The sequence below is a fragment of the Elephas maximus genome, chromosome 5, assembly GCF_024166365.1.
Source record: "Elephas maximus indicus isolate mEleMax1 chromosome 5, mEleMax1 primary haplotype, whole genome shotgun sequence".
Classification (NCBI taxonomy): Eukaryota; Metazoa; Chordata; class Mammalia; order Proboscidea; family Elephantidae; genus Elephas; species Elephas maximus.
In genome coordinates this window covers 86,114,538-86,258,716 of record NC_064823.1, presented here as the reverse complement: position 1 = coordinate 86,258,716, position 144,179 = coordinate 86,114,538, and the positions used below count along the sequence as shown (strand labels likewise).

The following is a 144,179-nucleotide window of genomic DNA, read 5'->3' as shown; positions in this document are numbered from 1 at the left end:
TGAAAAGGTAGTTTTGATTATCTTTTTCTTAAATTTGTTAGATTTACTTAGTGAGTTTTGCCAAGCCTAAGAATAATGTACAGTGGTGGAAAGTGAGAATGGTAGTACTCGAAATAATACCTGATTATTCCATTCCCAAATCCAAACATTGGAAGTTTTATTTTTCTTATCTTGTCTTAAATTTTTTAGAGAACTTTTTTCCTGCCCCCTTCCCACAACACAAAATTAAATTGTCTACCATCTTTTCTCTCATCCGTACACTTCTGTTACATGAGCCTGTATTTACCCCTAGACATATCATGATGGTTTGATGTGAAATAGATACATCTATTTCAATAGGAGGAGTACCTGGGTGTGGAACACAGTCAATGTGCTCACTACTAACTGAAAGGCTCGGTAGAAAGGCCTGGTGATCTACCTCTGAAAAACCAAAAACCAAAAAACCAAACCCATTGCAGTCCATTAAAACCCTATGGAGCACAGTTCTACTCTGTCACATAAGTGGTTGCCAATGAGTTGGAACGGAGTCGACAGCAACTGGTACTGGAATTTCAATAGGAACCACATAAAAACCCATGGGATGAGTCAGGAAGTTCTTAAAATGGAAAGGTTCTGCTTGGGATCATCAAAACTGAACAATACTCTTCTTTTTGTTGTGGCCCTTTAAATGATCAGAATGGAGTTTGACTGCTTGTAAGTCCTTGACTATTAGAACTATTTCATACTAATGGCTCACAGCGGTCCAGATCCACCTTAAGGCGAAGGTTCTGAGCCCCTTCCAGAATTTGACCCACTTCTACAACTACTTCCCATCGATGCCCTTAGCCTTGTCTCAGCTATCCTAAAGACCTACTGTCCATGACCAATATTGTTTCTTCTTTTAAAGGTTATGACCAAGCTCCTATGCTATGCCAGGGATGTAAAAAGTTTAGAGAATATATAATAATGTTGTTTGTTTCAATTAAAGGTAAACAACAATATTGAGTCAGCACATTTAATGATATGCAGGATGTTTATTGTGCTAGGAAATTGCATTTTAGTAATAAACAATCCTTTAAGTGAAAATAATGACTATTTCTACGTAAGTAACCATGAGTTTTAACCATGAGAGGGTAATCTGAAGAGTGGGTCAGAAATGGGAGAATGAGTCTGTTTCCTTAGACATCTTTCCTCCTGATCAATTGTCTTCTCTAAACACCAAGGTATTATTTACTGTTAGTTACTGTCCATATGCAAATACTTACCTTGGAAACTTAAGACAATAAAGCATTATTTACTTATTCTAACTTTTCCAAAACCTGGGTGGATAAACAAGTTGTCGAGGATTAGACCATCTAGAATTCAATTGTGTTCAGTTCAGTTTTCCAAGAAAAAAAGAGAATAACCATCAGAGGGAAACTCATTTAGATCATTAGAAAGCTTAGGTGGCAGCTGATAAAGAAGCAGGAAATGAGCTAGCCTGCCTATTTGGATACCTTTATTTAAAAAAAAAAAAATCAGTAATACATTCATTTTTATTGTAATTCCAACTTATTTTTGTTATAATTCCAACTTATTATAAAAGAATTGGAAAATACAAAAAACAAAAAGGACAAAAGTCATCTAGAGACTACTACTGGTGGGGGGAATTTTAATCTTCAGAAGTACCTAAAGGAGGAGGGTGCTGGTACAAGTGCCCTTCCACAGGGAAATGAAGATGCAATCCAAAGCAACAGGGTGCCAAAATAGCAACATTTTCACATTATAATATTGTCATTTAATCAGATTGCTTTTCTACAACAGCTTGAAAATAATTGGAGCGTGGCTAGGTGAAGGGGTACTTTTAGTGCATGGATAAAGTGTAGCATTAGGGGTGTTTATAGAAAGAACCATAAGGTACCAAAGAAGGGGAGCCCAAAGGCCAAAATCAGTGAAGCTGAACTTCTCCTACTTGGAAATGTTGCTTACAATACACCCTATTGATGCTCCTCTTACAGGCTTAGGTATTTTAAGTCCTCTTAAGTTTTTTTTTTTTTCTTAAGTTAGTTCTTGTACTTCCTTTTCTTTCTAGTACCCTCTCCTCCCCCTATATGGTTGCTATGAGTCAGAATCCACTCAACAGCAATGGGTTGTCTCTTCTACACAACTCTCACACAGCCTTGCCCTTCACAGGAATAAAAATAATATTATCAGAAGTAACTCACATTATGACACGTTGCAGCTTACAAAATCTTCCATACATGTTATCTCATTGAAGATTTGCCTTAGCATTCATCTCATTCATCTAAAATTTAATGACCACTGGCTAATTTTCTAAGTCAACAGAACCAAAAAAAAAAAAAGTTACCATTGAGTTGATTCTGACTCATAGCGACCCTATAAGACAGAGTAGAACTGTCCCATAGGGTTTCCAAGGAGTGGCTGGTGAATTCAAACTGCCAGTCCAGGCTTTGTGAATTAGGTGTTACAATACTCCTTTAACAGAAGAGGGTATTGAGGCTTTAGGAAGTTTAGGAAATTTTCCCATGAGCACACAATCTTTTGTTTAAAACCAAGATACAGAACTACTCATTCTATATACAGTCAGCCCTCCTTATATGTGAGCTCTGCATCAGGGATTTAACCAACCATGGATTGAAAATATTCGGCAAAAAAAAAAAAAATTCCAAAAGTAAAGCAATAGAGTATAACAACTCTTTACATAGCATTTACATTGTATTATAAGTAATCCAGAGATGATTTAAAGTATATGGGAGGATTTTCGTAGGTTATATGCACACACTATGCCATTTTATATAAGGGAATTACTTGAGCATCTGTGGATTTTGGTATCTGCTGGTTTCCTGGACTCAATCCGCCATGGATACCCAAGGATGAGTGTACTATATTTTTCTACTGTACTTAAATATTGAGCTAAAGGGTCAGTGAGCCTGAGTGAGTTCCTGTAACTTGGATCCTCTCTATATAAACAGAATTCACTTCTGATGAAATTTCAATTCCTGATTTGTTTGGACCTATTTTTTTTTTTTATTTTTTAGTAGCTACCATGTCCTCAATCCGTTTTCATACAAATATCTTGTGTTGATTGGCAAACACTGAAGGATTTCTTTGATTCAGGCCTAATAACTTGCTCTTTAAAATCCGAGGGACTTTTTTAAGGTTCATGGACAAAAATAGTAAATATCTTTCACAAACAAGCATGCCTTCATCCTTACTCCCTTTGGGGATACCCACCCCGAAACCCACTGCTGTGGAGTTGATCCTGACTCAGAGTGACCCCACAAGGTTTCTGAGGCAGTAAACCTCTACTAACGCAGACTGCCACATCTTTCTCCTGCAGAGCTGCTGGTGGTTTCAAACCGCCAAGCTTTTGGTTAATAGTTGATGGCTATAACCACTGCACAACCAGGGCTTCTATTTTTGGATACACTAAACATAAATTCCATTGTCGTTGTTGTTAGGTGCCATCCAGTCGATTCTGACTCATAGTGTGACCCACGTACAATAGAACAAAACACCGTCCAGTCCTGCACCATCCTTACAATCGTTGTTATGCTTGAACCCATTGTTGCAGCCACTGTATCAATTCATCTTGTTGAGGGTCATCCTTTTTTTTTGCTGACCCTCTACTTTACCAAGCATGATGTCCTTCTCCAGAGACTGATCTCTCCTGTAGGGTAAGCCTTTTGTATATTTTTCCAGTGTTGTATGCCCAGTATCTGGAGTAGTGCCTGACCAATAGTTGATGCTTAATAAATACTTGTTGAATAAATTAAAGCACAATGCTCTGTGTAGGTATAGATGTAAATATGGATGTAAAGTGTTTACATACATCATTCATTCAGCAAATTAAGCACCTGACCATGCTTTGTGCTAGGGACTGAGGATGAAAGATAGATTATGACCTAGACAATGATTTTATAAGTCAGGACTTTAAAATTACGAGTGATAGAATTCTGATAAACTTGTTTAATCAAAATGAAAGGCACTGCCTCAAATAACTGGGAAATTTCCAGGGATAAATGTTGCCTCAGGCCTAATTTACTAAGGGGGTTCACGTGCTACAGAGGAATCTGCTTCTCCTGTGTTTTACTTGCCTTTGTATTGGCTTTATTTTTCTGCAGACTACCCTTAAGGGATGGAAACCCTGGTGGCATAGTGGTTAAGTGCTATGGCTGCTAAGCAAAATGTCAGCAGTTTGAATCCACCGGACACTCCTTGGAAACTCAATGGCGCAGTTCTACTCTGTCCTGTAGGGTCGCTTTGAGTCGGAATAGACTTGACGGCAACAGGTTGGTTGTTGGACGCTTAAGGGATAGCAATGAAGATGAACGGTAGCCCTACATTCCTGTAAACTATACGTCCTTAAAAATCCTCTAGCTAGCTAGTAATTATAGCCTTTTTCTACTAAGCTGTTGTCGTGTAGATGAGAGATAATGATTATCTGAACTAGGGTAGTATCAATGAGCATGATAAGAAGTGATCTAAATTGAGAGAGCCTTACAAAGTAGAATTGATCGGATACAGAAGAATGGGGAAAAGAGAAGATCAAAGATGACTCTCAGTGTTTTGACCTGGGCAACTGGTGAATAGTCATGCTTTTTACTGAGACTGGGAACTTTAGAGGAAGGTCAAACATTTTGAAGAAGTTAAGTACAATTTTGGATATGCTAAGTCTGAGGTTTCTATAGAAATAAAAGAGGAGTGGGTTTTCTGATAACCTAAAAAGAAATCTGGGCTGGAGATATATAGTGGAATCCATCAGCACAAAGATGGTAATGAAAGCCATGAGAGTAGATGTGATTACATAGGAGAGGTCTGTAGAATGTGAACAGAAAAATGTTCAATACATAAATGTTGAACAACACAAACCAACAAGGGGCAGGTAAAGAAGAGGAGTCCACAAAGAATTCCAAAAAATAGCCAGAAACTTAGAATGTGGTGTCATGGAAGTTAGGGGAGAACGTACTGAGAAGGACAGCACTGCCAATAGTGTTGAATGCTGATAAGAATTTGGGAACTACAAAGACTAAATATATTGAAAATAGGGATGAAGGTCACTGATGACCTTGTCAAAAGTAGAATGGTAGAGGTGGAAATCAGATTGCAGTGGATAGAGGTATAAACAGAATAAAGAAAACAAGTGGAAAACTTTCAATAGTATTTTTTTTTTTGTGTGTGTAAAAGTCAGGCAAAAAGTAGGATAATAACTGGAGTAAGATGTGGGACTGAGGAATTTTTTTTTTTTTTTCAGTCAGGAGAGATTGAAGGACATTTGAATGTTGATGGAAAGGAGGAACCAGTAGAGAGAGAGGAGTTGGAGAGACAGGACAGAGGAAATAGAACAAGGCTGAAAAAGTGAGAGAAGACAAGGTCCAGAGCACAGAGAGGGATTTACCATTGACAGAAGGGGAAATGCTTTTTTCACCAGGAGGCAAGGAGGAAAGGATGGGATGGGTATATACGTGTCTATCTATCTATCCGTCCATCCATCCATCCATCCATCCATCCATCCATCCATCCATCCATCCATCCATCCATCCATCCATCCATCCATCCATCCATCCATCCATCCATCCATCCATCCATCCATCCATCCATCCATCCATCCATCCATCCATCCATCCATCCATCCATCCATCCATCCATCCATCCATCCATCCATCCATCCATCCATCCATCCATCCATCCATCCATCCATCCATCCATCCATCCACCTGTCTATCTATCTATCTAGATATGCTAATATGGGTGTGTATATATATATATATATATATATACCCGCTGCTGTCGAGTAGACTCTGACTCATAGTGACCCTGTAGGATAGAGTAGAACTACTCCATAGAGTTTCCAAGGCTGTACATCGTTAGGGAAGCAGACTGCCACATCTTTCCCGCACAGATCAGTTGGTGGTTTGAACCACAAGTCTTTCAATTACCAGGTGGGCATTTAACAGCTGTGCCAGCAGAGCTCCTTGGTGTATATATAGTTGGGCATATTTTAGTTTAGTGATTGGAAATTGAGGGAATTTCTTTATGATTAAAGTAACTATATGTCCCAATTTGTCTCTGACAATTTTGGTTTATACCTATTGTTCTGTTGTAATTCTTAAGAACACTTTCCTCACCCTTTTAAAAAATATTTTATTTTTGGTGAAAATATAACCAGCAGATCTTGCACCTCTTTGACAATTTTTACATGTAAAGCTCAATGACATTAGTTATATTCTTCAGGTTGTGTTACCATTCTCACTATCTGCATATTATTTCACCACTATTAACTTAGACTTGCTGCCCCACAAACTACTCATCTATGTTTTAGAATTACTGTTGTCAATTTGAAGTCATATAGAAAATTATCTAAAAGAGCACAATGCTCAAGGCAAACTTACTGAGTCAGCTGAACTGTTGTTTAGTTTGAAGGTGACTTTAGGGGATAGTTTTGGTTCAAGGATCAAAAATTGTCTCAGGAAAACAGGTTTGGGCATTTCTCTTGGCTCAATAAGTCCAGTAAGCCTAGGTTTTATAAGAAATTTGAAGTTCTGTTTCACATTTTTCCCTCTTTTGATCAGGATTCATCTATTGAGTCCTTGATCAAAACATGCAATAATGGTGGCTGGGCACTATCTAGTTCTTCTAGTCTCATGACAAAGGAGGCAGTAGTTCATGGAGACAATTAGACCTGCAGTTTAGTTTACTTCTATTCCTGTATTTCCTTCTTCCTTTATTGTTTCAGGCAAATAGAGAACAATTGTGGTATCTTAAATGCAAGAGTATGCCTTTTTACTTTTAAAATTGTTCATTCTGGATGAGAAATTGTATGGTCACTCTACTTAGCATGTCTTATTATTATTATTATTTTTTTCCTCAGTAGCATTGGAGGTGAGATGATGTGTTTACAGCAAGCGTAGAGGAGACTTGGGCTTGCATTTGAGAAGAATGAAAAGGCTTGAAACAGCAGTTTTAGAAAATGGGAGAGCAAAATGACCAGAGCAAAAAAGTTGATAAGATGTCACTGTAGGCCCAACTGAGTTGGAGGCATTGATTTCCTAGAAGCACCACTGTATTTTTGTCACTATACAATGGCCTTCTGGGAACTCTATTATTGTGCTTATATACAGGTAAGGAAGCAAACTCAGAGAGGTCCATTAACTTGTTTAAGATCACAGTAAATATGACAATAAAAGCCCAAGCAGCAAAGACAAAATAAATAAATGGGACCACATAGAAATTAAAAAGCTTTTGTACAACAAAGAACTTTATTAACAAAGTGAAAAGATAATCTACAGATTGGGAGCAAATTTTGAGGTACCGTGTGTCAGATAAGGACCTAATATCCAGAATATATATAAAATTTCCACAACTTAACAACAAACAGACAAACAACACAATCAAAAAGTAGGCAAAGGACTTGAACAGACAGTTCACTAAAGACAGTATTCAAATCACCAACAAGCACGTGAAAAGATGTTCAACATCATTAAAAAACCCATTAGCCACTAAAAAACCAAAACCAACTGCCCTCAAGTAGATTCGGACTCATAGGACCCTATAGCCACTAAAAAGAAAAAAGGAAGATGCAAATCAAAACCACAATGAGATGTCACCTCACCCTAATTAGAATGACAATGATAAAAAAAAAGAAAGAAAAGAAAAACAACAGGTATTGGCGAGGTTGTAGAGAAGCTGGAACCCCCATCCACTGCTGGTAGCAATGTGAAATGGTACAGCCATTGTAGAAAAAAGTTTGGTGGTTCTTCAAAAAGTTGAATGAAGAACAACCATATGACTCAGAAATCCCAAACCTAAGTATATATGAAGAAGAAGTGAAAGCAGGAACACAAACAAAAACCTGTAGAGCACTTTTCATGACAGCCAAAAGGTGGAAACAAACAAAATGTCCATCAACAGATTAATAAACAAAATGTGGTATATACGTACAATGAAGTATTACACAGCCAAAAAGAGAAATGAAGTTTTGATGCATGATAAAACATAGACGAACCTTCAAAACATTATGCTGAGCAAAATAAGTAAGTCACAAAAGGATAAAAACTGTCATTTACTTATGAAACAAAGATACAGAAACCAAAGATTATTAATTGTTACCAGGGTAGGTGGTGTTTGCTTGGAGGTATAGATTTTATGTTAATGGTAGTGGAATATTTTGGAAAAGGATAATTGTGGCACAACATGAAATATGTAATCAATATCTTTGAATTATAAATATGAACTTTGTTAATATTGGTGAAGGTGACAAGCTATATGTTACTAATCATAGCTATCACAAGTCAGTTTGCATATGGCTTATTTAAAAAGTGAAAAGAATTAGAGCAGATTCAAAGTTATCCTTGCATGTGTACAGTAGGGAGAAGCATAACTCCCCTGATTCTATGAACAGAGACAAACTTTCTCCTTCTGACCTTCTCTTAATGCTGGATCCATTTGTGATGGATTTTTCCATTTTCCAAGACTGCTTTGTGTCTGTGTGTGTGCGTGTGTGTGTGTGTATATGATGTAGATTTGTGTGTTTAAGAAAAAAAAAGACTGGGACTTCAAAGCTTCCATTGGAAATTTGTGTTGTTGCAATTTGGGATAGAGGAGTGTTCTATTTAAGGAGGTAAACATTTTCATGAGCTTTCAAATCCAGAAGCTGCTCCTTGTACCATAAGAAATTATGGACAACACTGACAAGAATGGGAATTTCAGAACACTTAACTGTGCTCATGAAGAATGTACACCAAAGGGCAGTCATTCAAACAGAACAAGGAGATGCTGAGTGGTTTAAAATCAGAAAACGTGTGCATCAAAGTTGTATCCTTTTCCCATACTTATTCAAGTATGAGCAAGTAATCTGAGAAGTAGGAGTGTATGAAGAAAAATGTGGTGTCAGGATTGGAAGAAGACTCATTAACAACCTGCAATATGTAGATGACAAAACCTTTTTTGCTGCAAGAGAAGAAGACTTGAAGCACTTACTGATGAAGATCAAAGAGTACAGCCTTCAGGATGAATTACATCTCAACATAAAGAAAACAAAAATCCTCACAACTGGACCAATAAGCCATACTGTGATAAATGGACAAAATATTGATGTTGTCAAGGATTTGATTTTACTTGGATTCATAAATGAAGACCCATGGAAGTAACAGGCAAGAAATAAAATGAAGTGTTTAATTAGGCAAATCTGCTGCAAAAGACCTCTTTGAAGTGTTAAAAAGCAAAGATATCACTTTGAGGACTAAGGTGTGCCTAACCCATGCCATTTTATTTTCAATCACCTCATATGCATGTGACAGCTGGGCAATGAATAAGGAAGGCAGAAGAGGAACTGATGCCTTTGAATTATGGCATGGACTGCCAGAAGAACTAACAAGTCTGTCTTGGAAGAAGTACAGCCAGAATGCCCCTCAGAAGCAAGGATGGCAAGACTTCCTCTCATGTACTTTGGACATGTTATCAGGAGGCACCAGTCCCTGGAGAGGGACACCATGCCTGGTGGAGTGGAGGGTCAGCAAAGAAGAGGGAGACCCTCAGTGAGATGGAGTGACACAGTGGCTGCAACAATGGGCTGAAGTATAGCAACAATTGTGAGGATGGCCCAGAACTGGGCAGTGTTCTGTTATACCTAGGATAGCTATGAGTCAGAACTGACTTGATGGCATCTAAAAACAATCATCTCTCATGAGCGCCCACTGTGGAAAAAAAGGTTGAGAATCATTGTTGCATCTGTTTACCGTATAATTTATTGAAAAGCCACTTAGAAATCCTCTGTCAGATAGAATCCCAGATTACATTTCTCATTAGTCAGACAGAAATTCTGTATTTCCAGCTCAAGAGCACTGTCCTTGTAAATATTTCTTCAATTCAACCTGTATGGTTATACTTAAACAATTAATCAAGTGATTGCTCTTGAAAAACACAAATTGTGAGACATTTTACGAATAATTTTGGTTATTAGGATTTTTTCCCATCGATTATTCCATTTCATTTCCAGAGATTTTCTCTACTAATGAAATTATAGTCATTTTATTCCAGGTAAATCAGTAAGTACGGTTTCATTTTATTTTGTTCTCTGATTGCATTTATCATGTTAAGGTGCACTTCCAGATTTAGTTTAGATTTGTGTCTTCTAGTACGAGATACACTCATTTGGTTTCCTAACCACACAGAACACCAAATGGACTTTTAATGCAACCTCACTCGTGTGCAGTTATTGACCTAAAACAAAAGGGTATAGGCTTCTGTGTAATATTAATGGGATATGGAGAACTTAGAACAAAATAAAAGCATCTCAACTTTCAGTCACATATAAATAGATTTCCTTTGGCCTATGTGGGAAATTCTTCTCTTCAGCTTTGCTTTCAAACATTTCAGTATCTTTTTAAATTCCATGTCAAGCTCCTAAAATTCCTCAATTCCTAAGGTCTGCTGCGGTGTCCCCGACAAGGATGTTTACATCATAATTCCAGGAAACTGTGACTATGTTAATTTACATGATAAGGGAAGGTATCATTGCAAGTGGAATTAAGGTTGTTAATCAACTGACTTAAAATAAGCTCATCCTAGAATGTCTGGGTGGGTCCTTGAGAGTGGAAGAGGTGGTGGAAGAAGAGAGGCAAGGGGAAGTGCAATGACGGAAGAAAGACACAGACAGATTCAATGTTGCTGTCTTTGAAGACTTCGAAGACAGAAGATGGGGGCTGGGAAGCAAGGAATATAGATGGCTTCTAAAATCTGGAGGAGGCAAGGGAAATAATTCTCCCCTAGACTTCCAGGAAAGAACACAGCCCTGCTGAGATGTTGTTTTAGCCTTGTAAGACTCATGTTGGACTCCTGACCTAGAGGACTATATGATAATAAATTTGTATTGTTTTAAGCCACTAAGTTTGTGGTAATTTGTTACAGCAGCGATAAAAAACTAATACACTTGCCATTTGAAAGATTGTGGTATTAATATTTTGATACCTCATCTTTCTCTTTGCACCCTCTCTGCTTCTTTAGTGGCACTACCCAACCCCGGCCATGGAAGGTAAATATAAGCGAGAGTGGGCTAAAGGTGAAGTCATGGTGACACCAATACTAATGTTCTGCTAAAGTGCTCTGGTCACCTCTGAAAACGTTAGCCTTTTGTGTGTGAACTAGGGCTTCCAACTTGATATTAACTTTCCTCTATTCCTTGCCTTTAACTTATAACAGACATTTTGAGCAAAACCACGTTATTTGTAAGCCTAACATGGTAGTGTGAAGTGAGGAGAATTTACCAGTGAGGGTTACAGAAACAGTTAGCATCCCTATTCTTTAGGGTATTCTTCAGGAACCTGAATTTTAAATTTCATTAAAATTTGACTATCTCGGTGTGATCCCACTAGAAGGATTACTTACTCCTTTGCGACCTATTGCCTAATAATGATGAACATGAATCAGAGAATATGGAGTTGGTTAATTTTTTAAAATTCTATTTTCTTAAATGAATATGCAGTAAAATGGATTATTTTGGTATACAGGTCCATGAATTTTAATACATATATAGGTGTTTCTTCTAAATATTTTATGATTATTTTACATTTAGGTATGTGACTCATTTTGAGTTAATTTTTGTATCAGCTGTGAGGTGTAGGTCAAGTTTCATTTTTTTACCTATGGATTATTCTAACACCATCTATTTAAAAGATTATTCTTTTCCTATTGAATTGCCTTTACATCTTTGGTGAAAATCAATTGGCCATATTTGTGTGAGTCTATATTTAGAATCTATTCTGCCCCATTGATTTATGAGTCTATCTGCCTATACCACACTGTCTTGATGACTGCAGCTTTCTAGTAAGTCTTAAAAATAGGCAGTGTGATTCCTTTCTTCTTGTAGTTTAAAATTATTTTGGCCATCCTAGTTTCTTTGTACTTCTACATAGATTATAAAATCAGGTTATCTACATGCACCAAGAATTGTGGGAGAATTTTGATTCGAATTTCATTAAATCAATAGATAAGTTTCAGGAAAACTGGCATTTTTAGTACACTGAGTCCTTCAGTTGATGAGCATGGTAGGTCTTTATTTATTTGTTAGGTTCTCTTTGTTTTCTTTAACCAGCATTTATAATTTTTAGTGTACAAGTCCTGTACATGTTTTGCTATACTTGTACCTAATATTTCATTTTTAGCTATTATAAATGGTATTTTTTAAATTTTGTTTTCAATTGTTCATTGTTAACATATAGAAATACTATCGATATTTGTACATTGACCTAGTATACTGTAACCTTGCTAAACTCATTTATTAGTTACAAGAAGTTTTTTTTTTTTTTTTTTATTGTTGTTTTGTTCTGATAGATTACTTGGGATTTTCTGTATAAACAATGATGTCATCAGCAAATAGGGAACATTTTATTTCTTTCTTCCTAATTGATATTATATAGTTTCTTTTGCTTGCCTTATTACACTGGCTAGGAATTTTATGTACAGTGTTGAATAAGAGTGGTAAGAGCCATATCCTTGTTTTGTTCCCAATTTTAGGGGAGAAACATTCAATCTTTCACAATTAAGTAGTACCTTAGCCATCTAGTGCTGCTATAACAAAAATACCACAAGTGGATGGCTTTAACAAAGAGAAATTTATTCTCTCACAGTCTAAAAAAAAAAATTAGTAGGCTACAAATCCAAATTCAGGGCATCAGCTCTAGGAGAAGGCTTTATTTCTCTGTTCGCTAGGGAGGAAGCTCACTGTCATAAATCTTCCCCTGGTCAAGGAGCTTCTCAGGTGCAGGGACCCCTGGTCCAAAGAATACCCTCTGCTACTGTTGCTTTTTTGGTGGTATGAGGCCCCCTACTCTCTGCTCACTTCCCTTTCCTTTTATCTCTTGTAAGATAAAAGGTGGTGCAGGCCACACCCCAGGGAAATTCCCTTTACATTGGCTCAGGGATGTGACCTTAGTAAGGGTATTACAGTCCCACCCTAATCCTCTTTAACATAAAATTACAATCACAAAATGGAGGACAACCACACAATACTGGGAATCGGGCCTAACCAAGTTGATACATATTTTGGGAAGACACAATTCAATCCATGACAAGTATAATGTTAGCATTACATTATATTATGGAAATTCCTTCCTATTTCTAGTTTGCTACAAGTTTTTCTCATGAATGGATACTGATGTCAAGTATTTTTTCTGCATCAGCTGATACAATTCCATGGTTTTTCTTCTATAGATTATTATTATGGTGGATTACACTGACCGATTTCTGAATATTGAAACAGTCTTGCATTCCTGGGATAAACCCCATGTGGTCATGGTATATTATTCTTTTTAGGTATTGGCGAATTCAATTTTGCTAGTAGTTTACTGAAGATTTTTACGTCTATGTTTATGAGGTCTATTGGTTTGTAGGTTTCTTTCCTTATATTGGCTTTGTCTAGTTTAGGTATTACAGTAATACTGGCCTCATAAAATAAGTTGGGACATGTTCACTTGTCTTATTTTTTAAAAAAATATATTGTGTAGAATTTGTGTTATTTCTACTAACAGTGTTTTGCAGAATTTACCACTAAGACCATCTGGGCCTGGAAGTTTCTTGTTCAGAATATTTATAACTACAAATTTATTTTTCTTTAATAGTTATGACACTATTTGAATTTTCTGTTTTATCCTCGGTGAGTTTAATGGTTTGTGCCTCTTAAGTAGTCTATTTTCTCTGTATTGCAAATTTATGGGCACAGAGTACTTTGTAATATTTCCTAATTTTTCTTTCAGTGTCCAGAGCGTCTGTTGTGATAGCCCTCTTTCATTTCTGTTTTAAAGTCTTTGCAGTGCTAGTCAAACCTGATCCATGTGTGTTCCAATCAATGGCCAGTCTGGGGCCTCTGCAATGATCTAGCTCTTACCTCAGTTTTGGGTCTTTGGTACTCTGAATAAGGTCAGAACCTTGCATACACAGCTTGAAGGTGAGCCCAGGTGTTCACAAGTAACTTTCTGAGGTTGTGTCCTGAGCTTCTCCCTTTCCATGATTTCCTCCATTACTTTAGAGCCCCCTGAATTCCCTTTTCAGACCTTCAGACAGAAAGCCAGACCTGTATTTACTTTGCCAGGCACTACTTTTAACTTCACTAATGCCTGTGGCTTCCCACTAGAAGACAGAAAAAATGGGGTTCACCTCACCCTTGTGGACTTTGGGACCACAGCTCCTCCAATTGAAAGGAAGTTGCCCTTCCATTTTTAGATGTCTGTAGGGCCCCTGCTCCTGTACTGCCTAATGACCTTTTTTCTTCTTCCTGAAGCCTAAGCTAGAGAGCTTCTCCTGGCGCTATTTCTGTCTGCACTAATGCCTATTCTGGGTTTTGGGTTGCCTTGAGTTCATAAGGAGTTCAGACTAGGTGATACTGGTGGAAAAAATTGGTAAATATGCTTCATGCTCAGTGGTACTTCAAATTTTGTCTTCTTTTCTAATCTGTCTGCTGCTATTTACTTCTGAGGGCCTTCAGGTGCGTTCTGTACGTTCACTATGCGTTCTGTCCAAGTGTTTAGCTGCATTCAATGGAAGAGACAGGGTGAACATGATGATTTCATCTTACTAAACTGGAGCTGGATAGGAAGTTTTTTTTAGATTGGAGGTTTATTTGTTTTGAACTGAAGAACCTTTGCAATTGTAAATTTTATGGAGGGCTTTGAGTACTTCAATGGAATAGCGATGCTGAGGAGATTTTGTGTGGATCAAAGTTAAAGAGCCTCTTCATAGTTTTACCCAGGGCTGCCCCAGTTTTCAGGTATGTACCAAACTCACTACCCTCTGCCTCTGTCCCTTCCCAGCCCCCTTTAAAAGGTTTGGAGTCCTTTTTAGCTCAGGGATGCATGTGGCCCTTTAGCTCCAGTGTCAAAGGATTGAAAGCTGAGCATCATAGAATCCTACATACATTGTCTTATTTAATTACCCTGTTGCTGTCAAGTCTATTCCGACTCATAGCCACCCTATTTAATTAGTCAACTTTTATTAATTTCATCATCATTTTCATGTGGCGTCTGTAGTAAACTTAAAACAAACCAAAGCCAAACCTGTTGCCTTCAAGTCGATTTTGACTCATAGCAACCCCTTAGGGCAGAGCAGAACTGCCCCATACGGCTTCCAAGGCTGTAAATCTTCAGGGAAGCAGATTGCCACATCTTTCTTCCATGGAGCAGTGAGTTTGAACCGCTGATCTTTCAGTTTGAAGCTGAAAGTTCACCACTGTGTCACCATGGCTTCATAGTAAACTTCCAGACAAGTAATTACTTGTAAGATTTCTTGGATAGACCACAAAAGTTTTTATACTTTTATAGCTTCACTTTAAGCTATTTTTAAATTTCTTTTTTAGGCTTTTAGTTAACTAACTCAGGAGCATGTTGAAATGGTGAGAGTTAGGACTCCACACTGCTCTCAAGCACCCAAAAAGATGATTACATGTAATTTGCTGGAATCCTCCTTGTGTTTATGTCACTACTAAATCTCCTCTAAGCAGTTTAGTTGTTCACACACTGAAAAGTATGTGGATTAAGGGGAGTAAAAGACTGTGTGGGAATTTATAAAGATCAGGAACACTGGCCTTGTTGAATCCAAAGTTCTCTTCTTGATGATGAGCTTAAAATCAGAATATCATTGTTGAAATCGACATTAGAGACAGTCTAATCTATGAATAAAACAAATTAAATTAAGTAACTTGCTGCACGGTACAGAGCTAGGTGATGCCAAGACCAGACCTAAGGCATAGATCTGACTTTCAGCCTATTAGTACCACATTTACAAAGCCTTTCTATAAAACTCACCATTAACAGGAATGGTGTTCAAGGTGCCAGGAGCCACCAATTCTAATAGATGCATGGGAAGTTCTCACCCTTTTGAAGCCTGTGTCCTGACCTCAGTTCTTGTTTGCATTGTTGAACTGTTGCATATGCTTGTATACACACTCAGATTGAAGGTCAGGGTAGGGCTAACAGTCAAGGGGTTTATGACTTCGCACTTTGGTCACTTAGCAGGACGATACCACAAGCTTTTGCTTTTGGTATACACTTAGTTGTATCATCCACAACAACAGTAATGAAGACAAACATTCATTGAGTGAATGCCCATGTCAGGCACCAGACTGGCCACTGGTGATAAAAAGGATAGAGCAGGTTCAGTTTCTACCCTCCATGAGCTCACAGTGTGCTGTGAGAGCATGGGTCTATGTGTGCAGAACTTTCCTCTCAGTTAAACAATAAATAATTGGAGGACAGCATTTTCTCCTTTCCCTCTCTCTCCTCTTTTGTATTCATTACTCTTTCTAAACATGAAATATGCATTTGAGAAGTATTTTTTATCTTTTTTGCCATTTTGAAGACCATGTGGCATCTTTCATGAACAAAAGGTGACTGAGTAAGCTGACAGGTTCATATACTGCCCATAATTAGAGGGGTGAGCACACACTTTTCTGGTTTCATCAGCACCCCCACAGCCTTGGTAATTGGAGTGCTTCTAAGACTCTAGGATCCATCCTTATCCCTGCTGAGATCTAAGGATAAAGAGTGTGAGATGTTTCTAGACCCAGTTCATCCCTGTCTGCTCTCTCGTGACCTGTCCTGATCCTGAGGGGTTGGGCTATGTCCTCCAAGCATATTCCCTAGGCTGGGGCATGTTCTCTGGTTCACCACTCCCTTATTGCACTGATAGCAGGTGTACCCTCTTACACAAAATGGGTTATCAGCACATGCCTATCTTTCTCCCTATCTTGACAATAAATTATATGTTAAACACTGAATTAAAAAGGGAAAATAATAAAGGAGAAATTTATTGCCGTGTAGTTTCTTGGGATCGATTGCCGCAGAACACCTAGACTCCTGGACTTACGGTTCCAAGGCCTGGAACTTTTTGTACCAGGTTACACAAGAGAAGATTCCATGAATTGGCCCTAGATACATGGGCTGTTCTGTGTAGACTCTGAGCTTGCCAGTCACAGTCAGTCTAAAGCCAGCAGTTTATGCCCTTATATATCAGGAGAAGAGTGGTAGGAATAATGGTCTGAAGGAATCTAAATGCTGTGGAAAAGCACCATAATAATGGTATTCAGCAGCAGCAGCAGTAGCATCATTAACCAACAGCGGTAGTAGCTAAAATTTATTATGTAATGAAAAAAAAGATTTTTTTTCATTACATAGCTAACATTTATTAGGAGTCCCTGAGTGGCACAAACGGTTATGTGCTTCACTTCTAGCTGAAAGGTTGGTGGTTCTAACGTACCCAGCAGTGCCTCAGAGGACTGGCCTGGTGAGGTGCTCCTACAAAGGTCAGAGCTTTGAAAATCCTGTGGAGTAGTTCTCTTCTGAACACATGGGGTGGTCATTAGTCAGAACTGACTTGACAGCAACCATCATCAACAACATTTATTAACTGCTTTACTTGTAATATCTTACTAAATCATGACAATGCTTCTTAAGGCATAGACACTGCATTTTCCCTATTTTACGAATGAGGAGATTTTAAAAAATTATTGCTAATTGCCAATGGCCCTATAGCTAGGAAGTAGAACTTTCATTGGTACCAAATGCAAACTAGTTGACTGGCTGAAGGTAGCGAAGAGAACCTTGATTTTTGAGCATATCTTATTCATACTGTGGTAATAATATTCAATCTTAGAATTTTAGATCTGGAAAACATTCTTTGATTTTATAGGAGGTAATCAGAAACCCTCAAAGGCTCATTTGCCCAAAATCGTACTAGTAGTAAATGGCAGAGCTGTGAATAAAATTCTAGTCTTCTGACAACCAAGGCAAAGCCCTTCCGTTAACTTTTTGATAGTAGAATTCAAAATCTTACGGAAGTTGATTTAGCAGCCTCAAAGCATACAGTAACCAGGAATCTGCTACCATCTAGTGGGTCAACTGAGTAATTTACATTTTCAAAAGTTGCTTCAGATAAGGGACCACAGCAGCACCAAACCTACACACACGCAGAGGGTACTGTTGTCAGAGATATGGGGTAGATAAGGACCTGTAGAAGTCATCTGGTCTATGCCAACGTTTTAAAAACGGAAGTATTTGAATGTGAAGAGCTTAAATGACATCTCCAAGGCCACACAACATGATGGCAGCAAAACTGGAAGTAAAACTCTGTTTCTTCCCTTTTGGTTCAGTGCTGTTTTCTTCTGCTATTCCACAAATGGGGAGGAAGAGATCCTTTCAATTCATGGAATCCAGAATCAAAGGATTTGCTTGAAATATTGTGAGGGTTTCAGTGCACATAATAATATCACTCAACTTTCTATTTTAGCAGCATACTTTTAGTTATATTACTAAAAGGAAAAACCGGTGAATGTAACATGAATGTATAAATTTATATCCATATCTGTATGTATTTAGTCTATGTCTATACTACCTCTATCTACAGCTAGTCTTTTAGGCTAATGCTAGAGTAAATTTCCATATTTTGGGTACATGATGTAATAGTCTAGAAGTAACTGCACGGCAGTAGGCTACTGCTCAGCATTTTTTAAAAGTGGTTAGTAAAAGAAAAATGTGAATAGTGCTAACTACAGTATTAAAAAAAAAAAAAAAAAAACCCGTTGCCTGCCGTCAAGTGGATTCTGACTCATAGCAACCCTGTAGGACAGAGTAGAGCTGCCCCATAAGGTTTCCAAGGAGAGGCTGGTGGATTCAAACTGCTGACCTTTTGATTAGCCACCATAGCTTATAACCACTGCAGTATGCATTACATAAAGTATAATTATGCCATTATAGTCATAATAGTAAAGAAGCTTTGTAGTAAGTTTCAAAGAAGCTAATTTAAATAAAAGATTTTGTATTTATACTTTTGGAAAAATTTATTTTGCATATCAAGTAGCATACAAGATCTACAGTGATAAACTTTTTAATATTCTATAAGAATGGAATCTAAATATCAAATGGATAACAACTTAAAATTGCTGATCTTTCTCTGTCACATTCGCTGCTTTGTGTCTTCAATTATTTTACCAAAAGCAACAATCTGAGTATCTGGTGGAGAAAAAATTGTTTATTTCTTTCTGCAATACAGAGAAATGGGCTTCTCTTAGGAAAAATAAATTCTTGGCTTTTTTTGGATAATCTCTGCCATACGAGATATTTAGGGGCTTAACTTGATTTTCACTCCCTTTCTATATATTCCAGGTATGCTTCTCCAAGATAGTCTCATAAGTGGAAACCATATCAAGTGTCTTACTGTCTCCATTGTATTCATTTGTCACCATCTTCAATTTTGAAAGACACTAGACACATTTTAAAAATTCCACCTTATTTCCAGTAATTTCAGAATAGCATCACAAAACAAAAACAAAAACCAAATTTGCACAGCTTTGGGCCCAAATAACTGTAAATTTACTCTTTCCCCACCCTCCTTTCCATATGTATTCTTTGGAAGGAAGTCAATATGAACTCAGAAGTTAGGATATATAGGTAGAAAAATGCCTTTTTGAATGAAGCATAAGCAGTTTCATCTCTCATAACTTTGGCCATAATTCGAAGAAGCAGCTATTCCTAAACTACTGTGTCCAATGAACAGAGACGGTGAAGAGTGGTAGTTGAATATACAGGCTCTGAAGTCAGATGGCCCGGATTTTGATCCCAGCTCCACCTCCATTTACTAATGAGTAGCCTTCAGGCACCATTTATTCTCCTTTTGTATCAGTTTTTGAATTTCATAAATTGGTATAATTATGGTGGGAACCTTGTAGAGTTTTTTTTTTGTGAATATAGGATGTTTAGGACAATGTTTGGCACAGAGTAAACAATAATTTTTAGCTATAAAAATAAATATTACATTAAACGACAAAAGAAGCATCAAAAGAAGAATACCCAGAGTCACTGTACCAAAAATAATTGGTAGATATTCACCCATTTCAAGAGGTAGCATATGATAAGAATTGATAGTACTGAAGGAAAAAGTCCAAGCTGCACTGAAAGCATTGGCAAAAAACAAGGCTCTGGGAATTGTCTGAATACTAATCAAGATGTTTCGACAAATGGATGCAATGCTGGAAGTGCTCACTCTTTTAAAGACAGTTACCTGGTCATCCAATTGGAAGAGATCCATATTTGTACTCATTCCAAAGAAAGGTGATCCAACAGAATATGAAAATTATAGAATGATATCATTAACATGACACACAAGTAAAATTTTGCTGAAGATCATTCAAAAGTGGTTGCAACAGTACTTCAACAGGTAACGGCCAGAAATTCAAGCCAGATTCAGAAAAGAATGTGAAAAGAGGGATATCATTGCTGATGTCAGATGGATCTTGGCTGAAAGCAGAGAATACAAGAAAGATGTTTACCTTTGTTTTATTGACCATGCAAAAGCATTCAACTGTGTCGGTCATAACAAATTATGGATAACATTGCAAAGAATGGGAATTCCAGAACCCTTAACTGTGATTATGAGGAACCTGTACATAGACCAAGAGGCAGTTGTGCAAACAGAACCAGCTGGTAGTGTGTGGTTCAAAATTAGGAAAGGCGTGTGTCAGGGTTGTATCCTTGCACCATACTTATTCAATCTGTATGCTGAGCAAATAATCTAAGGAGCTGGATTATATGTAGAACAAGGCATCAAGATTGGGGCAAGACTTATTCACAACCTGTGATATGCAGATAACACAACCTTGCTTGCTTAAAGTGAAGAGGATTGAAGCACTTATTGATGAAGATCAAAGACTACAGCCTACAGTATTGATTACACCTCAATATAAAGAAAACAAATATCCTCACAACTGTACCAGTAAGTAACATCATAATAAATAGAGAGAAGATTGAAGTTGACAAGGATTTCATTTTACTGGGATCCACAATCACGGCCCATGGAAGCAGCAGTTAAGAAATCAAACGATGTATGGCACTGAGCAAATCTGCTGCAAAAAGGTCTCTTTAAAAGGTTACAAAGCAAAGATGTCACTTTAAGGACTAAGGTAAACATGACCCAAGCCATGGTGTTTTCAATTGCCTCATATGCATGTGAAAGCTGGGCATTAATAAGGATGACCAGAGAAAAATTGGTGCCTTTGAATTATGGTGTTGGTGAAGAATATTGAATATTCTATGGACTGCCAGAAGAATGCAAAAAATTTGTCTTGGAAGAAGTATAGCAGGAATGTTTCTTAGGAGCAAGGATGGCAAGACTTTGTCCCCATACTTTGTACATGTTACCAGGAGGGACAGTCTCTGGAGAAGGACATCATGCTTGGTAAAATAGAGGGTCAGTGAGAAAGAGGAAGACCTCAACTAGATGGATTGACACAGTGGCTGCAACGATGGGCTCCAGCAATTGTGAGGCTGGCACAGGAGTGGGCAGTGTTTTGTTCTGTTGTACGTAAGGTCACTATGAGTTGGAACTGACTTGACGGCACCTAACAACAATAACATGATAAATATAACAGGCTCTAGTTACAGATCTTGAAGCTATCTAAACCTAAGCTTATCTAAATAGGACTATGAATCAGATAACATCTTCTCTTGAACCAATCTCCATTCTAACCATTTAGAACTAATTCTGTTCCTTACAGAAGAGTTCTTCAGTATCTTGGAAAGAGCAATTTCCTCTGAATGTGTTGAATGCTGGCTCTGTTCTGTACTATCCAAGGGATATGCTACCCTGACAGGATACAAATTAGCGTAAAGTTGGGAGAGCCATTATACCTTTTTCTCTCCTCAACAGCTCTCAGAATTGGTTGCCATCAGGTTAAATTAAGTAGGCTACTTGTCAACAGTAAAAAGATAGTGCTTAGTTCTCGCCTAGCCCTTGGCTAATGTTCCTTAGCCAGCTGACTACAGACAAAACTGTTCACCGAGACTCATGCCTTAGTGACAGGTTACAGTCAAGGATTTATCAGAGGCCCTGGAGGGTTTAAATTAGAGAATTTATTCGGAAAACAAATAATATCCTCCCTACTTTCCTCATATATTTTTTAATGTCTTGGAAGAAGCTGTGGAAAGTAAGGACCTGGACTATACTTCACGTTCAGAAACGAAACGATTTCCAAAGTTATGTAGGTCAGCACTTTTTCCCCAACTTCTTCAATGAGGTTTCATACATTTGTAGTACAGTCACATTCTCTTGTCACTGTCTGCATTCTTTCCTGTGATTCTCTGACATTGTAAATGATTTTTTTTTAAAAAAACCTTGCAAACACTAAAGTTCATTCTTTGTGTTGTACAGGTCTAATTGTTTTCACAAATGCTTTATGTCACATAGCCACCATTGCAGTAGCATTGAGAACAGTTTCATCGCCCTAAGAATTCCCTGCTTTTCCCTATTGTGATGGTTAAGATTGTATGTCAACTTGCCTGGGCCATGATTCTCAGTGGTTTGACAGTTGTATGACATTGTGATCATCCCCCTGATGGGATCTGCTGTGAATACCCAGTCAGTTGAAAGGGAGTTTCCTTGGGCATGTGGTCTGCATTGAATATAAGTGGACATTCTGGTAAGGCTTGTGGCTTTTGCTGCCTCTGGATCCTATAGCTAGCTGGCTCCTACTTGTCTGACCTCTGGTTCTTGAGACTTGAACTAGCAGCTTACCTGCAGTCTTGTCTGCTGATCTTGGGATTCATCAATCTTCTAAGCCTGTGAGCAACAACCCTGCTCTCTGACCTGCTGATCTTTGTTTTGCCAGCCCCTGAGCCTACGTGAATCGGGAGAAGCCTCCAGCTTGACCCACAGGCTTGGGGCATTCCAGTCTCTATGACAGCATGAGCCATTTCCTCGATATAAATCTCTATTTTTTTTTTTTTATACACTTTACTGGTTTTGCTTCTCTAGAGAACCCAGCCTAAGACACCTATTCATTTGATTAATGAATTCTCACGTTTTTCTTTTGGTTTGTAGATTTTCCTATATTTTCTAAATTTTAATCCCTTGCTAATTTTAGAATTGCAAATATATTCTCCCTATATGCATACATTTGCAAACTTTACCCATGGTGTCCTCTGCCAAATAGAACTCTGTAATCTCAACGTAATATAATTAATCTAGATATTGCTTTATGACTCATTCTTTTAAATTTTTATTAAGCCGTCTGCTCCTGCCCCCAGGTTACAAGTGTATTTACCTATATTTTTTCTATACCTTTTCTAAATATTCAGAAATTAATCTTTAACTTTACATCTCTAATCCATTTGTAGTCAGTCTGTGTATGTGTTACTTGATGCTACTGTTGATAGCTGTTATCAAGTTGACTCTGACTCATGGTGAACCCATGTACAACAGAGCAAAACATTGCCTGGTCCTGTGCCATCTTCATGATCATTGATATGCTGGGGTCTATTGTTGCAACCACTGTACATTTTGAGTGACTTCCAACCTCAAGGGCTCATCTTCCAGCATTATATAGGGGAATATTCTGTTGTGATCCATAGGGTACTCATCAGCTAAATTTTGGAAGTAGATGGCTAGGCCTTTCTTTCTAGACTGTTTAGTCTGTAAGTTCCTCTGAACCTGTCTATCATGGATAACACTGTTGGAATTAGAAGTACTAGTGGAATAATTTCCACCTTCATCGTAACATGCAAGCTACCACCTATGATAAACCGACATATGGGTGCTGGATTACCTGTAGTGTTCAAATTTAGTTATTTTTTCATATAATAGAAAAAAGTTTCTTCACTGCCTACAGAATAACCTAACCTTTTCACATTGATTTCTGATGTGACCACTATAGTGTTTTAAGTTTCAACATACCCGGATTTCTATTCTATTCTGTTTATCTGCTTGTATGTTATTATGTCAATACCATATTGCTTTTATTTGTATAGCTTTGCATTATTTCTTAATACCTGGTTTTGTACATTTCCACACACCTCTTTTTAAGGTTGACTTAGTTGCAGGCTTTTATTCATCCACATAAATTTTAGAATAAGGAGTCTCAGTGGCTTAGAAATAGTCGTCTGAAATTTAAACAGGATCGCATTTAATTTATAGATATGTTTAGAGAGAATTGACATTTTTACGACAGCAAACTATTCACTCCAAGAGTTTGGACTGTTCTTTCACTTAATCATATTATCTTTTATGATTCTATTAGATTTTTAAGCTTTTCTGAATGCAAGAGAAATTTTAAAAGCTTTGATGAAGCCACTATAATGCATCCTGACTCCACTCCCACTCTCCCTTCAATGTTCCCAAGTTCAAGACATCCTTTAAGATATTCTCCAGCCTTCAGAGTGTCTAAGCATTCTCATAAATATTATTATGGTTGTTGTTTCCCAAATCATTGTTAGTTTCCACTTACTTCTATAGGACTGATTTTGGGGGTGATCCAGCACCTCATTTAAGTCACCAAATTGACAAACCTGTGTGTAATTTGTAGTTAAACTTATTTGGATAAGAGCACATATATGCTTTTGTGTGGGGGAAGATAGGTAAGAAGTCATTTAATTGATCTATTTCAGTTCCTGCAAAATAAAGACCTTACCCTGATATCACAGGCCCCAGTGTGAGCATACAAATGGCGACCTACATAACCATATGTTAAAATACTTAAAAATTTGAAATCAAGCCAACAAACTGTTGAATAAAATATGCTTTATACTCCTAAATTGGCAAATATACCTTTATAACAACTTAGAAAGCCAAGTTTAAGTTTAAAACCCTTAGATCCTTCTAAGTTTTGTGCTAGAACTTGGCAGAATGAAGACAATAAATTTCTAGCCTATGGCCCACCCTGTTCCTTTCCCAACCCCAGAACTGCCCGGGTCGGTAAGGGCCTCATGCATTGGCATATGCCTTCCCTGTCCCACAAGTCTAAACCCTGTGCACATCTTCCACAAACAGCTGCATTTGGCTCCAGTCATTGTGTTTAGATCTGTGTTCACTGGCAATATGGTCTGTCTATAAAGGAAGTCTGTGCAGGTTCTGAACATTTACGAGAACTCTGGCATCCTGGGTATAAACTGAGGTTAGGAAGGAGAAAGAGCAGGGTGGAACCAAGATGGTGGACTAGTCAGACACACTAAGCCAGCCCACTGCAACAAAGTCCCAAAAAATCAAGTAAAAAAGATACAGATGTCAATTCTGGAACCCTGAAACTTAAATGAAGGGGTAAAGTATTAGATCAAAAGTCACCGACAAGAAGAAGAAACTAATATCAAATGGGGAAGGAATAGAGATACAGTGTGGAGGTTCTTGGCCAAACGGCATGACTTGATGCGGTCATCTTGGAATAAAACCAACAACCCTGCGCACAGAAAGACTCCTCCATGAAATTCCCTGTAAGAGGTAGAGGTACAGTGCAGGCACTCCCAGGGCTAAGTAAGACCCCGTTTGCTGGCTGCAACTCAAAGGAGAGCCCAGACTCTCTCACCTGGTAACCACAGGAGCATACTTCTACAACCCCCACCCCTCTGGTGAACAGTCTCATCCCTGCAATGCCAAGTGCCAGGAAACCTGACTGTCAGGGACCGCAGTACCGACGCACTCTGTTGCCCTCCTCCATCTAGCCCTCTCTGCCCTTGCTCCTGTTCCTACCTCTCTTCTTTGCTTTACCTGCCAGAACCCCTACTGGCTCTGGACCCCTCCCACCGCCTTCTGCATCCCCAAGGGAATACAGCCTGGACCCCAGACCCTTCCCCAATGGCTCCAAAACCCTCTTGCCACCCACTGCAGCCCTGAGGGGACACTGCCTGAACCTCAGGCCCCTCCCTGACATCTCCAGACCCCTCCCACTGCCTGCTGCAGCCCCGAGGAGACCCAGCCTGGACCCCAGGGCCCCCTGCTGTCTCTGGACCTCCTCCCATCACCTGCTGTGGCCCCAAGGGAACCAGCCCAGACCCCAGGCTCATCCTTGTTGGATCCGGACTCCTCCTGCTGCCTGCTGTGGTCTTGAGGGGACCCAGTCTGGACCCCAGGCCCCTACCCACCAGCTCTGGACCCCTCCCCCAACTGCCTTCCATGATGCCAAGGGGACTTGGCCTGGATGCCAGGCCCCTCCCTGCTGGCTCAGGACACCCCCCACCAAGGTTCAAGCTGGACGCAATCCAGCCTCCATCCAGGTTCACGATGCAGACAAATGACCCATCTCTGTCCCCCCCCCGACTGGCCCTGCCTTGCTGCACCATAGCTGACAGATCAGCCCTGTATACCTGGACAAGGTGGTGAGAATTATCATACCCACAGACAAGCAAGTAACAAAGCATGCCCACCCCACCTATTCAGACATAACCAAACAGAACAAAAAAGCAAGGTAAAAGAAACAAAGCTACAACTGATGAATAAAGAAGAAGAATAAAACCTGAATGTCTCAGAGACAGCAGACAATAACAAAACATAAAAAAAAAAAAACAAGATGGCTCTGGTAAGTAACCAAAATAAAGCACCAGTTGACTTTCCAGCAGAAGATAAACCACTGAAACTACCTGACAGAGAATTCAAAAATCTGATATTCAGGGTTCTCCAAGAGATTAGGAAAGAGATCAAGGAAAACACAGACAAAACCAACTAAAACAGGCAAAATCAAAGAAAATACAAACAAAGCAATATATGAATTAAGAAAAGTAAAACAAGAACAAAATTTCAAAATATATAAACAATTATAAATAATACAAACAGCATTTAGAAATCCAAAAGATAAACAACAAGATTTCAGAAATGGATAGTGCAATAGAAGGTTTTAGTAGCAAAATTGAAACAATAGAAGACAGAATCAGTGAAACTGAAGAAAAAACCATAACTGCCAATTTGTTTGAGGAAAAATCAGAGAAAAGAAAGAAGAAAAATGAAGAACTATGATACAACAAATGCCAAAAATGTGGTGTGATCAGAGCTCCAGACCAGTGGGAGAAAATGGAAAATAGAAGATCACTGAAGACTTGCTGAAAGAAAATTTCCCTAATACCATGAAAAATGAAAAGCTCAATGAATTCCATGTAAGATAGACTCAAAAAGAAAGCCACCAAGACATATAATCAAACTCACAAAAACCAAAGACAAAGAAATAGTCCTGAGAACAGCTCCAGAAAAATGAAAAGTCACATACAAAGAGGAGCAATAAGGCTGAATTCTGATTACTGGGCAGAAACCTTGCAGATAAGAAGGCAATGGGAGGATATATGTAAAACTTTGAAAGAAAAAAAAATGCTGTACGAGAATAATATATACTGCTAAACTCTCTCATATATGATGATGAAATTAAGACATTTCCAGATAAATAAAAATTAAGGTAATTTGTAAAAACCAAACCAAACTGAAAATAATTATCCTAAGTTAGAGACCCAACAACATCAGACAACAAACTGAATCTAGGGCACAGGTCAGTATTGGCCAAATATCAACCTAGGTAAGTGTCGTGGATTGAATTATGTCACCTCCAAAAATGTGTGTATCAGCTTGGTTAGGCCAATATTCCCAGTATTGTGTGGTTGTCCTCCATTTTGTGATAGTAATTTATGTTGAGAGGATTAGGGTGGAATTGTAACACCACCTTTACTCAGGTAGCCTCCCTGATCCAAGGTAAAGGGAATTTCCCTAGGATGTGGCCTGCATCACCTTTTATCTCTCAAAAGATAAAAGGAAAGAGAACCAAGCATAGAGTTGGGGACCTCATACCACCAAGATAGCAGCACGGGGAGCAGAGTGTGTCCTTTGGCCCTGGGGTCCCTGAGTCTGAGAAGCTCCTCAACCATGGGAAGATTGAGGACAAAGACCTTCCTCCAGAGCCGACAGAGATAGAAAGCCTTTCCCTGGAGCCGATGCCCTGAGTTTGGACTAGTAACCTACTAGACTGTGAGAAAATAAATTTCTCTTTGTTAAAGCCATCCACTTGTGGTATTTCTGTTATGGCAGCACTAGATGACTAAGACAGTAAGGAACTCTCAAAGATAAAACAAAGCTAAAAGATTCAAAACAGGGAACTAGAGATATCAATCTATAAGTGTTGATGGTGTCAGAACAATAAAAAGGGTGTGCAGTGTAGGTACAGAACTTTCAAATGGAGAGGAAGTCAAGGTGATATCTAGTAATAAAAGAGTGGTTCAAACTTAAGAAGATAAGGGAAAATTTCAAAGTAACCACAAAAAAGTTAACAAACCAACTAATTGAATTAAAAAGAAAAACATAAAGCCTCAGTAAACACTAAATCTACAACAAAAGAAACAGAAAGAAATTTCACAAACAAAAGGAACTAAGCACAAGAGACAAAGAGGAACAAAGAAAATGTCCTCACCACACACACACACACAAATAATAATAAGCACTACAAAATGACGGCAATAAACTCACACCTATCGATAATTGTATTGAATGTAAGTGGCTTAAATGAACCCACATAGAGACAGAGTAACAGAACGGATAAAAAAACATGATCTGTCAATACGCTGCCTACAAAAGATAAACTTAGACACAAAGACATAAATATATTAAAAATCAAAGGATGGAAAAAAAATAAACAAGTAGCAACCAGAGTGCAGGAGTGGCAATACTAATCTCAGATAAAATAGATCTGAAAGCAAAATCCACCATAAAAACAAGAAAGGACATTGTATATGATTAAAGGGACAATACACTGTGATGACATAATCATAATAAATACCTATGCACCCAGTTGACAGGGCTCTGAAATACATAAAACAAGCTCTAACAGCACAACAAAGAGAAATGGACAGTTCCATAATAATAGTAGGAGACTTCAACATACCACACTCTAAAGGACGGAACATCTAGAAAGAAACTCAGCAAAGATACAGAAGATCTAAAGACCACAATCAATCATCTTGACCTCATAGACATATATAGAACACTTCAGCCAACAACAGGAAAACACGCAACCTCCAAATGGGGAAAAGACAGTCTCTTTAACAAATGGTGTTGGCAAAACTGGATGTTGATCTGTAAAAAAAAGAAACAGGACTCATACCTCAAGCCATACCAAAAAAAAAAACAAAACAAAAACTAATTCAAAATGGATCAAAGATAAATATAAAACCAAAAACTATAAAGATTGTGGAAGAAAAAATAGAGTCAACACTAGGGGCCTTAATACACAGCATAAATAGAATACAAGCCATAATTAACAATACACAAACAGCAGAAGATAACTGAGATTGTCTAAAAATTAAACACTTATGCTCATCAAAAGACTTCACCAAAAGAGTAAAAACAGAACCTACAGGCTGGGAAAAAATTTTTGGCTATGACAAATCTGACAAAGGTCTAATCTCTAAAATCTATAGGAAAACCCAACACATCTACAACAAAAAGACAAATAATCCAATTAAAAAATGGTCAGAGGATATGAACTGACACTTCACCAAAGAAGATATTCAGGTGGCTAAAACACATGAGGAAATGCTCCTGATCACTAACCATTAGAGAAATGCGAATCAAATCTACAACGAGATACCATCTTACCCAAACATTACTGGCATGGATCAAAAAAACAGAAAATAACAAAAGTTGGAGAGGTTGCAGGGAGCTTAGAAACCTTATGCACTGCTAGTGGGAATGCAAAATAGTACAACAATTTTGGAGAACGGTACGGTGCTTCCTTAAAAAGCTAGAAATAGAAATATGCAATCCAGGAACCCCACTCCTAGGAATATATCCTACAGAAATAAGAGCCATCACATGAATAGATATTTGTGCACTCATGTTCATTGCAACATTATTCACAATAGCAAAAAGATAGAAACAACCTAAGTGCCCATCAACAGATCAATGGATAACCAAACTGTGATACATACACACAATGGAGTATTACACAATGATAAAGAACAATGATGAATCTGTGAAGCATCTCACAACATGGATGAATCAGGAGGATATTATGCTGAGTGAAGTATGTCAATCACCATAGGACAAATACTATATGAGACCACTATTATAATAACACACGAGAAAGCTTCCACACAGAAAGAAACAATCTTTCTTTGGTGAAGGGTAAGAGAGTACAAATACTAGGGAAGCCAGCACAACTTGTACAAGGTGAGGTCATGAAAGCTCCATGGACACATCCAAACTCCCTGAGGCAATGAATTTCTGGGTTGAGGACTGTGGGAACCAAGGTCTCAGTGAACATCTAGCTCAATTGGCATAGCATAGTTCATAAAGAAAATGTTCTACATTCTACTTTGGGGAGTAGTGTATAGGGTCTTAAAAGCCTGTTAGTGGCCATCTAAGATATTCCACCGGTCTCACCCCTTCAGAAGCAAGGGAGAATGAAGAAAACTAAAGATACAGGGAAAGATTAGTCCAAAGGACTAATAGATCACAACTACCATGATCTCCACCAGACTGAATACAACTGGGTGGTGCCTGGCTACCACCACTGACTGTTCTGACAGAGATCACAATAGAGGATGCCGGAAAGAGTTGGAGAAAAATGTATAACAAAATTCTTACAAAAAAAGGCCGGACTTACTACCCTGACAGAGACTGGAGAAACCCCAAGAGTATGGTCCCCAGGTATACTTGTAGCTTAGTAATGAAGTCACTTCTGAGATTCACCTCTCAGACAGAGATTAGACAAGCCCATAAAACAAAAAGAGACTAAAGGGGTACACCAGCCCAGGGGCAAGGACTAGAAGGCAGGAGCGGACAGGAAAGCTGGTAATTCGTAACCGAAGGTCAAGAAGGGAGAATGATGACATGTCATGTGGTTGTTAACCAATGTCACAAAATAATATGTGTACTAACTGTTTAATGAGAAACTAGTTTGTTCTGTAAACCTTCATTTAAAGTACAATTAAAAAAAAAGAAAGAAAGAAAAAAATGAGATCAGCCAAATAACAGATTGGCCCTTAAAATAAACAACACCCATGAGGAATGTGCTCTTTTAAACAATCAACTGCACGAAACCAAATGGTCAATATTTACCCAAAAACGAAGATGAGAAGTTGTCATGGATAGAATCGTGCCCCCCCAAAATATGCCTCCCCAAAATATGCATCAATTTATTTAGGCTATGAGTCCCAGGATTGTGCATTTGTCATCCATTTTGTGATTTTCCTATATGTTATAAATCATAATCTCTGCCTGTGGTTAAAGAGGATTAGGGTGGGATGTAACATCCTTGCTCAGGTCACATCCCTGATCCAATGTAAAGGGGGTTTCCCTGGGGTGTGGCCTTTACCACCTTTTATCTTACAACAGATAAAAGGAAAAGGAAGCAAGCAGAGAGTGGGGGAACTCATATCACTAAAAAAGCAGTGCCAGGAGCAGAGCACATCCTTTGGACCAGGGGTTCCTGCTCAGACAAGCTCCCAGACCAAGGGAAGACTGACGACAAGGACCTTCAGTTGACAGAGAAAGCCTTCCCGTAGAGCTGGTGCCCTGAATTTGTACTTCTAGCCTACTGGACTGTGAGAGAATAAACGTCTCTTTGTGCTGTCCTCTTGTGATATCTCTGTTATAGAAGCACTAGATGACCAAGACAGAAGGCAAGGAGGGGCAGAGAAATTGGATGGATGGAGCAGGCAGGGTGGAAATGGTGAGAGTGCCCTCAAGTTATGGGGACTGTAACCAATGTCACGGAACAGTTTGTGTATGAATCGTTGAACAGGAATCTAATTTGCTGTGTAAACTTTCACCTAAAACACAATAAAATATTAAAAAAAAGAAAGAAAAAAGTGAGGACCACTGATGTCCTGACATAGACTTTATCATTCTTTTGACTCCTGTAAGATATTCACAGTATGTCCTCCTTAGACAGAGGAGAAAAGAACCATCATATATCCACAGCCACATTTTTCTGTTCCAGCCAAGATCATCTCTTATTCAAGTGGAGAAATGTCCCTTCCCAAATAGCATTTGTTTTCAAAGGAGCTAAGGATGGTTGATTCCCCGGATGGGTGTGTCCTCAGTCTCTGCCCCATTCTTTCCTCATCTCTCACTGGGTGACGCTTTTGAGAAACCTCTGGGTGTTGGGAATATGGCCATACATATTCTTTCCTTTTCCTGTACACTGTCTGCTCTCACATCCAATAATAAGCCAGTACCAGTTGTCACTAAGTCAACCCTGACTCATGGTGATCCCATGAATTGTGCTCCACAGAATTTTCAATGGCTGATTTTTTTGTCACCAGGTCTTTCTTCCGAGGTGCCTCTGGTTGAGCTCAAACCTCCAGTCTTTAAGCATTTGTGCTACCCAGGGACTCCATTATCCCATAATGCACACACATTATTGTGCTCATTCCAAATATTCCAAAGAACAGAATTTGCTCTGCAGAACTAATAAATTGTAAAAATGTCAAAAGAAAGAAAGGAAGGAAGAAAATAAATAAAGGAAGGAAGAAAAGAAAGAAAGGGAGGGAGGGAGGGAAGGAAGGAAGGAAGAGAAAGAAAGAGAGAGAGAGAGAGAGAAAGAAAGAAAGAAAGAAAGGAAGGAAGGAAGGAAGGAAGGAAGGAAGGAAGGAAGGAAGGAAGGAAGGAAGGAAGGAAGGAAGGAAGGAAGGAAGGAAGGAAGGAAGGAAGGAAGGAAGGAAGGAAGAAAGAAAGAAAGAAAGAAAAGAAAGAAAGGAAAAGAAAGAAAGAAAAGAATCTTTGATAGTTACTAGGGAAGGGAGGGATGGGGAGGGAAAAACACTAATTAGGTAGTAGATAAGTGGTAGCTTTTGTGAAGGGTGAGACAGTGTACAATACTGGGGAAGTCCACATAACTTGACCAGGGCAAGGGCATAGAAGTTCCATAGACACATCCAAATGCCCTGAGGGATTGAGTTACTGGGCTAAGAGCTGGGGACCATGGTCTTGCGGGACATCTAGCTCAATTGGCATAACATAGTCAATAAGGAAAATGTTCTACATCTGACTGTGGTGAGTATCATCCGGGGTCTTAAAAGCCTGTGCATGGCCATCTAAGATACATCTACTGGCCCTATCCTGGCTGAAGCAAAGGAGAATGAAGAAAACAAAAGACACAAGAGAAAGATTAGTCCAAAGGACTAATAGACCAGAACTACCACAAACCTCCACAAGACTGAGCCCAGAACAACTACATGGTGACTAGTTACCACCATGGACTGCTCTGGTAGGGATCACAATAGAGGGCCCCAGACAGAGCTGGAGAAAAATGTAGAACAAAATTCAAATTCACACGTACACACACACACAAAGACAAGGCTTGCTGGTCAGCCTGGAGAAACCTGAGAGTATGGCCCCTGGACACCGTTTTAACTCAGTATCGAAGTCGCTCTTGAGATTTTCCCTTCAGCCAAAGATTAGACAGTTCTATAGGGACAATAATAAGACACATGAGGAACATGCTTCCTTGTATACAAGACTAATGGGCACACCAGCCCAAAAGTAAAAATGAGAAGGCAGGAAGGGACTGGAAAACTGGAGAATGGAAACAGGGAACCCCCAGTGGAGAAGGGGAGAGTGTTGACAAGTTGAAGGGTTGGCAACCAATATCACAAAACAATTTGTGTATTAGCTGTTTAAAGAGAAAATAATTTGCTCTGTAAACTTGCACCTAAAGCACAATTAAAAAAAAAAAAAAAAAGAGAGAGAGTGAGGAAAGGAGGAAGTGCAGATTCTTGGGTGCCATGTTCCTTTGGCACATGGGTAGGGTCCTAGCTGGAGGAAAGTCAAAACAGGACCTCCTAAATTATGGTTCTCATAACTGAGGCTCTGTGTGGCTGAGTGTAAGAGAGATAGTGGTTAAGTGCTATAATTTCTTTTAGGCATTGAGGAAAGAAATAGCATTCTTTCTATTATTTTTCTAGAGAGGCATAGTTGTTGCCTAACCTGGTGCGTAACAAAAACTCAGGAGAGAAATTTTTTGTCTTGAAAGTAAAAGTAACTGTGGATTATGAGAAGTGAAATAACTTCTCCAAACAACTCTTTTCTTTGTATTCTACCTGCATAATGCAGATATGAATCATAAGTTCCCTCTTTCTCAGCCTGGCTATTAAATGAAAATGAGGTGATTTAACAGAGGCTGGGAAATGTGGAAATCCCTTTTCAATTTCATGGCAACTTGGGGAAAATAGGTTACCTTTTAAGGAAAGTATGGTCAGTATAGTATTTCTAATGTTGTGTTATAGTTGGGTTTGAAATCAAATAATGTGTTTATTTAATTATATGCATATGAAAAAAAATTCTGAAAAGCCCTTATCATTGATGTTCTTAGCATTTTATTCAAGGGGTAAAATGAGTCCTTTATTAAGGAAAAAATCAAAACTAGAGAGCAAAATATGAACAAAATATGTATAGTTTGTGTTCTGGGCTGAGTGTTGTACGAATGAATCTTTGTCTGGTTTGGTAAAGTCAACAGTACCTTCAGAAAGTGCTCTGATCTCATAGGAATGCAAGTCTGAGAGACAGCGGAGAAGTTAATAGGGTCATTTATTGTCCCACGGTGCCTTGAATCCTTGTGAAGTGGGTGATCTTTATGGGAGCAGATCACCAGGTCTTTTCTCTCACGGAGGTTTGAACTACTTGAACTGCTGACCGTTCAGTTAGCAGCTGAGTGCTTAACCATTGCACCACCAGGCTTCAATTTTCTCTAATACTGTTCATAAAATTAAGTAATTAAAGGAGTGGAGACATTGACCAGTGTCAAAAGCAGGGGCTCCTGAGAAAAGAGTCTCTTCCTTTCAGTACAGTATTTAAACCACAACACAGTCTAACTTCACAGTTGAGTCTCAAAAATATCTAAGAAATAAAGCAAAAAAGCAAATAATCTATTGTCACAAACAATGATCTCTCATGAATTTATGGCAAGAACAATACTGTTTTAAAAGCCTTAACACGTCTGAAACTTTTCTCATTGTTTGGGTTATTTAAATATGAAACTGCTTAGAGGAACAACAATTTTAAAATAAAATTATGCAGGAATGGAAGGGAAATTCCTCAACATAATAAAGGGCATCTATACAAAACCACAGTCAAGATTATTCTCAATGGAGAGAGGCTGAAAACTTTCCCCCTGAGAACAGGAACAAGACAAGGATTCCCTGTATCACCATTCATATTTAACATTGTGCTGGAAGTCCTAGCTAGAGCAATAACACAAGAAAAAGAAATAAAAAGCATCCAAATTGGTTAAGAAAGAAGTAAAACTACCCCTATTCATGAATGACATGGTACTATACATAAAGAACCCAAAAGACTCTACAAGAAATGTACTGGAACTAATAGATTCAGCAGAGGTAAACATAAGAGGTAAACATATGAAAATCAGTTGGTTTCTTGCACAGCAATTAAAAAAAAAAGAAAATTACAAAAAAAGAAATCAGGAAAGTAATGCCATTTATAATAGCACCTAAAAAAATAAAATACTTAGGAATAAATCTAACCAAGGACGTAAAAGACTATACAAAGAAACCTACGAAATACTACTGCAAAAAATCAAGAGACTTACATAAATGGAAAAACATACTATGATTATGAATGGATTGTAAAAATGCCAATTCTACCCAAAGCAATCTGCAAATGCAGTGCAATCCTGATCCAAATACCAACAGCATTCTTTAACAAGATAATTATCCTAACTCATAAATGGGATACAAGATGGAAAAACTAATCATTAGCTTTATGTGGAAAGGAAAGAGTTCCCAGATAAGTAAAGCATTACTGAAGAATGGAGTAGGAGGCCTCAAACTACCTGACCTCAGAGCTTACTATACAGCTACAGTAGTCAAAACAGCCTGGTACTGGTACAACCACAGATATATTAACCAATGGAACAGAATTGAGAACTCACCTACTGTCACTTGATTTTTGACAAGGGTCCAAAGTCCATCAAATGAGGAAAAGACAGTGTCTTTAACAAATGGTGCTGGCAAAACTGGATGTCCACATATAAAAAAAGAAACAAACAAAAATTAATTCAGAATGGGTCAAAGACTTAAATATAAAACCAAAAACTGTTAAGTATCATGGAAGAAAAAATAAAGTCAATGCTAGGGGCCCTAATACACAGCATAAATAGGATACACTATAATTAACAACATACAAACATCAAAAGATAAGCTAGATAACTGGGATCTTCTAAAAGTTCAATGTTTATGCTCATCAAAAGACTTCACCAAAAGAGTAAACACAGAACCTACAAATTGGGAAAAAAAAATTTGGCTGTGACCTATCCAACAAAGATCTAATCTCTAAAATCTATAGGAAAATTTAACACCTCTCCAACAAAAAGATAAATAGTCCAATTAAAAAATGGGCAAAGGTTATGAACAGACACTTCACCAAAGAAGACATTCAGGTGGTAACAGACACGTGAGGAAATGCTCCTCATCACTTGCCATTAGAGAAATGCAAATCAAAACTATAATGAGATACTATCTCACACCAACATCACAAATGTTGGAGAGGTTGCGGGAGCTTGGAACTCTTATGCATTGCTAGTAGGACTGTAAAATGGTACAACCATTTTGGAAAATGGTATGGTGTTTCCTTGAAAAGCTAGAAACAGAGATACCGTACAATCCAGCAACACCACTCCTAGGAATATACCCCAGAGAAATAAGAGCCGTCACATCAATAGACATATGCACACCCATATTCAATGCAGCCTCATTCACAATAGCAAAAAGATGGAAACAATCTAAGTACCCACCAACAGATGAATGGGTAAACAAACTGTGGTACATACACATAATGAAATACTACCTGATGATAAAGAACAATGAAGAATCTCTGAAACATCTCACAACACGCATGAATCTTGAGGCCATTATGCTGAGTGAAATGTCAGTCACAGAAAGACAAATACTGTATGAGACAACTATTATAAAAACTTGTGAAAAGTTTACACACAGAAAGAAACTATCTTTGATGGTTATTAGGAAGGGAAGGGAAAAACACTAAGTAGACAATAGCTAAGTGGTATCTTTGGGAAAGGGTAAGACAGTACACAATCCTGGGGAAGTCAGCACAACTTGATCAAGGCAGGGTCATGGAAGCTTCATAGGTCCATCCAAATTCCCTGAGGGACCAAATTACTGGGCTGAGGGCTGGGGACTATGGTATCTGGGGACATCTAGCTCAATTGGCATAACGTAGCTTACAAAGAAAACGTTCTACATCCTACATTGGTGAGTAACATCTGGGGTCTTAAAAGCTTGTGAGCGGCCATCTAAGATACTCCACTTGTCCCACTCCATCTGGAGCAAGAGAGAATGAAGAAAACCAAAGACACAGAGAAAGATTAGTCCAAAGGATGAATGAACCACAACTACCACAGCCTCCACCAGACTGAGTCCAACACAGCTAGGTGGTGCCTGGCTACTGCCACTGACTGCTCTGACAGGGATCACAATAGACAGTCATGGACATAACTGGAGAAAAATGTAGAACAAAATTCAAAGTCACAAAAAAAGACCAGGTTTACTGGTCTGATGGAGACTGAAGGAACCCTGAAAGTATGGCCCCAGACACCCTTTTTACTCAGTACTGAAGTCACTTTTGAGGCTTACCCTTTAGCAAAAGATTAGATAGGCCCATAAAACAAACAATAATGCATGTAGCTTAACCATGTATATGAGACTAAGTGGACACACCAGCCCAGAGGCAAGGACCAGAAGGCAGGAGGGGGCAGGAAAGCCGAATGAATGGAAATGGTGAGCTGAAGACTGAGGAGGGGAGAGTACTGACACATCTCGGGGTTTGCATCCAATCTCACAAAGCAATATGTGCATTAATTGTTTAATGAGACACTAATTTACTTGTTAAATCTTCACTGAAAGCACAAATAAAAAATAATTGAACTGCAAAACATATATATAGATGTATACACTATGTCATTGCCAGTTGATGAGAGCTTTGATTTTGTTTGCACTAGAATTAATCACAAGTTTCATTATTTTGGGCATTATTGCATTTTTTTTAATATCTGATGATCCTTCACAATGCAATGCTTTTACACAGAAACAATCTATTAGAAGTTAGAGTAATGGCTGGAAATAACTGTTGGTTTAACTTGAGTATATTAAATGAGGATTTATGAATGACAATAAACCATAAATATGACAAACTGGATGAGAAAAACTTATTGTAGATTAAAATTAGTCACTCCCCTTCCACCCCTCTCCCCACGCATACACATTATGTTTGTTGCACTTTTGGCCTTAGTCTGAGTTTATACTAATTTCTTACATTCATCTGATTAGGTTTATAACATCTAAACTTAGCCTGTACAACCACTTCTTTATCGGATTACTGATGTAGGAAGTAATTAAAAAAAATGTTTCTGCTAAGAAAATCTATATTTGAATTAGATCTCTATTTAAATTATTTATTTAGTTTTGAGTGCTTTGTTATATTCTAAATAGCCATTGCCAATGTCAAAATGTTTACCCAAGAACTTTCCAAATGAGCAAAATTTATCTTTGGTTCTCTTTTCTGTCTTTTGATGGCCCTTCTCCTTCTCTCAAGCTTTTCCTAACTACTTCAGTTATTCTGGAAACCCTTGGTGTAGTGGTTAATAAACATTTATCGAGTATCAAAAAACGTTGGCAGTTCATATCCACCAGGCGCTCCTTGGAAACTCAATGGGGCCATTCTACTCTGTCCTATGGGGACAATATGAGTTGGAATTGCCTCAACGGCAATGGGTTTTTTTTTTTTTTTTTTTCAGTTATTCTATTGCCTAATGGCCAAGGCTTATATTTAGATGTACCCACCAACATGGCTGAGCCAGTTACCAGGTGTTCATGGCCATCATCTGTCCTTATCAACCCATGTCCTGCTCTGATTAGTCAGGATTTAAACCATACCAACTATTAAAATATTTTGAATTTCACCCCTATTAATGGCTTTTGTCTCATTTCCAACAAAATTAGCTTTTAAGAAAGTACCTGTGGCCTCAGTTATTTTCATGTTTCTATGAATTTGAGTTGATGTCTTACATTTCCAAGGGCAACTACATCAGAGAATTAGTTCAATCAATTTTGTTTGGGGAAGGGGTTCTTTGTAAGAATGTGTGAGATCACTGTGGGGTTGGTCTCACAAAGAGGCAGAGAGTACAAGTCCACGTGCTATAATCTGCTCCCCTGGAGGAGTCTCTGCACTAAAATATTTCTCCCACCCAAGTGTTTCTAAAATTGGAGTTACACATTGAGTCCTTTGGCTTCTACTTTCAGTCAGTATGTTTTAAGAAACAAATATTTCTGGGAAAGAAAATTCTAAATTAAGTCCTCTCAAGGTATTAGTCCATTTTAGGGACTGGAAAAACATACCAAATGTAATAATAAAAGCAAAAATGCATTGAAAAGAGTCAAAGACATATAAACATAAGGCATTATTTTCACTGTTACCAGAACCCTGAAATCCTTGAGGAGAGTTTGAGTAAAAAAAATGGTTCCTAAAAATACAAAGGGAGTCCCTGGGTAGTGCAAATGGTTAGCATGTTTTACTGCTAGCCATAATGCTGGCAGTTCAAGTTCACCAGACACCTTGGAAGAAAGGCCTGGCAATCCACTTTCAGAAAATCAGCCATTTAAAACCCTGTGGAGCAGCTGTACTCTGACACACATGGGGTCGCCATGAATTGGAATGTACTCAACAGCAACTAGTTTGGTTTTGGTTTAAAGTACAAAGGGAGTCCAGAACTGGTTGAGGGACCTGAAAGACACATTTGCTTCTTCTCTATTTGCCCAAGTAGGTGGTCCAGAGCCTGACTCTACAGAAAAGACAGCATGACTTATTTTCCTTATTATTTGAGATGTTATTTTCCCACCCATCATTAAAATAAACAAAACCAAACAACTTAGTGACTTTTCAACTAGAGACCAATGATTGATTTATTGTCCTCATGGTCCTTTAAAATTTCAACACTGAGTTGGAATTTCAGGAAAACTGACTTGGTCTGGAGAGATGCAAGAAGAGAAATAAAAACAGATGATTTGATCCTGGCATGAGACAAGAAGCCTTACAAGGTAATCTGCCCTAGAGCTGACTTAGTTGTATAGAGCACAATTTCATCTTAAAAAACCTGAATCAATATTCAAATCTGGAAACTTACCACTGACCGATTTTCTTCTCAGCTCGTTCTCACTATTTACTTCCGTTGTCTCTGTCTGTGTCATTCATTCCCCAGTTTATTAGTGTACATATTTATTTTCTCTACCAAGGTAGAAGTTCCTTTGGGGATAGTGACTGCTTTGCAAATGCTGCCTAGATACTCAATAAATGTTTATTTAAGAGATATATATTCTTCAGAATGTAGCCTGGTTAAATTTGATTTTCTTGTGGAGCTGGGATAAAGGGGGATATAACTATATGCTTTTCTATATTTTTAACTGGATAATGATGGTTGATAGTAAAATACCCCTCAGAATTGCTAGTATTTATCCAGCTACCAATTTCAGTGTCAAGAATGTATAGAGGTTAAGACTATAGTTTAGTGGTTTGATACAAAACAATAGATAAGTGGCATAGTTCAAAGTAGGAAGTGCTGAACCTGACTTAAGGAAGTACTCAGCAAATGTTTTATATTTGTTAGATCACAGTGTTTGCTGTTAGCTGGCTGTGAGACCTCATTATCAGCATGATCACATTTAATCTGTAATTTAGATAGAACCTGAATTACCTGTCTCATGTGATTGTGATGCAAATTAGATGAGATACTAAACAGAAAAGTGCTTTGAAAATTATAAAGTGTATATTGCTATTCTTACATTTTTTTACCCTAAGCTTGTTGTTAGCTGCCATCAAGTTGGCCCTGACTCATGGCAATTCCAGGTATAATGAGATTAGTCTGTTGTCATCTACAGGGTTTTCATTGACTGATTTTTGGAAGTAGACTGCCAAGACTTTCCTTCTAGTTTGTCTTAGTCTGACAGCTCTTCCGGTACCTGTTTAGCATCACAGCAACGTGCAAGCCTCCACTGACAGGTGGGTGGTAGCTGTGCATGAGTTGCAATGACCAAGAATCGAATTTGAGTCTTCTGTATGGAAGGCAAGAACTCTACCACTGAACCACCATTGCCCTCCCCATTAAGTTTCAAACAAAACCCATTGCCATCAAGTTGATTCTGATTCATAGCTACCCTATATGACAGAGTAGAACTGCCTCATCGGGTTTCCAAGGCTATAATCTTTACAGAAGGAGACTGTCAATTTTTCTCCCGCACAGCAGCTGGTGGGTTCAAACCGCCAACCTATTGTTTAGCAGCCAAGAGCTTAACCATTGCACCACCAGAGCCCCTGTTCTAAAAATTAACCCAACCCTCCCCCCAGTGCCATCAGGAAATAGCGATATGGTGGTAAACACTAAGCTTAGCAATTAAATATCAAACCCTTTGCTACCGAGTCATTTCTGACTCACGGCAACCTGTAGGACAGAGTAGAACTGCCCTATAGGATTTCCAAGGAGCAGCTGGTGGATTTGAACTTCCCACCACTTGATCTGTGGCCGAGCTCTTAATCACTGTGTTACCAGGGCTCCTTACCCATTGCCATGGTGTCAATTCTAACTCGTAGAGACCCTATAGGACAGCGTAGAATGGCCCCATAGGGTTTCCAAGGAGCAGCTGGTGGATTCTAACCACCAACTTTTTGGTTAGCAGCCATAGCTCTTGACCACTGTGCCACCAGGGTTCCTAGGGCTCCTTAGCAGGACCTTAATATTGAGAAGATATTCATACCCCACCACTATCATCTTTTAAGAGATAAAATGGGTCTAATTTTCTCCCAAATCCTTAAGCATTCTTGGGAACTAAAAAAAAAATTTGGATGGGTCATTTAGTCTGCGTATATAAAGTTGTCAAATTGACATAATTGTAAAAATCTCTGAGAATAAATGTTGAAAATTCTTGTATCTTATTAATTTGTCTCCAAGCTTTTCTTGTTGTTCTAAATAAAGCTTTGCACAATGTAACATGCTCCAGATGGCTACATATTATCAATTTTATTAAGATCTGATTTCAAAATCTGTTTCCGCACAGTCACCTGCACTTAAATCTGCCACCCACAAGGTGGAGGCAAAGATTTTGGTTTTTTCTGAAGCTTTTCACGACTACATGGTGCAGCATGCTACAGATGCAGAGGCCTATACTTCTGAGAGTGGACACAGACACCTAATTCAGTATTAGAATTTTTTTTTTTTTAACCAAGGGTAGAAGCAATACAGGAATCTGTTCAATAGAGGGGTAAGCAGGCACTATGTTGATTGAATTACGCCCAAAAGTGTAAATTATGAAACTGGGAGCTTTATGGTGGTAGATGTGGTGGCGGGAACGATTAAAAACTTTTTTGGCCTAATGGGAAAGAGAATATTTCAGATCTTGGAAGAAATTAATAAGGATGAAATAGTCTCTGGAAAAGGACATCTTTCTTCTTGATTGTCCCCGACTGGGTTTTCTTTAATGAGAGACCAAAGTTTCATTCCATAATTGAGGACAAAATACTCAAAATACAATGATGGGTTGAGATAATGTAATATTAGAAATTACCCTTGCTGTGGTATGATCAATCATTTAACCAGTAAGTGCTACTTGGTTGATTTCAAAAGCTTTCATTTTTCTAATTTGGGTGACGGCATGAAGCTTCTGTAGCACTGATTCTTAGCCCTGGTTGCACACCATGTTCCTCCCCACACTGATTAAATAAAAACCTCTGACTTGGGTGTCTGAGCATGAATTTTTTTTTTTTTCCCAAAATTCTCCATATGGTTCTAATGCCCAGCTGGAATTGCGAATCAGTGATTTAAAGTATGGGTGGAGGGGTGATTTCTGCTGGGGGCGGGGAGAGGGGCATTAAAGGGAGACCCTCAGAGATATAAAAGACAACCTTCTAAGCCTTTTTGTATAACCCCCCAAAAACCAAACCCAGTGCCGTCTAGTCAATTCTGACTCATAGCGACCCTATAATGTTTTTAGCTATTTAGGTCCAAATGGAAATTGGGTAAACCATCACGTCGGTTGAATTCTTGCTTTACTAGAGCCTGTTGTCATTGAATTACATGATATGGAGGAGCTCATTTTCATTTTTTGTGTTTTTAAATTATAATATACATAAAAATGATCTTTCTTTCCTCAGAATTTCCAGAACACAGTGATTCACCAGGCGACTGTGTAAGAACTATCAGTGGTGCTTCTGTTTTTGGCTCTGATATATAAAGAGCTTGTACATTGTCATTTCGTTCTCACAATATGAAAAAAAAGTTAATAATCGACAACTCTTCTTAGATCTGCTGGAGAATTGTGATCACAAGGAAAACCATCACCCCCCAAAATGTAGAGATAAGGGAATAAAAAGAATCACAACTTGTCAGAAGCCTTTGGAACTAGGAATGGGCGGAAACTTTTAAAAGGTATTTCTTAAGTTGCTGAAGGCTGAATATCGGCTAGCTTTAGAGTTAAATCTCCTGGGACCCCCACGGTTTTGTGAATTTTACCAATCAGATTCTCATAGTGAAGATCAGAGAAAAATTCCCTCATACTCCCAGTGGGGAATGACGAAAAAAAATTTTTTTTGAAATATGCCAAGAACATTATTTACTCTATAGCAAAGGCAGCCCTCAAGGGAAACTACAGTACTAGTGACTTCTCTGACCTGGAGAAAGGACAATTAGCCAACTCCCACCCCTTCTAGCCTTTCTGTCTCATAAGGAGAGAGGGGGGAAAAAAAAAAAAAAAAGAGGCTAAAAATGCTCTTCCGAACATTGCAGCTCAGGGCTTCTGGCCCAATAAAAAAGATCTAATCATAATATTATAGAATACTTCTTCTTCCCAATATCTTACCACATATCAACAGGAATTCAATATAGTAACAGTGGATTACAACTGAGAGAACTGCAAGATAGAGTCTATTTAAGAAGGAGTTTTTTATGGAAAACTAAAGATAATAAGGAGACAAAAACAAGGACACTAGAAAATGTTAAATCTCTGACATCTATAGCTGCAGCAAATATTTAACAGCCTAACTTCTAGCCAGATAAACATAATGCCTCACCTCATAGTCAAAGCCTATTTACCTTGACACCTTGACATCATGCTTCCATATCCCATACATCATGCCTGGCTTTCAACAAAAACTTACAAGCCATGCTAAAAGTCAAGAAAATTCACAGTCTGAAGAGACAAAGCAAGTATCAGACTCAGATGTGGCAGAGATTTGGAATTATCAAACCAAGAATCTAAAATAACAGTAATTAATATCAAAAATCCTCACAACTGGATCAAAGCAACATTATGATAAACGGAGAAAAGAGTGAAGTTGTCAAAATTTCATTTCATTTGGATTCACAATCAACACCCATGGAAGCAGCAGTCAAGAAATCAAACCATGGATTGCATTGGACAAATCTGCTGCAAAAGACCTCTTTAAAATGTTAGAAAGCAAAGATGTCACTTTAAGGACTATGGTTCACCTGACCCAAGCCATGGTGTTTTCAATTGCCTCATGTGCATGTCAAACCTGGGCATTGAATAAGGAAGACCGAAAAAGAATTGATGACTTTGAATTATGGCGTTGGCAAAGAATATTGAGTATACCGTGGACTGCCAGAAGAACAAACAAATCTGTCTTGGAAGAAGTACAGCTCAAATGCTCCTTAGAAACGAAGATGGCTAGACTTTGTCACACATACGTTGGACTCATCATCAGGAATGACCAGTCCCTGGAGAAGGACATCATGCTTGGTAAAGTAGAGTCAGTGAAAAAGAGGAAGTCTCTCAAAGAGATGGATTGACAGAGTGGCTTCAACAATGGGCTCAAGCATAACAACTATAATGAGGATAGCACAGGACTAGGCAGTGTTTAGTTCTGTTGTACATAGGGTAGCTATGAGTCAGAACTGACTTGAGGGCACCTAACAACAACATAATTAATATACTAAGGGCTTATATGTAATGTAGGTAGAGAGATGGAAATTCCGAAAAAGAATCAAAAGTAAATGTTTGAAATAAAAAACACGATGAAAGTAATGAAGAATGCGTTTGATTGTCTCATCAATAGACTAAACATAGCTAATGAAAGAATCCGTGAGCTTGAATATATGTCAATAGAAAATTTACCAATTGAAATGCAGAGAGAAAAAAAAATCCAATAATTTTTTAGCCCACCATTGGTCTGTCTTTTAATTGGTATATTTACACAATTACAAAAGATACAACAATATGTGTAATGGAAATACCAGAAGGAAAAGAAAAAGAGAAAGGAACAGAAGAAATTTTTGAAGTAATAGTGACAGAGAAATTTACAAAATTAATGACAGACACCAAACCACGGAAATGGCAATCTCAGAGAACACTATGTGGGATAAATACCAAAAACTAAGTGTTTGGCTGCTAACTAACAGTTGGACTCCACCAGGTGCTCTTTGGAAACCCTATGGAGCAGTTCTACTCTGCCCTATAGGGTCACTATGAGTCAGAATCAACTCAACAGAAATGCATTTAGGCACATCATATTCAAACTACAGAAAACCAAAAATAATAAGAAAATCTTGAAGGCAGTCAGAAGAAATAAGACACCTTATCTACAGACGAACAAGACTAAGAATTACATTGGACTTATTTTCAGAAAAAATACAATCAAGAAGAGAGTGGAATTAAGCATTTAAAGTGTTGAAAGAAAAAACAAAACAAGACACCAACCTAGAATTTGTATCAACCAAAATTGTCCTTCAAAAATGATGGAGAAATAGACTTTCCCAGGTGAACAAAAACTGAGGGAGATTGTCACCAATAGACCTATCTTGCAAGAAGTATTAAAAGAAGTTCTTCAAAGAAAAGGAAAGTGATACAGATTAGAAACTCAGATCTACATAAAGAAAATGTTATAGAAAGAATAAAGGGAAAATAAAATCCTTTTCTTATTCTTAATTGTTCTAACAGATAACAATTAGTTAAAAATAATAACAAGAACAATGATTAGGAACAGCTGATGGGGTGATTATGGCAGAGGAAGAATTGCAAATAGTCTGCTTAAAGGTACTGGCAGTAATAGTGAAGTGGTATAGTGCTATTTGAAAGTGAACTTAAATTAGTTGCAAATGTATATTGCAAACTCTAGGGCAACCACTAAACTTTTTTTTTTTTTTAAAGAAGTATCATTGACGTAGTAAGAGAGGAGAGAAAATGGAATCATGTGCAATGTTCAGTTAAAACCAGAGAAAGCAGAAAAAGAGGGGAAGATAAAAAAAGAAACAAAGAACAAGAGCAATGAATACAGAACAGTTACAAATATGGTTGATATTAGCCCAACTATATCACTTTAATATATAATCACTTTAAATGAATAACAATTAAAAGACTGAGACTGACAAAGTGAATTAAAAAACAAAATAAAACAAACAAAAAACACCCAACTATATGTTGGCTAGGGAAGCCCTATAGGGTCACTACGAGCTGGAATCAACTTGACAGCAATGGGTATTTTTTTATTTTTTATTTTTAGGGGATCCCCCAAATTTTTTTTTGGTGGTGCAGTGGTTAAGCAATTGGCTGCCAACCAAGAGACTGGCAGTTTTAATCCACAAACTGCTCTGTGGGAAAAGATGTGGCAGTCTGCTTCCATGAAGATTACAGCCTAGGAAAGTGTATGGGACAGTTCTACTCTGTCCCATAGGGCCACTATGAGTCAGAATAGACTCAGCAGCAACAGGTTTGGTTTTTTTGGTTTATGTGTTGGCTACAAGAACCCCCAGTGGGATGACCTAGTAATCCAGAAAATCACGGGGTGCTTATAACAATTTTAAAGACTTTGCAATGAAATTTATATAATATTACCATAACTTAAAAGACTTTAAACTTTGTAAACAAAACAAAAATGCAGAATTCTTGTTAATGTCATTCTTAGTAACAAAATAGATTTTTATTGTTTCTCTCATGGTGAGGACCCAGGTTATTGGATGAAGGTGAAATGTAAGGTGTAAAATATTGAGGAATAATTATGTAAGAGAAATAATCTAGTAACATCAGGTATGTCTGACAGATTCAAAAACATTTCTTCAGTGTTGGGCAGTACATAGGAATAAGCACAAATTTTGGCAGTTTTCTTTCCAAAGAACTCTGCTTCCTACAAAATAGAACAAATGTTGACAGAAGTATGCATTCAAAATCTAAAATTATAGCTCTTGTGTTAAAGTGTCAGAAGATACTTGGGTCAGTAATTCTTAATATAAGAAAAATTGGTGAGTATTGTTCAGAGTTTTCTGGAAAACAGATTCAGCAGAACCATGAAAACATTACTTCAACCAATTATGTAATGGTTATTGAATAATTAGTGACAAAAAACACACAGTTCTCCTGGAACAGGAAAAAAAAAATTGGCCAAAATGAGCCAGTTTGTAGTAGTTGACAATTTGAAAATGTAATTTCTCAAATAAGTACCCAGCAGAATTTTATAAAATTAATTTCCAGAGAAATAATTTTGGATGACATTGAAAGATACGTGGTAAATATATTTGGGCAACACTGAATTCTCTATAGTATATTGTGACTCTTCAAGAGACAGATATACTATAGTGTGTTTTGAAAACTAGTTTAATAAGGGAAAAAATTCTTCTGATATATGTATGAACCTTACAAGGAACTTAGAAAAAAACAAAAACAAACCCTTAGTTGATTCTGACTCATGGCAACTCCCTGTGGGTCAGAGTATAACTGTGCTCCATAGAGTTTTCAATGGCTAATTTTTCAGAAATAGATTACCAGACCTTTCCTTTGAGGTGCCTTTGGGTGGACTTGAACTAGCAACTGAGTGCATTAAATATTTGCATCACCCAGTGACTCCTTCCATGGAATGCTGGACTAGAATGTTAAGTTTCTGTTTTGTTCTTTTCTAACTCTTTGACCTTGGATCACTAATTCACCTTTTTGGAACCTCAGTCTCTTCAAAATTTTTAAAGATAACTACTTCTCAGAGTTGGTTTAAAGCATCAGTATGATAAACTTCGAAAGTAAAAGCATTTTAAAAAAAGCTAAACAGTTGCACAAACACCAGAAGATAGACTAGATAACTGGGAGCTCCTAAAAATGAAACACTTATGCTTATCAAAAGGCTTCACCAAACGAGTAAAAAGAGAACCTACAGACTGGGAAAAAATTTTTGGCTACCACATATCCAGCAAGGATCTAATCTCTAAAATCTATAGAATACTTCAGAACCTTAATAACAAAAAGACAAATAATCCAATTAAAAAATGGGCAAAGGATATGAAGAGATGCTTCACCAAAGAAGAAATTCAGGCAGCTAATAGACACATGAGGAAATGCTTGAGATCATTAGCCATTCAAGAAATGGAAATCAAAACTACAATGAGGTACAATCTCACCTCGACATTAATGGCACTAATAATAATAAAAAAAAAAAACATTACAAATGTTGAAGAGGATATGGGGAGAATGAAATTCTTATGCACTCCTGGTGGGAATGTAAATTAGTACAACCACTATGAAAAATAATATGGTATCACCTGAAAAATCTAGAAACAGAAATACTGTATGATCAAGCAATCCCATTCATAGGAATATATCCTAGAGAAATAAGACCCATCACACAAATAGACATAGGTACACCCATGTTCATTGCAGCATTATTCATAATAGCAAAAAGATGGAAACAACCTAAGTGCCCATCAACAGGTGAATGAATAAACAAACTATGGTACATTCACACAATGGAATACTATGCAATGATAAAGAACAAAGATGAATCCATGAAACATCTCACAACATGGAAGAATTGGGAGGGCATTATGGTGAGTGAAATAAGTCAATCACAAAAGGACAAATATTATATGAGACCACTATTATAAAAACCCAGAAAAGGTTTACACATGGGAAAAAAAAAATCTTTGATGGTTATGAGGGAGAGGATGGGTGGGGAGGGGATACCACTAATTAGATAGTAGACAAGTGTTAACTTTGGTGAAAGGAAAGACAACACACAATAGAGGGTAAGTCGCCACAACTTGACCAAGACAAAGTCATAGAAGCTTCCTAGACACATCTAAATACCTTGAAAGACTGAGTTAGTGGGGCTGAGGCCTGGGAACCATGGTCTCAGGGGATACCAAGTTCAATTGGTATAACATAGTTCATAAAATGTTCTATATCTTACTTTGTTGAGTAGTGTCTAGGGTCTTAAAAGCTTGTGAGTGGCTATCTAAAATACATCTATTGGCCACATCATGTTAAGAGAAAAGGAGAATGAAGAAAACCAAAGACACAAGGAAAGTATTAGTTGAAAGGACTAACGGACCACATGAACCACAGTCTCTACTAGCCTGGGCCTGAAGAACTAGGTGGTGCCTGGCTACCACCACTGGCTGCTCTGACAGGGATCGTGATAGAGGGTTCCAGACAGAGTGGCAGAAATATGTAAAACAAAGTTCTAATTCACAAAAAATGACCAGACTTACTGGCCTGACAGAGACTGAGGAACACCCAAGATTATGGCTCCCAGACACCCTGGTAACTTAGAACTGAAACCACTCCGAAAGTCCACCTTTCAGCCAAAAATTAGACAGGCTTATAAAACGAATAATAACACATGTAAGGAATGAGCTTCTTAGTTCAATCAAGTATACAAGACCAAATGAGGTGACATCTGCCCAAAAGCAAAGAGGAGAAGGCAAAAAGGGGCAGGAAACCTGGATGAATGGACATGGAAAACATGGAGCATAAAGGGAAAGGGGAAGAGTACTGACACATTACGAGGATTGCAAACAATGTCGCAAAAAATTTTGTGTATAAATTTTTGAATGAGAAACTAATTTGTCCTGTAAACTTTCACCTAAAATATAATAAAATAAAAAAATCTATAATGCTAAATATGTAGTAGATAGTTGCTTGTTTTTGACTTAATGTAATTGGGAGGACCTTCCTATTTGAGGTTAATTTCCCGGTTTGGTATCTTTGTGAGAGTTGGGCCACACTTTCCCCTACAGAAGCTGAAAGGGAGCAGATATTTTATTTCCCAGTTCCCCAGCTGAAGACCTTGATTCAGTTAAGGAAATGCTCATGCTGGGACTTCGAATCTTGAGAAATAAAAGGTAGTGATTTTGGTTAATCTGACTCCAGCTGTAAACCAGCCATTAAATCTGCTTTGTCTCTAACATTTAAGTCTACATCTAACGTAAGGCAAATTCAAACTCTCTGCTGCAATTTACTATGCGTGGAGAAGGTTTTCTCTGGCTTCTATTTTGCTTTAGAAAGGCATTTTTTGGCAATATGATCTTTCTTTAACAGCCAGAAAATGTTGAGTTAGAACACCTCCATTTCCCATGGACAAAGAAGGCACATAAAAAGAATATCATATGTAGTTTTTGTATGCAATATTGAGCTAAGCTGAAAAATTATGATATTTTAAGAAACCTGCTTCAATAAGTTGCTCTGAAGAAACATATTTAGCAAAAATAAACTCATTCTGATAACAAATATCTTCTTTTTGCAAGGCAGGTAATGCTTGATTAATGCCACTCAGCTTGCAGCTTGGAGAAAGGAGGTATTTTTGGGAGGTTTTTCTTTTTAAAAAGTGAGATATCCCAGTTTGCAGTAGAAGGCTGGGTAATTTCTCCCTAATGGTGCCTACTAAACTTGAGGAGCAATTAGGCAATGAAATTCAATGTGTTGGGAATTGTAAACTGAATGCTTAATGTTGTAATTCTTTTGGAGAGATACAGCAGAGATTTGGATAAAAGCAGAGGTTGTGAGGTTTGGGCTGCTGATTATAGAATCTTAGTGAGGGAAAACAGTAACAATGTTGAACATCATTATTGTGACATCATTCTCCATAGCATTTCTCAAGTTTACATTATATTGCCATTTATTTTAGCATCAAATCTATTACAATTATCATTGCATGAAGACATTGGAGCTGGAAAAAGGGAGGAAGTATCCTAGTTGTCTTCCCAGAAGCTCAATGGATTCAGTTAGGATAGGCCATCAGAGATCCTTTCCCAAGGGGCTCCTGCTCTGGGTCTATGAGAATAATGGAAATGAATGATAAGTTAGAAAGACAGAGCTAATGGGCAACAACCATGCTACTACCCAACACACACATCTAAGATCATGGTATTTATATGCTGACAACAAAGTGACAAAGTTAAACTACGATCCATATATCTAGTGTGGTCTACTTGATGGATTCAGAGTAAATATGTAAGAAATTCTCAATACCTGCATGTAAGGCCATCACAATTGTTACTTCAATATACACTGTGCATTGTACAGTTTTTTTGTTTGTTTTTAGGCCTAATGATATATGGTAGATTTTCTGCCCTAACAGAATGAATAATCACTGCCAGGGCACAAAAGTCAAGCAATTGCATAAGGAGGCCCCAAGTCATGGAATTACAAAACAATAGTTCAGTAGGTTCTATCTTAGTAAACATTGATAAGTATATTTGTTAAATTATCTTTTACCTTGAATTGTGACAAAAGTCCCCCCCATCAAATTTTGTTCTGTTTTCCAAGACACTATAGCAGAGTTGTATCATAGTTCTTTTTGTACAGTGTGAAAAATTTCATCTTTCATTCTCCTCAGTGAGCTTATGCCTTGGAATGAGGATGAGATGGGAGATACAAATCTGTTTTTTATTTTTTTCCTCACTCAGCTTCAGCTTTTGTCTCTCCCATAGTGTGAGCACCTGGCTGTGGTAAGTGTGATTCTGACATTTAAAGTATTTTTTATCCAACTTTATTCTGCAGTGTAAGCCAATTCCTTTATCTGTTGGCAACCCAAGGAGCACTAGTTGCTTCCAAAACTGAAGGAAAAAAATAACTGGCTTTGTGGATTTATTAAGACACAGTCATTCCATCTTCAAGGGGGCATGCAAATATGGTCACAATCTGTCTTTGGCTTTGAAGGCTTGAAGAAAGAAACTGATTAAGGGTCCAATAGCTATCAAGATGACAACTCAAGTTTACAGTAAAACCTTAGTGAAGGCTGAAATGGCATCAAACCAGTGACTAGAAGACATGAATTATAGGTATGCCTAAAGAAGGGAACATCTTGAGGCAAAAGACTTCAGCTTCTACAAGCTGTCTAACTCTATAACAGAACAGGGATAGGTTTTAATTGAGAAGAAGTACAAAGTCAGCCATTTTAGGACTGTTTCACACTAAACAATGTGCTTCTTCTGCTAGTGGATTGTCTATCGTAGTGAGAGAAAAATAATATAAGGAAATGGATGTCTTCTGGAACAATTTAAAATAAGATGAAAAGACTGGAATATTCTGGTGGTGGTGGAGTGTGCTTAGTTAGTTTGGAATCATAAAGTCAAGGTCCTGGGATCAGAGCAGCTCATGAATGGGGCTGTGCTGTTTTAGGGCAATGTTGCTCATAATTGAATGAATCCAAGATTGTTTTATAGAGCACCATTTTCTCTGAAACGTAAGAACCATAATCAGCTGTCTCTAGAAACCTCATAAAAAGGTTTAATTGTGGTATGGTTGTTTCTGGATTGGTTACGTATGGGTTTATTGATTGATTGATTATCAATTAATAACTTCAAAGAAAAACGACTTTATTTTAAAATGTTGGTGGTAATAGATGATGCCTCTTAACACCCTAAGACATTTGACCAACATGATGAAGTTGGAATTATTGATCTCTCACCTCCTATCTCAATTACTTGTATCCTATAACCTTGTGAACAAGGTGTAATTTTGCTCTTTTAAGGCCACATAACTCTTCCTGGGAAACCCTGGTGGCGTAGTGGTTAATTGCTATGGCTGCAAACCAAAAGGTTGCAGTTCAAATCCGCCAGACACTCCTTGGGAACTCTATGGGGCATTTCTACTCTGTCGTTTAGGGTCGCTATGAGTCGGAATCGACTCGATGGCAGTGGGTTTGGTTTTTTTGTTTGTTTGTTTTTAACTCTTCCTAATACAATGAGATGTTGGTAGTTCTTCATCATTGCACTCTGTGATTATAATAAATAGATGGTGGATAAAATTAAACTCAAAAGACTCCAAACTTGCTACTTAAATCTATGGAAGGATTATGTGCATGATTATTGGGCTTTTTAAAGATGATCAAATTGCATTTGAGTGACCAAATGATTGGATGGTATAACAATTGAAAGATTAATTAAAGATTATAGTAAAACGCTGACTAACAGGAGAATTGAAAAAAAAAAATTCTGTAGGAGATGAGCACAATGGCTAAGAACAGAAAAATTCAGTATATTAGATTTTTCTGAAATCTGTAGTCTGAAGTGTTTCAAACAGCAGAACACTTGAATAACTATTTTTGTGTAAGGTTTTTAGTGCAACAAAGCTTCACAATGATATATAGCTGTATAGACTCTTTGTGACATCTTTCAACAATTGTTGAGTAGCTCTAAAGACTGCATAGCAGCTTTTGCTCTCTTAACTTTTTTTTTTTCAAGGAACATAAGCAACATTTTATTCAACTATGCATAGTCAACTTATTCTCTATTATTCAAGCCTGGCCAATGATCTCCTAGTTGACTTCCCAGTAGTGTTTTCAAAGACAACAGGTATTGGAGCACATATAACATCCTCTATCATTATCTCATTTTTTCATCATAAAGGTATTCTTCTAAACATCGGTGGCTATATGGCATATGAGTTGAGACTATGACCTCTTGAGCCAGACTGCATGGGTTCACATTTTAGTTATGTCTATTTATTAGCTATGTGATTTTGGGTAAGTTGGTTAGCTTTAGGCTAGTAATAATACTTGTGCTTTAGGGCTGTTGGAACCTTGGTGGCACAGTGGCTAAAGAGCTTGGCTGCTAACCAAAAGGTCAGCAGTTTGAATCCACCAGCCAGTCCTTGGAAACCCTATGGGGCAGTTCTACTCTGTCCTATCGGGTCGCTATGAGTCCGAATTGATTTGATGGCAAAGAGTAGGGATGTTGTGATGATGCAATAAAATAATGCAGAAAGTGTTTAATGCAGTGTCTGGGTGATAGTAAGAACCAAATATTATTATTATTCACTATCACATTACCATTGTCATTTTTATTTATTAGCATTTTTAGCATTATTGTGGACTAGCAAGTTTGTCTGGAATGAATGATGTATGTTTAGCCTTTAATTTTAATTTCATTGTTTAAAAATTTTTCTTTTTGTTTATCATTCTTTATGTAATTAAAATGTTTAGTATATGTCAAAGATTATATATGAGCATGCAATTATATGTACATGTATTCTAGCTATATACAAACACTGTACATTGATGAGTAGATTATTCTTTAACACATAAATATTACTACATAAGGTTCTATATAAAAGCTGTTTACACTTCATGGGTAATATAAGGAAATTCCAAGAGTAATTTTAGTTTTATGTGATCTTTCACCTTCTGAAATAATTTAAAACCTAACTTCTGTGAAAGAGCACTTAGTCTTTTGCTGGACACTAAAAGATGAAGATAAACTGACAGTTCTTTAAAGTCTCACTCAGAATTTCCTGACAAACTGAGTTTGCCTTTCTGCTGGTTTCTTTAATATTCAGAGTATTTTAGAAAGTTGTTAGGTTGAAAATAATCTTTTGAAATCCATCAAGTTAACGTGGCCTTCCCCTGGTTTTCTTAGGATAGTCTTTCCAATTCTAGTTTCTGCTTTCCAGAGCCTGAAGACTATACATAAGACACTAAGAAAGTACACTTTGAGCTTTTGAAGGATAAATAGTCCAGTGAGAAACAAATTCAAAAGCAAGGCTATTGTGCAACTTTCCAAATAGCACATCAAAGCTTAAGATACCTTAAAGGGTTAGAGTGAGGTAACTACTGCATATTGGGATTTTTACTCTAGATATTATTACATGTGGATTGAGGAAAGAAAGTCTGGATTTATGTAAATGGAGAAGAAGCCTAGCTTAGCAGCATTAGAGACCAGATATTAGTTTAACTCTTGAATATTTATATTGTAAGCAACTTGCATTTTGATTTTTTTCCCAGAAATTAATCTTATTTTCCTTTCAGATCATAGTACCCATATACCAAAATACAAGAAAATATGGGTAGAAAAATCTTTTTTAGTTTAGATTCATATTATGAAGAACAGAAGTAGTAGTGGCAGAGTAGCAGTAGTAGTAATAGTAACTTTACTAATATTATTGCTGCTATTTATTTTTTTACTCTAAGTATTTTTTATAACACCATCTCACTTAAGCATTACAACAAACCTCTGGGGTTGATATTGTTTTCATTTTACAACAAAACAAAACAAAAAACACACTAAACATTAAGTACATAAATAATTTGCTTGAGGGCACAAAGATATAAATAATGGAGAAATAGAGACTCCAATCCAAATTGAGTGGTTCCAAAAATGAGTTTCCTTGGCCACTCCCTGTGCTATCTCTCACAGTGTTAATTTTCTTTTCATTGCCTCAAATAACTCAAACAGTCAAAGGTTACAAAAGCTAATATGATGGAATGATTTAACTTAATTAGTCAGTGCATTAGGAGGACTTTTGTTTCCACATCATGTCTGGAACGTTGTTGGTAAGTCAACAAAATAAAAAGTTCACATTATCAAAAACTTCAGTTCAGTTGAGATCTAAGATAAGCCAAAACCATTGTTCTTCTTATTATTTTAATCTCAGAAGTAATATTTTAAAATGAATATATGAGAATCTGGAGAGAAAATATTTTTTTAAAATGTGCAGAGTGGAGGCTACCTTTAGTTTAAGGTGTGGAGTCATGTCTGCCTAAATCATCTATGCTCGTAATATATTCAGGCACTTTTAATGCGTCAAAATATAACATCTAAAAGAAGCAAGTAATAATGTTTTAACAGTGTTGCTTTTTTTTCTTTTTTTATTGTACCTTAGATGAAGATTTACAGAAGAAACTAGTTTCTCATTAAACAGTTGGTACACATATTGTTTTATGACATTGGTTAACAACCCCATGACATGTTAACACTCTCTCTTCTCAACCCTGGGTTTCCTATTGCCGCTAGCTTTCCTGTCCCCTTCTGCTTTCTAGTCCTTGCCCCAGGGCTGGTGTGCCCCTGTAGTCTCATTTTGTTTTATGGGCCTGTCCAATCTTTGACTGAAACAGCGTTGCTTTAATATGAAGAATGCCTGTTTCTCTTAAGAACTCTGCTGGGTAATCTTTAGAGCCTGATATGCTCTGCCTTTCAACTCATGGTTTTTTCTATTGAAGTACATTACCCACTACCCACTGCCATGGAGTCGATTCTGACTCTATAGGATAGAGTAGAACTGCCCAATAGAGTTTCAAAGGAGCGCCTGGCAGATCCGAACTGCCGACCTCTTGGTTAGCAGCTGTAGCACTTAACCACTATGCCACCAGGGTTTCCATTGAAGTACACTAGAATCCATTAAAATGATCTTTATGCATGCTATTGTCTTAGAAGTAAGGTCATGATAGAAATAGCACTAGGCCGAGAACTAATAAACCTGGATTCTAGTCCTAAATGTATCAGAAGTCAGCTGTGTGTGCTTGTATAAGCCCCTTAGCTTCTCCAGATTTTTGATATTTACATCTGTGAAATGAGTTTGAATAGATAATGAATAGTTAGAGTGGATAATTTGATTAGATAAAATTTCCTTTCTTTGATTTTTAAGATACATTATACAATGCTGGGTTCATTGTTGCTGCCTTTAAAAAAGGCATTTTTAAAGTACTCACCTAAGACAATACACAAGCATCACAACTACAGAGAATTTTTCATTTGAGCATCAATCTGAAAGTGAAAAAAAAGATTTATTATAGAATTTATGAAGTCTTTCATTTGAAGCCTACTTGGTCATGCAGAAAATATAAATCAAAATTTAAACGAAAATTTAAAACTTTGCTTAGAGGAAAAGATTCTTTCAATTTTATCTTGCACTTTTTAGTGGCCATCCTTCAGATATATTTAGTTATACATCATCTTTGTCCTAGGAGAGTTTACAGTTTTTCAGAAAAAAACGGACAAGAAAACAATGACAATAGAGTTTAATAAGTGCTATGATTAGGGGGTGCACAGAATATTATGGGACCACAGAGGAGCTTTGGTGCCAGGGAAGATTTCCCAGAAGAGGTGATATCTAAGCCGAACCATGAAGCGTGATGAAAGATTTAAGCAGATATCAAGGGTAGACTGGGAAATCCATGGCTGAGTTACCAAGTGCAAAGGTTTTGAGATAAGATGTGCTTGCAACATTGCAAGTAGTTCAGGATAAGCAAAATAGGAGGTACAAGGAGAAGGAGTGACAGGAAATCATACTGTTGAGTAATCAAGTGTCTTGATAGTATAAAGAATTTGAACTTCAATTTGGAAACAATGAAGAGCCACTGGAGGAACGTACTAACCATTTTGCATTTTACAAAGGTTATTTGGATCTCAGTGTAGAGACGAGATTGGGTGTGAGGTGTTGGGGAAGGAATGATGTAAGACCATTAAAAAAAAAAAAAAGACCATTAGAAGACTGTAATTCAGGTAAAAGAGTGCCTAAATTTAAGAGCTGACGATGTAGAAGAAGTTAAATGGATGATTGAGAGATATCGAGGAGCTAGAATTGATAGGGTTTTCAGTGTGTCTGTATGTGGATAGAGAAAAAGGAGAACTCAAGGATGACTAGTTTTCCTCTTGGACAACTGGGTGAATGGTAATGATATTCATAAATTTAGGCAATAAAAAGAAGGTTTTGGGGGAAGATTTTTGAGCATGTTGAGTGTGAATTTCTTGTGGGACAACAAGGAGCCCAGCAGGCATTTTGATAAAAAAGTCTGGTGCTGAGGGGAGAGATTTCCACTGGATGTAGAGATATGGGGCTTAAAGACACAAGCATGAATGAGAACACTCAAGAAACTGTACTGCCAGAGAAAGTAATGAGGGTCAAAAAAAAAAAAAAGTCATTTAAGAGATGGATCGAGGAAGGGGACTATATGAAATGGAACGAAGGCAAGGATCATAGAAGGAAAATCAGCAGACTATATTGCTGATGCCAAAGAAATTCTTTCAAGAATGAAGAAAAAGTGGTATTATCAAGTGTTTCAGAGAATCCTGGTATGATTAGGGCTCAACAATGCTTATTAGTTTTAGCAAGAAGGAGATTACTAGTATGACCTTGTCAATAGTGCTATGATATCATCAGATGCTAGACTTCAGAGGGTTGAGGAATTAATTAGGAGATGTGAGAAGTCAGAGCATATGCTATTCTCTCAAGCATCTTGGTTGTACGGAAGGAGAAAGAACAATAGCTAGGGGGTGGTATCTAAAGTATTTTATTTACTATCATTTTTTAAGATATGAGGTTCGAATAACTTTAATACAGATTGGGCAGAGCTAGTATTACTAATGAAGGAAGATTATGAGGAAGTGAAGTGGGTGTAACTCAAAGTGATGCTACTGACCTAGTATGGTTTTTGCTATTTTAACAATAATAATTTTGGATTTTTAGACAATAGCAGTCTTTTGGTATTAGTACTTTGTTTTTTATCATAGTATTAGCTAAATTACGGCTGAAGTCTGTGACAATGATATGGAGTGAGAGTAACAGACTCATATGGAATATAATCTTAGGATTTCCCTAACATCATGTAACCTCTGTAAATCTCATTAAAACCATCTGTAAGAGGGAAATTAAAGTGGTACCTAACTTTTAGAATTGTTTTAGATTGTTATATAAATACATATATATAAAGCTCTTAATATTCTTAATTTATATTAATATTATTAAGTATAGTATAGTAATGACTTAATAAATGCTAGCTATGACATTGAGAATCACCAAAAACTAGAATGGATATGGCAGTTTTTCCTGAAGTATCAGAGAGACAGAGAGACCCAGAAAAAGAGAGAGCGAGAATAGCGTAATTTTTTTTAGTCTCATGCTTGCTCAGCTTCCACTTGGCTATTTGCACTTGGTTTTATGTTTTCAAGATTTTAATTGGCAACTCCAGCAAATAACAGTGGCTTTCTGAATACTTTGGGAAATCATAATTGATGCCGACTAGCACTCTGTTGGGACATCTTAGAGGAAGCATGGTAATGAGTTCTCAGAAGTGTGCACTGGGTACTTTGCTTGAATTATGGTGGGGAAAGAAAAAGTATTTCAAGTCTGATTGTGCAGCTGAAAGTTTCTCTGCGGGCACTGGGCCTCTATGGCATTAAAAAAAAAAAAAAAGAACCATTTCTCAGAGTGCCATAGTAAAAAAAAAAAAAAAATAGTAAAGCCAAAAGAAATTACACTGGTTGTTCTATGTCTTGGTCACTGAAGATCAGGGTGAGGGTAGGAGTAGACTGTCATATAATAATGAAACATTATTGCAGTGTGGGTCAGAAGCCCCGATTGCCCCTCTTTCAGCAGTGGTGCTATGTATGTTTCCAACGGCAGGTAGGTGCAGAGATTGATTCCTGGATGTAACGGACTTGGAGTAAAAGAAGCAGATGAGCATTACTTCTAAGCAACATATTTGTCAAATAAATATAAGGCAAGAAGACATAGCAATAAAATATGATTCAAACATTATAGGCTAAGTGGGAAAAACATTCACAGAAAGCACTGGGAATTAAAACGAATGCTGTTCTAACAGATTTTGCTCTAACACGAAATCATAAAGCAGAAGTGAGCTCTATTACCTAGCTAAAAGGTCAGTTTAGAATAACAATCAGAAAAGCCAATAGTAACATTACCCCTTGCTGTGAGTAAATTCCGACTCATAGCAATCCTACAGGACAGAGGAGAACTGCCCCATCGGGTTTTCAAGGAGCAGCTGGTAGATACCAACTGTCAACCTTTTGGTTGGCAGCCGAATTCTTAACCTCTGGCTCCACCAGGGCTGCAATAGTAACACTAGATGGTCTAATCCCTGAGGGCTCTCGGTAGTCAGATGTGCGTGAAGACCTCAACAACACCATCCATCTCACTTTTCTCTAGTAATTTCTGAAAGACAGGGTACTCAGCAGTAGTGGCAACTCTCCTATAAATTTACTGATGATAAAGCAAGAAAACAGAAAGCCACAAACTTGCCTTCTTATTATCACAGTTGAAAATAACAAAGTTTTAGGATGGCAATAGGTAATAATGAAAAATATACTGAAAAGCAACTTAAAGAATGGAAAAACAAGGGGCTTGAAGGAAGCACGTATTTTGGGCATAAATCTCAGTTTGTCTTGTACCATGTCAAAAAGGTAAGCTCATGTCTGGATAAACAGACAACAAAGGGATGGGGAAGGGTTTCAAAAGTGACTTCTGAGTCACTTTTTTTTTCTTTTTTTCCTTTCTTTTTCAATGACTGGGACCCTCAGAGCAAATTCTGCTGGTGGCAGACAACTTCTAGGTTTAAATTGATCTTACTTTTCTAGGATAAGCAACTTAAGATGTTATATTACCAAAAGCTAGTTGAAATGAAAGGGAGGAAAACAATTTAGTTAATAGATTTATACCAAATGTTTGAATGCCAAAAATGACCAAAAATACTTCTACAATCCAACACTTTTTGATTTTTATATATTTAGAATCTTACATGGTTTGGATCTTAATGAAAGGTAAGTAGAATTTAAAGAATAAGATTCTTTTCTAATGTGTGCTTTTAATATGGAATTCTGACTTTACAGGTTGTTACAAAGAAGCATACAAGTTTGGGACTAGAGTATAAATGTAGAATTTACAAGAGAAATCAGAATCTCTAAGGTTATAAAGAAGAAAAACAAACAGGATGATGTAGCTAAAGTTATCAAATGGACTTTGTTTACTGAGTGCTATACAGTAAAAACAAACAAACAAACAAAACTTCACTATTAAGAGATAATGTAGGAATTGGTAAGCATAGTCCAAGACTTTTAAAAAGATTTCACACTGCTTAACTGGAAAAAAAAAAAACATTTCAAGTATCAAAAGAGCTGCAATCAGGAACAGATACTAGATATTCTCTATTGTGAGAAAGAAACCAGGAGCCCTGGTGGTGTAATGGTTAAGAGCTACAGCTGCTAACCAAAAGGTCAGCAGGTTGAAACCACCAGCCACTTGTTGGGAGCCCTATGGGACGGCTCTACCCTGTCCTGTAGAGTCTCTATGAGTTAGAATTGACTTGACGGCAATAGGTTTAGAAACATAGCTATGGCTGCTAACCAAAAGGTCTGTGTTTGAATCCACCAGGCACTTCCTGGAAACCCTATGGGGCAGTTGTGCTCTGTCTTTAAGAGTCACTATGAGTCAAAATCAACTGGACGACAATGGGTTTGGTTTTGGTTAGAGAGAAACCAAACTAGACTGAGTAGAGATTATTAGGGGGAATATCACGGCTTAATTTATGGAAGAATGTTGTAATAAATGAAGCTACCTGGCAGCGAAATAGAAAAAAATAAAATAAAATAATGGGGCTGTGGTGACACAGTGGTTAAGAGCTCAGCTGCTAACCAGAAGGTCGGCAGTTTGAATCCACCAGCTGCTCCTTGGAAACCCTATGGGGCAGTTCTATTCTGTTGTATAGGATCACTATGAATCAGAATCGACTGGATGGCAATGAGTGTTAAGTGTTTTTCAGGAGAAAATAAGTTGACTATTAGTTCTACTCTATCCTATAGGGTCGATGTGAATCAGAATTAACTTGACAGCAATGGGTTTGGTTTTGGTTATAGGTATTTAAATGGAGGCTGAAAGACCTCTGGAAGGAAATAACTGAGTGAGAAATCACAATAGATTATCTTTATAGTGTTCCTCCAATGTTTAAGCTTTTGTGGCTTTTATTATATACTTGTGTATTTTAAAAAGTATTCTAGCAGAAACTAGGTTTTGTTGGTTTCACGGTTTAAAAATGAACAAGAATTCTTAGAAATGAATTCTTATGAATGTAAACTTATAGAAAAGGACTTGTAATTGGCATTAATTTTTTAGCCTAAATAGTATTGACATTAACATTATAGTTAAATTATTTTTATGGAAAGAGAAAAGAAATGAATAACAAGTAGATCAAAGCCTCTCAATCCATCACAAAATGAACAATTGCAAAATCCAGCCCCAAACTGCAACAACAACAACTAAAAACCTAAAAAGCTTCCAGCAGAGTGGGAAAGAAATGCAACTTAATATCACAAACATCAAAAAGAGGTAAGCAAATTAAGAAAAAATTTTGGCATAGCATATGCATGTTCTTAACCCTGCCTCTACATCCCAGAAATGGAGTGGTGAGACAATAGAATTCTTAGAATTGTCACCAATACTTCCAAATTAGCAGTAAAGTGAAATGAAGTGTTGTCTTCATCTTTTTACCCTTTTAAGTAATTGAAGGAAACTCTGGTGGCGTAGTGGTTAAGTGATTGAAATGACTGCTTAAGAGTAGCAGATGAAATGGAGGATATGAACAAATGGGCTGATTGTTTCTGAAAAAGGCCTATAAACCAGGACTATGCACTCAATGGAAACCCTGGTGGCATAGTAGTTAAGTGCTATGGCTGCTAACCAAGAGGTCGGCAATTCAAATCCGCCAGATGCTCCTTGGAAACTCTATCGGACAGTTCTACTGCGTCCTATAGGGTCCCTATGAGTCGGAATTGACTCGATGGCAGTGGGTTTGGGTTTTGGTATGCACTCAGTAGTGAACAATTCAACACATCTACCCTGGAATAGGATAGGTATGGATTGGTAGAGAATATCATAGACATTTAACAAAATCTGAGAAGTCAGAGAATAGACAAGGTCTACTAACAATGGCCATCATTGTCTGTCAGTTTGTCCTGCTGTTACGGCTTTCATGTTGCCGTGATGCTGGAAGCTATGCAACAGGTATTTCAAATACCAGCAGGGTTTCCCATGGTGGATAGGTTTCACCTGAGCTTCCAGATTAAAACAGAAGGACCTGGCAGTCTACACCTGAAACAATTGGCCAGTGAAAACCTTATGAACAGTAGCAGAACATTGTCTGATATTGTGCTGGAAGATGAGCCACTCAGGTTGGAAGGCACTCAAAATGCGATTGGGGAAGAGCTACCTCCTCAAAGTTGAGTCAACCTTAATGACATGCATGGAGTAAAGCTTTCTGGACCTTCATTTGCTGAGGTGGCATGAATCAAAATGAGAAGAAACAGCTGCAAACATCCATTTGATAATCAGAAGATAGAATGTACAAAGTATGAATCTAGGAAAATTGGAAATTGACCAAAATTAAACAAAACACATAAAGATTGATATCCTAGGCATTAGTGAGTTGAAATAGACTGGTATTGGCCATTTTGAATTAGACAATCATATGGTCTACTATGCGGGGGATGTCAAATTGAAGATGAAGGGCATCTCAAAATCTATCCTGAAGTACAACACTGTTAATGATAGGAGACAGTTAATGCAACTATTACTCAAATTTACACACCAACCTCTAAGGCCAAAGATGAAGAAATTGAAGATTTTTACCAACTTCTACAGTCTGAAATTGATCAAACATGCAATCAAGGGGCATTGATAATTATTGGTGATTGGAATGCAAAAGCTGAAAACAAAGAAGAAAGACTGGTAGTTGGAAAATATGGCCTCGGTGATAGAAATGATGCAGGAGATGGTGTGATAGAACTTCGCAATTCTTGTTCAATGCAAATACCTTTTTTCAACAACATAAAAGGTGACTATACATGTGGACCTCCCTGGATGGAATCCACAGGAATCAAGTCTACTACATCTGTGGAAAGAGATGATAGAGAAGCTCCATATCATCAGTCAGAACAAGCCCAGGGGCCAACAGTGGAACAGACCATCAATTGCTCACATGCAAGTTCAAGTCGAAGCTGGAGAAAATTAAAACATGTCCACAAGAGCCAAAATATGACTTTGAGTATATCCCACTTGAATTTAGAGACTATCTTCAGAATAGATTTGATACACTGAACATTAATAACCTAAGACCAGATGAGTTGCTGGATGACACCAATGGCATTATATATGAAGAAGCAAAAGGTTATCAAAAAGAAGAAAGAAAGAAAAGGCCAAAATGGATATCAGAAAAGACTCTGAAACTTGGTCATACGGTAGCAAAAGAAAATGGAAGAAATGATGAAGTAAAAGAGCTGAACAGGAAATTTCAAAGGGTAGCTCAAAAAGACTAAGTATTATAATGACATGCACAACGACCTGGAGTTAGAAAACCAAAAGGGAAGAACATACTCTGTATTTTTCAAGCTGAAAGAACTGAAGAAAAAATTCATGCCCAGAATTGCAATACTGAAGGATTCTATGGGCAAAATATTGATCAATGCAGGAATCCCAAAAAGAAGGTAGAAGAAATACAGACTCACTGTACTAAAAAAAATTGGTTGACGTTCAAACATTTCAGGAGGTAGCATGTGATCAAGAACCAATAGTATTGAAGGAAGAAGTCCAAGCTGCATTAAACACAACGGTGAAAAACAAGGCTGCAGGAATTGATGGGATACTAATTGAAATGTTTCAACAAGCTGATGCAACGCTGGAAGTGCTCATTTGTCTATTCCAAGAAATTTAGAAGACAGATAACTGGTCAACCAACTGAAAGAGATCCATATTTGTGCACATTTTAAAGAAAGGTGATCCAACAGAATGTGGAAATTATTGAACAATCTCATTAATATCAAACACAAGTAAAAATTTTCTGAAAATTATACAAAAGGGGTTGCAGCAGTGCAACCACAGGGAACTTCCAGAAATTCAAGCCGTATTCAGAAGAGATTTGGAATGAGGGATATTGTTGCTGATGTCAGACGGATCCTGGCTGAGTGCTGAGAATACCAGAAAGGTGTTTTCCTGATTATGCAAAGGCATTTGACTGTGTCGATCGTAGCAAATTGTGGATAGCATTGCAAAAAATGGGGATTACAGAACACTTAATTGTGCTCATGAGGAACCTGTACATAGAACAAGGGCAAGCATTCAAACAGAACAAGGGGATACTGTGTGGTTTAAAGTCAGGCAAGATTTGCATCAGGGTTGTATCCATTCACCATTCTTTTCAAGTCTGTATGCTGAACAAATAACCTGAAAGGCTGGATAATATGAAGAAGAATGTGGCATCAGGATTGGAGGAAGATTCATTAACAACCTGTGATATGCAGATGGTGCAACCTTGCTTGTGGAGAGCAAAGAGGACTTGAAGCCCATATTGATGAAGAACAAAGACTACAGTCTTCAGTGTGGATTACACCTCAACATAAATAAAACAAAAATGCTCAAAACTGGACCAATAAACAACATCATAACAAATGGAGAAAATACTGAAATTGTCAAGGATTTCGTTTTGCTTGGGTTCACAGTCAGCACCCATGGAAGCAGCAGTCAAGAAATCAAAAGATGTATTGCATTGTGCGTATCTGCTGCAAAAGGCTTTTAGAAAGTATTAAAGCAAAGATGTCACTTCGAGGATTAAGGTGTGCCTGATCCAACAAAAAACCAAACCCATTGCCATAGAGTCAATTCTGACTCATAGCAACCCAGGACATGGTATTTTAAATTGCATCATATGCATGTGAAAGCTGGGCAATGAATAAGGAAGACCAGAGAAGAACTGATGCCTTTGAATTATGGTGTTGGGAAAGAATATTGAACATACTGTGGACTAACAGAAGAATGAACAAATCTGTCTTGGAAGAAGTACAGCTGGAATGCTCCTTAGAAGGGAGAATGGCAAGACTACCTTGTACTTTGGATATGTTATCAGGAGGAACCAGTCCCTGGGGAAGAACATCATGCTTGCTAAAGTAGAGGGTCAGTGAAAGAGAGGAAGCCCTTCAATGAGATGGGCTGATACAGTGACTGCAGCAATGGGCTCAAGCTTAGCAACAAATGTGAAGATGGCACAATATCAATAGTGTTTTGTCCTGTTGTACATAGTGTTGCCACAAGTTGGAACTGACTTGAAGAATCCACGCAGGCTAAGTTGAGCTCTTCTCCCCTCCCTCAGGCCTTCGTTTTACATAAATGGATACAATAAAAGTAACAGCTTCATAGTGTGCTTTATAGGAAAAAACCAATAGGCCTCAGATACAATGGATAGGAAAGCACCAATTCACCTACGATCAGGAAATAAAAGGTCTGGCAGAACTGTCTTTGTTATATACAAGGTAAAAAATAAATGATCTGGCAACTGTGTATATACATTTAAAAAGGAAGGAAGGACGGAAGGAAGGGAGGAGGGGAGGAGGGGAGGAGGGGAGGAGGGGAGGAGGGGAGGAGGGGAGGAGGGGAGGAGGGGAGGAGGGGAGGAGGGGAGGAGGGGAGGAGGGGAGGAGGGGAGGAGGGAGGGAGGGAGGGAAGGAAGGAGCGAAGGAAGGAGCGAAGGAAGGAAGGGAAGTCACACACATTTAAAGGAAGTTGAACCCTAGAATTCAGCCTGGAAGAAAATCTAACTCAAGAGACAGAAGAAAATTTCCTATGAATAATCCATTAAAGCAACTTAGTAAAAACTTGCATTGGATAAAATAAGAGCTTAATAGTGAGCTGATTAAATGATAATAAAATGGAAGGGTATAGTGGAAAAGGAATAAATTGAGACCCAAAAGTATATTGTTATAAATCTAAAAAATAAGAAATGTTATGGAATCAACTAGAAATAGTTAACTTCTAAGATTTTCTGCCATAGAGGAGGGCTTGTGATAATTAGGTTACTGCTGAAGAAAAACTGAAATGATTAAATAATTGCTTCTCTTTAAGAAGGGAATTTAACAAATGATATATAGGAAAATGTTACCTGATATATAGTAGAAGAAAATTTCCGTGAAATGAATAAAGAACTGAACCTACAGATTCACACACAGTATTCCAGTAAAAAAAAAAAGGAAACTATGGAATGACTGACAACTTGCATTCTGTGCAAGCTGAATGTCAGTGAAAAGGAACGCTTTCTTCATCAGGCATTAGGCAAATAAATAAAAGATAAAACATATATAGCTACCACTTGTTGTTAGATAGCTACCTAAAGGTTATTTAAACAGGGGCTGAATTCAGCCATCTCTACAATATTAATCAATATCATGAAACAATGGAACAATATCAATAAATGCCAAGAAGAAGAAAAAAAAAATAGTGAATCCTGGAAAAAATATTTGATGTTAAATGCTTATTGAAAATATGAATATAAATTAAAAGCCCCAGAAAGGAAAGCCATGGTCAAAAGAGGTGTGATCATTCCTTAAATTCATTTAAATATGGGCAAAAATCTACATATTTTGAAAAATGATAGTGACAAAATAGTTTGTGTTATCAACATTGGTATTATAAAAAATAATACCGCTATCAAAAATTGGGAAAGGTGTGAAGGCGTGAAGGGAAATGGGAGCACCGGTGGTGCAGTGGGTAAGAGCTGGACTGCTAACCAAAAGATCAGCAGTTTGGATCTACCAAGCACTCCTTGGAAACCTTATGGGGCAGTTCTACTCTGTTCTATAGGGTTGCTATGAGCCAGAATCCACTTGATTGTAATGAGTTTTTTAAATAGGAGTTCTAATTTATTTATCTTTCAAAGATAGGAGTCACTTGATATTACTTAAAAGAAAAAAATGTAATTAAAAGTATCTTCAAAATTTTAATATTCTTAATAATATATTTTTTAACCTTTAGAAAATAACTCTTATGGTGAAGAAACATTTATGTGTTTAGAAAAACATTTAATAGTTCTTCAAGGAGCCCTGTTGGTACAGTGGATAAAGCACTTGGCTGTTAACTTAAGGGTTGGTAGTTAAAACCAGGACTTTGAGCTGGTTTGTTCTGGTTTGGGAAACCCTGGTGGTATAGTGGTTAAGTGCTATAGCTGCTAACCAAAAGACTGGCAGTTTGAATCCATCAGGAGCTCCTTGGAAGCTCTATGGGGCAGTTCTACTCTACCCTATAGGGTCACTACGAGTTGAAATTCACTCAACAGCAATGGGCTTGGTTTTTGGGTTTGGTTCTGGTTCAAATGCTTTCTGAGAATTTGCCTTTCTAACAAGCTCCCTTCTGAGAATTTACATTTCCACCCCAGATATCAGAACCCAGTGTAAGGCAATGGGTTTAGTTTTGGATTTGGTTACCCCAGAACTACTGAATCAGAATCTACATTTTAACAAGATCCCTAAGTGATTCTTTTGTATAACTTCTGGGAGAGCTTGTTAAGAATGCAAATTCTCAGCAGGGAACTTGTTAGAACCGACTGGATGGCACCTAACAATATTAAAGGAAAATTATATTTAATAGTTTTTATAATTAAAATAGAAGGTATACTATGATCCACTTTTGAAAAAAGTATATCTTACTTTCATTGTGAAAACAACAAAGCAGAGTTTTAATAGCACCAGGAAAAGCCTGCCACAAATAGGCACCTCAATAGTGAGAGAGAAACAAGTAAATTGGAGGGTATGTTTCTTAGAATACTCCATAGTGAGTAGAGAGTTAAATGCTCCTACCTGGGAATTACAGTAGAGAGGAGGTGAGTTTATGGAACAGCACTTGGAGGCGAAGTCTGAGCGCTTGTCAACCAGCTCTGCGAGGTCAGAAGGGGTGGCATCAGGCAATTTTGCTCTTAATCTCTCTGCAAGTCTGAAAGACCATTTTCATGTAGAGTTTTACTAGATGGATTTTTATAAATCTTCCTAGTGCAAAATGATAGTTGCTTCAGGTCTTTTATGATTTACAAAAATTGGAAATAGGAACACTTGACCCTGCCCCCAAGAAAATTTTGTCTGTTGAATGATTTTTGGTAACCCAAATTTAAGTTTAGAAAGTGTAATCTGTGCCTCTTTCAAGATCATGAAAGTAAACCTGCAAATTGCTGCTGAATATGAAGTACAACATTTCCCCTTACATTTGCTCAGTTATTTCAGTCTGAGTAACCTCCTTTTCAATTTTTTTTTTTTTAATGGACTTTTATCCTCTTTCTAGTTCTAGATTTCAATCTTCTTAAAGATAACCTCCCAACTCTGCAGAACACCCTATGGAATACCCCAGGGAGCACAGTTCTACGCTGACACACATGAGTCACCGTGAGTCAGAACCAACTCTCCAGCAACTAGTACTGATTATAATTAACTCTAAATCTCACTTTAAAGATGATGACAAGGCTTGATAGCTTTTGAATCTCTCCCAGCTTGAATAGTCTATGATCAGGGTGCCTCTCCACACTCATAATAGATAACTCAGTCTGGCTTTGGGACTTTGTTCAAGAAATGCCTGCCAGTCCAGCAGAGCAAAATGGGAGGCATAAGAGATCCAAATTTTCTGAGAGTTGAGAATTAGTGAAGTAGGTCCTGGGGAGGGACAAAAGGATGAGGGAACCAGTTTGCTCATAAATGAATTACTGACATGAGCAGGTTCAACCTGAAAGGAGAGGAAAGTAGGACCAGAAGGGATAAAAAAAAAAAAAAAAAAGGAGGTAGGGGTGGGATTTCAAATACCCAGACTCAATACCCTCTACTTTCTTTAATAATGCCAAATAATAATTTACGATATGCTCATCTGGAATCTAGACTATCTATTGTGCCATACAATCCTGGAGTTCAAACTTGTTGACAAAGAACTTAATCATGAATTTTCTGCTTAACATTATTCTATAGTGTCTCCATAATGTTCTATTAGATTCTACAACGAAAAGTTTTCTGAAGATTGGAAAATAACCATTTTGAATTTATGACTTTGACAGTTTTTCATTTTCTTTTAGAGTATTGCTAATGTAAATCTTGTGGGGGGTCACTGAATGGAGTATCTTCTCTGGGGATTCTTTAGAAAGATCTTTTTGTGGATATCTATCTGTGCTTGCTTGAGGCCCATGTTGTTTAAAAAGATTTGAAATGGACATAAGAAATTTACTAAATAAACAAAGTTGGGAATGGCATGGTCTTCTTAACAAAGCCTTTTTTTCGGGAATCTAGTACAATTTCTCTAATTTTCTGGCCTATTACTTCAGTGCTAACACCTATTCATAAAGAAATGCTTTCTCTTCCTCTTGATTGAGAAAATGACTAAACTTCAACATTATTTGTAATTAATTCACATTTGTATTTCTGATTTACAGAGAATAGGTACTGGTGATGGCTGACACTACTCTTGGTTAAAAGCCTGTGTCTTCTTGTTAGGCAATATGCCACCGATCTGGGTGCCTTTTTCAGCAGGTTTACCGTTCCTCAGTTATGTATAGCAATATCCGCACTTTGAGGCAAGAACGTTGATCAATTATGTGTTAATTTTGCCATCTTGAGCTAAATCCTTACAGATAGATTTTGTATCTTATATTTTTGTGGCAGTGTTCTAATTGGCCTCTCAGCTGATATACATGACACTTTTTCCCCAGAAGAGAACTCAGCTTCTTCTGTTCAGGTAACTAGATTCTAGCCTCTCACTCTCTTTTTATTGTACCTCCTTTTTTTTGTTGCTCACTTAGCATATCTTATGCTTTCAAATCACAATATCAGGTAAACATTATTGATAAATTTGGAGGATACAGCCAGAACGAGTTTCTTACTTTTTCTTGTATTCAGTAAATGTGTTTTCTGAATAATCAGCACACATGTCTTGTCCCTTTTCAATGAAAGAAGATAGTTCTTTCTTCAGTAGAGGTCCCTGTAAAAAATAATAGTTACATAACCAAATTATTCATCTTGAAATGGTCACCCATGAGCCTGTTAGATCATAATTCCATGTTAATGTATATAACAGGCATCAGGAAACTTTCTACTGAAGAGGCAGATAGTAAATATTTTAGACTTTGCAGACATTGTGTTCTCTATCACAAATATCCAACTCTGCTGTTGCAGAGCAAAAGTAGCCATTTAAAAATGCTTAAATGGATGAGCATGACTGTGTTCCAATAACATTTTACTTATGAACATTGAAACCTGAATTTCATGTAATTTTCATATATCATGCAATATTATTCTTAAAAATGCTTTGAAACCATTGAATATTATTAACACATTTTTTGCTCACAGGTCATATAAAAGCAAGCATCAGGCCAGATTTAGCCCATAGGCTGCAGTTTGCAAACCCCTGATCTCCACCAAGGCTAGTAAAGAAAACTAGCAAATTGTACCTTAGTGTTAAAACAGGTAGTAGAGTCTTCAGAGTCACAACATTCACCAAGGCTTATTAGGGTTGGTTCAAGTACTTTAGTGAGGAATACCTCTGGAATATGAGTCCTCCTGCTTAGCTCAAATATATATCTGGTATAAGAGAGAAAAGGACATAATATGCTTTAACGTGTGTAGATGTGTGTGTGTTCATGTCATGAAATGTGGCATATCTATCATAAAGGGGAAAACCTGTTCTTTTCCATCTTAATTTTAAAAAAATTAGCTAAAATTAACATGCAAATCAACAAGTTTGGATTACAAAAAATTTTCATTGGAATGTAAGTTACAGATAGTTGTTTCAAATGAAGATACTATGACTAGTTGATACTGAATTAAAGTTCTTAAACTGTATTGTGTATACTTTCATTTATAAACCCCAAACCCATTGTCATTGATTCTATTCAGACTCATAATGACCCCATAAGACAGGGTAGAACTGCCGCATAGAGTTTCCAAGCCTGTAATCTTTAAAAAAAAAAAAAAAAAAAGTAATCTTTAGGGAAGGAAAATGCCACCTCTTTCTCCCACAGAGCTGCTGGTGGGTTCGAACTGCCCACCTTTTGATTAAAAGCTGAGTGCTTAGCCAGTGTACCACCAGGGCTCCTGTCAAATACATATGCATATTATGTAAATATATATACTTCAAATGAATATGGCATTGTTCTTTGTACAAACATAGTACAACTGACCCTATATAAAACACCAAGAGAGTCCTTTAAATTTTACCGTTATGTCTTATCCCATTTCTGTCCATGCATATATAAAAGGCTGCCCTGGCGGAGCAGTAGTTAAAGGTCTGAGCAGCTAAGCTAAAAGTCAATGGTCCCAACCCACCAGCCACTCCTCTGGAGAAAGGTGTGGCAGTCGGCTTCCATAAAGATTTATAGCCCTGGAAACCCTATGGGGCAGTTCTACTCTCTCCCATACAGTTGCTATGAGTCGGAATCAACTCCATGGCAGTGTTTTTGTTTTTTATTTTTTTAATAGAAAAACAGCTAGTACTTTGAAAAATGTAAATTAAAGTTTTAGCCTGGTCCAAATTCTGCTGTCCGATATTGTTGTTGTAGTTGTTACATCCTGTCAATTCAATTCCCACTCATAGTGACCCTATGTACAACAGAACGAAACACTCCCTGGTCCTGCACTATCCTCACAATCCTTGTTATGCTTGAGCCCATGTTGCAGCCCCTGCATTAGTCTACTTCACTGAGGATCTTCCTCTTTTTCACTGACCCTCTACTTTACCAAGCGTGATGTCCTTCTCCAGGGGCTGAAGCTTCCTGATAACATGTCCAACGTATGTGAGACGTAGTCTCGCCATCCTTGCCTCTAAGGACCATTCTGGTTGTACTGCTTCCAAGATAGATTTGTTTGTTCTTTTGGCAGCTCATGGTATATTCAATATTCTTCGTCAACACCACAATTCAAAGGCATCAATTCTTCTTCGGTCTTCCTTATTCATTGTCCATCTTTCACATACATATGAAGCAATTGAAAACACCATGGCTTGTGTCAGGTACACCTTAGTCTTCAAGGTGACATCTTTGCTTTTCAACACTTTAAAGGGGTCTTTTGCAGCAGATTTACCCAATGCAATGCGTCTTTTTTATTTCTTCACTGCTTTTTCCATGGGTGTTGATTACGGATCCAAATAAAATGAAATCCTTGACAACTTCAATCTTTTCTCTGTTTATCAGGGTATTGCTTATTGTTGTGAGGATTTTTGTTTTCTTAATGTTGAGGTGAAATCCATACTTGTCTGTAGTCTTTGATACTCATTGGTAAGTGCTTCAAGTCCTCTTCACTTTCAGTAAGCAAGACTATGTCATCTGCATAACCCATGTTGTTAATGAGTCTCCCTCCAATTTTTTTTTCATTTTTTAAAGATTTTTTTTACTGCATTTTAGATGGAGGTTTACAGAACAAACTAGCTTCTTATCAAACAGTTAGTACACACATTGTTCTATGACATTGCTTAAAAACCCCATGACCTGTCAACACTCTCCGTTCTCAGCCTTGGTTTCCCTATTACCAGCTTTCCTGTTCCCTCCTGCCTTCCAGTCCCTGCCCCAGGGCTGGAGCACCCCTTTAGTCTTGTTTTGTTCCACGGGACTGTTCAGTCTTTAGCTGAAGGATGAACCTCAGGAGTGACCTAATTGCTGAGCTGGAACGGTGTGCGGGGGCCATACTCTCAGAACTTCTCCAGTCTCTGTCAGGACAGCAAGTCTGATCTTTCTTTCTTTTTTTACCATATTTTTCCACTTTTTTAAAATAATTTTTATTGTGCTTTAAGCGAAAGTTTACAAATCAAGTCAGTCTCTCACAGAAAAACCCATATACACCTTGCTCACAAAAAAAAAAAAGACCAAACCCAGTGCCGTCAAGTCGATTCCGACTCATAGTGACCCTATAGGACAGAGTAGAACTGCCCCGTAGAGTTTCCAAGGAGCACCTGGCGGATTTGAACTGCTGACCCTTGGGTTAGCAGCTGTAGCACTTAACCACTACGCCACCAGGTTTTCCGATACACCTTGCTACACACTCCCAATTACTCTCCCCATAATGAGACAGCCCGCTCTCTCCCTCCACTCTCTCTTTTTGTGTCCATTTTGCCAGCTTGTAACCCCCTCCACCCTCTCATCTCCCCTCCAGGCCAGAGATGCCAGCATAGTCTCAAGTGTCCACCTGATCCAAGAAGCTCACTCCTCACCAGCATCCCTCTCCAACCTATTGTCCAATTCAATCCATGTCTGAAGAGTTCGCTTTGGGAATGGTTCCTGTCCTGGGCCAACAGAAGGTCTGAGGGCCATGACCACCAGGGTCCTTCCAGTCTCAGTCAGACCATTAAGTCTGGTCTTATGAGAATTTGGGGCCTGCATCCCACTGCCCTCCTGCTCCCTCAGGGGTTCTCTGTTATGTTCCCTGTCAGGGCAGTCATCGGTTGTAGCAGGGCACCATTTAGTTCTTCTGGTCTCAGGATGATGTAGTCTCTGGTTTATGTGGCCCTTTCTGTCTCTTGGGCTTGTAATTGCCTTGTGTCTTTGGTGTTCTTCATTCTCCTTTGATCCAGATGGGTCGAGACCAACTGATGCATCTTAGGTGGCTGCTTGCTAGTGTTTAAGACCCCAGACGCTACTCTTCAAGGTGGGATGCAGAATGTTTTCTCAATAGATTTTATTATGCCAATTGACTTAGATGTCCCCTGAAACCATGGTCCCTAAACCCCTGCCCCTGCTGCGCTGCCCTTTGAAGCATTCAGTTTATTCAGGAAACTTCTTTGCTTTTGGTTTAATCCAGTTGTGCTGACCTCCCCTGTATTGTGTGCTGTCTTTCCCTTCACCTAAAGTCGTTCTTATTTACTATCTAATTAGTGAAAACCCCTCTCCCACCCTCCCTCCCTCCCCCCTCTCGTAACCACAAAAGAATGTTTCCTTCTCAGCTTAAACTATTTCTCAAGTTCTTATAATAGTGGTCTTATACAAAATTTGTCCTTTTGCAACTGACTAATTTCACTCAGCATAATGCCTTCCAGGTTCCTCCATGTTATGAAATGTTTCACGGGTTCCTCATTGTTCTTTATCAATGCGTAGTATTCCATTGTGTGAATATACCATAATTTATTTATCCATTCATCTGTTGATGGGCACCTTGGTTGCTTCCATGTTTTTGCTATTGTAAACAGTTCTGCAATAAACATGGGTGTGCATATATCTGTTTGTGTAAAGGCTCTTATTTCTCTAGGATATATTCCGAGGAGTGGGATTGCTGGATCATATGGTAGTTCTATTTCTAGCTTTTTAAGGAAGCGCCAAATCAATTTCTAAAGTGGTTGTACCATTTGACCTTCGCCCCAGCAGTGTATAAGTGTTCCAATCTCTCCACAGCCTCTCCAACATTTATTATTTTGTGTTTTTTGGATTAGTGCCAGCCTTGTTGGAGTGAGATGGAATCTCATTGTAGTTTTGATCTGCATTTCTCTAATGGCTAATGATCGTGAACAATTTCCTCATATATCTCTTAGCTACCTGAATGTCTTCTTTAGTGAAGTGTCTATTCATATCTTTTACCCATTTTTCAATTGGGTTGTCTTTTTGCAGTTGAGTTTTGGCAGTATCCTGTAGGTTTTAGAGATCAGACGCTGATCAGAAATGTCATAGCTAAAAACTTTTTCCCAGTCTGCAGGTAGTCTTTTTATTGTTTTGGTGAAGCCTTTGGATGAGCATAGGTGTTTGATTTTTAAGAACTCCCAGTTATCTAGTTTTTCTTCTACATTTTTTTATAATGTTTTGTATACTGTTTATGCCATGTATTAGGGCTCCTAATGTCCCTATTTTTTCTTCCATGATCTTTATTGTTTTAGATTTTATAATTAGGTCCTTGATCCATTTTGAGTTAGTTTTTGTGCATGGAGTGAGGTTTCATTTTTTTGCAGATGGATATCCAGTTATGCCAGCACCATTTGTTAAAAAGACTGTCTTTTCCCCATTTAACTGTTTTGGGGCCTTTGTCAAATATCAACTGTTCAAACGTGGATGGATTTATGTCTGGATTCTCAATTCTGTTCTGTTGGTCCATGTATCTGTTGTACCAGTACCAGGCTGTTTTGACTACTGTGGCGGTATAATAGGTTCTAAAATCAGGTCTAAAGTGAGGCCTCCCAGTTTGTTCTTCTTTTTCAGTAATGCCCTATTTATCCGGGGCCTCTTTCCCTTCCATATGAAGTTGGTGATTTGTTTCTCCATCTCATTAAAGAATGTCATTGAGATTTGGATCAGAATTGCATTAAATGTATAGATCGCTTTTGGTAGAATAGACATTTTTATAATGTCTATTCTATCCTACTCATGAGCAAAGTATGTTCTTCCACTTATGTAAGTCACTTCTGGTTTCTTGCAGAAGTGTACTGTAGTTTTCTTTGTATAAGTCTTTTCCATCTCTGGTAAGATTTATTCCTAAGTATTTTATCTTCTTGGGGGCTACTGTAAATGGCATTGATTTGGTGATTTCCTCTTTGATGTTCTTTTTGTTGATGTAGAGGAATCAAACTGATTTTTGTATGTTTATCTTGTATCCCGATACTCTGCTGAACACTTCTATTAGTTTCAGTAGTTTTCTGGAGGATTCCTTAGGGTTTTCTGTGTATAAGATCACGTCATCTGCAAATAGAGATACTTTTACTTCTTCCTTGCCAATCTGGATGCTCTTTATTTCTTTATCTAGCCTAATTGCTCTGGCTAGGACTTCCAGCACAATGTTGAATAAGAGTGGTGATAAAGGGCATCCTTGTCTGGTTCCCGATCTCAATGGAAATGTTTTCAGGCTCTCTCCATTTAGGATGATGTTGGCTGTTGGCTTTATATAAATGCCCTTTATTATGTTGAGGAATTTTCCTTCTATTCCTATTTTGCTGAGAGTTTTTATCGTGAATGAGTGTTGAACTTTGTCAAATGCCTTTTCTGCATCAATTGATAAAATCATGTGATTCTTGTCTTTTGTTTTATTTATGTGGTGGGTTACATTAATTGCTTTTCTAATGTTGAACCACCCCTGCATACCTGGTATGAATCCCACTTGGTCATGGTGAATTATTTTTTTGATATGTTGTTGAATTCTATTGGCTAGAATTTTGTTGAGGATTTTTGCATCTATGTTCATGAGGGATATAGGTCTATAATTTTCTTTTCTTGTGGTGTATTTACCTGATTTTGATATCAGGGATATGGTGGCATCGTAGAATGAGTTTAGGAGTATTCTGTCATCTTCTATGCTTTGAAATACGTTTAGTAGTAGTGGTGTTAACTCTTCTCTGAAAGTTTGGTAGAACTCTGCAGTGAAGCCGTCCAGACCAGAGTTTTTTTTTTGTTGGGAGTTTTTTGATTACCTTTTCAATCTCTTCTTTTGTTATGGGTCTATTTAGTTGTTCTACCTCTGTTTGTGTTAGCTTATGTAGGAAGTGTGTTTCTAGAAATCCATCCATTTCTTCTAGCTTTTCAAATTTGTTAGAGTACAATTTTTCATAGTAATCTGATATGATTCTTTTAATTTCAGTTGGGTCTGTTGTAATATCACCCATCTGATTTCTTATTCAGGTTATTTGCTTCCTCTCCTGTTTTTCTTTTGTCAGTTTAGCCAGTGTTTTATCAATTTTGTTGATTTTCTCAAAAAACCAGCTTTTGGTCTTGTTAATTCTTTCAATTGTTTTTCTGTTTTTTTATTTCATTTAGTTCAGATTTAATTTTTATTGTTTTCTTCTGGCACCTGTGGGTTTCTTTTGTTGCTCTCTTTCTATTTGTTCAAGTTGTAGGGATAGTTCTTTGATTTTGGCCCTTTCTTCTTTTTGGATGTGTGCATTTATTGATATAAATTCTCCTCTGAGCACTGCTTTTGCTGTGTCCCAAAGGTTCTGATAGGAAGTGTTTTCATTCTCACTGGATTCTGTGAATTTCTTTATGCCATCCTTAATGTCTTCTCTAATCCAGTCTTTTTTGAGCAGGGTATTGTTCAGTTTCCAAGTGTTTGATTTCTTTTCCCTGCTTTTCCTGTGATTGATTTCCACTTTCATGGCCTTATGGTCAGAGAAGATACTTTGTAATACTTCAATGTTTTAGATTCTGCTAAGGCTTGCTTTACGACCTAATATGTGGTTTATTCTAGAGAATGTTCCATGTGTACTAGAAAAGAAAGTATAGTTGGTTGCTGTTGGGTTGAGTGTTCTGTATATGTCTACGAGGTCAAGTTGGTTGATTGTGGCATTTAGATCTTCCATGTCTTTATTGAGCTTCTTTCTGAAAGACCTGTTCTTCACCGAAAGTGGTGTGTTGCAATCTCCTACTATTATTGTGGAGCTGTCTATCTCACTCTTCAGTGCTGATAGAGTTTGTTTTATGTATCTTGCAGCCCAGTTATTGGGTGCATAAATATTTAATATGGTTATATCTTCTTGGTGTATTGTCCCTTTAATCATTATATAGTGTCCTTCCTTATCCTTTCTGATGGATTTAACTTTAAAGTCTATTTTGTCAGAAATTAATATTGCCACTCCTGCTCTTTTTTGATTGTTGTTTGCTTGATATATTTTTTTCCATCCATTGAGTTTTAGTTTGTTTGTGTCTCTAAGTCTAAGGTGTGTCCCTTGTAGGCAGCATATAGACGGATCTTTTTTTTAAATCCATTCTGCCACTCTGTCTCTTCATTGGTGCATTTAGTCTATTTACATTATGGGTAATTATGGATAGGTATGAATTTAGTTCTGTCATTTTGATGTCTTTTTTTGTGTGTGTTGTTGACAGTTTCTTTTTCCCACTTAAACTTATGTGCTGAGTAGATTATATATTGTCCTTTCCTCATATTTGTTGTTGTTGATTTTGTTTCTGCTGAGTCTCTTTTTTTCTTGTATTTTATTTAGATGAGTAGGATAGTTTGTCTCCTTTGTGGTTACCTTATTTTATACCCCCATTTTTCTAAATTTAAACCTAACTTTTATTTCTTTGTGTTGCCGTACCTTTCTCTCCACATGGAAGGTGCATGATTACATTTCTTAGTCCCTCTTTATTGTTCTGATCTTGCCTTCTTTTATATAACGAGATCACTGTTACCCTGTTTTGAGCTTTTTATTTTTATTTTATAATATTGCTTTGTTTTTTTGTATTTCCCTGTTCGGGTCGACTTCTGGTTGCTCTGCCCAGTGTTCTACTCTTGGGTTGATACCTGATATTATTGATTTTCTAACCAAAGAACTCCCGTTAATATTTCTTGTAGTTTTGCTTTGGTTTTTAGAAATTCCCTAAACTTCTGTTTATCTGGAAATGTCTTAATTTCACCTTCATATTTAAGAGACAGTTTTGCTGGATATATGATTCTTGGCTGGCAATTTTTTCCTTCAATTTTTTAAATATGTCATCCCATTGCCTTTGTGCCTGCATGGTTTCTGCCGAGTAGTCCGAGTTTATTCTTATTGGCTCTCCTTTGTAGGTGACTTTTTGCTTATCCCTTGCTGCTCTTATAGTTCTCTCTTTATCTTTGGTTTTGGCAAGTTTGATTATATTATGTCTTGGTGACTTTCTTTTCAGATCTACCTTATATGGAGTTCGATGAGAATCTTGGATAGATATCTTCTCATCTTTCTTTATATCAGGGAAGTTTTCTGACAACAAATCTTCAACAATTCTTTCTGTATTTTCTGTTATCCCTCTCTGTTGTGGTACTCCAATCACTCATAGGTTATTTCTCTTGATAGAGTCCCACATGATTCTTAAGGTTTCTTCATCTTTTTAAATTCTTTTATCTGATTTTTCTTCAGATATATTAGTGGCAAGTGATTTATCTTTGAGTTCAGAAATTCTGGCTTCTACTTGTTCAATTCTGCTCCTCTGACTTTCTACTGAGTTATCTACTTCTGTAATTTTATCGTTAATCTTCTGAATTTCTGATTGCTGCCTGTCTATGGATTTTTCCAGCTTTTTAAACTTTTCATTGTTTCTGAATAACCTTTCTAATTTCTTCAATTGCTTTGTTTGTGTGTTCCTTGGCTTGTTCTGCGTATTGTCTCATTTCCGTCCTGATGTCTTGAAGGGTTCTGTATATTAAACTTTTGTATTCTGCCTCTGGTAATTCCAGGAATGCACGTGCATCTAGAAGATCCGTGGAAACTTTGTTTTGAGAGCCTGCTGGGGTGATCATGGTCTGTTTCTTTATGTGACTTGATATTGACTGTTGTCACTGAGCCATCTATAAGTTATTGTATTATTTTATGCTTGGTTACTGTGCCATAGCTTATTGCTTTGTTTTGTTTTGGTGTACCCCTATGGGTTGCTTGAGTGAGCTAGCTTGATTATTTTCACCTTTGGAGCTCTGGTGTCCTGTCCCCAGCTGGCTAGAGCTGTTATCAGGTATATTAGCCTAGGAGTCCATTCAGTTTTTTTGTATGAATTCAGCTCAGATTTCCAGGTAGCTGATCATCAAGTGTGTGGTACAGGCTCTGTTCTACTGTCTTAGAGGGGTAGGGGTGATTGGCATATATACCGGTATCTGATTGCAGCAGGGGTCATGCTCTGAACAAGGCAGGGGGCTGAGAAGCAACCCCTGAGTGTCTCTGAGGAAAGTTCGTCCCTGTTCCCTAGAGCATGCAGGTGGGTGGGTTCTTCAGATGGAGTATGGGCACCCAAAGTTTTTGGTTGTAAGGACTAGGAGGTACCAGTTATCTTTGGACCCCTGTCGCAGGTGGCTGGGTGACCTGAGAGGAGCTACCAGTCCTTAGGTCCCTGATGTGGGTAGGTGGGGACCGTATTTAATAGGCAAAGCAATGTCAAACATCAAACACCAACCTCACCACCACACAGCTGAAATGGTTGGTGTCTGCCAATAAGGGCCTATTCTCCCGAAATAGGCCCACACAGGTCCATGCAGAAGGGAACGGTGCTCAAAGTCCATGGACGGTTTATGCCTGGACAGGAGCTTCTTCTGTCCTGACCTCCCCCAGTTAGTGGAGCTAGCAAATTATCTTTTCCCCCAAATGCAAATTTTTTCCTTCACCAAGGTTGGGAGGATGGCTCTAGGTGCTCAACAGGGCCTATTTCAGGCCCAGGGAATTCAGTCTGTGAAGTCGGCTTGGGGGTGGGGTGGGGGGGCGCAGTAAAATATATGCACAGGCTTAGCTTTTGCTGACAGTGACGTTCTCCTCAGGTTCTGGAGGTGTAAATGGGCTGTGTGGTCGGCTGCTTCTCCCTGAGGAAACGGCGGCCGAACACTAGTGCTGGCTCACCACAGCCGCTCTGGGAATGGTGCCTGAGGGCTCCCTGTGATTCAGGTCCAGTAACTCCTCTCCACTTCTGAACGGTCTCTTCCTCCCCCTGCCCCTCGGTTCGTTTTCTAAGCTTGCCTTTGAAGCTCAGGGCTCCCAGCTTGTCACAAATATACTCGTTTCACTTGCTTTTTCTGGTCTTTGTTGTAAAGATGGCTTGCTGGAAGTGTCTGTCTGTTCTGCCATCTTGGCTCCGCCTCCTGCTCACAGGCTTTTAAGACCCCAGACGCTACTCACCAAAGTAGAATGTAGAACTTATTCTTTATAAACTATGTTATGCCAGTTGAGCTAGATATTCCCCAAGATCATGGTCCCCACAGCCCTTAACCCCGCAATTCGGTCCCTCAGGGAGTTTGGATGTGTGTATGGAGCTTTCATGACCTTGCTTTGTACAGGTTGTGCTGGCTCCCCCAATACTGTGTACTATATTACCCTTCATCAAAGTTTCCACTTATCTATTATCTCTTAAGTGTTTTTCCATCCCCAACCCTCCCCTCCCTCATAACCATCAAAGATTGTTTCTTTTTGTGTGTAAACCTTTTCATGATTTTTTATAACAGTGGTCTCATGCAATATTTGTCCTTTTGTGATTGATTTATTTCACTCAGCATAATACCCTCCAGATTCATCCATGTTATAAGATGCTGCACAGATTCATTGTTGTTCTTTACCATTGCATAATACTCCATGTGTGTATGTTCAATAGTTTTTTTATCCATTCATCTGTTGGTGGGCATCTAGGTTGTTTCCAGCTTTTTGCTATTGTGAACAATGCTGCAGTGAACATGGGTGTGCATATGTCTGTCCATGTGATGAGTCTTATTTCTCTAGGATATATTCCTAGGAGTGGGATTGATGCATCATATGGTGTTTCTATTTCTTGCTTTCTAAGGAAGCACCATATCGTTTCCCAAAATGGTTGTATCATTTTGCATTCCCACCAGCAGTGCATAAGAGTTCCAATTTCCCCACAGCCTCTCCAACATCTGTTATTTCTTGTTTTATTAATTCATGCCAGTAATGCCAGTGTGAGATGGTATCTCATTGTGGTTTTGATTTGCATTTATTTCTCTAATGGCTAGAGATTGTGAGCATTTCCTCATGTGTCTTTTGGCAGCTTGAATGTCTTCTTTGCTGAAGTGTATGTTCATTTCCTTTGCCCATTTTTTAATTGGATTATTTGTCTTTTTGTTGTAGAGGTGTTGGATTTTCTTACAGATTTTAGAGATTAGACTTTGTCTGATTTGTAATAGCCAAATTTTTTTTCCCAGTCTGTAAGTTCTCTTTTTACTCTTTTGGTAAAGGCTTTTGATGAGTATAAGTGTTTAATTTTCAGAAGATCCTAGTTATCTAGCTTATCTTCTGGAGTTTGTGTGTTGTTGGTTGTGGTTTGTATCCTGTTAATGCTGTGTTTTAGGGCCTCTGGAATTTATCCTATCTTTTCTTCTATGAACTTCATGGTTTTGGACTTTATATTTAGGTCTTTTATCCATTTTGAGTTTTTTTTTTTTTGTGTGTGTGTATGGTGTGAGGTATGGGTCCTGTTTCATTTTTTTGCAGATGGACATCCAGTTTTGCCCACACTGTTTGTTAAAAAGACTATCTTTTCCCCATTTGATGGACTTTGGACCCTTGTCAAAGATCAGGTGACCATAGGGGTATAGATTTACATCTGGGTTCTCAATTCTGTTCCATTGATCAATGTATCTGTCATTGTACCTGTACCAGGTTATTTTGACTACTGCAGCTGTATAGTAGGTTCTGAGGTTACGCAGTGCAAGTCCTCTTACTTCTTCCTCCAATCGTGATGCCATGTTCTCTTTATAAAATCTTGATGATGCACGTCTTTCCTGGCTTTAAACCACACAGTATCCCCTTGCTCTGTTTGAACAACTGCCTCTTGATTCACTTATAGATTCTTCATGAGCATGATTAAGTATTCTGGAATTCTCATTCTTCACAATATTATCCATAATTTATTATGATCCACACAGTCAAATGCCTTTGGATAGTCAATGAAACACAGGTACACATCTTTTTGGTATTCTCTGCTTTCAGCCAAGATCCATCTGACATCAGCAATGATATCTCTGTTTCCTCAACTGCTTCTGAATTCAGCTTGAATTTCTGGCAGTTCTCTGTTGATGTACTGCTGCAGCCACTTTTGAATGATCTTCAGCAAAATTTTACTTGCATGTGATGTTAATGATATTGTTTGATAATTCCATATTCAACTGAATCACCTTTCTTGGGAATAGGCATAAATATGGATCTTTTCCAGTCGGTTGGCCAGGTAACTGTCTTCTAAATTTCTTGGTGTAGGCAAGAGAACACTTCCAGCCCAGCTGCCATTTGCTGAAACATCTCAGTTGGTATTATGTCAATTCCTGCAGCCTTGTTTTTTGTCAATGCTTTCAGCGCAGCTTGGACTTCTTTCTTCAGTACCGTTGGTTCCTGAGTATATGCTACCTCCTGAAAGGGTTGAACATCAACCAATTCTTTTTGGTATCATGACTGTGTATTCCTTCCACCTTCTTTTGATGCTTATTGCATTGTTCACAATTTTCCCCATAGAATCCTTCACTATTGGAACTCGAGGCTTGAATTTTTCTTCAGTTCTTTCAGCTTGAGAAATGCTGAGTGTGTTCTTCCCTTTTGGTTTTCTATCTCCAAGTCTCTACACATGACATTATAATACTCTGTCTTCTGTTCAGCTCTTTTACTTCATCATTTCTTCCTTTTGCTGTAGCTACTTGACTTTCAAGGGCAACTTTCAGAGTCTCTTCTAACATCCATTTTGGTCTTTTCTTTCTTTTTAATGATCTCTTACTTTCTTTATGTATGATGTCATTGATATCATTCCACAACTCCTCTGGTCTTTGGTCATTAGCGTTAAACCTGTCAAATCTATTCTTAAGACAATCTCCAAATTCAGGTGGGATATTCTCAAGGACTTACTTTGGCTTTTGTGAATTTGTTCTAATTTTCTTTAGTTTCAACTTGAACTTACTATGAGCAATTAATGGTCTATTCCACAGTTGGCCCCTGGCCTTGTTCTGACTGATGATATTGAGCTTTTCCATTGTCTCTTTCCATTGATGTAGTCAGCTCGATTCCTGTGTGCTTCATCTTGTGAGGCCCACGTGTACAGTTACCATTTATGGTGTCGAAAAAGGTATTTGCAATGAAGAATCATTGGCCTTGTAAAATTCTATCATGTGATCTCCGGCATCGTTTCTGTCACTAAGGACATATTTTCCAACTACGGACCATTCTTCTTTGTTTCCAGCTTTCGCATGTCAATCTCCAGTAATTATCAATGCATCTTGATTGCATGTTCCATCAATTTCAGACTGCAGAAGTTGGTAAAAATCTTCAGTTTCTTCATGTTTGGTCTTAGTGGTTGGTGCATAAATTTGAATAATAGTTGTATTAGCTGGTCTTCCTTGTAGGCATATGGATATTATCCTATCACTAACAGTATTGTACTTCAGGATAGATATTGAAATGTTCTTTTGGACAATGAATGCAAAGCCATTCCTCTTCAAATTTTCATTCCCTGTGTAGTGGACCATATGATTGTCTGATTCAAAATGGCCAGTACCAGTCCATTTCCTCTCACTAATACCTAGGATATTGATGTTTAGGCATCCCATTTCATTTTTGAATATTTCCAGTTTTCCTAGATTGATATTCATACATTCCATGTTCTGATTATTAGTGGATGTTTGTAGTTGTTTCTTCTCATTTTGAGTCATGCCACATCAGCAAATGAAGGTCTCAAAAGCTTTACTCCATCCACATCATTAAGGTCGACTTTAAGGAGGCAGCTCTTCCCCATTTGTCTTTTGAGTGCCTTCCAACCTGAGGGGCTCATCTTCTTGGCACTATGTCAGACAACATTCTGCTGCTATTCATATGGTTTTCACTGGCTAATTCTTTTCAGAAGTAGACAGCCGTGTCCTTCTTCACTGTCTGTCTTAATCTGGAAGCTCAGCTGAAACCTGTCTGCCTTGGGTGACCCTGCTGGTATTTGAATACTGGTGGCATAGCTTCTAGCATCACAGCAACCTGCAAGCTCCCACAGTACGACAAACTGACAGATACATGGGGGGGCTCTGATATTGGCAATTGATATTCCAATCTGGTTCTTCAACCTATTTGTGAAATAACTTTACACCATGAGAATGCATACTCATGGGGTACGTAGCTCATGGTATATCGAAACCATAGTTTATTTATTTCAGATATGTTTTTTAGTTGGATGAAACCAGATAAAGTTTTACCATTACATCCTATTTAATTTCTTTTTCATTTGATTGTCAGGAATATCAGTACTGTTGAGAAGAATCTACTTTATATTCATTATCTGTTTTTTGTATAAAATGCTGAATTATCCAAAAGTAGGATATAATATAGGCTTTTGATTTGTGACTCTGAATTCGAAGTAATATAATTAAACTGATAAATAATATGATAAGCATTTTTGGTGCCATGATAATAATATTTTCCACATATACAGCATTTTATGGTATATAGAGGTGTTTTTGCATTTACTTGCACATGCATTTCTCATTAGCAACCAGTGCGATTGCTAATGAGAAATGCATGTAAAGTAAATGCGAAAACTCAAGTTTACCATTTTCAATTAAGAAGAGACTAAAGAACAGTTAAGGCACTTCTTTCGGTCATGCACACTCATCTGAGGAGGCAGAATTGGAAACCATGGACTTCTTTCTCCATATTAAAAATTCAATTGTTCTTTATTTAAAATAGGTTATTACTTTCTTTTTAAGAAGTCATTCAAAATCAATTAACAAATACTGAATATACACAAAAAGCATAAACAGTACTTTGTCTGCATTTGAAATGAGTTGAGCTATACCACCCCCACTTCCATTGAGTCCATCCCGACTCATAAAAAAAAAAAAAAATCGACTCATAGAGACCCTATAAAACAGAGAACTGCCCCCTAGGGTTTCCAAGGAGGACTGGTAAATTTGAACTGCAGACCTTTTGCTTACAAGCCAAGCTATACCGTATCTTTCCTCATTCTGGCCCCACAGCATGATTCCCCTTTGTCTGGATGAAATTAAAAGGGAAACAAATTTCTGATTAACTATATTTTTTTACTATACTTACTGATCTGTGGCTTTGGTGCTTTCTTTATCACATACTTCTTTATTTGTGGGCAACTCAACAGCTGGCAGCTCAGGTGGTTGGGCAGCTGGCATGAAGTAAGTGCATACAAAAATGTCCATGGGTGTTTTTTCTTGACAACAGTCCTCAAATTTAGAATTCTTTGTGGATAAGTTGTCACAGATTTTTACTGTGTGTTCAGGCAGCTACAAAAGGAATGGTGAGTTTGTGCATTGTTAATTACCTGATTGGTTTACCTAAAAATAAGACTACACATCCACAAGCCCTGGCATGGTGTCTATAAAAGTCAGTATGAATGTTCTCAAAAACTAAATTGGTACAGTATATTTGGAAGGTAATTTGTCAAAATGTACAAAAAATCTTAGAAACGTACAATTTCACATACAAGAATTTATCCTCAGAAAATTATTTTGAATGAAGGGAAAATTTAGCCACAAGGCTATTAATTAAAGTATTGTGAAGACACTGAAAAATTAAAACAACCTAAATCTAAGAATTGAGAACAGTTAAATAAAAATACAGTATATCTAGGTAGATAATTCAATACATTCAGTAGACATATATGATAGAGTTCTATTTAGCCATTACAAATCAGGTTATAGGGAAATACTTATTAACACAGAAAATGTATTCTTGATTGGAAAAGAAACAAGGCAACACACAAATCTTTTCTTAAAGAAGTTGATAAGACCTTGGAGTATGACCTTTATGTAAAGCAAACCTCATGTTCTTTCAAGTTTTGAAAACTTTTTTCCTAGAAACTTGTTAAAATTTGTATCTACTTGAAATGATTACGTAAATGAAAAATGGTGAAAAAATTGAAAAGACATCAAACTATAAAAGATAATAAAAGCATCAATAACTTCTAATGGTTTAATGATATGTAGCACTGTCCAAGAGAACTTTATGCAATGATGGAAGTCACCTGTATCTGTGTTGTCCAATACTATTGAGCACTTGAAATGTGGCTAGTGCAATGGAAGAACTGAATTTTATATTTTATTAAATTTTAATTAATTATAATTCAATTTAAATAGCCATATATGGCTAGTAGATATCATTTTGGACAGCCAAAGTCTTGAGAATCAAATAATATTGTCCTTGAGTGTGGACCCTGATATTTACAACCTGTGTGACCTCGAATTATTGAGGCTTGCTAATCTTATGTTTTCTCATCTGTAAAATGGAGGTAATAATATATTTCATAGGTTACACGTGAGGATTCATTGAGATGGTGCATGTTGGTGTGTCACTCAGTAAATAGCCCTCATTGCGTGGCCTATGATGATGGTAACAGGGAGGGAGCCCTTACCTCCTTGGCCATGCAGTCCTCAGAAGTAGACTCACAGCACTTGGAGAGGATGTTAGTAACATCTTCAGCTAGTGGCAAAACATCTCCCATATCAGCAGTGGGCGCTTTTTGGGCTAATTTTATGAGATGGCTAAGCAGTTAAAAATGAATTTGTTAAAAACCAACATTCTCAATTTTCTTTGTTTCATTATAAGCACACAGTCTGGAGGAATAATACCACAGCTTTAACACTCTGGCCTCAACAGCTGCATGGAGCATATTTACCATGCTATGGATCCTATGTGCCAAAAAAAATGACTAAAGGAAAAAAAAAAAAAAAACAGCCCCAGTGAATCTTTTCAAATGTTAAGTACTTGTGTGCATCACTTCTGGACAGATCTACATGCTTGAAGCAGGACTTTAAAACATTAGATTTACATCAGAAATAAGGAAAAGCAATCACGTCTCTCTATTCACAAGGCAAATATTGTGTTCTGTGGTCCGCCACATTCATTGAAAAATATTTTAATAGGTTAACTTAGTAAATACAGATTAAATAAATGAAGGAGTAAAGGCCTATCACCCTAAACCACAAGTTTAATAAATGTTGATATTTTGGTGTGTAACCGTTAAGTATTTTATAAGGTTTGCATGCATGAATGGAACTATGCTCTGCTAACCAAAAGGCTGGCAGTTCAAATCCACCAGCCGCTCTTTGGAAACCCTATGTGGCAGTTCTACTCTCTGTCCTATAGGGTCACTACAAGTCAGAACGGATTTGACAGCAATGGTTTTTTGTATACTATTCTCATACTTGACTTTTCACTTAATATATCAGAAATAAGTTCTATATCATTAAATATTCTTTTACAATAAAATTGTAACAAATTGCATGGCATCGTTTCATTTAGATATACCATGATTAATTTAAGTAATGCCCTATTCTAGGGATATTCAGGAAATGTCCTTTTTTTTTCCAGATATAAAACAATGTGACAGGAATATTTTGTAGCTAAATCTTTTTTCACACCAATACTATTTCCTTGGGGTAAATTCTTAGACATTGATGTTAGTATAAATTTATCATTAATTAAGCAACTTAAAAATAAATTTCTGTGTTTTACTGGTCCAACACACTGAAGGTGTAAAAGGAAAATGAAAAGGGAGGTCTAGAGAGAATGGGTCTGTGTAGTTCTAATGGGAGATTATTTTTAAAGGACTCATGAAAATAATTTCTTTTCCCTGTAGGGAGGCTTGTTACGCACTGACCAACAATACAAATAGGTAGTTTTTCATTACCATTTAAGGAAAAGAAGCTTATGGATCAGAGTAGAAAGAGCTAAAGGACTGTAAGCACTAAAAAGATTAAGCTGTAAAATCTAGATGTTTGAGGAGATGACAAAGACGTAAAGACAGAAAGCATCATAACTAAAATATGAAGTTAACAGTAAAGGAGTAGCCATACAAACATCAAAGTGAAGGTTGCAAATAGTTGAAACAGCTAAATATTTTAATAAATTTAAATAGGTCAGGAGATAATACTGTAGAGCAGGAAGCTTCATATATATATATATATATATATATATATATAAATTAATAGCAAGTAAGAATTCAGGACGTCTCGTTCCAAGAGAAAATCAGGTAACGCAAATGACGTGTGAGGCACAAATGATCTGTTTAGCTTTTCTTTTGTAATATATGCTAATATGGGAACTGGGGAAATAGTTTCTATTGGTCTACCAATTTTTCAGTATAGAGAGTATATGGAAAATGTTCATTAAAAGCAAATCTCATATTTTACAACATAGTCTTGTTCCTTATTGTTTCTTATTCTTTATAAACAAAAGAAAAAAAAAAGCTATCCCTTTGAGGAGTATTAAATCATAAGCTGTTTGGGCACACTGTAATCACCGATTACAAATGTATTCTTAGGAAATCCTAATATGGAAAAAAAGTATAGAATCAAACAGATAAACACACTGATGATGTTTATTTATTTTTTTACCTGAGTCTTGATTTCTCCTTTCCATAAGCAACATATTGTGAACAGATTCTATTTGACATAACGGTTAGAAGTGATAAATGCTTAATCTGTAGTCTCTAGAAAACAAGAGAGAGAATCTCATTAGATGGTCAAGCTCCATTGAAAGTAACATGCAGGAATGGCAAAACCAGAGAATATTAATTTCAGTTTTTTTTTTTAAATAAATAGAAAACTGAATTCTGACCAAAGGAAATTATCGATATTTCTTTTCCAGGGGTGGCTTATTCATTTTCCAAATAATAAAATATAAGGGGAGCATTTTAGAAAATATATGGAATCCAGAATCAAAACTCCCACCACAGTTAAAAAAAAAAAAAAGTCATTAAAAGAAGAAAAAACTAGAACATAATATATAATAAATTTGATGCCATTGAATTATGGTGTCAAGGAAGAATATTGACTGCTATAAAAATGGATAAATCTGTCTTGGAAGATGTACAGCCAGAATGCTCTTTCAAAATGAGGATTGTAGGACTCTGTCTCACACACTTTGGGCATTGTCATGGATTGAATTATGTCCCCCCCCAAAGTGTGTATATCAATTTGGCTGGGCCCTGATTCCCAGTATTGTGTGGTAGTCCTACATTTCGTGATCGTAATTTTATGTTAAAGAGGATTAGGGTGGGATTGTAACACCCTTACTAAGGTCACATCCCTGATCCAATGTAAAGGTAGTTTTCCTGTGGTGTGGCCTCTACTGCCTTTTATCTTACAAGAGGTAAAAGGAAAGGGAAGCATGCAGAGAATGGGGAACCTCATACCACCAAGAAAGCACTGCTGGGAGCAGAATGAGTCCTTTGGACCCTGGGTCCCTGCGCCTGAGAAGCTCCTAGGCCGGAGGAAAATTGATGAGAAGGCCAACAGAGAGAGAAAGCCTTGCCCTGGAGCTGACCTCTGAATTTGGACTTCCAGCTTACTAGATTGTGAGAAAATAAATTTTTCTTTGTTAAAGCCATCCACTTGTGGTATTTCTGTTATAGCAGCACTAGATGACTAAAACAGACAGTTTATCAGGAGGGATCAGTCCCTGGAGAAGGACACCATGTTTGGTAAAGCAGAGGGCTGGTGACAGAGAGCAAGACTCTCAACAAGATGAATTGACACAGTGACTGCAAAGATGAGCTCAAGCATAGCAACAATTGTGAGGATGGTGCAGGATGGGCAGTGGTTTGTTCTTTTGTACATAGGGTCTCTATGAATCAGAACTGACCCTACGGCACCTAACAACAATACCACAATATAATAAATGAAGCCCCGGGGTGGTGCAAAAAATTAATGAGCTCATTTGCTAACTGAAGGGTTGGAGATTCAAGTGTGTCCAAAAGTATCTCAGAAGAAAGGCCTAGCAATCTACTTCCAAAAACTCAATCATTGAAAACCCTGTGGAGTACAGTTGTACTGTGACACATGTGGGGTCACATATGAGTTGGAATTGACTTACTGGTTATATAAAATAAACTGGTACCTACCTCTTTCAAAAAGCATACAGTTGGGCTCGAGGAAGTACAGCAGGACCCTACCATAGATAGATAACTCTTGACATAACTGACTAAAAGTGGTAGAGGAGCTTGTCCATAATTAATGGAATATTCGTATATAAATCTGTGGGAAAAAAAATAGGAGGATTGTCAAAACAAATCTTTTTCAGAAGCATTTTGATGGCGAAAAGATGCATGTTACATGAGTTTATGGTTTTAACATCTAAAAATCACCAAGGATTTAGAAGAAGTTATAATTCTGAAGTAATTTTTAATTAATATTTTAATTTAAAAAATACATTCCTCCCTAAATTCCCCTGTGATCTGCTTGAGTGGAGGAGCTATTTGTCCTTTTACTTACTTAGCCTTTGGCCAAGTGCATGGCCCACAGTAGCTGCTTTTTGATGTTGACTGAATAAATTAAAACAAATGTAATTCATGGACTTACCCTTCATTATCTACCTCAGCTTACTATCCTAGACAATTGTTAGGTATAGGTTTACTTATTTGTTGAAAGAACCTGTTACTGTCAAGTCAATTCTGACTCACAGTAATCCTCTAAGAGAGAGTAGAACTGCCTCATAGGATTTCCAAGGGGTGGCGGTAGATTGGAACTGCTGATTTTTTGGTTAGCAGCTGTAGTTCACTGTAGCTCTTAACCACTGTGGCACCAGGCTCCGTTTGTTGAAAGAGTACTTTTTAATTTTTTGGAGAATAAGTCTCTATAATTTTTTTTAAATAACTTTGTAATCTTATGCAAAATCTTTTCTGAAAATTTACAAGGATGGGAAAACCAATCAAATTTTTATAAAATTGTAACTTTTTTCACACATTTAAAGTTGCTTTGAATGGCATTGCTTTTAATTTTTGAAAACATATTAAATTGAATTTTCCCCCATTTTTATTCATTTTTATGACCTCCAAAGTCTAACGTAAAAAAATCAATGTATATTCTGGGTATTTAGGCATGTTAAACAGTAAGAAGCTCAAAGTTACATGCTTACTTATGTAGCACAACATATATCACATTCACAACTGTTTCTAGCAATAAATATGCTATAGGAATGAACAAAAAAAAAAGTAGTTTGTTATGGTCATGGATTGAATTGTGTCCCCCAAAAATATGTGTCCAACTTGGCTAGGCCATGATTCCCAATATTGTTTTCTGCTCCATTTTGTGATCTGATAATTCTGTGTGTTGTAAATCCTAACCTCTATGATGTTAATGAGGCAGGATTAGAAGCAGTTACGTTTATGAGGCAGAATACAAACTACAGGAGTAGGTTGTATCTTGAGTCAATCATTTTCAAGATATAAAAGAGGGAAGTGAGCAGAGAGGAGAGGGACCTCCTGCCACTAAGAAACAACAGCCGGAGTGGAGTACGTCTTTTTGACCTAGGGTCCCCGAGCTGAGAAACTCCTAGACCAGGGGAAGATTGATGACAAGGACCTTCCCCCAGAGCTGAAAGAGAAAATCTTTCCCAGAGCTGGCACCCTGAATTCAGACTCCTAGCCTCCTAAATTGTGAAAGAATGAATTTCCCTTTGTTAAAGATATCCACTTGTGGTATTGCAGTTACAGCAGCACTAGATAACTAAGACAGTTATGCTTTCCTGGAAGTTAAGTCTTAAAATGAGCACAGTAATAAAATTAATTCTTTCATATACAGTACACAAGGATCCTTAGCACAGGGGAATCACAACAGATGCTAACAAATATGTGAAAATACGTCATTGTGGAGAGGCAATCCAAGTGATGCTGCTTCAGATAATAGAACTAGGAACAGTTTTGGGAGCTGGCTTCATTTCTCTGAGAAAGATATTCATTATTATCAGCGCTAACAGGAAATGGGCTACGCTGAATGATAGTCAAGTTCCCTGTTATTGTAACAGTCCAAATAGAAATCACCAGCTGGGTTGATGTAGAGGTGTTAATACAGAGGAGGAGGTTAGATTAGACCCATTTTTGATATTTTATGACTTAAAATTTTACTTATGATGAAAGCAGCTTACTGATCGGCAAATTGCTTGGGATCTTTCCTGAATGCTTCACATATTTCATCATTCGTTGGCTCTACATAGGTAGGAAATTCTTGTGGCTGGTGTTTCAGGACAGCCATACAGAGCTTTCGTTCCAGGCCCTCTTCGGTACAGCACTCAGCAGTTCCTGGGTGCACCGGGAATGGAGAGTCACTTTCACAGGACTTGACAGACAATGCTGAGGTCTGGAATGGGAGATGAAAAAAGGGGAGTTTTTTTTTTTTTTTTTTGAAATTCAGTAAAATATTTTACTCTGTAGTTTAAAAATTCTCATCAGCAACCAACTGTCTATGCTAGAGACTCCATGAGATGATCAGTCAATATGACAAGATGCATAATTATAGTTAAAGGCAAGCACAGGGTCTTATTTATGTTAATTAATGACCCTCCTTCATAGTAGAACAAAAATAAAAGTTTCATCAATAAATGTACTGTTTTTGTCTGCTTTCAGCCACGGAGTTACTAGCCTCTCTGAGAATGAGAGAGGACATTTGAAAAAGCTCTCCAGGTGACTACACCCACCTGCTTTTCCCTGCAAATAACCATTGATAATGGTGACCTAGATACATGCGTCATACATTCCAGATTCCAATTATTAACGGATGTTTGCAGCTGTTTCTTCTCATTTTAAGTTGTGCCACTTCAGCAAATGAAGAAGGTCCCGAAAGCTTTACTCCATCAAAGTCATTAAGGTTGACTTTACTGGTTTTGCTTCTCCAGCCTAAGACTGTCTTCTTCATTGGTTTGCTTTCTCTTACCTAGCAGTTCTTGAGCCTAGTTTTGCAACAGTACCACTCATAGAGTATATAAAAATAAAAAATGCTTGGGCTGCATAATCCAGAAATTCTGATTCAGTAGATCAAAGATGGGGCCCGAGAATTTGTTTTTTCCAAAGCACCAACGCTTATCCTCATGCTCAGGAAAGGTCAAAGAGCAAGGCGTAGTTTAAGTCACAATCTCAACACTGTTAAACAGATAGTAAGCCCAAGTTTAGAGCATCAACAAGCCAGTGGCATAAAAACAAAAAACAAACAAAGTTCTATTGGGAAGAATTTGATATTTGAAAAAATTTTAAAAAGGAATAGAAATACTCATCATGGGAAAAATTAGAACTTTGCCTTACATTCTTACACTCATTTTAAGAGTTAGTGATCTTTGCAGGACAAAACTCTTAAAGACCTTCCCTCTCATGGATGAAAGCAACATGATGAATTGATGAATTAGTTGTATAAACTACAGATAAACAACACCTTAGTGTCTATCACACCTATCTTCCATCAAATCTCAGAATTTAGGAATTAGACTCTCTTTTTTACTTTTATCTCTCTTTTCAGTGAATCTCCATTCACTTTCTATTTCTTTCCTTAGCAAACTTTCTGTTCTTCCTTTTTTATTACTTCTTTTAAATACAAAAGAGGTTGAGAAAGAGAAAAAAATGCTTTGAGCAAGGAGGAGAAAAAAAGTGTCATACAAAAATTGTCAACACCATCTCTCTCCTCTTATAATCCGTCTGTACAATCATGGAACTTATCTCTGATCTAGAAACGCATTCGCAAAATTTTCTAACACTAACTGAAATAAATAAAAATGCATTCTGTTATTTTGACCATGATTGGTAGGAGTGTTTGTTCATTTTAAGATGGTTTGGAGGGTTAGGTTAAAATTAGTATTTGTTGAGTTGGTGGTGGAAGGAAATGATTATAAAAATTCTTAGAATATAAATAAGGGCCAGATAAAGCAATTAATGGCTAAGAATAATCACTATATAGAATATATTCTAATCAAATCTTTGGAACACTGTTTCTGCAGCCTGACTGTTGCAGGGTTGAGCAGTGAAAGATTTTTCTATAGAGGCCTTCATCAAAATGCAAATAAATGTCATTTGCTCCAGGCCTGATAACTGCATTTAGTAAATTGCTGAAGCTCCTTTGGTTTCAACTTTTTCAACTACTTTCTATATTTTGAAGTCTGCCATTTCTGCATTTTAATTTCTGCTTGTATATTATAGGGGAGAAAACCCAAAACCTATTATGTGTATCGTGGTGGTTAAGATTGTGTGTCAACTTGGCTAAGCCATGATTCTCGGTGTTTTGGCAGTTGTATAGTGTTGTGATCACTTCTCTGTTGAAATCTGATATGCCATCACCCCCATGATGGAATCTGCTGAGTGGTACTGGTGGGAGCGGGGCCTGTAGTGGCTCACCACCCCCTCAGCCTTCATTTCTCTGCCTTCCACCTACTTCCTTCCTGCTCACCTTGCAAAGGTTGTTGGCTTGTTCTGGATCCAGCAGCTGTCTCTTTTCTGACCTCTGTTTCTTGGGACTTGAGCTAACAGCTTACCTGTTCATCTTGGGATTCTTCAACCTCACAGCCTGCAAACAAGAGTCCTGGTTCCCGATCTGCTGATCTTGGGTTTGTCAGCCCCTGCAGCTATGTGAATCAGGAGAAACCTTGAGGTCTTGCCTGCTGACCTTGGGGATTCCTTGACCTTTACAGCCTGTGAGCGGAAGCCCTGCTCTCTGACCTGCTCATCTTGGGTTCACCAGCTTCTTTGGCTCCGTGAATTGGAAAAGGCCTCTATCCTGATCCAAGGAGTTGGGATCTTCCAACTCCTACAACTGAGTGAGCTGTTTTCTTGATATAAATCTATTTATATATATGCTCTTCAATGGTTTTGTGTCTCTAGAGAACCCAGCCTAAGACATGTATGTAGGGTGAATTTTGAACTCAAAAATATTTTGGAGCCAACACTAAATTATTCTGGGGTGGTTCTTACCAGCTCTTGGCATAATTATAAAGGTATGAGTAGGCATATATACATATACATGGGTGGTGCAAATGATTAAGAGCTCAGCTACTTAACCCAAAGTTTGATATTTTGAATCCACCCGAGGCACCTTGGAAGACAGGTTTGGAGATCTGCTTCTGAAAGGCCATAGAAAACCCTACTCTGACACACATGGGGTTGCCATGAGCCGGAATCAACTTGACATCAACTGGTTTTTTGTGTTGTTGTTTTTAGATTATGAAGGTACAGAGAATGCATTAAAATTATTTTTAAGAGGTTGGTTTTTCAGATGAATCAATATTTGAGAGGCTCAAATTTATAGTAATAAAAAGCTCAGGTTTTACAGTCAGATAGATCCGGATTCCATTTTTATACCTACCACTTAATAACAATGTACTTTCAGTAAGTCATTTTATGCTCCAGTTTTCTCATTTAAACCTTGTAGAAGAATGGGCTAAATTGACTTTGATTACATTAGGAGAATCCTTGGTCCCAAGAATAATAATAAAAAAAAATTTTAGGCTTCATGTTTTCCTGAAACTAGTAGTATTTGGAGTTGTGGTCTAAGATTTGCCCAGGTCATGACATGAAGGCCTATTTCGGCTTCCTTCTGTGGGCTACCATAGAGATGCACAGCCACATAAACCTACCCTGGTGTCATAGCAGTTAGGATCGGCCCCTTCGGCACAGCAGTCTTCAGTCAAGGAGACCACTTCGTTCACAAGCTGACTGACCTGTTCAAATGTGCCACTGGGAAATTTCCTGCTGTATAGTACCATTGATCTGAGGGGGAAGAAGTCAAAATATCAATTAGCAATAAATCTTTTCTTCCACATTTGCAGAATTTAAAATATCAAATCTCTTCAGTTTTTTAAAAGGAATGTTGCACGCATTTTCTTTTTTACTTGGTTAATGAAAGGAATATGAGGCTACTTTAAAAAGTAATTCTTATTCTAGGAGAATTTATCTTAGAAAGCAATACAAATTGGACTTAAGCTGTCATCAAACCAGACTGGTGTTCTCTTTCTGCTCTCTTTAGCCTCCCCAGATGAACCTGTCCTGGACCTCAGTCCCTTTGGTGAGTAATTTGAGTCCTAACTTGTAATAACTGCATTTTAATTTACCTTAGAAAACGATGCCTACTTGCTCTCTTGTAACTGATTAATAAACATAATGGGGGCACATTCTTAGAACATAATAACCTAATTAAACTTAGGTCTATTTGAAGGACATTTCTGCCCACATTGTCCCTGGGGCTCTCCCACTTCAGTCTCAACAGAAATCAGTTCAGCCTTCCATGCTTAATGAAATTACCTCAGACTCAGTTTCACTCAAGGCCCAGTTACCAAGTGAGTGAGTAGCTAAAGCACACTTACAAAGATCTGAAGTCATCTTTTCCCAGATTGCTGAGTTCCTTGCAGACTTTATCCTTTTCATAATCACGGCCTGGGAAATCGGAAATAGAAAAATTTGGAACTTTTCTCTTTAAATGGTATTACATTAAATGTACATGTATAGGAGCCCTAGCAGCAGGCACAGTGGTTAAGAGTTATGGCTGCTAAACAAAAAGTCAGCAGCTTGAATCCACGAGGTGCTTCTTAGAAATCCTATGAGGCAGTTCTACCCTGTCCTATAGGATTGCTATGAGTGGGAATTGACTGGAGAGCAACAAGTTTGATTTTTGGTTTTGTACATATATAAAGGGGACTTCCACATGGTCTATGGTGAAAATGGCATTTTCTCAACATCTATATGAAATTTCTATTTTTGGTGTCTTTCTAGCTGTTTTCTCACAATGGACCAGTATTTGGGGATGAATTATTGTTTTTTAATGGACAGTGGAATAAAGGAAAGAAGAGAGCACAATAATTCTGAACATAAACCTAGGTAAGTAAAATGATATGCTTCAACTGATAAGTCATAACCTATTGATAGGACAATCATTCTCTTTGGACCCATTCTTTATAACAACGTTAGTATGTCACCTACCCACCCTTCTTTCTTCCTTTCCTCCCTCCCTCCCTTCCTTCTTTTCTTTGTTTCAATTTCATCTAAGGCCTCAAAAGAAAAAGAAAAAAAGACCCCTGACGGGGTGAGGGTATATCTACATTCCAAAGTGAGGGGCTAGTTTCTCCAATGCAGGACTTTAAAGGAAGTGTGTGCAATCTACTGTTGCCATCCTTGCTCCATTACTCACCTCCAGTCTATATAAGGGAAGGCTAGAAATTCAGCTAGGGAGAAGATGGAAATTAGACAAACTATTTTTTTGGAGAAAATTCTCAGTATGAATAATCTAGGGGAATGGTGGTACATGTTTCCCCCACTTCAAGAATAGTGAAAGAGGCTTTAAGGAAACTACTCAGAGACCTTGATAGGTAAGGTTAGGGTACAATGGACTAGTGTCTGATTCAGGCCTGAGAAATCTAAAAGGTGAGGAGATGGTCACAGTGGCCTGCGCAGCAAAAGGGAGAAGTTTTGGCGTAGCCTATGGATCCGATGTGGGTCAAGCAGGAGAGCAGGATGGCCTAGGGATGTCTTAAATGTTTCTTTTTCTCCCGAAATGGTTATCTAGAGGTCAGTGGACTACCAACAGTGGGACATCTCTGTGTGAGGTCAGATAGTTTGAAAACCAGGGGCACAAAGGGCAGCCTTAAGTTGCCAGTAAGATGTGAGAGATCTCCAGTGATGACAGGGGAAAAGATCACCAAAGAACCCATGAAGAGAGTCAACTTTGAACATCTCCCATGTTATGGATTGGATTATCCCCCTTAATAGATATGTTGAAGTCCTAACCCCTGTACCTGTGAATGTGACCATTTTGTGGACGTACGGTCTTTATTTGAAGATATTATCAGTTAAGTCAGTTAAGTCATAGTGGAGTAGAGTAGGTCTTGGTCCTAATCACTTCTGAGTGGTGTCTTATAAAAGGAGAGAACAGACACAGAGTCAGGATCACACATATATAGGCAGAAGACATCATGTGAGGATTTGTCTACAAGCCAAGTAGTGCCAAGAAATGCCCAGGGCTACCAGAAGCTCAAAGAGGCAGGAAGAATCTTCCCCTGGAGCTATAGACAAAGAGATCATAGCCCTATCAGACGATGCCCTGAATTTGGACTTGTAGCCTCCAGAACTGTGAGACAATGATAGATTCCTGTTCTTCAAAGGCCCTCATCAGGTGGGATTTTGTTTTGGCAGTTCTAGGAGACCAAGACGTTCTTCAGGTGGTGGAAATCAAACCAGCTCACCACACCACATGTTGAATTAATTTTTCCTGCTGCTTACCTCCCCTGCTAGCTTCTCTTTTCTTCATGTTAGCCCTGGAGAAGACAGAAGCAGCTTAGAGAATGAGATGAAGAAGAAGAGGCGCATAAGGCAACAAACAAGAGAAGAAAGCGAACATGTCTCACTTTCCCACCACAGGCAACAGGAACGAAACAGGCTGACTTGGGGGAGTAGTTTCAACTTTAAATAAATTTAGGAATTTTTGACTATTAAATATGACTCTACATTCTCCAGGAAGCCCTGGTGGAGCAGCGGTTAAAGTACTCAGCTGATAACCAAAAAGTCAGCAGTTCAAATGTACCAGGCACTGTGCAGGAGAAAGCTATGGCAGTCTGCTTCCCTAAAGATTTACAGCCTTGGGAGCCTATGGGACAGTTCTACTCTGTCCTATAAGGTTGCTGAGTCAACATCGACTTGACAGCAATGGAAATAAGGTTTCTTTTTTGAGATTTAAAGGGAACCAAGGACCTTATTATTATTTGAGAGTGAAGAAAAAAAAATCGTAGGACCTACACTTGAGTCCATTCAAGTAACAGGGAAGAACCAGCCCCATAGCAGGAGATTAGCTCTTCACTGATCGGAGACCCACTTACACAACATGCCTATTACATATTTCACCCAGGGGGCACATGGCAGTGAGTCGTGCTTTCCTCCTCTAATGTACCATTTATGTAAATAAATCTAGGAATTTCCCAACACCCTTGGACGCTTATCTTCTAAATAAAAAGAAAAAGTAAGAAGTATGTAAATGGCCCAGTTTCTGTTCTGAGATAAGTGGTTGTAGATTTTGGTAAAGTATCCTTCTGGCTTTAAATATTGGAAAAGCTATCTCAGGTGATGCAATGGTGACTGCTATCATGCTTTTTACACAAAAGATGCCCTCCTCCCTCTCATAGTTACAAGTCCAAACAGTGGAAATTTTTGTTTTATGTTAGGAATGGAGGTGCGGGTGGTTGGATAGAGGCTGAAAAGGTTTCTTTTTTCCTTCCTCTTTTTAAAGGTTCTTTTTAGGATTTGTGAAATTTAATGCTGAAAATCCCTGATGCTGAGCTGAGAAGAGTCAGAATGGATGGACAAAGCCACTCTTAAGCAGCACTTTGGAATGAGACCAAAAACCAAAACTAAACCTGTCTCTGTCGAGTTGCTTCTGACTGATAGCTATCCTATAGGGACCCTCTCAATCAAATGCCGCCTTTTTAAAAGCACATGGAAGGTAGAAAAGAATCCACATATTCAAATCTCACAGTATCTTGAAAACTAGGACTAGGCAGTAGGGTTGAAAAAGCTAATGATCAATGGAATACAAAAAGTCACTTCAAAACAAGCCTCTGATATACCAGAGGACCTTCACATTTAGCATATTTGCTGGAATTTATTGATTAGTTTACATGGTTGGATTTTGTCACAGGTTCAAAGGTCAAAATAATGTGGAAAGTTTTAGTTAATCATCAGTGTTACTCTGTGGTACTGAAAATAAGAGCATAGAGGAAAATAATTTAGGTAGGGTAGAGCCACCCTGATATAATGAAGAGCTGTACCATGAAGATTGTCAATAGGGTTGTTTTATGTTACTCCTAAGATAAATAGGAAAAATGTCTGGCATTTATAAGATAAAAAAAAAAAAAAAGCCAAGCCCATTGTCGTCAAGTTGATTCGGACTCATAGCGACCCTATAGGACAGAATAGAACTGCCCCACACAGTTTCCAAAGAGCACCTGGTGGATTTGAACTGCCGACATATTGGTTAGCAGCCATAGCTCTTAAACACTATGCCACCAGGGTTTCCGAGTTATAAAGATAGTAGATTTTAATTCAGTGTAAGAAAACTTTATTATAACCATGGCTAACCAATAACCAAAAGGGTAAGCAGCCTTTAGAAGAAGTAGGTTTGTTTTGTCACTGGAAATATTCAAATAGAATTTAAAGAACCACATATTTTAAAGATTTCTGAATTCAGTAGGATATTGTATGCTCATGATCTTTAAGGTCGCTTTCAACATTATGAGATAATCCCTTTTAGAAATAGTAAGAAATTTCATAAAACCTTTTTTTTTTTTTTTTTTTTGCCAAATCTTAAGTATTGCAAGCCACAAAAAATAGGCCTCAGAAGAACTTTTTTCTCCTTTGGCGCATTTGAGCTAACTTCCTTTAATAAACTTTCCCTGTGAAACTAAAAAGGTTATTTTATTGATACTTTTATTGTGGCCATTTCATAACAGGCAAAATGAAGGTCTGAATTCAAATGAATTCAGACAAACATTTGGTGGAAAATTCTGTTTCTAGCCTTGCAGGTTCAGATTTTTCGTTTCACCAAAGAAGCAGACTTTCAGTGTGTGTGTTATGGCAATGTATGCGTGCACATGAATGTGAGTTTAAATGGACACTATAAATTATCCACTGGCGAATAGCTTCAATTAAATGGACTACTTGTGTTTGCACACAAATATTTTGGAATTCAAAGGTGTTGTGTATTGCTTGAGTTAGAATGCGCAATGATGAGAGAAAGATGGGAAACTAGATTGACTGCCTAAAGTTTAAAGTGGTTTTGGGACAATTTATTGCTGGAACATTCGGCCTTGGGCATAAAAGGAAGCAAGTAGAGGAGGCCCAAAAGGCAGGCACTGAGAAAACTCAGAATTACAATAGAAGGGTAAAAGTGCTCTTATAAAAATAGCCTGCAGAGGAAGCTCTTGTACCATTCATCTTTCAGGTGGAGTATGGAAACATATTTTTATTAAAAAGTAAATGTCACTTATTCATTTGTCCAAAGAGAGTCTGTATAGCTTACAAGGCTAAGCAAATACATGTTATTTTCTCATTTTCAAAAAAACAACAAATCAATGCTCCAGTTAATGTGCAGTGTGATTACTGCAAATTTCTTGCTGATTCCATGGAGTATGGCTAAATAAGTGTTATTGTTATTTTTTTTAACACCAGTTGAGTTCACTTTGGTTCATATAGTTAAATCACATCTTAAATGAATTGTAAATGACATGCTCTGTCCTTTAAGGTACCATTTCATTACAAAGAGGGTGACATGGACTTTGATATAGCTCCAGTAAATATTGGCATAATCTTAGTGACTCTGCTGAAATCATTTTCACTTCAAGTGACTCTTCAGTACTAAATGTTTACAAATTTCTTTAACGGAATTTTTGCTTTTGGTAACAGCATGTCCCTTTTCTATCAGTATTGTGAAACACTCTGGTAAGTCATGTCCAATTCTGGACTTTTGAAAACAAATTTGATTTACTTTTGGGAAATCTTCACTGCTTTATGTACCTCAACTCTCCCAAAAAGGCTGAAAACATTCATTCATATATGAAACAGATATTTTTTGAGAGCTTACTGTGTGCCAGGCATTGGGTTCAAAAAAAAAAACCAAACCTGCTGTCGTCAAGTTGATTCCGACTCCTAGTGACCCAATGAGACAGAGTAGAACTGCCCCACTGGGTTTCCGAGGAGCACCTGGTGGATTTGAAGTGCCAGCATTTTGGCTAACAGCCGCACTCTTAACTGCTAGCCACCGAGGTTTCCTATTATACACAGTGGAGACCAAATATATAGTGGACAGCCACATCCCTGCCCTCACAGAACTTTCATTCTAATGGGGATAACAAATAAGATACCGTATTGGTACAAACTGTACTAAAAAAAGTTGTTTTGGATGCTTTGAACACTGTTGTTATAATATTTCTTTAAGACCTAATTTGGTCCCCTAGAAAATCTGTTTGTATATCAGGAGAAGTAGATGGACTCAAAATAACATTGAACTGAATAGGCACTTTTAAAGGATGTTAGGATCTCTTCTAAACTATTTTCCTTTTGTGTTCTGGAGAATCATGGGCTTTCAGAGTTCTACTGAGCAGTGTATATTTTTGCAATTTTATTTCTTTGGCATTTTATTTTCCATTTTTCAATAACAGGCTCATCACTGTTGAAAAAGATCAGCACGTTTGTTAGTGTTTTCAATAAAACTTTCTGTTAAGAATATGCTTTGTGGTATTTATTCAAACCATTCAAACTAGATATTGGTGATTTCAGAACAGTAAGAAATTAAAATAGCTGATCTGGTTTAGGAAGCTGCCTTGATTATTGGAGATAACAAAAACTATTGCTGTATCACTGAAAACATTGGCAATGAAGAAGTGACAACTGAATTATGAGCACTTTCTTTTATTTCATTTTTCAGGCTTTTTTTTTGTTTGTTTCATCCTTATCGATATTTTTAATTATTATAGAGAGTATTGATCTAGTTTTTCATGTTAATATTGATGTGTGAAAATACATGCAATTCTATGAGTTCAAGTCAATGAAAAGAAATTCAGTTCTTTTTAAACGTAGAGACCTAGGTAACATCTATAGATTAATTAATCCAGAGGACATTAAATGTACCTGTTAGGATGTCATCACTGGAACATATAGTTTCACTTCAGATTTTCAAAATTCGAAAACCAGTGAAAACATCAGCCAGAAGCTACAGCAGCAATAGAGGGTAGCTTCATATGCAAACAACTGTTCTTGGGCCCAGCCTGGCAGAAACCTATACAGCTGCCCCTCACATTCACCAAGGTCCCAAAGGAGGCATTCCTCTTCCATGTTTCTAATCCCACCTCCCCTTCACCTCCACAGGTGGGCCACTTCATCATTTATATGCGTGGTGGCAGAGTGGTTAGGACCTATAACTGCTAACCAAAGTGTCGGCAGTTCAAATCCACCAGCTGCTCCTTGGAAACCCTGTGGGGGAGCTCTACTCTGTCTTATAGCGTCACTGAAAAAGAGTTGGAATTCAACTCAACGGCAATGGTATGCATAGGCAAAGACAGACAAGGAAGTGTTCTTCTCCCTCCTTTGGGAGTAATTTCCCCAGGAATCTGATTAAGAAACTTAAAATTCATTGCAATGCTTAGGTTCTAAAACTATATAACCCCCGCCAACAAAACAGAACAAAAACAAAAACAAACCCGTTGCTGTTGAGACAGTTCCGACTCATTGCGACCCTATAGAACAGATTAGAATAGCCCCATAGGTTTTCCAAGGAGCGTCTGGTGGATTCAAACTGCTGACCCTTTGGTTAGCAGCCAAGCTCTTAATCACTGAGCCACTAGGGCTCCAAAGCAATACAACGATAAATAATAATAATGTTATTAGCTGTCATCGAGTCAATTTTGACTCATGGTGACCCCATGTGTGTAAGAGTAGAACCATGCTCCAGAGGGTTTTCAAAGGCTGATTTTTTTTTTTTTTGGTAAATAAATCACCAGACCTTTCTTCCAAGGCACCTCTGGGTGGACTTGAACCTCCAACCTTTTAGTTAATAGCCAAGGGTTTTAACATTTGCACCACCCAGGATATCCATTATTATAATACTTAATATTTGAGTGTCAATAATTTGGCAGTTCTAAATATTCGATATGGGAGTCCCTGGGTGGCTCAAATGGTTCAAAGCTCGGCTACTGGCATGAATTGGAATTGCTCCATGGCAACTAACATGATGACATTAGTGTCATTGGCGACGTGATGGAAAGAGTAAGTGGTGGTGATTCCTCTTTATTGGCTAATTATTTTTTAACATGTTGCTGTGAAAAAAAAAGCATAGCATGCTTACAAAAATACTTCGTGGGGGAGGCAATCAAGCGTAGAAGGTGCGTGTTATTTGTGTAAAAATACAATACTCTGCACTACAGGGTCACTATGAGTCAGGATCGACTCCACGGATATGGATTTGGGTGTGGTTTTTGCCATCTATATCTCCATCTCCACACATGGTTTTGTCAAGAAGATCCCTTGAGCCATTTAAATGCATTTTTAAGTACAACTGATTACCATAAATAGCATTATTTTGCATAGGAAAACATCCTTTATAAAAATTAGTAATCATTCTTTTTATAAACATAAAATCTATACTTGTGTGTTAGTTTTTTATAAATCCCAAATAATTGTGTAGTAATTATCTGTTACATTGAAGAGCTAACAAGATATTTTTTTTCCCTCAGTGGAATAAAATTTTCTAATTTCACACTAAATTCCAGGGAGAAACTGAAGATTCATTATCAGATACTTATAAGAACTGTGGTTTAAATGGGAATATTTCGTAAGTATTAAGCACTCACTACTATTTTGTTCAAGTATTAAAATTTAGATTGCTTTAAGTGCCTTTATAGCACTACATTTATCTTAGTGAGGCTAAAGAGAGCTTTTTAAACAAATAATTAATAATGAGCTTTGCCAGTAACACATAGGTAGAAAATGAAATGCTACTGTTGCCTGTAGAACATACCAAAAAAAAAAAAAAAAAACCAAACCAAACCTGTTGCCATCGTGTCGATTCCCATAGCGACCCTATAGGAGAGCAGAACCAACCCCCATAGGGTTTCCAAGAAGCACCTGGTGAATTTGAACTGCTGACTTTTTGGTTAGCAGCTGTCGCGCTTAACCACTACGCCAGCAGAGTTTGAGTAGAATGTATAAAAAAAAATGTATACCAAGTTTTAAATTCCTGCTGTCACTGTATTGTACCTTAAAATAAAAATAGAAAAACAGCTGTCATCGAGTCAATTTCAACTTAGGGCAACCCCATGTGTGTCAGAGTAGAACTGTGCTCCATCGGGTCTCCGAAGGCTGATTTTTCGGAAATCTCTAGGTCTTTCTTCTGTGGTGCCTCAGGGCAGACTCTTAGAGTTGAGTGTGTTAATAATTTGCACTGCTTAGGGACTCCTCCCTTAAAAGAAACACCCACTTAAATGTTAGCAAAGTCAACAATTCAAATATTTTTTGTTATTGATGTTAAAAAAAAAAAAAACCTACTATGTATTTATCATATGAAAGTATTTTATTTTTAAAATCAATTACTTCAATAAAAGTTAATTAAAAAAATAAAATCAATTACTAGCTAATGTTTATAGCAGGAAAGATAAGTAACAAATTTATGAATTTACTTTTACTTTCTATTTTAAGACTAAAATGTATTGGTTTTTTAGAGACTATATTCTTAGTTATCTATTATTATGCTCAATATAAAACAAAGTTGCAGTTGTTTGCATGTAAAAGCATCATGGTTTTCTTTCTCTAAGATAAAATGCACAGGTTGTTAAATATAAACATATTATGGAATTTATATGTAATTACATTTATGAATGATATAAATGATTGATAACTAATTATTTTGCCTGATTTTTGTGTAAAGAGGCAATCAATTGGTAATCTTCCTTTCCTTAGACAACGTGAAGACTCAAACTATTACCAAGGCTCTAAAAAGGGGAAACTCAATTGCTCATGGGGTCTAGGAACAGCGTAACTTACATTCAAGCCAAGTGAAGAAAGGAAAATGCCCAGGGTGAGAACCATGGATCTAGTAAAAAAGGGGCAGTCAAAATTCATTATTGCCATTTGAAAATTTGGCCCTTTTTACCACACTGTCTCATGCTTCTAGAGAGACTAGAATCTAGGTTTTTATGTGTAATCTCCAAGTTTTTCAATCTTGGTGACAAGTCAAATTAAACTTTAAAAACACTTTGCTGGTTCAAACCATGAGGCTAAAGAAAACACATACATGGGAGGCTGTATTTTATTTAGAGCATAGGTTCTGGCACCAGGCAACCTGGATTTGAATCCCTGCTGCCCCGGTTAATAGTGAGACAGGGGCAAGTGGTCCATCTGCTCCATTCCTTAGTTTTCTCATTTGTAAAATGGACGTGATGGTATCTCATATGACTACTGTAAGGAGTAAATAAATTAATATATGTAAAGTGCACAAAACAGTGCCTACCCCCTCCATAGTAAACAGTATACACTTGTCAGTAGTTATTATTATTACGACCTGAATCCAGTCAATATGTAGCTACTGTTATACATACGCATGAGGCAAATGTTTATTGACCATCTACTAGGAGCAAGGCACCGTGAAAAGGAAACTCTAAAGCCACCAATCCTTAAGAATCCTATGTCTAAAGATAAGTATACAAAACCAACAGTGATTGTTGCCATACAGATTGAAACAAACCAGTGTGGAACTTAAGAATGGAAGAAGGCTTTTAGAAAGCATCCTGAAAGGAACTGTTACTTGAAGTGGACCATGAATGATGGGATTTAAAAAAAAAGGATTTTAAAAAAGGTAAATGAGTTAAGATGGAGTCCAGGCAAACTGTTAAGCACTCAGCTACTAACCAAAAAGTTGAAGGTTTGAAACCACCCAGAGGTAGCTGGAAAGAAAGGCTTGGAGATTTACTTCTGAAAACCACAGCCACTGAAAACCCTATGAGGGCAGTTCTACTCTGAAACACATGAGGTTGTCATGAGTTGAAATCGACTGGACAGTAACTGGTTTGGTTTTTATTTAAATGAGTTTTGGAGGTAAATTTAAGAGGAGAAAGAGTTAGAATACTCCTAAGTCATGTCTGGAGAATAACGAGTAATCTAATAAGGAAACCAGTATGGAACTTAAACACAAAAAGTCTTTGCAGCCAAGTCTACTTATCTCTTTTTTTAAGGTATTGGAGAATCTATTGAAATGTATTTATGTAGAGGAATGGCCAGCCCATGTAGTATTCAAGGACAAGTCTAGGATTTAAGATAAATAATACCTTCTTTAAGAGGTATTGTCATGGGTCGAATTATGTCTCCCCAAAAATGTGTGTATCAACTTGGTTAACCACGATTCCTAGTATTGTGTGGTTGTCCTCCATTTTGTAATTATAATTTTATGTTGAGAGGATTAGGGTGGAATTGTAACACCACCCTTACTCAGGTCACCTCCCTGATCCAAGGTAAAAGGAGTTTCCCTGGAGTGTGGCCTGCACCGCCTTTTATCTCTCAAGAGATAAAAGGAAAGGGAAGCAAGCAGAGAGTTGGGGACCTCATACCACCAAGAAGCAGCACCAGGGGCAGAGCGAATGCTTTGGACCTGGGGTCCCTGAGCCTGAGAAGCTCCTCAACCAGGTGAAGACTGAGGACAGGGCCTTCCTCCAGAGCTGACAGAGAGAGAAAGCCTTCCCCTGGAGCTGACACCCTGAATTTGGACTTTTAGCCTACTTTACTGTGAGAAAATAAACTTCTCTTTGTTATAGCCATCCACCTGCGGTATTTCTGTTACAGCAGCACTAGATAACTAAGATAGCTATTTTGTGGAATATATTAATCTATGTAAAAATGCCCAACAGTATATATTCAATGAATGCTAGCATTGTTTTACGGTAAAATCCAATGATAAAACACATGCAAATATCATGGAATTCGCTCTAGTCTTTGCCTGAGGCGGCAGGTTAATGGTTATTTTCTGATCAGGGGAATGTGGAAGAAAAAATAAAAATGGGAGAGTAAGCTACCAGGAAGCAGGGAAATAAGTCAGTACCCTCCCCCCTCCCCCACCCCGTTATCTCCTGGCCAACCCTCCCTGAATCTGGCTCGTGAAGCAGTTGCCTAATAACAGGTAGATTCCTTGACTCCCTGCTCTTCCCTTCAGGAAGTGCCAGGCAGTCACAGCATCCAGAAATACTGCATTAGATTTCTATTGCTGCTGTAACAAATTACCACGAATTTGTGGCTTCACCAACACTAATTATTGCCATGCGGTTCTGTAGGATGGAAGAAATCAGAGAAAGCACTGAGGAGATTTCTACAGCAAAATTCTCTGTACAAGGCTGATCCATGAGAGAAACATTTCAGGGCTGGAATTTATAGAATGTAGAAATAATTTATTTTTTTAGAAATAATTGAATGTAGAGAACAAAGAGCAAAATAAAATCCAAGACTGTAAAGGGTTGTATATAAATTATTAAAATGAGATAGAGCCAAGAAAAGAAATAGGCAAGTTAGAGCCAGTTTCATTGAATGGTGATGAACTGGGGTTTCGACTAGCTGTGGATGAGTGTGATAAGTAACATGAATTTCACTTAATTTTCATTAAATGGTGCTATCTTTTGCCATTGACAAGTCGATTTTGACTCATTGCAATCCTATAGGACAGAATAGAACTGCTCCATAGAGTTTCCAAGGAGTGGCTGGTAGATTCTAACTGGTAACCTTTTGGTTACCAGCTGAACTTCTAACTACTGCGCCACCAGGGCCCCCAAATGGTGCTTTAAAAAAAAAAAAACCAAACCCATTGCCACTGACTCTATTAATACTCATAGTGACTCTAGAGGACAGAGTAAAACTGCCTCATATAGTTTCCAGGGAGCAGCTGGTAGATTTGAACTGCCAGACTTTTGATTAGCAGCTAAGCTCTTAACCACCGAGCCAACAAATGGTGCTAAAAATCCCAAAAAACCCATTGCTGTCGAGTGGATTCCAACTCATAGTGGCTGTATAGGACAGTAGAACTGCCCCATATGGTTTCCAAGGAGGGCCTGGTAGATTCGAACTGCCGACCTTTTGGTTAGCAGCTGTAGCTCTTAACCACTATACCAACAGGGCTTCGCAAATGGTGCTAGTGACTGGTTATTTCTTATATTTGTTCTTAGTTTAGTGAAAGATCATATTTCATATATCTATTTTATGAGCACAACAGTGGCTGAGATTATTGTCTTTGAAACCCAACTACTTGGTTTAGAATATTGGTTTTACCACGTACCAGCTGAGTAAACTTGGATAAGTTATTGTAAACTCCCTGTTCCTCAGTTTCTTCATCTTTAAATGGTGGTAATAATAATAACACACTCATGATGGTATTGTAAGAATTAAGTGAGTTTATCCAAAAGATTTTAAACATGTTGGCACCTTGTAAATAAAATATTAACTATTATTTTAATCACAGTGCAAAAAACCTAATGCCAATGCTTCACAGGCAGTGGATACTTTATATAATAGTAATTATAATAAAAATAAAAACAATAACAAACCTTAATAAAGAGTTTACTGCTTCTAGGATATCTATTATGTATCCTAATTCACACTTAATTTTGCTTTAATACCCCCAATTTTTTTTTTTTTTGTGATATTCTAACAAAAGCTTATCGAACACTTACTATGTGCCATGTGGTGTTATGAAACTGGGAATTACAGTAAGGAACAAAAATTAAACCCCTTGATTTTGTACAGCTTACATTCTATATTTGTACATTTGTTCTAATAAGTCAACAGCTAGTGGTCACATGGTGATAAATGCTAAGAAGAAATATAAAGCAGAATAAGGGGACAGAAAGAAAGTAATGGAGCGATAGGTGGTATGTGAGGTGGGTTGGCCAGGAACCCCTCTCTAAGAGTGGGCTTGGAGCATACCTGAAGGAATTGAGGGAGGGAGCCATGTAGATACCTGGGTAATGAGTGGATCCAGAAGAGGGAAGAGCTAGTGTAAGCCCTGAGATGACAAAGTACACTGAGTATGGGGAAGTGTGGCGGCCAGTGTGGCCAGAGCAGATAAGTTTGGGGGAAAGTAGCAGGAGATGCTACCAGAGAGGTAGGAGTAAGCAGAATAAAGAAGTTAAAAACTAAAAAACAAAAAAGAAAATTTTCTTTTTTGTTTTTAACTTCTTTATTCTGCTTACTCCTACGTCTCTGGTAGCATCTCCTGCTACTTTCCGTAAAGAAGTTAGGTAACCATAAATACTGAGGGAGAGAGTAATCGATTCGCTATAGGATTTTTGTTCTTTTCTTTGTTTGTATATAAACTCAAGGCCTTTTAAAGAATGTGTGGACACTTATCCCTATAACACACTCACAATGGTGGCTGCATACCTGGCATTGCACTTTATAGCAATGAAGCTAACATTGCTATTGATTTCCAGTGAGGTCAACATGGTTTTTGATGATAAACTTATCTACCTCTCTGACATCAGCTCCTTCTAAGCCTATGCTTTTACTCTGACTTCTTTATCAACTTAGATGACGCCAAGCTTGTCCTTAGCTCTGAAAGTTCTGTACCAAATTCCTTCTACTTGAAATGTGCTTCTATATCTTTACATGATTCTCTCTTTTTCTTCGCATAGATCTCGAATTCCACATCACCTCCTCAATAACCATTGTGTAGAGAGTTTACCTACTTACCTCAAATTACTTCCTTCTGGCATTCTGTGCAGCTAAGATCCTGAATCAAACTTAGGACAACTTTATTGTTTAAGAGACTAGTGATAAAGGGACAACTTGCAAAACTGAAACATTGATTCAGTGGTGGTTCAGGGGATTGGAATAGTCCTCATTGTTTAGGGCTGTTTTGACAGGGAAATGGGAGAAGGAAAAATATAGCTCCCACCAACCCAAAGGGGACTTTCTTCTTGCTGTTTGATATTGTGTTCAGTAAAAATATGTAGGCCAAAAATTAAATACTTAAAAAAGAAAATGTTCATGATAAATATCCCTTTCTTGACAAGAGCTCTTATAAAGTACAATGGTTTGTTTCCTGTTGGCATTATTTTTTTTAGTAATCGTGTAACTGTGTCAGCAGCCTTTGTTGCCTGCTTTTGAGAAAAGGGAAATATACAATTGAGTAGATTAGTGCCTCATGTATTTTAGCTCTGGGAAAAGAAGCCAAATGGAGGGAACTGAATTGGCAAACACAGCTTTCTGTCGGGTGTGGAGTGGCTAAAGTGAAAGTATTTTTATGACACCATCTAGATTTGGCAGATTTAAGAAGCCCTTCTTTCCCAAGGGAGCCCCGGTGGTGCAGTGGTTAAGAGCTACAGCTGCTAACCAAAAGGTCAGCAGTTTGAATCCACCAGCCACTCCTTGGAAACCCTATGGGGCAGTTCTACTCTGAGTCAGAATCGACTCTACCGCTATGGCAACGCATTTGGGTTTTTTTTTTCGGTCTCACCCAAGACAGTCCCTGGGTAGTCCAAACAGTTAAGTGCTGGGCTATTAATGGAAAGATTGGTGGTTTGAACCCACCCAAAGGTGCCTGGGAAGAAAGACCTGGCAATCTGCTTCCAAAAGGTCACAGCCATGAAAACACTAGGGGGTGCAGTTCTACTCTGCAACACATAGGGTCGCCATGAATCAAAATTGATTGAAAGGCAACAAGTTTGGCTTTTTTTTGCCTTCTCTCCTAAGAGACCCCTAAGAGCTTGCCTCCTGAATCCCAGTGCCATTCGATGGGAGAATACTGGCCTAATTGGAGATGATGCTCGCGTTGACAGCAGATTTTCTCTTTTATATCCAAAATTTCCTGAAGGGTGGTTCTATGGGACATAGGTATTTTAGAAAAGAGTCAATATGTTTGGCAAATTCTAGGTTAAATAAAGTTTCTTTTCTGTAGAGCTTCCCAGAGCCTTTAAGATAATAAAGGGGTTGATGGTGAATCCAGCAAGAATGACTAATGTATGGCTTATTTCTTAAATATATTTGATAGTGAAAACTTTTTTAAGGGTGAGTCTTGAGTAAAACACACTTTGGAAAAGCAGTTCTAGAAAAACACAGTGGGTGGTCAGCTATCTAGAACTGGAACAAGCAGAGAGAACTGCAACTCAGACCAATTCCTCACCTTCCAAGACTCCTCTGAACCTAAGATTCCTCTGAACTCTTCTAAACCATACACTTTGCAGCTTCCTGGTGGATGCTCTGTGGCAAATTAAGACAATGATGAGCCTTGCTACTGGGAGAGAACACACATAGCCTCCGAATAAATATCTGACTTGGTCAGCAGGAGATTCCTTGCTCTTTGGGGCATGCTCAGGTAATAGAGAATAAAGAACTCATAATAGGTCAGAACCACTGTACTCAAATACTGGACATTTATTGCTAACAAATATATTTGATATGTCTCAAGGGATATAATCTGACCTGTGACCCCTGGGTAGTCTGACTGAAGTTCATTGTGAAGTTCAGATCTTCAAGGGAGCTGACCTGATGATTTTAGCAGCTATTTCACCAGGGTCTGAGGGATTGTTGAAGAATGTCAAAATATCATTTGCAAAATACTTTGTTATTCTCTAGAGAACATTGTCATATTTTGAGGTAACGCCAATGCACACTTACTGAGTTGGCAGTCTGAAACAGTGATTCATACCCCAGGTTATGTCCTATATAATTGCAAGGCACATATCATTCTACAACGTAGCCATTTCTGGAACTTCTTTCTTTGAAGATCATGATCAGAACTTGTTTCAGTAGAATTTTCAGGTTTGGATCTGCCCCAGGGAAAACTTGGGCCAAGGAATCAGCTTTCAAAATTTCTTGGGACTTGGCCGATTCAGAGGTCTTATAAGGGACACAATTTATTTTGCTTATTAAAATCCCATTATATCTCAGGAAGATTTTATAGTCTTATACAAGTAAGCTAAAGGTCCTTCAATAAGACTGTAAAATCTTCCTGAGATATGTTGGGATATGAAAAGGCAAAATAAATTGTGTCCCTTATAAACCCTCTGAATCGTCCAAGTCCCAAGGAATCCTGAAAGCTGACTCATTGGCCCAAGGTTTCCCTGGGGCTAGTTAAGCATATGGTTGCTAACCAAAACTTTGGCAGTTTGAATCCACCAGTCCCTCCTTGGAAACCCTATGGGGCAGTTCTACTCTGTCGTATAGAGTCTCTACAAGTCAGAATCAACTCGATGACAACAGTTTCGCTTACTTATGAGTGAGTAAAATCAAATTTAAAATAATTTGAATGATAAAAGTAAGATCAAAGAAAAGAAAATATAAAAAGAATAAGGAAAAGTCAGGAATAAGACTATTCATGTCACAGTTAATAACGGATAACTCCTGGGATGCACACATTTTATTCTATTGGTTAGGTAGATTATCAGCATTAATGCTGGAGTATGACTTGGGTGAGGCTGCTAGCTGACAGCATTAAATGAAAAATTTAATTTTATCTAACAAGATGAATGCAGAATCCATTATAAGCATTAAAGGATTAACCAGAAAAGTAAAATTAAAACTGATACGGAAGGTGCCACAAGCTGCAAAACTTAGAAAATTGCATACTTTTCTGAATTTTAGTTTGTATCATTTAAAAATGTTTTCAAACATTGCCCAAAAATGAAGACACCATTTAAAGAATAGCTTTAATGAACCACCTGGTTGGGTTTCATAGCTATAGGAAATTCTCATTTACGTGGGGGCCTTTTAGGAACTATAATGCATTTTCAAATACTGTGAGATTCCTTGAAGAGGATAAAAAAGAAATCTGGCAGTTCACTTCATGTGCCATTGGCATGGTGCATTGTACTCTCGATAACAATAAATATTTGAAGTCTGGAAGAATGCTCAGTGATGAATCATAGTCTCTATTTGCACTGTCTTTTCACAATTAAAAAAAATTAATTTCAAACTATTCTCTCCTGACCTTACTTATTAAAAAGAAAGGAAAAAAAGGGGGGGGGGAATCAATGAACTTTAACTTCCTTTTTCTCTCTTTCATGAGATTATGATCTTGATTTTTTTAGTTCTAATTTAACACTATATGGCACAGCTGAGCTCAGATTAGGTCCTTCTTGATCAAATCATCCCCTTTCTCTCTAACATATTTGCCAATTCTCACTTGTTTATCACCTATTTTGTATTTTTTTATGGTAACAGCACACTAGACTAGGAAGAGTTTTTGTAAACGGGCACAGCACTGGAAGTCTTACCTCTCTCTAGGGCATGGACAAATGCTACAGTAAGCAGGAGAACCAGTACCCCCTTCATCTTCCTGTCGCTGAGTCCCGCAGAACCTTCTGTCTCCCGTAGATAACCACGGAAAAGATGACAGCCAAGAGTAACCAGTTCCCTTTTACTAGGACTCCCAACTGTGAACTAATCAATTATTAATCTCTATACAGAAGCAAAGGCCAGTCACCCTCAGCCCACAGAGATAAATAATATCATCAATCAATACAAATAGACACCCTGGGGATAATGTATTGGAAAATCTAGGAGATTTTAATCATTAACTTTGTCAAACTTCAGAAGAGCCAGAGTGTACATAGATTATTTTCCTCTGCTTCCTTTCTCCAAAATTTATTTAAAGTATTGAATGTAAGGGGTACGTTTGTTCCTTGTTATAAGATTATGTGTCTTATTTGGACATTCCCTGTCCTTCTCATGTATAAATGGAGATTTTGGAGATGATCTCTGTCTTTTTGTCTGTCTCTCTCCCTCTTTGTTTAAACCAACTACGAATAAGGATTATCTTAAAATATTACAGATCAGATGATTAAGCAATATGGGGGGGAAAAAGAGTGATAAGCCAATTCAATGTCACTCTCCAAATCCATAATTTCAATGTTATAAACAATTTTATATGAGATGATGTGCTAATGCTTTATGCTGTTTTATACTTATTGAAGCACTGGCATACATATTGTTAAAAATAGTCCTTGAAGTGGGCCAATAATATACTAGAGAGGTTAAATGACTTGCCCCAAATCATAAAAATCAGTGGCAAATATTGATCTCCTTACAGCTTGTTTAAAGTTCTTTCTTCTAGTACATTTTAGGATAATATGATTTAGGTGCTCACAGTGGCCTTATAGATCATAGATTTCACCATCTCCATTTTACAGAAGAGGAAACTGAACCCAGGTAGATTCTGAGACTTGCACAGAGAGGCACAGAGGCACAGGTAGCTATCGATAGTCAGAAGTAGTATAGCTGCTAGTTCTTTGCCAGCCTTGTTTTTCAGGAAGCAGGGTCAGGTAAGGATTGGGTACACAGACTGTGAAATCTAATCTCTACACAACTCTTACTGGCTGTGTAATCTTGGGAAATTTATTTTGGCTCCCTGAGCCTCATTTTCCTCCTCTGTAAAATAGTGATAACTCTTAGCATCCATATCACAAGGTCCTTCTGAGTTTAATGAAGATAATTCATTGCAGGGTTTGTTGTAACACTTAGACATGGTAATATGCATTAATGTTACCTGTTATTCTAGTTGTTGCCACTTTCTCCCACTGACTCTCCAAATTTATAATCATATCTGAGAATGTCATTGGAACTAATCAGTCCTGTAACAAAGTGGAAGATTGAATGGGTAGATTCCATTAAAATATCAATAAACAGCAATAAGCAGTTACATTTTTAGTCAGACCTATCTATATTGAAAATACTTGGGGAGCTAGGTTAAGAAAACAGTTCACCTTGTAGGAAAATGATAACTAAGCAAGATCAAAGCAGAGTCAATAATTCATATGGTAAATGAAATTAGCAACTACTGTAAACATTTCTGCACTAAATAATGTGGAAAGATAGTTTTCCCTTCAAGGACCTATTATATCTTCTTATTGCTTATTACAAATCTTTTAAACTTTCCCTTTTGGTTCAACTACTAGTTTATTTTACAAGTTAACTTTAAAAATGTGCTTTATGCTTACTGTAAATTATTTGGAAGTAAAGAAACCCTAAATGAGTGAAAAAAGTTAAAACAAAAAAAAAAACAAGAACCCCAGAACTCAGAAGGAATAGCTGTTAACATGTTAGTAGTATGTTTCTATAGTTTCCGCTTTTTTAAGATAATGCAACATATGAACTTTTGTATGATTTATTATTTAATATTATTTCACAGTACTTTTCTAACAATTAGTTCATTCAAAGATACATTTGAATTGTTTCCCATGAATTTTGCTACAGAGTTTGAGAGCAACCTGGTCTCTCATTAAAAAAAAAAAAAATTATAACTTTATCTCTGCTTTGGCAATAATGTCTACCACTTTTGTTTAATGATAAACAACATGTAGCAAGAATTGCAACATCTCGTTTAGGTGTCCTCTTGAGAAATCTCTACAAAAACTGCCAAATACATTCGCTTGGTTGAGTTTATCTTTTGCTAAGTGAAAATTGGCACTAACATGCTAGTAGCTAAATATATGAAACTCTTCTCAGTTTTATTTATGTAACTCTCCTTAATCTTTAAAATGTTGAGTGCTTACAGCAATTCTAAAACCAGGAAGAAAGAATCATGATTGGCCTAAATAAGTAACATCATGTGGCAGTGATTATACTAGTAGGTCAGATGGGGAGAAAAGGTTTACAGCAGCAGTCAAAGCAACTCAGAAATTTATTCCAGAAATAGATTTATTTTTGGTGAGAATACAAGTGTTCATTTTATACTTATTATTTAAATTACACATGCACATTTAAAAATGTATTGTGGTAATACATATAACAAAATTTGCCATTTTAGTCATTTAAAGTGTACAATTCAGTGACATTAGTTACGTTCACTAGGTTGTGCAACCATCACAACTATCTATTCCCAAAATGTTCTCATCACTCCAAATGGAAACCCAGTATTCATTAAGCAATAACTCCACAGGCCCCCTCCCACCTGCCCCATGTAAACACTAATCTACTTTGGTCTCTATGCATTTGCCTTTTTTTGATATTTCATACCAGTGAAGTTATACAATATTTGTCCTTTTGTATCTGGCTTATTTCATTCAACATATGTTTTCAAGTTTCATCCATGTTGTAGCATGCATCAGACAGACATTCATTTCTCACTCTTTTTAAAAAAATTTATTTTGTTGTTGTTGTTGAGAATATACACAGCAAAAATACACCAATTCAACCATTTCTACACATACAATTCAGTGAAGTTTACGTTTTTCAACTTCTGCAACCATTCTTACCCTCCTTTTCTGAGTTGTTCCTCCCCTAATTACATAAACTCACAGCCCCCTAAGGTTCCTATCTAATCTTTTGAGTTGCTGTTGTCACTTTGATCCCATATAGGTAGCTCTTAAAAGAGCATAATGCTCAAGGCAAACATTTTTTACTATTTAAGCTAAAGTATTGTTTTGGTTTTAAGAAGACTTCAGGGGGTATTTTTGGTTTAAGGGCAATAGTTTCAAGCGTTTATCCAGGCTCCATGGCTCCAGAAAGTCTGGAATCCATGAGAATTGGATTTTTCCCCTTTTGATCAGGATTTTTCTATACACTCTTTGATGGAAAAATTTAGCAATGGTAGCCAGACACCACCCAGTTCTTCTGGTCTCTTAGCAAAGGAGGCAGTTATTCAAGGAGGCAATTAGCAACATCCTCCTCATATTCCTGACCTCTTTCTTCCTCTGTTGCTGCAGGCAAATAGAGACCTATTACCATGCTTTGGATGGCTGCTTGCAGACTTTTAAGACTCCAGGCACTAAGCAAAGAACTAGTAGGTGGAAAAGAAGCACTAATCACATTTAGAGACCAATTAACTGGGATATCCCATGAAACAATGAGCCTAAATCTCCAAAACAAGGAATAAAATCCTATGAGGTGTTTGGTTGTACACAAGCAGCCTCAGCAGCTACTCTTTTTTTTTTTTTGTAAGTATACAACATTTGCCAATCCAACTTTTTGCAGGTGTACAACTTATTGACCGCAATTACAATAATTGATGAATAATACTCCATTGTACATGTGTACCACATTTTGTTTATCTATTCATTTGTTGATGGACACTTGGGTTGTTTCCACATTTTGACTATTGTGAATAATGCTGCAATGAACATTAGCGTGCAAGTATCTGTTTCAGTCTCTGCTTTCAATTCATTTGGATATCTACCCAAAAGTGGAAATGCTGGGCCCAGAAATAGATTTTTTTAGAGAAATATTCATGAAATATTTAACTAATCAGTGTCTGTCAGTTTGATGTACTGTGGGGGCCTGCATGTTGTGATGCTGGAAGCTATGCCACGGGTATTCAGATAGCAGGGTCACCCATGGAGGACAGTTTCAGCTGAGCTTCCAGGCTAAGACAGACTAGGAAGAAGGACCTGGCAGTCTACTTCTGAAAAGAATCAGCCACTGAAAACCTTATGAATAACAGTAGCACGTTGCCTGATACAGTGCCAGAAGATGAGCCCCCCACTTGAAAGGTACTCAGAAGATGACTGGGGAAGAGCTGCCTCCTCAAAGTAGAGTTGACCTTAATGATGTGGATGGAGTAAAGATTTCGAGACCTTCATTTACTGATGTGGAATGACTCAAAATGAGAAGAAACAGCTGCAAATATCCATTAATAATCAGAACCTGGTATGTATGAAGTATGAATCTAGGAAAATTGGAAATCATCATAAACGAAATGGAATGCATAAACATCAATATCCTAGGCATCAGTGAGCTGAAATGGACTAGAACTGGCCATTTTGAATCAGACAATCATATAGTCTACTATGCTGGGAATGACAATTTAGAGAGGAAAACATTTCAAGATCTATCCTGAAGTACAGTGTGATAGGATAATATCCATATGTCTACAAAGAAGACCAGTTAATACGACTATTATTCAAATTTATGTAACAACCACTAAGGCCAAAGATGAAGAAATTGAATATTTTTATCAGCTTCTGCAGCCTGAAATTGATCGGACATGCAATCAGTTTGCATTGATAATTACTGGCGATTGGAATACGAAAGTTGGAAACAAAGAAGCCTCAGTAGTTGGAAAATATGGTCTTGGTGATAGAAACAATGCCAGAGATTGAATGATAAAATTTTGCAAGACCAATGACTTCTTCATTGCAAATACCATTTTCACCAACATAAATGGCGACTATACACATGGACCTTGCCTGATGGAACACACAGGAATCAAATCAATCACATCTGTGGAAAGAGATGACAGAAAAGCTCAATATCATCAGTCAGAACAAGGGCAGGGGCTGACAGTGGACCAGACCATCAATTGCTCATATTCAAGTTCAAGCTGAAACTGAAGAAAATCAGAGCAAGTCCACGAGAGCCAAAATATGACCTTGAGTATATCCCACCAGAATTTAGAGACCATCTCAAGAACAGATTTGACACTTTGAACACTAATGTCCAAAGACATCAAGGACATCATACATGAAGAAAGCAAAAGGACATTGAAAAGACAGGAAAAAAAAAAAAAAAAAAGACCAAAATGGATATCAGAAGAGACTCTGAAACTTGCTCTTCAACATCGAGGAGCTAAAGCAAAAGGGAGCAATAATGAAGTAAAAGAGCTGAACAGAAGATTTCAAAGGGCAGCTCGAGAAGACAAAGATTCATACTGACATGTGCCGAGAACTGGAGATAGAAAACAAAAAGAAAAGAACATGCTCAGTGTTTCCCAAGCTGAAAGATCTGAAGAGAATATTCTAGCCTCGAGTTACAATAGTGAAGGAGTCTATGGGGGAAAATATTAAACAATACAGGAAGCATCAGAAGAAGATGGAAGGACTACAGAGTCACTATACTCAAAAGAATTAGTCAACGTTCAACGATTTCAAGAGGTAGCATATGATCAGGAACCAATGAAAAGAAGAAGCCCAAGCTGCACTGAAGGCAATGGTGAAAAACAAGGCTCCAGGAATTGATGGAATATCAATTGAGATGTTGCAACAAACGGATGCAGTGCTGGAAGTGCTCACTCACTTACTATGCCAAGAAATTTGGAAGACAGCTGCCTGGCCAACCAACTGGAAGAGATCCATATTTATGCCTATTCTCAAGAAAGGTGATCCAACAGAATGCAGAAATTATAGAACAATATCATTAATATCACACGCAAGCGAAATTTTGCTGAAGATCATTCAAAAGTGGCTGCAGCAGTATTTTGACAGGGTGGATTCAGAAAAGGATGTGGAGCCAGGGATACCGTTGCTGATGTCAGATGGGTCCTGGCTGAAAGCAGAGAATACCAGAAGGATGTTTACCTGTGTTTTATTGACTATGCAAAGGCATTTGACTGTGTGGATCATAACAAATTATGGATAACATTGCGAAGAATGGGAATTCCAGAACACTTAATTGTGCTTCTGAGGAACCTTTACACAGATCAAGAGGCAGTTGTTTGAATAAGGAATACTGAGTGGTTTAAAGTCAGGAAAGGTATGCATCGGGGTTGTATCTTTCACCATACCTATTCAATCTGTATGCTGAGCAAATAATACAAGAAGCTGAACTATATGAAGAAGAACGGGGCATCAGGATTGGAGGAAGACTCATTAACAGCCTGAATTATGCAGATGACACAACCTTACTTGCTGAAAGCGAAGAGGACTTGAAGCACTTACTAATGAAGATCAAAGACCACAGCGTTCAGTAGGGGTTCCACCTCAACATAAAGAAAACAAAAATCCTTACAACTGGACCAGTAAGCAAAATCATGATAAACAGAGAAAAGATTGAAGTTGTCAAGGATTTCATTTTACTTGGATTCACAATCAACACCCTTGGAAGCAAACAAACAAAAAAAAAACCAAACCCACTACCATCAAGTTGATTCTGACTCAGAGTGACCCTATAGGACAGAGTAGAACTGCCCCATAGAGTTTCCAAGGAGCTCCTGGCAGTTTCAAACTGCTGACCTCTTGGTTAGCAGCTGTGGCGCTTAACCACTACGCCACCAGGGTTTCTCCCATGGAAGCAGCAGCCAAGAAAACAAAAGATGCATTACTTTGGGCAAATTTGCTGCAAAGGATCTCTTTTAAGTGTTAAAAAGCAAAGATGTTACCTTGAAGACTAAGATGCATCTGACCCAAGCCGTGGTATATTCAATCACGTCATATGCATGTGAATGCTGGACAATGAATAAGGAAGACCAAGGAAGAGAATTGATGCCTTTGAATTGTGGTGTTGGTGAAGAATATTGAATATACCATGGACTGCCAAAAGAACGAACAAATCTGTCTTGGAAAAAGTACAACCAGAATTCTCCTTAGAGGGAGGGATGGCAAGACTTCTGCAACAATGGTCTCAAGGATAACGATTGTGAGCATGATGCAGGACCGGGCAGTTTTTCTCGTTCTGTGGTACATAGGGTCCTTATGAGTCGGAACCGACTTGATGGCACCTAACAACAACAAAAACCAGAAGCAGCGAAATTTTACAAGAGTTGTTTTGCCTTTAGAGAACTCATTTGAAATAGTCTATTTCTCCATCTCACCACTGTTTTCAGAAGAAAAGTAGATTTTCCCCTAAACAGGTCTAGTTGTAGACAAAATTGTAAGGCAGTAAAAGTCGATCTTTAATTCTATTCCCTATCACATTTCTCTACTTTTAGTAACTCTCAGTTTTTTACACTCTTTACCAAAGCAGTACCATTAACATTTTATAGTGCTACAAGACGGTAAAATCTTTCTATTGTAGCATTCTAATAGAAATGACCTTCTCCAAATTGATTTCACTTGCCAGATTTTTCTCTTCATCTGGATTTTCTTTATGCTTCTAACATGCATTATCTATATCTTTCCTTGATAAAAGACCTGATGGAATGGATATTAGTAGCTTTACGTAATACCTTTAATGTTAATGTGCAAAGATGAGCAGAGAACGATCTGGATTTCAGGGTGTTCCTGTATCTCAACCATTTTTCCCTCCTTGACTTCCATGAGAAATTCCAATAGCCTTACAATAAATATTCCTTTTTGCTTAAGCTTGTTCAAGCTGAGTTTATGTCACTTGCAATTAAAAGGATCCTGACAAACATACCTTCAGATCATTTTCACCTCTGTGATGGCCATTATTTATCTAAAAAGCAAATAAGGCTGTGTTACTGCCTCCATGTTTAAAACCCTTCGGACAAATGTCTGTGCTCAAAGTCCATGACCTCACCCTACCGACCTCTGTGAGGCACCTTCCGTCTTGCATATTAAATTTAGTACACCTGGAACTTAATGGTTCACAGAACACATTCTGCTGCTTGGTCTTCCAAAGCCCTTTTCACACACTCTTTTCTTTGGAATACTCTTTATTTTGTGTTCTTTCTCCCCTATATCTTTCAACAAAAGAAGCCTTTCATTTATTTATTTAACTCACATATGATTCACACCACTTTTTGCCAGATATCACACAAGCTGTTGGAGGTATAATGGCAAAAAGAACTGTATGGTCCTCCCCCTCACCAAACTTCTAATCTAGTTAGGAAGATAGGCTTTGAAAACAAAATTACACGTGTGCTGAGTGTGTGGAGAACGGAGCGGAGAGTAAGAATAGATGAAAATAAACCGGTCGATTTCTGCTATTGGCTTAATTTTTTTTTTTAACAATAACAACAAAAAACCCACAAATGTTTACAGTAACATTATTTATAATTTCCAAAAGTTGGAAACAATCCAATTGTCCATTATCTGATGTATGGACAACCATTCATACAGTGGGATATTATATAACAATAATAAGGAATGAAGTACTGATACATGCTACTACATGAATGAACTTTGAAGGTATAAGCTACCTGAGGATTCCATTTATATGAAATGTCCAGAATTGGAAAATTTATAAAGACGGAAAATAGATTAGTGTTTGCTTAGGGCTGGTGGGTGAGCCAGCATATGGAAGTGATAGGTAAATGGAACAGGGATTCTTTTTGAGGTGAGAAATGTTCTAAAATTGACTGTCGTGATGGTTTCACACATCTCTGAATATACTAAAAAACATTAAATTGTACATTTTACATGTGTAAATTGTATGATATATGAATTATATCTCAATAAAGTTGTTACTAAAAAGAAAGAAGAAGAAACCTAGTACCCATTAGCAAGGCTCATATATTCTTAGCCTGTTTGAGCCCAGGCCAGCCTTGGCCAAGGACATGTGAGTAACCTCCACACAGACTCTGAGCAATCTCTGCTCCCATGGAGATTCTTCCTCTCTGGTAACCTGCCCTACAAATTGCATTTGCTTCAGCTGTCTTAAACTCTGATCTCTGCCTCCTCAGCTTGATACACTGAAGTCAGGAAATTTTCCACTAATAGAAAGCCAGGGCAACATTGGGACTTATCTTGAGAGGTTCTTTACTCTCAGGGATCTCAAATTTGTGTCACTTTCTGTTTAATGCCTGAAAACATTCCAACAGGTGACCTAGTTGGATACTTGTTTCTTCTGTTATTCCATCATACTGGAAGAGGAAATACTCTGGAAATACTCTATATGCATATTGTATGATAAAGATTAGCTTTATTTCAAGTAGTTTTGCCTTTGTCCTTGGCTCCTTGGTGCCTTGGAATTTAACTGTCAGACCATACCTAACTAACAGATAAGGTGAGGTGATTAGGTAACTCTGGAGTGGGGGCTGGCCAGGCCAGAAAGACCTACGGTGTAGTACCTCATAATCACCTCATAATATTGACCAGTCTTAGAGAACAGGGACTGGTCTGGCTAAAAAGACCATCAATCGACCTTAGGGGAGAGGGGCTAGAGTTTGCATTACATGGTGAGACTCCTAGTAAAAGATCTGGACACTGAAGCTCTATGGGCATGCTGGTGGGTGAAAACATCTGCTCTTGGAAGGGTGACTCAAATCCTTTAGGACATGGAAGCTTGACATTGGGAACCCTCCCAGACCTCACCCTATACGTCTTGTCTTTGTGCTAATCCTAATTTGTATCCTTTATAATAAAGCTGTAATTGTAAATATAGTACTTTCCACAGGTTCTGTGATTCGTTCCAGCAATTTATCAAACTCAAGGAAGTGATGGGAGCTAGCAAGTCAGAAATAAGCAGGCTTGGGACCCCTGAGCTCGTGGCTGGCATCCTGAAGGGGCAGAGTTAAACCCTGGAATCTACAGCCAGCAGGTCAGAAGTAAAGGAAGATCCTGGGCCCCTCAAACTTGCAGCTGACATCTACCTATTTGGCAGTCTGAAGGACAGTGTCCTTTTAGTTCATCAGATCTTAAGCTAGCTCCAGGTGACTAGGGTCAGAGAAAGAAGGGCTGCGTGGGCAGCTGCTGTCAGAGCTGACTGAGAAATGGAAGAGTGAGGATATTGGATTTATGCTGATTTTATTATTGTTGCACATAAGTTTGTATAAACACAACTAAAAAATACCTAAAATCTATCTAAAGACTTTGCCTATAAGTTTACAACAATGAGAAAACAATTATTTAAGAATAAATTTTATTGGCATATTCCAAACTGTAAAAAAACTGAACTTTAATTTTTAAGTATTTATATTTAGTTTTTGTTTGTTTTTTTCCTTTTTTATCTGCTCTGGAAATCTATTTCAATACTAAGATGAAAATTAGTATTGAAAAGACTAAGTGTTTGAAAATGCTAAATTGCTCTGTAATGTTGAGGAACTGAACAAAAATATTTAAGCTTTTGAACTAAGTGACTTGGAGAATCCTTTTATTTATTTGCTTTGCTTGAACAGTAGGTTTATTTACTGTCTTGCCTCTGAATGTTGGGTATGAGCCATTATTCTAATAGCTTTGTAAATTTATAATATTAATTATTTTTCAGTTTTCTTAACTATTCCAATTAACATTTCATTATTTTAAAAGCCTTATACTCCCCAGTGCATTTAATTAGTGCAAGTAATGTTTATTTGGAGTTTAAATTTAATATTATTTGTGTGTGTTTGTTTTGGATTGACATTTATCATCTAGAATTATTCTCATATAAGAGCATATTTGAGAGTCTGCACTGAGATATGTCTGCACTGATTAGGTTAGGCTAATATCTTTCACAGATAAATGAGACCTTCAAGATAGTCTAACTGCCACTTGTGATGTTATAATAGGGGATTAAAAAAATTTAAATCCTACAGTACTGTTGTTTTCACATTGATTTCTTCATTCTTTTTTAAATTTTTATTGTGTTTTTTTTAAGTGAAAGTTTACAAATAAAGTCAGTCTCTCATACAAAAATTTATATACACCTTGCTATATACTCCTAGTTCCTCTCCCCCTAATGACACAGCACACTCTTCCCTCCACTCTCTATTTTCATGTCCATTCTGACACCCTCTGCCCTCTCATCTCCCCTCCAGACAGGAGCTGCCCATGTGGTCTCATGTGTCTACTTGATCGAAGAAGCTCACTCTTCACCAGTATTATTTTCTATTCTATTCCATAGTCCAGTCTAATCCCTGCCTGAAGAGTTGGCTTTGGGAATGGTTCCTGTCTTGGGTTAACAGAAGGGCTGGGGACCATGACCTCTGGGGTCCTTTTAGTCTCAGTCAGGCCATTAAATCTGGTCTTTTTAAGAATTTGGGACCTGGAGCCCACTGCCCTCCTGCTCCCCTCAGGGGTTCTCTCTTGTGTTCCCTGTTGGGCAAACATCAGTTGTAGCTGGGCACCATCTAGTTCTTCTGGTCTTAGGCTGATGTAGTCTCTGGTTTATGTGGCCCTTTCTGTCCCTTGGGCTCATAATTACCTTGTGTCTTTGGTGTTCTTTGTTCTCCTTTGATCATGGTGCGTTGAGACCAATTGATGCATCATAGATGGCCGCTTGCTAGCATTTAAGACCCCAAACGCCACTCTCCAAAGTGGGATGCAGAATGTTTTCTTAATAGATTTTATTATGCCAATTCACCTAGATGTCCCCTGAAACCATGGTCCTTGAACCCCTGCCCCTGCTATGCTGGCCTTCGAACTGTTCAGTTTATTCAGGAAACTGCTTTTGGTTAAGTCCAGTTGTGCTTATCTCTCCTGTATTGTGTGTTGTCTTTCCCTTCACCTAAAATAGTTCCTGTCTACTATCTAATTTTAGTGAATACCCCTCTCCCTCCCTCCTTCCCCACTCTCATAACCATCAAAGAATATTTTATTCTCTGTTAACACTATTTCTTGAACTCTTATAATAGTGGTCTTATACAAAATTTGTCCTTTTGCAACTGACTAATTTCACTCAGCATGATGCCTTCCAGATTCCTCCATGTTATGAAATGTTTCGTGGATTCATCATTGTTCTTTATCCATACGTAGTATTCCACTTCGGTCACTAGTGTTCAGTGTGTCAAATCTATTCTTCAGATGGTCTCTAAATTCAGGTGGGATATACTCAAGGTCATATTTTGGCTCTTGTGGACTTGCTCTAATTTTCTTCAGTTTCAGCTTGAACTTGAATATGAACAACTGATGGTCTGTTCCACAGTCGGCCCCTGGCCTTGTTCTGACTGATGATATTGAGCTTTTCCATCGTCTCTTTCCACAGATGTAGTTTGATTTCTGTGTGTTCCATCTGGTGAGGTCCATGTGTATAGCTGCCATTTATGTTGGTGAAAGAAGGTATTTGCAACGGAGAAGTTGCTGGTCTTGCAAAATTCTATCATTCAATCTCTGGCATTGTTTCTATCACCAAGGCCATATTTTCCAACTACTGATTCTTCTTCTTTGTTTCCAACTTTCACATTCCAATCACCAGTAATTATCAATGCATCTTGATTGCATGTTCAGTCAATTTCAGACTGCAGCAGCTGATAAAAATTTACTATTTCTTCACCTTTGGCCCTAGTGGTTGGTGCGTAAATTTGAATAATAGTCGTATTAATTGGTTTTCCTTGTAGGCGTATGGCTATTATCTTATCACTGACAGCGTTGTACTTTAGGATAGATCTTGAAATATTCTTTTTGATGATGAATGACACAACCTTCCTCTTCAAGTTGTCACTCCCAGCATAGTAGACTGTATGATTGTCTGATTCAAAATGGCCAATACCTGTCCATTGCAGCTCACTAATGCCTAGGATATCAATCTTTATGTGTTCCATTTCATTTTTGATGATTTCCAATTTTCCTAGATTCATACTTCATACATTCCAGGTTCTAAAGAATAGATTTGACACATAGAACACTAGTGACCAAAGACCAGATGAGTTGTGGAATGACATCCAGGACATCACACATGAAGAAAGCAAGAGGTCATTGAAAAGACAGGAAAGAAAGAAAAGACCAAGATGGATGTCAGAGGAGACTCTGAGACTTACTCTTGAATGTCGAGCAGCTAAAGCAAAAGGAAGAATTGATGAAGTAAAAGAACCGAAGATTTCAAAGGGCAGCTAGAAAAGACAAAGTAAACTATTATAATGACATGTGCAAAGAGCTGGAGATGGAAAGCCAAAAGGAAAGAACATGCTAGGCGTTTCTCAAGCTGAAAGAACTGAAGAAAAAATTCAAGCCTTGAGTTGCAATAGTGAAGGATTCTATGGGGAAAATATTAAATGATGCAGGAAGCATCAAAAGAAGATGGAAGGAATACACAGAGGATGACCACATCAGAACTCAAAATAGAGGATGACAATTTCATTACATAACTCCAAAATTACATCATTACATAATTGCGAAACCACTAATCATGGCCCAGCCACACTGACACATAACTTAAACCATCACAGCCACACTGACATATAGCAGTAACCATCACAGCCAGTGTTACTGTCACTACACACCTCAGCATTCATTACTACCAGACGTCTGTTGTTAATGTGCAAAATAGTTGGATAGTAGATTTTTTACTATTGTTGTGAATGGAAAATATCATATAATAAAGTTGATAAGTGAGGAGTATGTGTATACATGTATGTACATATCTGTATGTACAAATAGATAGATAGGTATAGGTATATGTGTGTATATATATAGTATATATGTTACCATCATCTGCTTTTTACAAATGCAAAAACCAAGGCTTAGAGAGTTTTCTGATAAGTACAGTCTGAATTTGAAACCAAGTATTTTGACCCAGTAAACTACCTAAAGGAGCCCTGGTGGTGCAGTGGTTAAATGCTCAGCTGCTAACCAAAGGATCTGTGGTTCAAATCTACCAGCTGCTCTACGGGATGTGGCAGCCTGCTTCTGTAAAGTTTTACGGCCTTGGAAACCCTATGGGCCAGTTCTACTCTGTCCTATAGGGTCACTATGAGTCGAAATTGAGAGCTTTGGGAAAGCATCTAGATGGCACAGTTTGTGCTTGACTACCAATCCAAAAGTTGGCAGTTGGAACCCACCCAGTGGCAACATGGAAGAAATGCCTGGCTATCTGCTTCTGTAAAGATTATAGGAAAAAAAAAATTGTGGAGCAATTCTACTCTCTAACACATGGAGTTGCCATGAGTTGGAATCAACTCAATGGCAACGAGTTTGGTTTTTGGTTTATTTTGATCCAGGAACTACACCTCAACCAGTACTCTACTATTAGCAAGTGAGCAACGACTATAAGTGGACTACATCTTTTCCATACTTCTATTTTTCAATTATATTTAAGTACTTTTCTAATTGTGATTAAGCATTTGGTTACTAACAGAAAGGTTGGCAATTTGAACTTACACAGCAGTTCTGTGGAAGAAAGACCAGACAATCAGATCCTATAAAGACTGCAGCCAAGAAAACCCTATGGGGCAGTTGTACTGCATCACATGCGGTAGCTATGAGTCAGAGTTGACTTGATGGCACCCAACAACAACAACAGAAACAAAAACAAAACTCTTCTAATTAATAAAATTTAAATTTGCTTGAAGACTTTGCTGAATTAAGAGTAGTTATTATGGGTGGTAGTTGTTGATAATTTTTTGGTAAAAAAAAAAAGGATCCACATACTTGAAAAAGTTGGAAGCCACAGAATTAGAACTTAGCAGTGGGATCATTAATGGGATCATTAGCTCAGAACTTATATATAGTAGCACTGCTCTCATAAAAACACTCTTCATGGCTATAGTTTCACCATAACTGGCCACTTTAGATATGCACACTTTTTGTTTTAAAAAAGAACAGAGAAAGTAGAGCAGTATAACAGAAATATCAACTCAAACCAATTACATAATTGAAAATGAATTAATTCTGAAATCTATGTGATGAGGGGCAACTCTTTATAATTGATTACAAGTAAGCTGACACCTTATTTTCTTATTTTATTGTCTTCCTCTCTCTGTCTGCCTGACATTCTCTCTCGAAACACACACACAAAATTCATTAAAAATATACGTAGTAGTAGGGAAGGGCAAAATGGCTTCTAGAGGAGGTATATAGCTTTGTGATTACACTAGACTTCCGCATCACTTTGCCCCTAAACTGAGAACAGAAGATAATATTCCTCAAAACCCAAACAAAAATTGACTACATACTCAGAAATTTCTAAACTACCTTAAAATCTGCTTCATTTTAAATACATTTTTCCTATTAGTTTTAAAGCACAATTATGTCATTATTTAAATTTCCTGTGTTTTTCTGTAAATACCGTTTGATTAAATCAACAGGAACATGAGTCTGCCTTTTGTACCCAATGCCTATTATTAAGGGATGATTGAGATTGATTGCCTGGATAAAGTGTGATGGAATGTTAAAGTTCACTGTTATTCGATCATGAGGAATCATATTTTTATATATTTAGGAGGTGAAATGGCATGGTTTTAAATTGCATCCCATTAAGAGTTGGACTATAAGCAGCAATGTTCATTTATTCATTTGTTGTTTCACTCATTCATTCAACAGATATTTGTGGAGCTCTTACTACGATGAATAAAACAGACCTTGTCCTGATTTCTTGAAACTCACTCTACAGATTTTAATATATTTAATGGGGTCTATGACTTTTTTTTTTTTATGACCTTACTCATATTTACCAGGGTTTTCAGACTTCTTCCCTTCCGGAAACACAGCCTGAGTGGGGCACTGCTTAGGTCTTACCTCACATCCTTTCAGCCCAACTTTCCTCCTTCAAATGTTACTATATTATCTTATTGTGAACAGGTTTAACCCGACATCACCTCACTCTCCATCATTCTGATGCATGTTCAAAGCTGGAAGTATGAGGGAGTTAACACCCCAGGAGACAAGCCTTGACAATGGGAAACAGGCATTTGTAGATAAATACTACTCTCTTCCACCCTCCAAACAGAGAATTTTGAGATGCATTGTAGATGGTTCCTCTGAGGGAGCCATCTTAGTGGGTGAGCACATCCCATAGTAAAATACGTGTATTCAAGCTCTTGCCTCAGACTCCATTTATAAGGAGAACCCAGGCTAAGACAGTTGGTGCGAGACATAACTCTAGAAAGCAGACCTCAAAATGGGATTTTGGAACTGGTAGTTCACTGGTTGCAGAGTTATCAGGCCCCATTACTGGTGGCAGGTGGTAGGGTGGTGGCATGAAGTAGCATCAGTATTAAGACTGTAACTAGTGATGGATTGAGAAGAGGTACAGGAGAAAGTGAGTCATTGGCTTATATAGTGATAGTAGCGCTAAATGCTATTGTGGCAAAAGTAAAGATAGTAACTATGGAGTTAACTGGCTTTTGTTAGCTCCTTTAGAAACCTTGAAAAAAAGAAAAGAATGGGCTCAGTATTGCCAATTATCAACTCAAGGCATGCGGTGAAATTCAAAGAAGCCTCCATGGCAGTGTTGAAATCGAGCCATATCTTCTATCACTGCTGTATAATCACTCTCTTGTCCTAGAATTGTGTTGACTCTCCTTTTTTGTTGTAGTATAGCCCTGGGGATCCTGAGTTTCTTGACATTGCAGAATATTATGCTGGTTCACTGTATTGTTGACACGATGCTAATCACAATGGTTGAACAAGAATTGTTATGTACTCAGATACCCTAATAAGATTCAAGGGTTGGTCCTGAATAGGGGAAGTTTTTAGAGGTTCCCTAGAGAAAGGCTCAGCACTTGGTAGGCCTCTTTGGATTTTGGAGGCAACATTTGGGAATGCTTCTCTGATTCATTCATTTGTTTCTTGAAAGTTGGCCAGGTTTGAGTAGGGCTCAGAGTAAGAGATGGCTTTGAAAAAAGCCAGTTTACCAGCACACCACTGGTTGCAGCGCTGTCATTCAGAATGCAGTACAGGTAGTCCCTGACTTACTACAGGAATTCATCTTGATGACTCTGTTGTAAGTCAGTTCTGAGGTTAAGTGGAATACTTCATTTTTTTTTTTTTTTTATATTGCCTTTTATTATCAGTATCTTTACAAATCTGATCTTTATTTGTCTTTGGGGGTTGAAAACATCACACGCAAACTTTCAGATATATTTTAATACGTGCATACATAAAAAAATACATGAAACATAAAAACTTACTCAGACAATGAAGAACAGTTGGACAATGTTGGCATTTTGTCAATTGCAGTGATAACTCCTCTTATGGAAGGTTCTGGATCATCTGGATTATCCCTGGGAATAAGGATGGCGTTTCAGGTCAGAAAAATTAGTGAGAGTTGTCTATATGGCTGTTTTCTTTTTGTCTCATACATTTCCTGGTAACATCTCACTGCTTCCCAAATTGGCCTATTGATTTCAGCAAAGCGATCAGTGTTTGGGTCCATGTTTTCAAGCAAATGAAGTCCCTGATTTAGTTTAGAAAAAGCTTCAGCTAATCTTTTCACTGTAAAAATTTTTGACAACTCTCCTTCCTCTTCCTCATTATTTCTTTCTTCTTCAGCATTTCTTTCCCCTTCAAAATCCATTCAGCCCTGATGGGTCAATTCCCTTCTACGTGATCTATGAGCTGTTCTACATCGACAATATCAAGTTCTCAGTTCAGCATCTTTGCCATATGGATGATTTTTCCACAGACCTCTTCCATCATATTATCCTGATCAAATGCTTGGAGCATGTTCACATAAATCAGCAATTTTTTCCATGTCCCCCCCATGCATTTTCCCATAACTTTGTACAAGGAAAATGCAATGTTTCAGATACACTGGAGAATATTATAATTCTTCCAGAAATTGTGCAATGTTCCTGCACCTCCATCTATTGCAGCTATTGCCTGAGCAAACATAGTCCATAGGTAGTATGCCTAGAAGGTGGTGATTGCACCTGGATCCACAGGCTGAATCACAGCTGCCATATTGGAAGGTAGATACACCACTTTCACGTCTTGTCTTAGATCATCTACGTGAGGAGGATGTCCTGGGGCATTACCAAGTAACAGTAGAATCTTGAAAGGAATACTCTTTCCAAGGCAGTAGGCACACACTTCTGGATTGAAACAATTTAAAAACCAGTGTTTGAATAGCACAATTGTTATCCAGGCCTTGGAATTACTCCTGCAGAAGACTAGCAGCTTATTTTTATCAATGTTTTTGAATGCTGGGGTGTTCTCTGCATGGTAAACAAGAAACTTTTTAATTTAAATTCAACAGTATTTCCTTCAAGCAACAGCGTGATTCTGTCTTTAAATACCTTGAAACTAGGCATCGACTTCGCCTCTTTGTTAATATAGATCTGTTCTGGCACCCTTTTCCAAAACAAGCCTTCTTCATCCACGTTAAATATCTGCTATGGTAGATATTCTTCATCTTGTATTGTTTTGTCCAGTTCATTATTGAATTTTTAGGCAGCTTCAATATTGGTTCTTCCTGCCTCTCCAGCTATACGCATGTCAGGTAAGCCAAATCTGTGTTTGAAGCAATGAAACCAGCCCTTGCTGACATAGAAGTACTTGCTGTAGTCTTCTTCTTGCGGTTCATTCAGGTTTTCAAAAGGGCTGCGTGCTTTCCTTTGAATTACCAGTAAATTCATAGGAATTTTTTTCTGGATTCGGTTTTCTATCCAAATCATCAACAGCTTCTCCATATCTTGGATTGGCCCTGGCTTCTTAAAATTGTCGATTTTATGTCAATTGCTATTTTAATTGCCTCCAAAATCCTATTCTTATCCTTAATGCTTGTCAAAATGGTTGAATGAGACAGTTTTTCTCCACACTCTGTTTTACCGACTTTCTTTCCATTAGTATAGGCCTTAATGAGCTTCATCTTCATATCCATGTCTATAGCCTTTCTTGCCTTCTTTTTTGGATTATAACTTTCAGTGGCATGACTTCTTTTACTAGACATATCGTTGGGGGTATAAGCAATGCAGGTGTTATAGTTAGAGAAACTTGAACAACTCAGCTTCAAGTTAACAACTGATGTTTCTTATGGTACAAAACACTGAATAAAATCACACTATACACCTGGTCTACAATGAAGTCAGTGTCAATGTCATAACAATGAAGTCAGAGTTGTAATGGCTGTCAGGTGTGTGCACAGTTCAATTGTCTGATAGAGTTGAGCATTGCCCAACTCTCTATCCATTATGACTCCCATTACCAACACCAGCTTCATTGTAGAGGAGGGCATAGCCTGCCATATGGCAGTGTTTTGAACTGCAAATCATAAAATTGAACATCTACAAGGGAACATGTGAGAATGATAACATTAGCAAGTTATGTGCTCCAACATTTTATGTAGTACATATTACTAACAATAAAAAACAATAAGGTGTACAAAAAAAAAGACACTTGTAAGTGTGTTTCATAATTCAAACTAAAAAAAACCAAACTCATTGCCATTGAGTCGATTCCAACTGATAGTGACCTATACAACAGAGTAGAACTGCCCCATGAGGTTTCCAAGGAGCACCTAGTGGATTCAAACTGTCAACCTTTTGGTTAGCAGCCGTAGATCTTAACTACTATCCCACCAGGGTTTCCTTCATAACTCAAATACGTTGTAAATAGAGGACTACCTGTACATGCACTAACCAGTGGTTGATATATTGTGATATATAGTGCTGTGTCCTCAATAACTAGAACATATGAACATGGGAACCAAAGGTTCCAAGGAGAATCGGTCCTTCTCACCATTAGTCAAAGTGACCTTTTTTGGTGGTGGGGGGCAGGATTTATACCTTGGAATTTGTGCTTTACATCCCTTGGTTCTTATTATGGATTGAATTTTGTGCCCCTATGTATAGGAATCCTACGCCTATGGATGTGGAAGTAATCCTGTTTTTTTTTTTTATGTATAGGAATCCTACGCCTATGGATGTGGAAGTAATCCTGTTTGGAAATAGGATTTTCTTTATTATGTGAATGAGGCCATATTTGTGTAGTGTGTATCCTAACCTAATCACTTCTGGGTTACAAAGAACAGTATAGACACAGAAATAAGGGGACACACATAGGGGAAGAGAGATACCATGTGAAGGTCACCAAAGAACTGAGGAATTCTGGCGCTACAGAACCTGAGACAAGTATTTCTCCCAAAGCCAGAGAGAGCCTTCACCTATAGCAAATGCCCCAAATTCAGGTTTGTAGCCTCCTAAACTGTGAGAAAACAATTTTTTTTCTTTAAAGCTACCCAATCATGGTATTTCTGTTACAGTGGCACTAGGAAACTATGACAGCTCTGCTGGTTTAGAGGTTTGAGTTCCCATCAGGTCCATAAAAGAGTTCTGATGAACCTGAAGTTTGACTGCTAACTTGTCATTTTGACTTCTAACGCTGCGAAACCACCAGACAAATAAAGGAGTTACTGTATGAGTGGGAATATTGATTCCAATTACCAAGTAGATAGGGATGTTGCTACATGCTAGGAACAGGAAGGAGTACATCTTGAATCCAGTAGATTCCTCAGGATAATCTTAGTGCTTCTGTGTTTAGTAAGAACTATAGGTACACAATTCCAACCACCAGAGTTAAACCACAGTAAGGTAATTGAAGGCTTCAGCCTCCCATGATGGTCTATATTACCCCACTAGGCAAGAACCCTGGAGCTACTGAAGTCTTGGCCAAGGATGAGGGAAATCTAAAACGTGTGGTGGAGACAATGAATATCAATTCTAGACTTGGGATGAGTTGCAGCAATTCTTGTTGTTAGCTGCCATCGAGTCAGTTCTAACTCAGAGTGACCCTATACACAACAGAACGAAACATTGCCTGGTCCTGAGCCATTCTCACAATTGTTATGTTTGAGCTCATTGTTGCAGCCACTGTGTCAATCCACCCCGTTGAGGGTCTTCCTGTTTTCTGCTGACCCTATACTTTGCCAAGCATGATGTCCTTCTCCAGGAACTGATCCCTCCTGACAACATGTCTGAAGTATGTAAGACGCAGTCTTGCCATCCTTGCTTCTAAGGAGCATTCTGGCTGTACCTCTTCTAAGACAGATTTGTTCGTTCTTCTGGCAGTCCATGGTATATTCAGTATTCTTCGCCAACGCCACAATTTAAAGGCGTCAATTCTTCTTCAGTCTTCCTTATTCATTCTCCAGCTTTCACATGCATATGACGTGATTGAAAATACCATGGCTTGGATTAGGCACACCTTAGTCTTCAAGGTGACATCTTTGCTCTTCAACACTTTAAAGACGTCCTTTGCAGCAGATTTACCCAATGCAATGTGACTTTTGATTTCTTGACTGCTGCTTCCATGGCTGTTGATTGTGGATCCAAGTAAAATGAAATCCTTGACAACTTCAATCTTTTCTCCGTTTATCATGATGCTGCTCATTGGTCCAGTTATGAGGATTTTTGTTTTCTTTATGTTGAGGTGGAATCCATGCTGAAGGCTGTGGTCTTTCATCTTCATTAGTAAGTGCTTCAAGTCCTCCTCACTTTCAGCAAGCAAGGTTGTGTCATCTGCATAACGCAGGTTGCTAATTAATCTTTCTCCAATCCTGATGCCCCATTGTTTTTCATATAGGCCAGCTTCTCGTATTATTTACTCAGCATACAGACTGAATAGGTGTGGTGAAAGAATACAACCCTGACGCACACCTTTCCTGACTTTAAAACAATCAGTATCCCCTTGTTCTGTCCCAACAACTGCCTCTTGATCTACATAAAGGTTCCTCATGAGCACAATTAAGTGTTCTGGAATTCCCATTCTCCGCAGTGTTATCCATAGTTTGTTATGATCCACACAGTCGAATGCCTTTGCGTAGTCAATAAAACACAGGTAAACATCCTTCTGGTATTGTCTGCTTTCAGCCAGGATCCATCTGACATCAGCAATGATATCCCTGGTTCCACGTCCTCTTCTGAAACCGGCCTGAATTTCTGGCAGTTGCCTGTCCATATACTGCTGCAGCTGCTTTTGAATGATCTTCAGCAAAATTTTGCTTGTGTGTGATATTAATGATATTGTTCTATAATTTCCACATTCGGTTGGATCATCTTTCTTGTGAATAGGCATAAATATGGGTCTCTTCCAGTCAGTTGGCCAGGAAGCTGTCTTCCATGTTTCTTGGCATAGACAAATGAGCACCTCCAGTGATGCCTCTGTTTGTTGAAACATCTCAATTGATATTCCATCAATTCCTGGAGCCTGGTTTTTTGCCAATGCCTTCAGAACAGTCTGGACTTCTTCCTTCAGTAACATCAGTTCCTGATCATATGCCACCTCTTGAAATAGTTGAACATTGACTAATTCTTTTTGGTATAATGACTCTGTTTATTCCTTCCATCTTCTTTAGATGTTTCCTGCGTGTTTAATATTTTCCCCATGGAATCCTTCACTATTGCAACTCGAGTATTAAAGTGTTAAGTTGCAGCAGTGGGAATAGTAATTTGTTTCTCTTTGACATATTGAATATACAGTAGGGCACAAGCAAATCTCAGTGGTAAAAAGGATGGGCAGTATTGGCCCCCCTTTTGTTCTGCTTCACATCCTCTCAGCCCACTTTTTTTAGTCTAGCTATTGCAATGGCAACCCACTACTTACAGGTGTAACCCAACAGCAAATTGTCTCAGGTGCACTATGTATTTCTTGCTTTTTTGTCCTGATATTTCTCTATGAGTCTGTGCAACATTGACAAGAACCAGCTCAGCCATTCTGACAAAACAGCCAGGAAGTGAGAGAGTTATTACCATGTGGGATAATTCCTGACTAGTGTGGTTGGCAAATGGTGGATCAGTACTTTTCTCTGAACGTGTTGTTTTCTATGTGCATTATTGCTTTCCCCTCCAATGGGCAATTCCCAGATATATTCTACATGGTTCCTCTGAAGCTTCTTAGCCTGACTGAGCCTCACAGAGACAATTAACTTGATTAAAACTCCTAGGATTGCATTTCCCTTTTTTCCAGACCCCAACTACTGTTCCTAGTGTTATTTTACAAAATACATTTTTTACAGGCATGCACTTGAATCAAATTCTATTTTTTTTGAGGGGGGGGATAATGCAGGCTAAAAAGCAGAATTTGATTCAAGAGCATGTAAATCATTTATTTTGTAAAATAATACTAGGAACAGCAGTTGGAATATGGAAAAACCAGTTATTCCTTGAATACCTTATAGGGCAGTTCCACTCTGTACTATAGGGTCACTATGAGTCTGAATCAACTGGACAGCAACAGTGGGTGGCAGGGAGGGAATGCAGGCTAAGACACAGTGCCTTGAAGCTAGGGATGGCCATATGATGTATTTGGCTGTGCATGGAAGCACTCGAGATCCCTCATGGAATTAATTATTCCTGATCTCTTCCTTACTAATGGTGAATGTAGAAGCATGTTTTGATATGAAGCAGACTGGAATGAGATGCCACCACAAGGAAGACAGCTGCTCTGTAAGGGTTAAAAATGAACTCTGTCCTATAGGGTCACTGTGAGTTGGAATAGACTCCACAGCAGTGGGTTTTGTTTTGTTTCATTTTCCTTACACTTATCCCTACTCCTAGGAAAGAGAGGACTAAGTTTTGTTTCTTTATTTTTTTTTCCTATGTTATGTATTATTAAAAACATGTGGAAAGGTATGTTATTGTTGTTAGTTGCTGTTGATTTGATTCAGACTCATGGTGGCCTTATGCATAACAGAAAAAAAAAAAAAAAAAACATTGCCCGATCCTGTGCCATCTTCATGATCATTGCTACCTTTGAGTTCATTGTTGAGGCTATTGTGTGGTGCCTTCCAACCTAGGAGGCTCATCTGCGGGAACTACGTTGGACAATATTCTGTTGTGACCCATAAGGTTTTTACTGAAAGTAGATTGCTAGGCCTTTTCTGGGTGTAGATCACTAGGCCTTTCTTCTTAATTTGTCTTAGTCTGGAAGCTCTGTTGAAATCTGCCCACCGTGGATGCTCCTGCTGGTATTTGAAATACCAGTGGAGTAGCTTCCAGCATCATAGCTACATGCAACCTACCACAGTATGACAAGCTGACAGATGAGTGGTGGGTAGAAAGTTATAAAGACAGTTTAAGTCCATGTACCTATCATATCTAAAGATAATTGAAACATTTCTCCTCAATCACATTCTCTTACCTCCTTCACAGAGGCAGTCAGTATACTAAATTTTGTATTTTTTTTTCATTCAAATGAATTCCTTAATTTTTTTCCAAGTGAATTATTCACTAAACAATTATCAATATTTTTTGCATGTTTCTAAACTTTACATAAATGCTATCAACACTGTATACATCTTTTTGCAACTTGCTTTTTCCTCCCTTGAAACAATGTTGAGATTTACTTAGACTAAAGCTCTACTTCATTCATTTTCACAGCTATATAAATAGGTAATTGCACAGATATGTCACATTTTATTTATTCCTTTTCCTTTTGGTAGACATTTACATTGTTTACAGAATTGAGCAAAGTTCTGAGTTGTCCTTATACCTTCCTCTTCTACTCCTCAGGGGAAGTAAAGAGCTTCGTGGTTTATGTCCATCAAGAAGGGTTAAATAATTGTATACCTCTGTGACAGCCACGTCAGTGGACTAATGGGGCAGAGGCCAAACCACTGTGGGGGCCCTGTGAACAGGAGGCAAGGAAAAGGGAAGGGCCTAATATTAAATGGTTTGAGGGGTTTGAGAATGGATGCATGTTTTAGGAGAATCTGTGGCCAAGTATCAGGGGAAGTTCCCCTCTACTTATTTTTATAAGGCACAGAGTATACTTTTATGAGGTTCAGAACTCTAAGAGGTAGACATGTGTTAGCCACATGGGCTTATAAAAAGGCATTTTATTTTCTACTCAAGGTAACATTAAATAATTATCCAATATTACTCCTACTGGGTTCTCAGGGTTCTGATGTAACGTCTCTTTGAATTGTTTCAACGATTTGAGCAGAAATGAAAATTCATCTTCTCCCATTCTTGGGAGGAAATAATTGTGTAAGTTAAGAGGTTACATTTTCATTAAACTTGGGGACATGGCCTGGTCAGTGTTTTTCATAAGAAGTGAAGAGTCTTCCTCTTTTATACCTCAGATCAGCAGGAATGACTTTTATTGCAACTTTTTTCTCGCTTGGGGCACTGAGAGATGGGCACCATTTTCTAGGTAATAGATATGACAAGAGAGGAGGTGTGAAGATATGCCCATGACACAATACAAGATATAAAGACTGGAGACTATCTGGTGTATCTTTCTCCTCTCTCTTTGCTGTACCCTACATGAATGATCTTATGGGAATAAAATGACCTGAGGCTTGCTGGAACTAGTGCTCTTAATGACAGTTTACCAAGTTCATAAGCTCGTAGAAGAAAGCGGTTTGTCATATGGCAAATGATCAAGAAGCCTCCACTTCCTGACCCAGCAGTATTGTCTAAGATCCCCCCAAATTCTTAGGAATTGGCTGTTCTTTTTATTCATAAGCTAAATACAAGCAAAACAGAAAAGTAAAGTCTCCTGAACAGTAATGAAGAGGAGGGGGATGAAATGGAATGTGGTACTTAAGATAGAGGAGATGGAAAGGGGTGTCAATAGATATTTTCTCCCAGAAAATGAAAATTTCCCAGATTATATGGGACACTGGTATTGTAAGGTTCAGCTCACTGCTTCCATGCACCACTCCAGGGAGGTAATAGAACCTCAGATGGGATTGAAAGCTGCTTAGAGACCTAAACTTCCCTAGCTGGCAAAGATCATGATAACTAACATACCTAATGAAACAGCATTGTTCCCTGTTTTCTCAAGACTGTGGGGCTTATCAAGTCTGGGCTGATGAGAGGTCCTTGTTGAATGGGCTGGAAGCCTCCGGAGCTCTTACACAACCTTAGGGAAGGGCTCCCAAAGTATTAATAAGATTGAATTACTCCCTAGGCAAGAGTGTGGAGATTCAGAACAGATGTAATTAGATTTAGAGAAATAAAGAGCTGTATTACCTCTTGTCTCAAAGAATTGAGGAATAAATTTCATAACTGCTATATTTGAAAAAATAAATGTAGCAAATTGTTAATAAAAGTTGAATATGCACTCTGAAGCTATGACACAGGGTAAAACTGATAGGCCTGCCTGCACTAGAAGTTAACTAATCCATCAGGTTGGCATAATGTGTGGTGGTGAGCACAGTGCTGAGAACATAGCAGATTATACATTTTAAAAAAGCTATCAGCAAGTTCTTCCATTTCTACTTGCAAGATGATCATTATAAGAACAATGGCAGTAGTCAACGTTTGTTGAGCTCTTTCTCTGTGCAGAGGATGCTTCTAATCAGTTTACATGCACGATTATCTCATTTAATTCTTTCAGCAGCAATGTGAGGAAGATACTGTTAATATCCCAATCTTAAAGAAGAGAAAATTGAGGCTCTGAGAGGATAAGAAATTTGCACATCTCTAATTCATTCATTCCTCTCTATACCCTTTGCTACCCCCTTATTTGGGTCTAGTCTTTTCTTACTTTGATTACTGTGTATCATCCTAGTGACCTCACTGTTTACCCTCTTGTCCTCTTTCTATCCATTTCCCATAGGACAGTGGAGTGAATCTTTAGAAAGGTGGTTGAAATTTATCCCTTTCTTGGTCCTTCAGGGACTTTCTATTGTTTTCCCATTACTTTGGTGCCTGAACTCTGCTTATATTTCTAGTGTCATCTTTTTTTTTTTTATCAGATTTCCTCCTGCTCATTATTTTCCAGACACACTGACCTTCTTTCGATTGCTAAAAAAACTGCCTCAGGACCTTTGCATCCACTACTATCCCAACTTATCTTCCCATTCTGGGTTGGATTAGGTCCAGCAGCAATTGACAGAAAATCCTAAATAATAGTTGTTTCAACTAGACAGATATTTATTTCTCTCACATGGAATTTCTGGTAGGTGGTTTAGTAGGTGTCAGGGTCCAGTTTCCTTCTACCCTTGTTAGTCTGTTATACGTTATCTCACTTCATAGTCCAAGCTGGCATCATCCATCATGTTTCTGGTAGCAGGATGAACAAAGGGACATAGAAGAAGGAGGCATGTGCTGCCATCACTTAAAGAAGGTTCTAAAAAACAAAACAAAGCAGAACAGCTGCCATCAAGGTGATTTCAATTCCTGGCAACCTCATGTGTGTCAGAGCAGAACTCTGCCACATAACGTTTTCAGTGGCTGATTTTTTGGGAGCAGATTGCTAGGTAGCACTCATTGGAGTTGAACCACCAACCTTTCATTTAGCAGCTGACTACATTAAATCTTTCCCAGGGACTCTAAAGAAGGTTCTAGCCACTGCCAAAGGATGTTCTGCTCATAACCCATTAGCCGCCAGAGCTTAATTCCATGGCCGTGCTAAACTATGAAGAGGTTATTTTCTTTTCTTGGCATCTGTAAATCATTTGGTTATTGCTTAGCAAAAAAAGAAAATATGGAATTGTCATTACATTTCCAGTGATGACTATTTCATTCACTACTACAAATTTACCCTTTATTGCATTGTGTCCATGCTTTTTGACTGACAGAATAACTTCTCATTTCAAAGACAGTGCATATATAATCTTTTTGAAAGCATTTTAATAACAATTAAACTCAATCTGTGTAATATTAGCAATACACGAGACTCTCGGTGTGATGACAGTATGCACAGCTATGATCAAGTTTACACGTGCAGGCAATGAGAACTACTTCACACTTGCTGCTTGATTTACAATGACTACATTTAAATGCAGAAATATTAAAATGCGAAAAATGTAGATCTAAATTATTTGTTTACTGTCTGACATTCCTTAGAAGGATACACCCTTCCTGAGCACAGACTGTTTGCTTCAGCCACTGTTTTATTCCTCAACCATTTACACTCGATAAACAACGTATTTGTTAAAAGAATAAACGAAATATTGGATTTTTTCTATGGTAATCTAGGCTTTCTGAGATGAAGGTCTGAGGACTTCATTGTTTCTTCTTACTTCAGTGAAGTAGCAGCTGAAAACAGCACCAGTTGAAGGTACAACTTAGTCACCATCTAGAAAAACAAAACAAAAAAATAGTTGCCTTAAGTCGACTCCAACACAAGGTGACATAATGTATGCCAGAGTAGAACTGTGCTCCACAGGGTTTTCAATGGCTGATTTCTTCAGAAAGAGACTACCAGGCTTTTCCCCCAAGGCATCTCCAGGTGGACTTAAACTTCCAACCTTCCAGTTAGCAGCCAAGCATGTTAATCATGATCACCACTCAGGGACTCTAGATACAAGCTGGACCTCTACTGAAAGCCAGAGACTTAGATAACACAAAAACTCTTCTGGAAATAAAGATTCTACCTATAAGGAAGGTACCCTCACAGTGCCTGGTTACAGATGGTGCAACAAGAGGACTGATGTGGGTACCTAAAGGCAGATGGTATATTACAACAGCTCAGTTGAACAATAGATCTTGTATCGAGCAACTGATAAGCAGTTATTGAATATTTACCATGTGCTGAGCTCTGGGTAGCTAAAATAAGTATTCAGAAGACATCTCCGATGGTCACTACCTTCAAAGGTGTAGTTTTCATCACACCAGAAAGATGTATTCCTCTCGAGATGAAGTTGTGTATTCTCCTTATTTTTGGTGGTTTCAATAAGTCAAAATAATTAGCCATACAAAGAAATTGTGGCTTGTTTCTGTTTGGATTTCATAAAAAACAAATCTATTATCAATCCTGAGTTCAAAGTATCTTTTATATTTATATATATTGGCCTCTACATTCCAGCACTTCTTAAAATTTATTAAAATACTTGACTATTAAGAATAGGCTTTAATGCTTAGTTCTAATGTAGGTATTTGATGCATTGCTATGCCATATTTGGGCCTAATGAAAGAGGCTTAAAATCTTCTGATTTCTCTAATAATAATTTGTATTTAATGTTGCATAATCTACTTCCTTTTTGCTGGAATCAAACTAAAATTGAAATATGAAGACCAATTATAGGTCTTTCCTATGATACTTATAAAAGGCAATAAAAGTACAGCTATTAGAGAGAACAGGCATTATTATTGGCTACATTTATCATTTGTGACTAGGAATGTCAGAGACAGCTAAGAATCTCTTACTCGGACAGTTTTATTTCTAGATCTTTCTTGGCAACAAGCTCTAGGAGCCACATGAGGACTTGGGTAAAAGGGCTGAAAGGATTCAGATTATTCTTCTGTCAGAGTGTATCTGCAAGAGTTGGCCTGTATACGAGAGAAGTAAGACTAAAGATGTATAAAAATGACTGGCCAAAGTCCAAAGACTGGAAATACATTGCATAGCCAGAGAGATTAGAGATTAGAGAGCTGGGGCAGGGATTCTCAATCCTGGCTGACCAGTGGAATCAACCATGCCTGTGCCTCACCCTGGATCAGTAAACCAGTGTCTCTGCGGAGCAGGGGGCACACATTGGCCTTCTTTCCTTCTTTTCTTTGTGTTTAACATCCTCCAGGTGAATCTAATGTGCAGAAGAATTGAGAAACACTTAGGATGAGAAAGCAGAAATTTGGTGTTCATGAAGAGAAAATATGAAGGAAGAAGGGGAATGAACAAGGCCTGAGAATAGATAGTAATTGAAATGGTGCTGTGGTAAAATATCCATGAGTCCTTAGAGCTTGAAGAAAAGTTTACAAAGCTAAGATAAGTAGAATAACAAAATGATTGACCATATTCAGGGAACATTTGAAAATCATTTTTCAATCTTTAACTGAAGCCTCAATGGATTTTTAAGAGGATTCATTAAAGATGGGCAAAATAAGAAAACATAACTACCTCATGAAGAGCAGAATGAGAACATTCACTCTATAAATAATCAGTGCAGAGATTGTGCCTTATTACAACTTTCTTCCATCTTGATTACTTATCTTCTGCTTCTTTTAAACTCTTGTATCTGTAACTGACTGTCATAGGTGCAAATACATTCTGCTTAGAACAATGATAACCGAATTGACTGCTGAGGGAATCTAATTATTATCAAGTTTATAAGGAACAAAACAAAAACAAAAATGTGCTCATTATCTTTGTTGTGTTACATTT

The 144,179-nt window shown here is 37.8% G+C and overlaps 1 protein-coding gene across 1 annotated transcript; it reads right to left on the bottom strand.

Annotated features, from left to right (window-relative positions):
• Positions 1 to 25,487: 25,487 nt before the first annotated feature.
• On the bottom strand, positions 25,488 to 133,077 carry GC (GC vitamin D binding protein). Its single transcript, XM_049885284.1, has 14 exons — positions 132,957 to 133,077; positions 132,059 to 132,343; positions 114,219 to 114,377; positions 96,804 to 96,873; positions 96,078 to 96,210; positions 92,613 to 92,824; positions 90,592 to 90,724; positions 89,084 to 89,178; positions 87,100 to 87,229; positions 85,770 to 85,972; positions 70,789 to 70,918; positions 70,222 to 70,319; positions 68,021 to 68,303; positions 25,488 to 26,087 (listed from the first exon to the last, which is right to left on the bottom strand). Exons 1-14 carry the CDS (start codon positions 133,075 to 133,077, stop codon positions 25,488 to 25,490), a joined length of 2,652 nt encoding a protein of 883 aa, XP_049741241.1.
• Between the last annotated feature and the right edge of the window lie 11,102 nt (positions 133,078 to 144,179).

Excerpts from the sequence above, each read along its gene's own strand:
- GC (XM_049885284.1), bottom strand. The coding sequence starts at position 133,077 with ATGTCTAGTAAAAGAAGTCATGCCACTGAAAGTTATAATCCAAAAAAG. Across the intron at positions 132,344-132,956 it reads TACTAATGGAAAGAAAGTCG|AGAACACCCCAGCATTCAAA; the intron begins GTAAAACAGAGT and ends TTTACCATGCAG. Across the intron at positions 85,973-87,099 it reads AGGACTGCATGGCCAAGGAG|CTGCCTGAACACACAGTAAA; the intron begins GTAAGGGCTCCC and ends TTCCTTTTGTAG.